At 38.2% G+C, this 144179-nt stretch overlaps 2 protein-coding genes across 5 annotated transcripts; one reads left to right on the top strand and one right to left on the bottom strand.

Moving 5' to 3' along the window:
• Window positions 1-49441: 49441 nt before the first annotated feature.
• Window positions 49442-70931, bottom strand: CEP44 (centrosomal protein 44). 4 transcript variants are annotated; one of them, XM_057547756.1, is made up of 12 exons: window positions 70524-70931; window positions 69213-69315; window positions 68257-68304; window positions 61017-61164; window positions 59680-59826; window positions 59177-59299; window positions 57032-57193; window positions 55846-56052; window positions 55283-55358; window positions 52737-52861; window positions 52445-52482; window positions 49442-51665 (listed from the first exon to the last, which is right to left on the bottom strand). In XM_057547756.1, exons 2-12 carry the CDS (start codon window positions 69257-69259, stop codon window positions 51623-51625), a joined length of 1164 nt encoding a protein of 387 aa, XP_057403739.1. In that variant the 5' UTR covers window positions 69260-69315; window positions 70524-70931; the 3' UTR covers window positions 49442-51622. The 4 variants fall into 4 exon arrangements, with proteins under 4 accessions (XP_057403739.1, XP_057403740.1, XP_007192737.1 ...); XM_057547757.1 differs by having other exon boundaries at window positions 57032-57190; XM_007192675.3 differs by lacking the exon at window positions 70524-70931 and adding an exon at window positions 63751-63889 and having other exon boundaries at window positions 69213-69300.
• An 89-nt stretch (window positions 70932-71020) lies between these two features.
• On the top strand, window positions 71021-110475 carry FBXO8 (F-box protein 8). The gene is made up of 6 exons (XM_007192674.2): window positions 71021-71265; window positions 83411-83747; window positions 86064-86190; window positions 103009-103127; window positions 103776-103972; window positions 105284-110475. The coding sequence occupies exons 2-6, from the start codon at window positions 83419-83421 to the stop codon at window positions 105469-105471; spliced, it is 960 nt and encodes a 319-aa protein (XP_007192736.1). The 5' UTR covers window positions 71021-71265; window positions 83411-83418; the 3' UTR covers window positions 105472-110475.
• Window positions 110476-144179: the final 33704 nt, after the last annotated feature.

Raw genomic sequence — 144179 nt, 5'->3', positions numbered from 1 at the left:
TCATAGAGCAAATCCAAAATTGCAGACTTTCAAATTTGGTGGCTCAAACATACAAATCTTCTCCCTTTTGCACGGAGCTGACCTCCCTGTGCTATGCAGCTGCTTCCCACTAGCTATCTATTTTACATTCGGTAGTGTATATATGTCCATGCCACTCTCTCACTTTGTCCCAGCTTCCCCTTCCCCCTCCCCGTGTCCTCAAGTCCATTCTCTACGTCTGAGTCTTTATTCCTGTCCTGACCCTAGGTTCATTAGAACCATTTTTTTTTTAGATTCCTTATATATGTGTTAGCATACGGTATTTGTTTTTCTCTTTCTGACTTACTTTCATCTAATATTCTCTACCATGTGAAGCCATTTGTGGTGGAGGTGGGATAAGGGGTTGACATAAAGCTCATCTCGAAATATGAAAATTTCTTGTTTGTTAGGAAATTATCCACTTTTACCTGATTGTCATATTCATGGTGTTAAACTTAATTTAAAAGTAAATCTTCTAATTTATTTGTAAAAAATTTAAAAAAAGAAAAGAAAACCCCCCCAAAAACAAATATACAAATCTTGATTAATATATAAATCTTGATAAGAAAAAGACAAGTTTGGGGATCTTCTTTAGCTATAGTACTCAAGAGACACATAGAATTAGACATCTGGTTCTGACACAGATATCCCTAATCTTTAGTCCTATAGGAATATATTAAAAATTGTGGAGAAGTAATAATGACATTAAATGCCCTCTATTTCCCATATTAATAATTGCCCTGGGGGTTTTCTGAAATGGTAAATACACTTGCCACAATGAAGAGAGCAGACAACATGCAAGTGTCACAGAATGCCATAAGAGAAAGCTCTATTTAACAGTTAAAAATAAATTAGTTCCAACTGGTTTAGCTTGAATAAAACTATTGAAAAAAATACTTTACAACATCAGTGGGATACTTGCAGGTATTAGATCTTCACTGGCTGCTTTGATTTTAGTTAGGACCATAGATGGTAAGTAGCATGGAAAGCTGGTGGGGACTCTAAAATGCACTGTTTGTAACAATGAAAACTGGACCAATTATATCCCCAATTCTTGAGTGTTATGGTGGCTACAATCTCAGAACATCAAGGCAGAGAGAGAGGGTGACTTGTTCTGGGCAATATGGAGGTAAGGCCAGCTTCTTCCGTTTATACCGTGTCTTCAGGCAATTACTTTCTTGAAAGATAATTTTAGTAGGTCTGATTATTGTCAAAAACCCGTTTTCAAGAGATTAAATTTTGTATGATCATAAGTTGAATATTCAAATGGGATGAGCCTAATTGATTTTAGGGTACCTTGTCTTTTTGAGATAATATGACAGCTGCCAGTATTGGCTCTGCTACTTAAAATGTATGATTAACAGAAGCATTCAAATGTTTAAACATTTAAGCAACAAATGTTTAAACATTGGAGTTGGAAGTTAAAAATGTATTTAAATTAAGCATAGACAATATGTTGGGTAGTCCTGAGTGTCCCGTAAGTGAAAAGTCATCAGTTAGCAGCATGAAATTCTAAGTGGTGACTTTTTCCTCTTAAGATAAGACAGTCCCTTTGATCTGTCATCTGATATGCCAGCTAGAAAGATGGGTTGGTCCCCTCCTCTTTCCTAGCTGTAAAGATGATCCCAAACTGAGAGCCCCTGACTGTCAGAATACACCTTCTCCATCTTTCTCACACCGGGAAGATAAAATTGCTGATAACCGAAAAATGAAAGTGTGTTGCGATGTATCTTGTGCAGATCTTTGTATTAGTTGAGAGAGAGGCCGTTATGCTAAGGTAACAAATATTACACATCATTTCCACCCACAGCTATTGGCCACAACTAGTCACAAAGTCCTGCGTAATCGCAAAGAGGCTGACAAATGTTAGCACTCTTTCTCCAGTACAACTCTTAACACACTCTTAAAGAAGGATGCCAGCAATAGTGTGTGTGTGTGTGTGTGTGTGTGTGTGTATGCTCACTTGCCCCTCTTGAATCACTCTCTTGTTGTGCCACAGAAACCAGGAACAAGGTTTAATAAAAGAAGACTAGTGCCTCAGTGGTACTGCTAAAAGATAAACTGAGACATATTAACATTGCTAAGAGTTTATTTGAGCAAACATCAGTGTGAATGGGGCAGTGCCAACGCAGAAGTGGTTAGGAGTACTCCACAGAGAGGAGCTGGGGCAAGGGTTTTGTGGAGAAAATGCAGAAGTGAAGTAAGTAACTCATCTGACCTGCTACAGCTTCGCGCTTGCATTATTTGGGAAAGCGGAGCTGGCGGGTTGCGATTGGTAGTCCTTCCCCTGCAGGCATTCACAGGAATTGCTGGTGGCTTAGGTCTCGGTGGCTTACAGAGGCTGCTAAGGCATTAGGCCCCCTCTTTCTAATGGTTTCCTTGTTTAATTAATTTAACAGTACGATTGGAAGGAATCTTAAAATGTCTGGACAAATACTTTTTAAAACATTCTTTTTTTAAAAATTGAAGTATAGTTGATTTACAATGCTGTGTTAGGTTCAGGTGTACAGCAAAATGATTCAGTTATATATATATTCAGTTATGTATACATATACATAACTGAATATATATATATATATTCTTTTTCAGATTCTTTTCCCTTATAGGTTACTACAAAATACAGAGTATAGTTCCCTGAAAAAAAATTCTTAAGTTTTGAAATAAAAAAAGAAAACTAGAATGTGCTCAAAATAAATAATCACACTTTACCTTATCTTCCCTTTTATAAATACACATATTTTATATGTTTATAAAAATTAGATTCAAAGTTCTCTATACCACACAAGCGCATGTGTGTAATATTGAGAATTCCTACTTGGATAATGGAAATCCTTTCCCAATAAGAATCACAATAAATGAGAATTCTGACATCAGCTTTGGTGGGTGGGGAAAGCAGGTTGCATATTTTCTCCACAGTATTTAAACAATGAATTAGAGCTTCTAGATACTCCAAAATCCCCAATAAAATTCTTTTTGCGATTCTCTTCTTGTTTTTGCTTTAATTAACCCTATGGCTTTTCCTGAATCATCCTCTTTTAGTCAGACTCACACTGCTGATTCCCTGCATGTACTAGGAGTTCAGAGTTAAAAATAAGATACTCTTGGGCTTCCCTGGTGGCGCAGTGGTTGAGAGTCTGCCTGCTAATGCAGGGGACATGGGTTCGAGCCCTGGTCTGGGAGGATCCCACATGCTGCGGAGCAACTGGGCCCATGAGCCACAATTGCTGAGCCTGCGCGTGTGGAGCCTGTGCTCCGCAACAAGAGAGGCCGCGACAGTGAGAGGCCCGCGCACCGCAATGAAGAGTGGCGCCCACTTGCCACAACTAGAGAAAGCCCTCGCAGAGGAACAAAGACCCAACAAAGCCAAAAATAAATAAATAAATAAATTTATTAAAAAAAAAAAATGGGTTGAAAATCTCAATAGAAAGTTAAAAAAAAAAAAGATACTCTTCATTTTCAAGTATAAACCAATACCTTAAAATTTCTCAGGGGAGTTAATGAAAATTCCATGAGCATTGATAGCCCCTAAGACTTTCCCACAGCAGAGAGAGAGAGAGAGAGTGTGTGTATATACATGCATAGGGCGGGGAGGATGTGATACATGAACAGTAAATTTGGTAAATGTTTTCACAGGGTTTGTAAATTTATTCCAGAGACAAAACAGAAACAGAATGACCTCTCCCCAGCCCCCTTGCTCCTCATTGACTGAGTGATATAGAAAAGGTCTGGACAAGTTCTCTGTCACTAGACCCCATGTCCAGAGATTGAAGACAAGCAGCCATCATGAAGAGCTTCCTTTAACGAACAGACGAAGGGGTGAAGATGTGCTTGGAGAGAATTCATTCCAGTTAGTGTAGAAACAGTCTGTTAAAAACAGACCGCTAGGATTCTTTTGGGTAACTCGGCCTGACTTCAAAAGAGAAGGGCCTGAATATGTATATGTATATGTATATGTATTATATATACATAACTGAATCACTTTGCTATATACCTGAAACTAACACAACACTGTAAATCAACTATATTTCAATAAAAATAAATTAAAAAATAAATAAATAAAAATAAAATAAAAGAAAGAAAGAGAAGGGCTCTGTGATTGCGGAGAGGCTAGTTGGATCCCAGTGCTCAGCTGCACCCGTCCTCCCCCACCTCCAGGTTACCCCAGTGCCCCACGCTCACCCCATATAGGTAGGTTTCTCCATGTGAGACACACATGAAAGTTTCTATTTGAGTAGCATGGAAATTGTACTTTGTTAATTAAAGGTCTTTAAGTTCATGGATTTTGTTCATTAAGAAAAAGCCTATCCAAGAAGGAACACCCAATCAAAGTGATAGTTTTCCAATAACAGTAAATTATGTGAAATTTCCCCAAACTGGCACTGTTATGGATTGAATTATGCACCACCCCCCAAATTCATATGATGGAGTCATTGCTCCCAATCCCTCAGAATGTGACCTATTTGAAAACAGAGCAGTTGCGAGTGTAATTAGTCAAAAATGAGGTCATACTGGAGAGGGGTGAGCACCATCCAATGTGCCTGGTGTCCTCACAAAAGGGGGAAATTTGAACACAGACACACACAGGGAGAACAGCACGCAAAGATAAAGGCAAAGATTGTGGTGAAGCGTCTGCAAGCCAAGGAACACCAATGATGGCCAGCAAACCAGCAGAAGCTAGAAAGATTCTTCCTCTCAGTTCTCAGAAAGAACCAACTCTGCTGACACCTTGATCTCAGACTTCCAGCCTCCAGAACTGTGAGACAGTAAATCTTGGTTATTTACGGCACCCTGTCTATCGTATTTTGTTGTGGCAGCCCTAGCAGACTAGTGCAGGCCCTGAGAACAAGCATGCTGTGTGTCTGCTTTAATCCTGTGTTTTCCACAAAACAACCTACACCGCAGAGGGTAGCCGCAGACACTAACAGCTGGCCGGAAACACAAACCACTGGGATTCCTCAGTCTTGGAAGACATCTCACTTAAGTATGTCTACCGCCAACAGCGTCGCATCCTAGAGCCATAAAAAGGATGTCGTGAAGAAACATGGATTTCTAGAATCCTGGCAGGTTAAAACAAGGTCATTTTCTGAGATGATATTATCACAAAGAAAATCGTTAAGGAAAGAAGATGTGGAAGAGTCTTGGGAGAAAAGAGTCTTGTCTCCATGGTTACTTCACTACGTACTGTCTCTATTGCACACGTTTTTCTCCATCACTGACCCCGCAGTCCAGACAAATCCCTTCCCCTACCAGCTCATCCATCCACTCTGGCTCTGCAGTCATTCATACTTTCACCAGCTTTCATACACTTCTTTCTTCTTGTAATCCCTTTGTCTTCCCCCACTACTCTCTTACACAGCTTTTAAGCAAACGCTTTTCCAAGGCTGCAGAAATAGCTGCTATTAACTTCGGAGGAGGTCAAGTGTATGCAGAAGTGGCTGTAGGGTCAGTTTTGCGGCTCCCATTTAGCTACTGGATTTCTAGCAGGTCAAGGAAACAATGAAGGAGATTTGGGGCTTGGTTTCTGGCAGCAAACTCCACAACCATAACTCTTGCTGGATTTAGTGGAGCAGAGCAGCATGAATTCGTAAGTCAGGCTGGGATCAAGTCTGAGGAAGATTAGATTAGACCAAGAAGGAAGTGGATGGTGGTGGGAATTGGGAGGAGGGGGTGAGGAATGAAGGGTATTAAAGATGTTAAATTCAACAATAATGACAATGATAACTAAAACTGATCACTCTCATGCTTAGTGCATTGTCTCCATAAGAACCTAGGACGTCAATAAGTATGTAAAAAACAATGGTAATATTTAAATGCATTTCTGCAACCTCTAGAAAATGGTTTAAGTATGGACAAGGGATTATTTTATTTTCCTGATTGTTCAATAAACATTTTGCTAAACAATTTTTTTAAGGTATTGAATTTCCTTAAAGTTGATCTCTTCTAAAAACTATTCTACTCATCAGACAAAATGGTTTAAGATTTCAGGCATTATCAAAAATCTTTTTCTTTTTCTTTTTTTTTGCATGAGATACTTTGATTACACGCTTCCCCACATTGATGCAAACAGAAGGACACCAAAGCCATGGCCTTATTTTCAAAATTTATTTTGGAACTATTTAACGGGAGGACGATGAACTTGACAGTAAGGTTTTTATAAGCTATCAACCTCTGCTTCTGTGCTGTCAACCTCTAGCTCTTCCAGGCACTCCTGGTTAGGTCAGAATTCTCCCATCACAGCACCTTTGTGGTCGCTGTGCCGTAGTCATAGGGACCTGAACTAACCAGGGATGTCTGGAAGAGGGGGCGTCTGACCAAGCTGGAAATTCCAGGAAAATTACCTAAAAAGAACACATTAAATGCTTGTTAATTCAACCAATATTTCATGGACACCAGCATTCTGGAAGATTCTTTGTTGTGCTTGAGGGTAAAAATGAGTAAGATACCCCTCCAGCCCTTGAAGAGCTGATACTCTCTCTGGTTACAGCCCAGAGAGGATGAGTTGCAATCCTTAGAGCACACTCTAAATCAACACCTGAAAATAATTCTGAGAAAGAAAATGCTGATTTTTCTACTCAGGCATCACTCTTTTACATTTTTATTTCTCCTAATTGAAGAATGTTCATTAGAAATTATCTGGGGAAAAAAATAGGCTTATTTCTCTGGACATGTTATCCCTCTTTAATTTTTACTTAGCAAACCCATAGCTCTTACTAGGTTCCAAGCCTTACTATAGTCACTTTTTGAAAATTAACCCATTACTTACGATAACAATCCTGGGAAGTATTTATTATTATTTTCTCCTATTTTATAGATGAGGAAACTGAAGCCCAGAGCTAGTAAGTAGCGTGCTCAGGTTTACATAGCTAGCAAGTAGGTTACCTTTAAGTAAGATAATCAAAGATAAAATTTTTTAAAAACTATCAAAATAAAAAGGAAAATATCATATTCTATATTCAGGATTTAAAGTAAATCAGAACAAGTTTCTCTAACATTTTTCAGTGCCATACTAATTAGGACAAAATGTTCTGCCCTTGATATCTAAAGATGTGTATGAGAGAATAAAATGTGGAAAAATAAAATATCCTCCCCCCAAAATCAGGTTATCTTATTGTCCTTTTCAGACTAGGTAAAGAGCAATTAATTAATCTATGTGAATCTTTCTCGGATCTATTAAAATGTTTGGCCTATGCACCCTCTATTGGGGAAAATATTTAATCACAAGCTCTCGTGATAAATACCATTAGGTATGGTTTACTCATCTGAAAAGTGTAGATAATACCTCTGATGAGTACCTGCATCAGAGGATTATGAAAGGATTTCTCCTTTTGTGATGTGAGCGTATGATATCCAGGTAGGACACCTGGATACTGGAAAGGAACACTTCTCAGCACGGCCCTTATGCTTTGCTATGAACAAAGTATAGCTATAAAGAAAAAGGAAACCTTAACATCCACACAATCAAAAGTAAATGCCAACATGTAAATCAGCCAGTAAACCAATGTAGGCTCAAAGACAGCTTCCCACACTTCGTCAGCCCAGCAAAAAAGGTTACTTTTCTCAGGTTAGCAAATTGGCTTCCAGATCACTCTGATCTTAAAGGTTTAAAAAAACAACAACAACAAAACTTTTTGCTTCAAAGTAATATGAGACAAAGTCCTACTTATTTTGGAAGACCTTACAGAACTCGTTATGTACTTCTGACTTCTTGGTAAAATGATTAAATCAGTACTTCTGGGATAAGAGACTGGGCTGTCAGATAGCAGAACAATCAACCCAACAATCTCATCTATGAAGGAAGCTCAAGTTTTTAGCTTTATTACATCTTGGAATGGGAAAGTCATCCACAAGTCTGTCTGATTATGATGTCCTGATAAATAAGCTTTGATTAACAAGCTTCACTTTAAGAGTTCTTAATTCCAGTATCTTAGCGTGGATTAGGAAAGCAGGATATAAACTGAACCCTCTATTGAAAAACTGATGAGTCCCTTGAGCTCATTATCAAAGCAAACTTAACCTAGACCAAGATGCTTTAAGAACTGAGTCAAACGATTCCATTGATAATCATCAGATTCACAGGATTCCCCAAACTCACGGAAATATATTTTTAGTTTTCATTTTATAAGACTGCTCATCAGACCTTAACACTGACTAAACTGGACGATCTCTTTGTGTTGAGCTCCCTACGTACTTGGCTTTCCAGTCCACAGTTCCCCTTTTTGGAAACCCAGACTAGTCTGCAGTCCTGTTTCCGGGGGGCCTGCTGGCTCGGCCCTTTCCCCTGTCCCAAGCTCCTGCCGGTGGTGCCCACAGGGCCTTCTCTTGGATACTCTGCAGTAACATTTCTTGGTCACTGCTGGTGTGCTAAGGTGCATACATTTGTTTGTTTTGTTTTGTGTAGATCCTCAAATCCTAAAAAGTTAAGCATATCACCTTCTGACACACCTACATATTTTATGTCTAAGAACTATGGTCCCAGAAACGGTAGATATCTACAAAAATGACAAAAATCTTACTAAAAACAACCTAGAATTACAAGGCTGTTATGGGAAACATTCCAATTAGACAAGATCCTTTACTTAAGAAGTGCACTCAAAAGCAAGGACTCCAAAATCAAGCAAACAGAATGGAATGCCTGTTTTAATTGGCATACAGAAGCCTCCAGAAAGGCTTCAAAATTCCAAAATAGCTTCATTAAAAATTTTGTTGCGGGGACTTGCCTGGTGGTCCAGTGGTTAAGACTCTGTGCTTCCATTGCAGGGGGTGCGGGTTCAATGTCTGGTCGGGGAACTAAGATCCCACATATCTCGCGGTGTGGCCCAAAACATGAATAAATAAAATAAAATAAAGTAAAATAAAATAAAATAAAAATTTTGTTGCTAAAGGCTAATGAAAAATTAAAGACACAAGAGGTACCTAAAATGAAAGGTTAAAGACTGACATAACTCCTACTGCCCGCCTCTATCCTCCCGTGTTTAAGTACTCATTCTAGCAATTCTCTGTCTGAATTGTCTTTCCACTCTGAAGAGACTACGTGACAATAAACAGAAGTCCGTCAAGTTAGTGGTCTTACAGTTGCCCCTAGATATACCCTTGAAGGAGGGCACTCATATGAGTCTCTCCCAGGGTTGATGGGACTTTGAGGAATTTTCTGGTAAGCTGTTACATTATTCCCTTAAATAGCCAAAGAAACTAAAATTAATGAAAAATCTTGCATATCCTTGGAAAGCTGGCAGAAGCCAGGTAAGGTTAAAATTCTTGCCAAAGTCAGCTCTCTCAGATGTCTGTCTCAGTGCCCAGTCTAGAGAGAAAAATAAAAATTTCCATTGTCCCCTCCTTTCCAAGTCCAGATCCATTCTGCAACTGAGTCCCCCTAAAACCGAGCTCCTCTGCCGAGTGTATGAATAACATCTCCATCCGTTATTCCCTTTCTTGTCCAACACTTGCTCTCCTCATGATTGATGAGTATCAAAGAAAAGGGGGGATTGAAACTAGATAAGACCCCATGGGTCCCTCCCAGATACAAATCCTTTCCTTCTCCCCCATTTCTTCTTTGGTCTGTTTTCCTGTCTCTGGCTAACACCCCAAACTTGGTGAACATTGCCTCTAGGCTCTATAAAAAGAAAAGGACCAAAAGACAAGGGTAACTAGAACAAAACTGCCTCTGTGGTCTACAGACCCTAAAATTTTGACTGGCATCCATGGCTGTCACTTTTTCAGTCCTGATTCAAACAGGAATTACCAGGAGGCATTTGTGATTCAGGACTCCCTTCCTCTGGCTGGGCCCTACTTCCCTGACCAACACCACCTGCTGCTCCTGGATTAATATTTCTGGGGAAGTTGAAACTTCCTTCAGAAGGGTAAGTCCTTCTTGGACTTACTTGATTTAGATTAGTTTGGGTCTTGGAGCCTATGCCTCTGACATGCACTCCAGACATTGGGAATTGTCCTACCTATAATAGTCCTAGTAGTCTCCCTGGCAGGCTAAATGCCACTAACCACCAAGTGAGTGATCTCCCTAAGACTGGAACATCAAAAAAGGAATGAAGAGAAAGACCAACTTAAAAATTGTGAACCTGGGGACTTCCCTGATGGTCCAATGATTAAGACTCCATGCTTCCAACGCAGGGGGCGTGGGTTCAATCTCTGGTTAGGGAACAGCCCACTGCAGGGAGAAAAAAAAATAAAAAAGGGAACCTGAAGTCATGGCCTGTGAATATCACAGAGATTAAGCACAAAAACATCATGAACTATGACTGTCACACAAGGATCAATAAAAACTGCAAGAACTTCAGAACGGTAGCTGGAAATGGCCCTAATGCCATCTCTCAGTGAAGCTGAGAGTCTGATCAAAAGGGGGGAATTGCTAAAAAAAAAAAAAAAAAAAAAAAGAGAAGCCCAGAATGAGGTCACTTACCCCACGACAGCAAACCAAGATTTAATATCCAACCTAATTACAGTTTCAGCCGCTCCCAGAAATGTGACCTTTAACCAGTCAATCTGGAATTACCTGACCAGTACTGGTGAGGTCACCAGCAGGATAGAACCCTGCCTGTCTCCCAAAGGAAGGTGACCTTGCCTGAGACAATCCACTCGTTGTGAGAAACTTCCTCTTTCTATCCCCTTCTGCCTATAAAAGGCTTCCATTTTGTACAGCTCCTCAGAACTCCCTTTTGCTTGTTAGATGGGATGCTCCCTGATTCATAAATCGTTGGATAAAGCTAATTAGATCTTCAAATTTACACAGTTGGGTTTCGTTTTTTAACACAACAAATACCTCAAAACCAGTGCACTACAGAAAAGGCAGTAATTTACTTCCTGAGGAATACTATACTAAGTACTTCAGATACGTTTTCTTATACCACACTATCTTTATTCATTCATTTGTCAGTACACACAGAAGTTGTTTTCATACACTGGCTATTGTGAATACTGCTGCAATGAACTTGGGAGTGCAGATATCTCTTTCAGATACTGATTTAATTTCCTTTGGGTATGTACCCCAAAGACGGATGGCTGGATCACATGTTAGTTCTATTTTTAGCTTTCTGAAGTATTTGCACACTGTTTCCCATGGTGGTTGTACCAGTTTACATTCCCACCAACAGTGCACAAGGGTTCCAAAAAGGGCTAGGTCTTGAGGCAGACAAATCAGGGTTTAAAACCATGTTCTACCTGCTCCAAGCTATGTGAACTTAAGTCATATCACCTTTCTGAATTCCCGCTTCCTTGTGTGTAAAAAGAAATTTACACCGTAGGGTTGTAAAGATTTGATGATAAAAAAGGGTTTTATAGTGCCTAGCACAGCGCCAATCATGTACTAGGTATTGAAACAATTTTAGATCTTTCTTTCTTTCTTCCTTTTTTCTCCTACCTTCCCTGATTTCCACCCAGTTGTGAATTTGGTAGCACAGATTAATCGTCTACTCACAGAAGTAAATAGCACTTTGGTATGTATAGCCAAATGCTTCTCAAGGGTTTAGGAACCATCGACCCCAGCACCTTCTAACTCTCTGGTTTAATGTTGGCATTCATAAAAATGGAGTATCTACCTCTTGCTACCCTGCTGAGGAGGCAGAGATGAGGTTGAGTGTAACGCTGCTCAAAACCCGATCTGAGCAAGTAAAGATAGTTTCCACGTAAACCACAAGTGGTGGCAGTCAGGGCACTCTGTGGGCATGCTTGGAGGAGAACACTGTGACTTATCTCTTACTATTTTAAAGCATAAAGTATTGAAATTTGCAGTGAGATTTGTTCCAGAAAACCTCTTCTTTACGATGCAGTGGACAATTTCTTTCCTACAAATATTCAGGCAATTTCTCCGGACTGTGCTGCTTTGGGTATCAATGCTGAGCACATGAACCAAATTCACTCCTATAATAAAACATTAATCTATCCCCCTGGTGCTTTTCCTAAAAGTATTAAAAAACAAGTCACTTAAGAGCTGTTGCTAGGAGGTTCTAGAGACCCACTTCAAGAAACAAAGTTCAGGGGCTTCCCTGGTGGCGCAGTGGTTAAGAATCCGCCTGCCAATGCAGGAGACACGGGTTTGAGCCCTGGTCTGGGAAGATCCCACGTGCCGTGGAGCAACTGAGCCCGTGCACCACAACTGCTCAGCCTGCACTCTAGAGCCCGCAAGCCACAACTACTGAGCCCACGTGCCACGGCTGCTGAAGCCCGTGTGCCTAGAGCCCGTGCTCTACACGCAACAAGAGAAGCCACTGCAATGTGAAGCCCACGCGCCGCAACTAGAGGAAGCCCGCTCACAGCAACGAAGACCCAATGCAGCCAAAAATAAATAAATTTAAAAAAAAGATTTAAGGAGAAACAAGATATTTGCATGATGGCCCAAGTTTCTCTCCCAAGATCTCTACTAAATACCAAAAAAAAAAAAAAAAAAAGAAACAAAGTTCAACTTCCAACCAACTGGGTAAGGTCCAAGTTTTATCTGAATGTGATGATATTTAACCCTGACAAGTTTGATATATATTTGTCTTCATAAAATACAACACCGAGATTCTGAGCTCCAGGGCCAAATTCTCTGAATGCCTGTCTGTCGCTATCTCTATTACATATATCCTCCAAGAGATTCACTCGGATCAAGGATAGATTTTTCAAGTGGAAACATCATCAGCAAAGAAGAAACAGAAAAATTCAGGGATTGAAAGGATTGGAGACAGTAGAGTGAAGAGAATTGAAAAATACATTTTGTGCAAGATTATCAAGTGCCTTAGACTGTGTCACGTTTTTGAGAAAAATAAAACTGAAGGGAGACATGATAAAAAGTATACAGCCCAGTGGATTTGTAAGAATCACTATTAATTATTGATCTCTATGCATTAGCCTCAGTAGCCCCAGAGAATTTTCTGCAGGAAACATTCTAATTTCAAAATCCAAGATCCTGTTTGTTATCAAAGCTAAAGAAAAAGTAGAAAACTGATAAACGTTGAAGGGGTGATGACATTTTAAATGCTTCATTCATCACATTATCAAACAGTTGTAGCAAACTTACTCATATTATTCAAGAATTAACTATTTTATTATTGACTTACAGAACTAAAGAGAAAATAAACAATCTTATTCTTCTACAGAAATATAGAACTTACAGGCACCCACATTCCTTGGAAAGCTTGTTTTGCTATTTATATCAAAGGTGGGTATACAGAAGTACTACTATGTCATGAAAATCGGAATTCTTAAGGTTTGCTGATGTGGGTAAAGTAAATGAGAGAATGTTAGGTATTTCTCTCTACTAAGACATTAAGAATACTTCTTTATTTTTAAACAATCTACTGTGTTGAGAATCTACCTTGAATTAGCATCATCTGATCTCGCCCAGGTTCACAGCCAATAGTATTTACTGATCACCTGCTCTGGGGTGGGAACGCCAGCCCTTTCCTTCCTGGCGCTTTCACACTCCAACCCCACGATGGCGCTGTCCTGTGTTACCATCCCAGTCTCACTGTGGATGTCTCCTTATAGAAATTTCACTCCATCATCTAGCATCCATAAGGTTTAGGTGACATTGTAGCAGGCAGACTAAAAGTTGCACCACTTGTTTGTAAAAATTGTTCTGATGCCTGACTCATGTGGGAATTTGCTTTGACACTTCCGTGAATATTCCACCAAGATTTTGAATGTGTCTCTCCTACACAGAGAGCCCCAGACATAATACACATTGTTTCATTTCATCTGACATTAAGGTGACACAGAAGAATAGTAACATATGCTAATAAATACCTCAGAAATATCCTTTAAAAAAAATTTACTTATTTATTTTGGCTGTACCGGGTCTTAGTTGCGGCACGAGAGATCTTTGTTGCGGCATGCATGTGGGATCTGGTTCCCCGACCAGGGATTGAACCTGGACCCCCTGAACTAGGAGCACAGAGTCTTACCCACTGGACCACCAGGGATGTCCCCATAGAAATATTCTTGATGACAATATATAGTTAGAATGAGAGGCATGAATGGGTTAACCCCATCAATTAACCTCTAGGAAGAAAAGCATAAGATCTCTCTCTTTTTTTTTAACCTAGAAAGCCTTTAATTAAAGACCAGGATGGACAGCTCAGGGGTCCCCTCTGCCCCCTCCTCCCCACGGCACTCCCCCATGTCTTGAAACTTGATATTAAGTCAATGTTTCAATTTGTCTCTAGCAAGTAAATTTCACAGAAAATCCAGCAAATGATATATTCTCTCAGCTTTATCAAGATGAAAAGATACTGAGTATTTTGAAATGTTATAACACAAAAACAGCACAGAATTTTGTTCTTCTGCCTCATATGGCTTTAATCTGTAATCTAAAAAAGGAAGACTTTCCCAGTTTAGAAATGACGGGGGCGGTGGGGGGGGGGGGATAAATTAGGATTTTAGGATTAACATACACGCACTGCTATATATAAAATAGATAATCAACAAGGACCTACTGCAGAGCACAGGGAACTCTACTCAGTGTTCTGTAATAACCTAAATGGGAAAAGAATCTGAAAAAGAAGAAATGTATATATATGTACAACTGAATCACTTTGCTGTACACCTGAAATTAACACAACATTGTAAATCCACTATACTCTAATATAAAATAAAAATTTTAATAAATTAAATTAAAAAGAAATGAGCAGCTGAATTTTGTGTAGTTATTAGTAGGAAGAGGCAGAAATAAAAGAGTTGCTTAAAATTTCTGAAAGCCATTAAGATTTTGAACCAGGAAATCCCAATTGCCACTACAGAGCTCAATGCCAAACTTTTTTTTCTCTAAAATTGTTCATTTTCATCCAGACTGTTAGCCCAAGATTTATTTTACAAAGTGTACTCTGCCCATCGTCTTTCACAGTGTGTGTTATTTATTGCAGGTTTTATTTATCTTACACCAACATTGATTTTTTTTTAATGATTGTATTTGCAGCTTAAACCTTGCTAATCACCAGTAATGTCTCTCATTACAGATATTTTTTTAATTTGGTTCTGAGAGCAGAACCAAATTTGTCCCTTATTTTCTCAGCCTCCCCCCATCCACCTCCCCCCCCCAAAAAAAACAAACACCAAGTGAACAAAAATACGAACCTTTACTGCCATCCAGTGGTGGCTCTGAATTTTTTCAAATAAAACATCTCTGGTGCAGCAAGCCATGACTAGCAGTTTAAAAAGATTCTTACCCTTAAATTGTTAGAATGTTTTAGATATTTTAATCTGAAACAACTAGAGATAAAAACTTTAAAAAGCAAACTCTGTATGTCTATTATATGTACATTATTATCAACAATATCATGTTTACCACTGCAACAAGATAATGAATGCAGTGATGGCCCATTCCCACCTTACTATGTTGAACGTGTGGCTTCTTTAACATTTTGTCATGGAATAGAGATTCACGTGATGTTGCAATAATAGCATATAGATTCCCATGGAAAAACTGCCAAACTCTTTTCGGAGTGGTTGTACCATTTTAGATCCCTACCATCAGTGTGTGAGAAATTCAGGTTCTCGGCATTCTGGCCAGCATTTGGTCTTAGTACTGTGTTTTATTTTACATACTGATAGGTGTATAGTGATGTCTCGTTGTGGCTTTAAGGTGCATTTCCCTAGTAGCTAACGATGCCAAATTTCTTTTCGTGTGCTTACATGCTATCTACATCTTCTCTCTGTGAAATATCTGTTTATATCTTTTGCCCATTTTCTAACTTTTTTTTTTTTTGCTGCTGACTTTTGAAAGTTCTTTGTATATTCTAGATGTAATTCCTTTGTCAGATATGCAGTTTGAAAATATTACCTACCAGTGTGTAGCTTGTCTTTTCATTCTATTAACAGGGTCTTTCACGGAGCAAAAGATTTTTATTTTGATGAAGTCCAATTTCGCAAGTAGTTTTTATGTATCATGCTTTTGATGTCATGTCCAAGGGCCCTGCCCAGCCCTGTGTCCTGAAGATATTCCCCCTTGCTTTTGTTTCTAAATGTTTTATATTCTTACATTTTATATTTAAATCTCTGATCCATTTTGAGTTCATTTTTGAATAAGGCGTGAGGTTTAGGTTGAGCTTCACTTTTTAGGATGTTCGATTGCTCCAGCACCATTTGCTGAAAAGAATATCCTTCCTCCATGGAATTATTTCTGCACCTTTGTCAAAAGTCAGTCAGAGTGTTTGTGTATAACATAGGACTTTTATTGTGCTTTATAGTTAAATATATTACATGAGGACTCCCAAGCGCAATCTTTTGGTGAAACTAATATGAAAAAAATGAAAAGAGACAATTTGATAAAAATGAAAAGGGAAGCTCAATAACATTAAATGACCTTGGCTAGGAACACACAGAAAATTATTCAAGATGAGGAATGGAATCTTATATAATCTTAACCTCACCAGCTGAATTAAAACCTAATTTTCAATGAAAAGCTGTATAACAAAACAGCAGAGAGCAGGGCTTTGCAATGGCTTCCATAGTTTAAATCCTGGAGAGGCCCTTTATCAGCAACAGGACCCTGAGGCCCCAGCAACTAAACCTTTCAATTTCTGCATTTTTCATCTTTGAAATATAAGTAATAATCCACGTCTCTCCTTGTGCTGCTGTGAGGCTGAATTAATACATGTGAAACACTTAGAACAGCATTTGACATATGAGGAATGCAATCAATGTCAGCTATCATTAATCAGATCTGACATAAAAAGTGATTATTCCAGTGACGGCATGAGTCAAGTCTATCTTTCAGGATGAGCTGTATTAATCTTGAACCTAAAGCAGTTTCCCTACTCCAAGTTCATTTCTTCCTCGTAAAATGGGATGGTTGCAAGGAACAAATGAGCTAAAGTAGCAGGAGATTGTATTACCATGGTCAGTTACTGCTTTAGTAAAGACTACTCCTAAGATTTAAAATACTGGTTATCACAATGAGGTATCACCTCACACCAGTCAGAATGGCCATCAGCAAAAAATCTGCAAACGATAAATGCTGGAAAGGGTGTGGAGAAAAGGGAACCCTCTTGCACTGTTGGTGGGAATGTAAATGGATACAGCCACTATGGAAAACAGTATGGAGGTTCCTTAAAAAACTAAAAATAGAACTACCATACGACCCAGCAATCCCACTACTGGGCATATACCCTGAGAAAACCATAATTCAAAAAGAGTCACGTACCACAGTGTTCATTGCAGCTCTATTTACAATAGCCAGGACATGGAAGCAACCTAAGTGTCCATCGACATATGAATGGATAAAGAAGATGTGGCACATGTATACAATGGAATATTACTCCGTCATAAAAAGAAACAAAATTGAGTTATTTGTAGTGAGGCAGACGGACCTAGAGTCTGTCATACAGAGTGAAGTAAGTCAGAAAGAGAAAAACAAATACCATATGCTAACGCATATATATGGAATTAAAAAAAAAAAAGGTTCTGAAGAACCTGGGGGCAGGGCAGGAATAAAGATGCAGATGTAGAGAATGGACTTGAGGACACGGGGAGGGGGAAGGGTAAGCTGGGACGAAATGAGAGAGTAGCATGGACATATATACACTACCAAATGTAAAATAGATAGCTAGTGGGAAGCAGCCGCATAGCACAGGGAGTTCAGCTTGGTGCCTTGTGAGCACCTAGAGGGGTGGGATAGGGAGGGTGGGAGGGAGACGCAAGAGGGAGGGGATATGGGGATATATGTATACGTATAGTTGATTCACTTTGTTATACAGCAGAAACTAACACACCATTGTAAAGCAATTCTACTCCAATAAAGGTGTTAAAAAATAAAATAATAAAATAAAATAAAATACTGGTTATCATCATTTACTGTTATCAATAATATCAAGTGTTTCTGGAGCCCTGATGTGTATAGAAAGTACTGTGGTGGCTACTAGGGTTAAAAAGCAATAAAAGCAGTCATTATGCTAGATTGCATCTTACAGTTCACAAGCAAAAGTAGGCCATTCAAAATAGAAAAGGGAGGGAAGCTACAGCTCCCAGAGGCTTATGAGACTGACCAGGTTCAGTATCCATCAAGTCCACATGTGGCTGGAGGGCTGGGGAATTTCAACTCCAGCAACTCTATTGACCTAGTTTTTAAAGACAGGGCCAACTTTGTGCAAACTCATGCAAATGAAGTTTCTCTGCTCTCCTAAGAGAGAGAAACACAGATTAAGGAAATCTCCAGCTACAGAAGCACAGCAGAGTTTGATCAACTTAATTAGCATACATGAGAATTAATCATCGACAAAGAAAACTCTGTATGGTGCATTCAAGCACCGCGGATAGTTATTTCTCATGAAGATAATGACCTAATACATAATATTATTTTTTAAATATATCATTATTTTGAAAGAAAGGTAGCACAGGCTGCTTGTCTGCAAGTTCCTGGAACGTCTGGTAACATCCAGGGCGAGCCAAATCACTGTTTCCACCACCGCTGCCTCCTGACAATGCACCAATTTTCAGCAGATAGAGAGTGACATCTTGTTGATTCAGCCCACCTCACTGATGGCAAATACCTCCCTGATGGCAAATACCTCCCTTGTCCAGAGAAGCAAGAGGACTCAGAGAAGCCAACTGAACTCATTGTAAGCAAAGCCATAGCCCGCTCAGGGGAGCAGTCGCTGCAACAAAAGCATAAGTGGCTTAGCAAGTTTAGATTGAAAAGAAAAAGCTGTTCGTATTCTTGCAGTAAGTAAGTAGATTCAACTTGGAAATCAACGTCTCCTCTTGACCTTATAACATCACTCTCTCCATCCTAGTCTATTAACTTCTTTTGAAAAATCATAATAACACTGTACTTTTTCCTATGGATTAATTTGTTGTGTATTTAGTATTTTGAAGACAAGAAGTTTTAGCATTGTTATTTATTTATTTATTTTCAGGATCATGTCCATGTCTTTTCAAAAGAAAGTCCCAGTAACATAGCCAAGACCGGAATGGCTCCCTGAAGCTGAACCATTTTCAGCATGGGAGCAGGAAAGAGAATTCACTCAGTGGTGCAGTGCAAACCCTGAACTGTCCTGAAACACTTTGGGAGTGACCTGAAATGCCCGTGCATCTGTTTCCTTTGATCAGTGACTGCCTGTCTCTCTTTTTCCTTTCCACCTAAATATAGTTTATGGACCTGAGGAAGCGTGATCATGACCAATTCGGAGGGAGAAGGGATGTAGGAATTGGATCCAAGATTGCTGTTACCCTGTGGGATGAAGGGGTATTGTTTGTTTTTGGCACTTTGAAAGTAGCTCGTAAAGCCAGAGAAGGGACCAGCTTCAACCAAGGGCGTGTGGGCGTTTTACTGCAATATCATCACAGGACTGTCCACGGGTAAAGGTTGCTCACGACAGTAAGACTTACACTCTTGCAGCTGGCTCAGTCTGGAATTGCTCTGAATGTGAGCTTCTCCCACACCTCCAATTCTAATTACAAAGACTGTCAGAGAAGGAATCAGGAGCCTGGAGCAAAATTCAGCAGGGAGATCTCAGAGAAGAAGGGAGGAAAGCAGTTCTGTCTAAATAAAAGACAGAACATCGCTGCATGCAGGAAGAAAAGTTTTCCCTGAATAAAATTTTTTAAAACGACAACACTTGACTTTATAGTTGAAGTGGCAAAGAACAGACCGGTGAATTATAACTCTAAAAATACCTGTGTGAGAATGCTGCAAAAATAGTTTTATAAGGCATCTCCATTTAAAGAATATTATATCATCGTGATCCCTGGTAGAGCAATTTTACTTTTCTGTTCTGAAGACCATGTAGGCGAGAATCATAGATCCACAGGGATGTATTTGATTTAGGAATGGTCAAGCTGAGGTAGTGTAGGTGAACAAAGAAGATCTGGAATACGATTGGTTTAGGTGGAAGGTTTTAAATTAGATGTTAAAAATAACTGCCCGGTAATGGAGCCAACTTCGAACCAATGTGAACTCCTTCCTGGTGTCTTTATAAATTGGTGTAAGTCATGTGCCATATGGGAGTTCATCTGACCTTGGTGAGCTGGGTAAACCTGGACTTGAACCCTACATTTCCACTTGTTGCAGAAGTCCAAAGTCATCCTATGACCGTTGGCGAATGTCTGGACATTTGCTCTCTCATGGCTTCCTCTGCTTCCTGGGCTCTTATTGACCTGGATATCAAACGGCTCCTGTATTGTCTGCCTCAAAATTTGAACCAAAGCATTTGTAAACGTGTGATTTTACTGATGATCGGAAAGGTTGGGGGACAAAAACACATCACTTATTATATTGCCTTGTTCTCCGGGTCCATTTTTACCGCTCAGCACCAGAAGTTTCTCTCCTGGCTTTTTCTCTGCAGCACCTGCTCCTCTGTTTTGCTGGCTTGTCTCTCCTCTTCTGCCCACCTCTTTACTCCCTCTCCCCCCCGACCCTGTCCTTCTCGGTAGGAAACAGCACATTCTTCCCTTACCTCATGCACAGCAACCTCCCTGGCCTCTGAAGTCACCAGTTGGAGCACTCCGAGCATTTATGAACTTGTTTTCTGAGCAGAAAGGGCTCATAGAGAAGAATTCTGGACCAAATGTTAGGATAATATTCTCTAACTGTATCATGTTATGTCTGTATTTGAATGAAAGACGTTTGGTGTGGTGATGTTGAAAATCATTAGAATGGAATACATGACTTCTCGACAGTTTATCCCATTTAATCCTTAGCAAGTGTAGGGAAGGAAAAACTTTTCCTCTACCTTCCTGGGCTCAGTAACTGAGAACCTGTAGCGCACTTACTGGTTTAGATATATTCCACTACTAGACTGTAATCTTCTCGCACAATTGTTCTTTCAAAAAATAGTTCTGGAATAATGAAGTAAGTAGCAATCTTATTTTAGTGAAATTACTAAAGAAAGTTCCTCAGTTTTCCTCAATAGGCTTAATATCCAACCAAAGTCGTTGGTTGAATGAATCAGAATGAGTTGACCGTGAGTCCAAATGGGGTAGGATGTCTATCTCACAGTCTTACATTCATGTTTCATTAAGTGTTATCAACTTACCCCAAGGAATGTGAACCCTCATTATTTAGTAATGATTTTTCCCTAAATTCTGTCATATGCTCCCATAGCCACAAAACCTGTCTGCGTTGGTTGGGTTAGACTAACTTGTTTTCACAATAATTTCCTTGATTGATGTGTAGCTCAGAGAAGTACAGTGAGCTTCCTAGTTCATCACTATGATTATCAAAATAATGTTCAGCTTTTCTAGAAAGAGCATCCCTGGTACCAGCCGGGGTACCTGGGACATAGCTGATGATTACTTAAAATGCGTTGAATGAATAAATGAACAAATTAAAGCACAAGGGGTTTAACTCCTAAAAATACAAACACTTTTTCATTCATTTAAGCCAATCTGGCCTCATTCTCCCTGAAACAGTGACAAGAATTAGTCAATCAGCATCAACTCCAAATCTCCAGCTATGCAGGAGAGGAATGGGCAGTTCTCCGAGTAACTTTTTTCTAAAACAAAGGCCAAAACAGACCGATTATCTACCTGGGTCTTTTTTTTTTGTTTTTTTGGCTGCACCTCACAGCATGTAGGATCTTAGTTCCCTGACCAGGGATGGAGCTTTCAGCCCCTGCAGTGGAAGCCCGGAGTCTTAACCACTGGCCCGCCAGGGAAGTCCCTAGCTTATCATTTTTAACTGTGGCCAGTTTCCTTAATTGTGACTCCAGACATCTCATCAGTGAACACTTGCCACTAGGTCTCCCTCGTGGGGAGGTTGTCCATCAGCGGAGGACGTGTACTTTCTCCGTCATGCTGCAGGGCACCGAACAACACCCGGGCCACCCCGATGCTTACAAAAAGATCACAAGGAGCTCTCTTATCCTCACCTGACTTTCTGAGCTAAACTGCAAGGGTTGCAGAGCAAGTGATGAAAACGGAGAAAGGCTGTTGATGAGAAACATTCAGCCCCACCTCACACACAGGAGGCAGAGCTCAGCCTGCTGCCAGCGCCACTGCCTTTTCCCCAGGGTGTGCGCTTTGTCTGGGGAGCGCGCCCCTCTCAGAGCACCACTGGGAGGAAACGAGTCAGAGCAGGATTCTGGGCTGACGTTCATCGCTGACTTTCATGACCTCTTTCCAAGGCTGGAAAAGACAGCCATGAACAAGGCTTCTCTGGGAAAAGAGAAGTTGCCGCCTTCTGTGCTTCCCATGCAGACCATCTTGGCCTAATTCCTACCTCTGTTTTTTAAGGTTAGGAATGAGGCTGATTCTTCTCCTGCATCAGAATAATCATAACAGATACACCAGGAACTTCCCTGGTGGCACAGTGGTTAAGAATCCGCCTGCTAATGCAGGGGACACAGGTTCGAGCCCTGGTCCAGGAAGATCCCACATGCCGCGGAGCAACTAAGTCCATGCACCACAACTACTGAAGCCCGCGCACCTAGAGCCCATGAGCCACAACTACTGAGCCCGCATGCCACAACTACTGAAGCCCGCGCACCTAGAGCCCGTGCTCCACAACGAGAAGCCACCGCAATGAGAAGCCCGCGCACTGCAACGAAGACCCAATACAGCCAAAAATAAATAAATAAGTAAATAAATTTTAAAAATTAAAAAAAAAATAGATACACCTACAGAATAGGCAAAATTTGGGGCAAACATTTGGATCTGCTGAGAGAAGTCACATTTCTGATAACTGGTTAACAACTATTGGCCAGTGGGGGAGGTAAGGGACTCAAGTGAAGAGCCCTTGTGGGATGAGGTACTGTCTGCCTTTGACAGACGGAAGAGGACGCTTCAGAGTCTGCCGGGAAAGAAGTACTGTGCTATCCGGCCTCGGGGGCCACCCTGGCAGGTCCAGACACATGAGCAGCTGACATTTTGCTGTGGAGATCAGTACTGATCTTGATCAGTGCCTCCAGCTGTCTCCAAACGCGTCCTCTTCCCAGGTGCTGCAGCTCCAATAGCTTCGGTTTTATGTATTTCTTTATGAACAGATCCCCTGTTATTATCTTGAAACGGAACATCAGAAACACATCAGTTTTATGTCTCTCACTCATCTGGAGTTCAAAGTATTGCAACAGTTCTGTTTCTTTTCTGTAAGAAATCACGGCAGGTGACCCTGAGGTTTCCCAACTTGAAGTAAGTGCATTGAACAGTCAGGGGTTTCGAAGATTTAGCTCATGAATGAAAAGTCCACACTAACCATGTATCGGGTCGGAATGACTTGCTGTTGGAAAATAAACTGCTATAATAGCTCAGAGCGAACACTGAGTTTTGTCAAAAATCTGTCACTTTCAAGGACAGTGAAGATTGCATTTAAGGAGTCACTCTGCTTCTGCCTTTGCAGATGTGGTTTCCTACATATCCTATAAAATGAATCTGTGGAAGTAATCAAGGAATATCCACGACCCAATGATGAAATAAAAAGATCACTCAAGAATTATTAGCTTATTTTTTTGTTAGACATTAATCAAAAAATTCCAACCTGCTTTATTGATAATTGATATCATCTATTTTGACTTAATTCTTTAATTTCATTTCTTGGAAACAAGGTACATGATTTTCTCTATAAAAGTTCAATTACCAGTTGAAACTGCATTAAGTTTTTAAGCTACTGAATTAAATTAGGTGCTTTGATACAGTTATTGACTGAACAGTTTAACATCAAGCTATAAGAACACGGAGACATTTACAATGAATCAATAGTATTGGCAAAGCCACCTGCCAGCTGACCTGCAAATAGCAAATCTCAGCTCCCATTTTGTGAAAACTGATGTATTTTCACACCTAAAGTTGCCTCTTTTTTTTTTCTTTTTTCCCCAAATGTTCATCTTAAGGAATTAAATCTGAGAAAGGGGGGAGGGTTGTGTTTTAAGGAAAGAGGTCACCAAACAGACTCCAAACCCTGAGGTGAGGCAGTAAGGCCTCCTTTGCTCAATTCCTTCTCTTCACCCACAGTGTCCCCTCACCTGAGAACAGAAATCAGATTTAAAACAAGACAAAACACACAAACAAACAAAAAAACCAGGAGAGGGAATTAAAATAGCTGCAGCTAAAGCAATGGATTTTTGAACAGTAGAGAGAAATCACTGGGAAATATTATTATCCTTGTTGTCAGAAACTTGGGGTCACATAGGAAGTTGTATCAAGGGGCCTCTGGGATCCAGGGATAAAGCAGGACTAGAAAAAAACATTTGGCAAGAATGTGGGAGGAATCAGGCTGCCACTCAAAAAATTACTGTCCTTTTATTACTCAAGTGGCCCAAATAGGAAATGGATTCCTCTGATATGTGATAAAGACCTTTATAAGGTTGTAATAGTGGCCAGGTTTCTTGGTTACCATTACCATACCGAGTAGAAATATTTCATTTCAAAGATATTTTTCCGACTGTCTTAAATCCTGTGTGTAAAGAGGAAGCAAAAAAAGAAGAGAAAAACAGAAAACGGTAAGCTAGGCCACAAGGGTAAAAAAGACAAAAAAAAATGGTCTGTGTACGTACAGAACACATAGTCTTTGGAGGAAAATATTATAAAAATAAATTAAAATGTAACATGGTAAATGCTATTACAGAGACGCCGATAAAACGCGGATGGAGGACAGGGCAAGGTCGGAATCCTTACGGCATTTGAGATGGGAATTGAAGAAATAACAGCAGTTTGCCAAGAAGCAAGAAAAATGCAAGTGTGGTACCCCAGTCAGGAAGAACAGTGCTGGAGCCTGGCATTTACAGGATGAGACGGTCAATGAGAGAAGAGTATACAGTGCATGGAAGATACAAACGCAAGAGAGGCTGCAAAGTCTGCGAGGAGCCAGAACAAAAGGCCCTTCTCCCAACCTGCCCAGGCAGTGCTTCTCCAGCTTTCACTTGAACCTGAATCACCTAGAGGAGGGCTTGATCCATCACAGGGCAGGGGAACTAAGAGTTTTGCTTTCAGTAGGTCGGTGGGAGAGGGGGGGTTAGATGGGGCGTTTGGATTGGAGGTGAGGATGGGGGTGAGGCAAGACTTTGCTAATTCTGCAGAGCCAGGGACCACCCTGCCAGGTAACACTGAGATAAGGTGCTCTGATTTCATCCTGAGGGCGATGGAGTGACCACAACGACAGACCACAGAGCACTATGAATGGAGAGACATGCGTATCATTGGCTTTGGTTTACAGAGGGGCGTATTACCCAAGTATGAAAGTCTGGTAATGGGAATATCAATATGGGATTACTAAATATTCTAATTGAGAGATAAACAAAAATCTCAGTTCCCTGACCAGGGATTGAACCTGGTCATGGCAGCGATTGTGCCGAATCCTAACCACTAGATCACCAGGGAACTCCCGAGAGCTTCCTATCCTGGTAGAAACTGAAATAAAGAGGAATGGCAAAGAAATATGTCTTAGGTAGAAGCAATAGGATTGGGCATCCTCTTGGATTTGAGAGTCGCCATGAAGAAAGAAATAAGGAAGGACAAAGTAAGTCTTAGCCCAGGAGAACAGGCGCATAATAGAGGCATTAACGGAAGCATAGAATATAAAACACTGGAGCAGGTCTCAAGAAGGTGGGGTACTGTGACTTCTATTTCCAGCAATATTGCTTTTTTTTAAAAGATATTTTTTGATGTGGACCATTTTTCAAGTCTTTATTGAATTTGTTACAATATTGCTTCTGTTTTGCGTTTTGTTTTTTTGGCTGTGAGGCATGTGGGATCTTAGCTGCCCAACCAGGGTTCAAACCCACACCCCCTGCATGGGAAGGCGAAGTCCCAACCACTGGACCACCACGGAAGTCCCCCAGCAATATTGCTTTATAGATAATTTAAAAAACACCCTGTACAATGCTGGATTAAAAAACAAATCCTTTTTAGGGCAGTGAAAATACCCTATATGATACTATAATGATGGATACGTTTCACTAGACATTTGTGCAACCCATAGAATGTACAACCCACAGAGTGGATCCTAAGGTCAACTACGGACTTTGGGTGATTATGACATGTCTATGCACGGTCATCCTTGGTAAAATGTACCATATGGTGAAGGATGTTGATAACAGGGGAGACCGTGCATGTGTGGGGCAGGGGGTACGTGGGAATCTCTGTACTTCCCTCTCAATTTTGCTGTAAGCCTTAAGCTGCTCTAAAAATATATATAAAGTCTTTTGAAAAAACCAAATCTTTTTGACATTTAGGAAGGCACACAGTGTCTGATGCTGCTCAAAGATTAAATAGGACAAAAAAAAAAAAGATTAAATGGAATACAGAACAAATCTTTTCAGATTTGGCAGCCGGAGATCATTCATTATCTTCCTAGTGAAAGTAGTTTCCCTCAACAGGGAGAGAATAAGCCCAAGTGTAATCAGTTGAGGGGTGCGCGGAAGTTCAGAACGTGGGCACACCAAGTGTGACTGCGCTCCTAAGAAACGTGATAGTGAAGAGAAGGGAGGTTACACGAACTTGGTGGAATGTTTGGATCGAGAGAAATTGGTGGTGGTTGTTTAAGGATAAGAGGAATTTTTAGCCTGTTTGGAGGCAGTTGCCAATGGAAAGGAAAGATCCAAAATTCTTGAGATTGGCTCTAACTGGTCAAGCAAGGCCCACAAGTAGGCAGGAAGTATTAAGAGATGTCAGCCAGAGGATGTTCCGTTTTCCTCTTTCTTCCATATCAGTAAGAGCTAAATAATTGTCACTGATGACACTTTGTGAGTAAGTATCGGATGTGAATCTCATGTTACCAGCTGAGTTGCACCTGCTCTATTTATTTTCATTATTTTTTTTTTTATAAATCAACTTAATTTCAGTTTCCAAGCCCCACTGGGCTACTGTGAAACTTACCAGCCCTTCTGAGAGTCTTTCCCTGCCCCACCCAGAGTATTGCTCTGGTTCTGGGGTCACGTGAAATGATATTACAGGCTCTGGCCATCTGCGACCATCCTCCCAATGACAAGAGGGATCCCCTGAGCCTGTCGGTGTGACTCCTTCAGCTTTGGCCGAGCTTTACTATTCTTCCTTATCCTTAGGAGCCCACTGTGATCCTGTCCAGGCCCCCCTGCCCGAGGCTCTGTGATGGCCCTCCTCTTGGGGGTCTTCCCAGCTTTTCAGGCTCTGCCCCAAAGCACGCAGACCCCTCTGCTCTCAGGATTCCCAGCCCCCTCCTCCTCTCCCTCTGCTTGGGGACCTTCTGTGTCCTCTGGAGGAGCATGTGTTCCTTTATGTTTTTTCAAGGCACTCTATCTCTGTCTTCAAATTACAACCTCCCCCCCAAACCCCCCACCCCCGACCTCACTTCCTGCTTCCTTCAAAACCTAAATTCTCGGAAGGTTTGAGCCTTTGAAGAAATAAAAGAATGATTTTCAAGCCAGTTGCACTTTTCTGTCCTGCTCTAAATTGCTTGAAATGTTGGTGTGGTGGGCGGAGGACAGAAAGAAAGTAGAAGATACGGAGGGGAGATAGTCAAACACACGCAAGCACACACGCACATCATGTGCCAAACATTTACATGTTTGCCAAACACATATGCCAAACATTTTACATGTACTGGCGCATTTAAACCTCATACAACCACACGAGAGAGTATTATCTCCATTTTACAAGTGAGAAAACTGAGCCTTTGGGAGATTAAGTTATTTGTCCAGGTTTTAAAAACTAGTACATAATAAAAGTAAGAATTCAACTAAAAAACCTCAGCCCCAAATCCACCCAATTAATCGCTTTACTAACCTCTGCCTAATGATAAGTTTTCTAAAGATAAAATAATATGGACCTTTACATAGATCTACTGAAACAGCAAGAGGCTTCAGAAAGGTCTGCCTTTTATTTATAGTTATGTAGAGTTTAAAGACATGATTAGCCCCATTTCCCAGAGAAATATATGAAAATGAACTTTAACATGGGTATAATAACACCAAATATTTATTTAAGACTTAGCCTTGACTTTAGACTTTTTAAGGACAGGGTAAACACTTCTATCTCCCCTCAAAATGCCTAACACATTCCCTATAAAGAGTAAATAATAAATAGTAATCTATATTCCCACCTATAAATAGATCTGGCAGTTGCTCAGTGAGGCTCATACAGGGCTCAGGGCAGAATAACTGTCCTGGGAAAGCAGATCTTTAGATACTAGATACTTACTGCCAGGAAACCTCGTGTTCATCTTGAGACCCGAGTGCTTTTTTATTTTAGGGGCCCTCTCAATTGTGTTATTGATTCATAGTATCGTAGGGTAGGCAGTCTGGTACCTACCCCAAGAAAATGCAGGGATAGAGTGGCAAGGTATAGAAAATTGTGACCACCCTTTAGAAAAGGGATTTAAATATATGTATCAGATTAAAAAAAAAAAAATTCCATTCCCTTTGACTCAGTCATTCTACTTCTGAAAATTTAACCCTGATCGTCTTTGGATGGGTCAACTTCGCTAAGCTACAGTCCCAGTTATTCATGAGCACGTATCTGCCATGAAGGTATTTTTTTTAGATGTGATTAAAGTAAAAACTCAATCGACTGTGAGTCAGAGATTATCCTAGATATCCTGAGTAGGCCTTATTCAATCAGCTAAAAGGCCTGAAATGCGGCTGAGGCTTCTCAGAAGAAGCCATTCTGCTTGTGGACGGACGGCAGTTTCAGGCCAGCCCAGCGGGCACCAGCCCGCTCTTCCTAACGTCCTGCCCTGAGATTCCATGCTTGCCTCGCAGGCCTCCACGAGGAGAGCCAGCTCCTTGAACTCTATCTCTTAGCATGCATCTCCTACCGCTTCTGCTTCTCTGGGGGAGCCCTGACTGATTGATACTCGAAAAAGAAATAATCTGAAATTTGTGAAAGGTTCATATAATGAGGTGACCACAAGAGCATTTTTAAAATAGCAAACTTAAACGTGCACTATTGTGAGTTCAACTAATGTAATTATGGCACTGTCACTGGTTAGATGTCTACACATGAAATTTTGGTAATAGTATAAGAAAAGCTTATGTTTAAGTTTAAAATGTAGGATAGATTACTCAGCCATAAAAAGAAACGAAATTGAGTTATTTGTGGTGAGGTGGATGGACCTAGAGTCTGGCATACAGAGTGAAGTACGTCAGAAAGAGAAAAACAAATACCATATGCTAACGCATATATACGGAATCTAAAAAAAAAAAAAAGAAATGGTCATGAAGAACCTAGGGGCAAGATGGGAATAAAGACACAGACCTGCTAGAGAATGGACTTGAGGACACGGGGAGGGGGAAGGGGAAGCTGGGACGAAGTGAGAGAGTGGCATGGACATATATACACTACCAAACGTAAAATAGTTAGCTAGTGGGAAGCAGCTGCATAGCACAGGGAGATCAGCTCGGTGCTTTGTGACCACCTAGAGGGGTGGGGTAGGGAGGGTGGGAGGGAGGCAGACGCAAGAGGGAAGAGATATGGGGACATATGTATATGTATACATATACATATGATTCACTTTGTTATAAAGCAGAAACTAACACACCATTGTAAAGCAATTATATTCCAATAAAGATGTTAAAAAAAAAAAAGGAAGGATAGAAACTATAGAGAGTATGGTCCCAATTATGTAAAAGCGTATCCAAAAAAAAGCTTAGAAGGGAACTTGTATTAAAAGACATTGTCTTTGGGAGGTAGAACTATTTATTATATTTTAAACTGAGAAAAAGCAAAGTAAATTTTAATACTTAAAAAAAAATCTAGCAGTTTATGTGGTACATTCTTTCAGAATTAAGGATATTTCCAAATATACATAATTTTAAAACTACTGCTTTTAAATTCATGGGCATTTTTCCAAGAAATCTGGTGCTTTAAGATTTTATGCAATGATAATATATTCTTACATAATACCTACACTTGAATAACTTTATTGCAAATCTGGTGAGCTGCTTGATTCTAGGTCCAATGGCATAAATAAGATGAAGCCAGGAATCATTGCGAAGGAAGGAATGAGCACTCTGAAGTTTCAAATACTTTGAATAACAGAGCAAAGCAAGTTTGAATAACTTGTTCTTATTCAAGTCACAAGTTGTGCTACATTCTGTACCGCGCTAGTAAAGGCTTACTATACCTAGCACAACCTGTCAGAAACTATGCACATAAAAAGTACAGATAAGATAGTTATTGTGATCCTGCTTGCTGAATAGTTGCCTGAAATTAGATTTTGAGCTGGACGTCTTTCTATCAAAACGAACTATAATTTTAGCAGTAGTTATAATAGGCATATATTTTAACACATATATCTGCTTCTATGCAAAAAAGAAAAATATGACGGATGCTTCTCACAAGCCCACGCTTCCTTCACCACCACCGCCCCCCCTTACCCCACCATCTGCGTGTGCACACATGTCTGAACACATCTTTCCTGTCCTAAGGCACCTTTGAAAATCAACGGTTTTTGTCAGAAAAGGAGGCAGACAAAAGAGATAGATGGAATCAGGGCTATAGACCCATGAGATATTTTACGTAATTAAATCTGATGTGTGCGCAGAAATGAGGTATAAAGTGAATTTTCTGTCTTCTAGGATTTGTCCAATGAGGATAAAAACTCGGTAATATTCCTTAGTCCTAGCTGCCACATTCAGTAATTGACCGCCTAATCTATTATCACTTCTTTTTTTTTTTTAGCATCTTTATTGGAGTAAAATTCCTTTACAATGGTGTGCTAGCTTCTGCTTTATAACAAAGTGAATCAGCTATAAATATACATATATCCCCATATCCTCTCCCTCTTGCGTCTCCCTCCCACCCTCCCTATCCCACCCCTCTAGGTGGACACAAAGCACCGAGCTGATCTCCCTGTGCTATGCAGCTGCTTCCCACTAGCTATCTATTTTACATTTGGTAGTATATATAAGTCCATGCCACTCTCTCACTTCGTCCTATTATCACTTCTTAAACATATTTTGTACACACATTTAAACAGACTTTAAGTCTAAAGCAAATACCTCTAGAGCAGCAACTATTTTTTTACGTTATTTTGTATTTTATGGTGTGTAAGAACCCATCGTTTCTTATACAGGAGGACTATTGATATTTCAGTAGGTTACATTTGAAAATATATACTTTAAAGGCACAAGAATGTGGATACTAAATAGAGGGTCAGGGGGTTTCCTTTTCTGCTTGCCTTGTGTCTCTAGTTCTGGCGTGACTCCAGATTCTCAGATTTGAAAGAAGTCAAACTTTGGAGATTCTGAGATCATAAAGCAGGCTATAGGTTACGGACATCCTCCAATACCTGTGTGTGCTTCCCTCCCCCAGCATTCCTGGGGGTACCAACTTCTTTGAAAAAAACATCCTGGGGAGGCATGCTCTTTAGCCCAAAGTCCTGAACGCTATGAGATCATAATCATAATTTCATACAGAAATTTTGGAAGATGTCAATAAAGTTTGGCAATGTGCTGTGGGCATATGTGCTTGTTAGAGAAAACATGTAGTGACTGTGAAGAGTTGATGACAATTCTGGATCCTTTTCTTTGAAGCATCTGTTTTCATTTACATTCAGTTGTTCATCTGCTATTCATTCAGGAAGGATTTTTAGTAGCTTAGACATAAATAAGCAGTTGAATAGTTGAATCTATATGGAAAGCTAATAATACAGTCAATGATGAGAAAAGGTTAACGCAGAGTTTATTATATGTGTGTGTGTGTGTATACAAATATATATATTTGGCAATTTCTCCTTTTACTTGTAGCCTAATTGCTTTTATTTGTACTAGAACTTATTATGAATGATAATGTTGTTAGTTGCTGAGGCAAGTGGCCATTCAGATCTCTGATTCTCAACCTAGAGTTCTTATGTTCTGAAGATGTGCAATTCTGTGCCATGGAATAAACGTGGGTTTCTATCCTGGAGCATTAGATAAGCCCTCTCTTATGTAAGGCATTATTTTTATGTGAAGGCAAGTAAGATTATTAAGTAGAATGCAAAATCCATTTATTTATTTATGGCTGCGTTGGGTCTTTGTTACTGCGTGCGGGCTTTTCTCTAGTTGCGGCGAGCAGGGGCTACTCTTCATTGTGGTGCGTGGGCTTCTCGTTGTGGTGGCTTCTCTTGTTGCGGAGCACAGGCTCTAGGCGCGCAGGCTTCAGTAGTTGTGGCGCATGGGCTTAGTCGCTCCACGGCATGTGGGATCTTCCCGGACCAGGGCTCGAACCCGTGTCTCCTGCATTGGCAGGTGCATTCTTAACCACTGTGCCACCAGGGAAGTCCCCAAAATTCGTTTTTAAATAAAACACTTGGACCACCTCAAGCTATACCCTTAGACTTCTAGGGCTACACTTCTCATTCACACATTTTTAAACAGAACACCAAAGGCGCAAGACATGAAAAAAAAAAATTAGACTTTATTAAAATGAAAAACGTTTGCTCTTTAAAAAAAAAAAACAAAACGCCATTAAGAAAATAAAGGAAAGCCAAAAACTGGGAGAAAATATACATGACACATATGTCAGACGAAAAACTTGTATCCAGAATATAGAAAGAACTCTTATAATTTAATAACAAGAAGACAAACGACTCAAAAAATGCCAAACTGTTTCCCAAGGTGGCGTACAATGCTCCCCTGCAGTGTATGAAAGTCAAGTTACTTACTAACTTGTGTGATCTTTGGCAAGTCACGACACCTCTCTCAGACTCAGAAACAGCAGTAGAATGCAAAAATAGTCACAGTGAAGCTCCTTACAAGACGTGGAGTCTTGTCCCCCAAACTTTGAAACCTGGCAGGCCTTGTGACCTGCGCTGACCAACAGAATGCCCTAGAAATGAGGCTGAGCTAGTTCCAAGCCTGGGCCCCAGGAGGTCTTGGAATTTCCACTCTGCAGCTTTTGGAATGTGGAGGGCATCCCATGAACAAGCCTGGGTTTCTAGGCTAGAGAAGAGCCCTGTTGTCTCAGCTAAGGCCCTTCTAGACTAGGAAGCCTCAAAGTGACTTGAGATCTCAAGTTCACAGCTCTGCCAGATCACCTAGACCAGGTCAAGACCAAGAATCAGCCAGCGAAGCCCTGCCTAAATCACTATCCACAGAATCACATTCAGGGTTGATAGTGTCAGCCGATAATTTTGGAGGGAGTTTGTTAATCACAACAGATAATTGATAGAGATAGCTCACCAGTGAAATGGGATAACACAAGTTATCTACCTAATAGGACTATTGGGAGATTTATTTATTTTTATTAATGAATTTTTTTATTGGAGTTTAGTTGATTTACAATGTTGTGTTAGTTTCTGCTGTACAGCAAAGTGTGTCAGTTATACATACACATCTATCCACTTTTTTAGATTCTATTCCCATACAGGTCATTACAGAGTAGTGAGTAGAGTTCCCCGTGCTATACAGTAAGTCCTTGTTAGTTATCTATTCTTGGGAGATTTAATGAGATAATATATAGAATCCACTCTGGCCGGTCAGAGTGAGTACTCAGATAGGTTAGCCATGATTAGTTACTCTTATTATCATAATCTTTAGCTTGTGGGAGAGGGGACTTTTGAAAAAGTCTGACACTTCATGTGGCTAATATGTTATTTCATAGCCTATGAAACTTCCCACTTTGAAAAAATATTTACATCATGAGCTACAGTGTAGCCCTCCTACTACACTGGCTGAAAATTACCCTTCCTGACAAGAAAGGTGGATGCGCTTGTCTAGACCATGGCTGTTAATGCAAATACGTTGCTGGTTCAGAGAGGAAGAAACTTGATGGTTCTTCTCCCTACTAATCTATCAGCTCCTGTTCTTCTATCAAATGACGTGAGCTTTTTGTCTTGTGTGGCATCACGCTGGACCGATTAGGTGTAAGGGAGGGAGAGAGGAGAGCGTCCAAATACTATCAAAGAGACAGAGGTTCCAAGAGGACCACACAGAGCCACTTGAGTACAATAATCTCATCGACTGTTGCTTTGACATTAGCTGGGACGCTGAGCTCCATTCCATGAATATTACCACAAATGATGATGCTTGTCTGAATATAAGATTTAGGATTTTGTTCCAACGTGTGTTGTCTTCATGTTCCCAAGCCCCCAAGTATAAAAGATGTAAATATTTCTAAAAAACATATTCTAAAAAATATTCCTAAACCTACAGAGGCTGATCAAACACTAATCCTTTTTAATCTTCCCTTTAATTTTTTGGCATAGTTTTCAAAATTTTTACAAAATCTTTCTCAGAAGTATATTAACTGTTACGCTAACAAGTGTTAATGTAGTTCCTGTCTTTCCCCGAAAGGACTATAAAACCGCACGGCTTTTAGGATTTAAGGCACGGATAGAAATACTCAATCCAGGTGTTTCTAAATCACCTTCCACAATCTCAAACGATGCTGTACTTGAATAACTCTGGCAAAATGTCTTAGGGCGTCGTCTGTGTTACGTAACATCAAGTTATGCCACATCCAGAATAAATGCATAAAATAAAGCAAAGCCTGCTGACATATTTATTTTCAGGACACCCTGTCATATGAATTTTATAATCATATTTGGAAAGCCAGCTGTAAAGGTATGTGTACTAGATAAATGGCTATTGGGCATTTGACAGACCACAAGATTGAACTGTACATAGTAAAGAAAAATTCTAAACCAATGTTGGAGCAATTCATCCGTTCAAGTTAAAATCTTCAATTAATCACCTAATTTCTGTCAGTAGCAATATAACAATTCTTTTTATGCCTATTAATAATAAAAAAAGATTACAACATTTTTCTGAAATCTCCCTAAAAGTGATTTCTGGCTTTTAAAAGTCTTGTCTTATCTAAAGTGTTTCTATAAATATAAATGTCCTCTGTGCCCAGTGTAATCAATTTTCCACTTTCAGTAAATTCCAGAGAACTCTGCCCTCTGCAGGAAGTGTTGGCTCGACATCCTGGTGGACTGCTTGTTTCTATTAGCGACCGTGTTCTTTAGAGAGGAATGTCTCCATGTGTGCTAGACTTCAGTTCCAGGAAGGCAACAGGTTCAAGCCTAAGCATTATTTCTCTCCAATTAGGAACAAACTTGTGTTTATTACCCCCAAAATACCTTGCTTGAGCCGGAATTTATGGATCTGCCTAACTGGAAGAATTTTTTTTTTAGGCCGAGGCACTCTCTGATGGTAGCTCTATGCTTTGAGCAAACATCTGAACACGAACTCCAAGTGGTCGTGATTAACGCATACGTCGCGGGAGATCCTTGGCAGTTCAAATGTGAAGCACGTAAAATCTCTGCCACTTTGAAACCCAAGACTGCTTGGGGAGATATTTGCTGTTTTAAAAATGGTCATAAAAATGAAAGTGAATTCTATTTGATGAAAATGATGTGAAAAAAAAATTATATGTTAGCTATTTGAGGAGTCAACAAAGGGGCTGAATGGAACCAAGGCCTATTACATGTGGTCTCTGGAAATGTGTTTACAAGATGCGGTTGATGCAATTAATAGAATGAATCGAGTGTTGCCAACGCTGCAGGCTCACACAACAAGCACATGCTACCCCCATTATTTTCCCTTCTTTCCTTTGCCACTGCTTTCTCCTGCTCCACTGAAACCAGGGACATGGTGCAGCTTAGAACATATAATCAACCCAGGAGTAGGGATCTTAGATACAGGAACCCAACTGTCTTCTCCTTGTTGCCCCAGCTTATGTGAACACTGTGCGCTTAGGCTACCAACCCTACAGAAAACTGTCCTATTTCCCCTGCCCAGCTCTTTCCCTAGTTTTCACTGTTGAGCTACGTCTTAATTCCTACCTCCTCAGCCCATGTTTGTCCCTTTCACTATTCTGGGTACGTAACACTTTACCTCTTTGTGGACTTCATGAGTGATGGGAGGAAAGTAGGGATGGGCTACTTTGGTACTTGGCAACATCTGAATATTTCTCTAGTGATCTTGCACTAATTTTGTATTTTTTTTTTCTAAAGTCAAGGAAAATATTTAAGTGAATGAAGCAGGTCTTCTATTTTCAGAAAGCACGTATTTTTCCACCCTCTATAGCCCCCATTTACCATGACAAAGGGATGTGAACGTTATAAACCCACATGAAGGGTATGGGCGAGGGGCTGTCAGCAGAGGCTTTTACAAACTGCTGGGAAATGGAAATCAGATGGACAAGTGCGATGCAGCAGGAAGGAAAAGCTGTGGATGGAGATCCACCCAGTGAGGGAGCTGCAGCTGGAGAGGAACTCTGGGTTTAGTGGAGGAGCTCCACTAAAACATCCGCGTGCAGCAAGGAAAGGGGGACAAGGGATCCCAGAAATGAAGACGGAACCCAGGAGAGGGGCCCAGGAGAGTTCAAGGCGAATGGGATGGAGCGGCCTAGAGTGCAGCTGGCCCGGGTGGGAACAAGAGGATGGGACACTCCACGTGGGAAGGTTCTAGAAAGAAAACACAACATGATAGAGTACAATAGTATATAAGCAGATTAGTAGGATGGGTACATAGGAGTTAGCGTGCTAGTTCTTCCTCTTTCATGACAGGTGGTCCAGAGATAATGCCTAAAATGGACCAAATAAAAAAAACTAACCATATTATTTAGAAATACACAGACACCGTAGAAACAGTTAAAATGGTCAAGATTTTGTCCTCTGGGGAGTGGGACTCAGGTGAAGAGCGGTGGGGATAAGAAACCTCAGCAATTGTCTTAATCTAACAACAAAAAATTAGTAATAAATACAATGATGAAATAATGTAGGTACAAATTAGTAGAGATTTACAAAGTGACTATATTCAATTGTGGCAAGTGTATACTTAAAGACTCCTGTAGAAGATATAACTTTTGTGGACATAAAGTCAGAAATAGATACCAATTACCTTAATCACTGCATACTTGAAAAACATATCCTAAGGAAATAATACATATCATCAAAGATTTACATGTAGGAATGTTTATCATTGCGCTTTTTATATTTAGGAACTTTATAAACCAGTAAAATGCACAATAGAGAAATTATTTAAAAGATTATGGTGTTATGCCTGGCACATTGAAGAAGGTCAAATGATTATTAAACTTCTAGGAGAGAATAGTGTGTAGCTATTAAAATCCAGATTTTGCACTCGGAAACGTATATAATGATATGGAAAATGCTCGTGAGTTCCATGAAAAAATTAAAATTATGTCTAAAATATAATCTCCATTTTTTAATAACCCACACAACCCACTTAAATGTGCACGTAGATTGAAAAATAAAAAAGATAACACCAAAATATTAACAAAGTTTATTTCTGGGTGCAATGTGCTCTTTGTACTTTTAAAAAATTTCAAAATGAAACTAAAATGGGCTTCCCTGGTGGCGCAGTGGTTGAGAGTCTGCCTGCTAATGCAGGGGACACGGGTTCGAGCCCTGGTCTGGGAAGATCCCACATGCCACGGAGCAACTGGGCCCGTGCACCACAGCTGCTGGGCCTGCGCGTCTGGAGCCTGTGCTCCGCAACAAGAGAGGCCGCGATAGTGAGAGGCCCGCGCACCGCGATGAAGAGTGGCCCCCGCTCGCGGCAACTAGAGAAAGCCCTCGCACAGAAACGAAGACCCAACACAGCCAAAAATAAATAAATAAATAAATTAAAAAAACAAACAAAAAACCCCACCAGCTTAAAAATAATGATAATAATAAAATAAATAAATTAAAAAAAGAAACTAAAATGAACATGTGTTACTTTGAATATGTTAAAAAGGGAGAGTGGTATGTATTCAGAATAAAACCATAAAAGATTGTATATTCTTACACAGTCATTTTAATAGGAAGTATGAAAGTTGAAACTATAATAAGTATTCTTATCTAAAAAATTTGAGTTTACATATTCTTTTTGACCTCAGGGTAAAGGATTTTATTTGTAACTCCTCCAAACTCATCTTTTAAAATTTAACAAGACAGTTCAGTAGTCTATTTTTACCATAAATCTCTCTGGAGCAAGAATGCGGATAACCTGAAGGTTAACATATATTCATTAGCATTTTTTTTACTAAATCAGAGAACAACATAATCCAAACAGTCTTATCTTTTTTCAGAACCTAAAAAAAAAAAGTCATGAAAAAAAAAAAAAAAAAGTCATGGACTACCTTTTGAACTTTTTCCCTTCAGTTTCTCATAACAGCCTTCGTTCCCATGAGTAAAGTACATTCTTAAAGCTATAAAGTGTGAGAACATTATCCTGGAAGCAAAATGTTATTGTTAAACTAACAAATATATTTTAACGCTGACTACTTTATAACTTTTATAGCTTTGAAGATACACCAAAAACAATTTAAAAACACATGTCTCCTTTAACTTTAGCTTTTACAACTTAAAAATCAACTAAAACTGTACTAAGAGGGGAAGAGGTAGCGACTTTTCTGAAAATTCTTATGACCAGCTCTTGTTAAAATGTAATTTTTTTGTGTTTGAGCAAAGTGATTTCCTGTGTATTTTCCTACTCATCCTGATTCACTTTCCTAATAAAACGGGAAAGTATAGTTGCCATTACTCTTTACATCCTAACCATTGGTGAGAATTGGTGGCACAGTGGTTAAGAATCTGCCTGCCAGTGCAGGGGACATGGGTTCAAGCCCTAGTCCGGGAAGATCCCACACGCTGCAGAGCAACTAAGCCCGTGTGCCACAAGTACTGAGCCTGCACTCTAGAGCCTGCGTGCCACAACTACTGAGCCCGCATGCCACAACTACTGAAGCCCACACGCCCAGAGCCTGTGCTTCTCAACAAGAGAAGCCACCGCAATGAGAAGCCCATGCACCGCAACCAAGATTAGCCCCCGCTCGCCACAACTAGAGAAAGCCCACATGCAGCAACGAAGACCCAATGCAGCCAAAAACAAATAAATAATAAATAAATTTATTTTTTAAAAAAAGAAATGTTTGATTTTTCCTGAGAATTACACACAATTTTCTGGGTACATCATTATACCCATAAAGTCTCTAATAATAATAGCAGTATACTGGGTCATGGAAATGAACAGTCCTCACGGGGACCTGGCTTTGGAAGAAGCTCCCACCAGATCCTAAACGCTGTCTTACCACGTACCTTCCTCCGTGGGTTCCACGAGGCAGCTTTCCACTTAGGCACAAACAAGTGTATCAACTCCAGAGCCACACCTTCACACGGCACTGGAAAGAGTAAGAGTCATTTCTGGTAGCTACAGTGGAAAGGGAAAGAAGCTTGTATTCCCCAGAAGCTTGTCTGCTCATCTGTCAATCAGTGTCTGGGAATCAGTAGAATGAGTTATGAGTGGGCTCATACCTGAAGTCACTTCACTTGAAGCTACATGGCTCAGAGAGGGAAGGTATTGTTAACCACTAGAAATTTGGGTAAATTCCCCAAAGGGAGTGAAGTGTGAGAGCAGACAGCAAACATGTCTACTATCCCCATCATGATTAAGTAGATTATTCCACATCAATAATTGTTATTGTTCCTCACTTTTCAGAGAAAACAAACCAAACCAAAAAAAAAACAAAACAAAAACAAACAAAAACCAATTCTGTGATCTTTGATTCCAAAACCAAAATGAACAGTGTAATATGTTTTTGACTTGAAGATAGGCCCCAGTTGATGAATCCACACACAAAGGCTGCTTTTTGATATCATTGGGAGAACAGAGAAAACAGGGATGATCCCAGGACATATCAGAGATCATCGTAGGTAGTACATATTAAGGAAAAGGGCTGTAATTGAGTCTTTTAGAACTTCATAAAACTACTGCCAGAAAATTGATTGCTACTACGAAGCAACTAAACCATTGTTTGAGGTCGACGTTATACTAAATTCATATCAACCACATATAAACAAGTCCATCCAACAAGTCAATGTATTTATTTATCTGAAATTCTAGGTTGGAGGTTATTAATCCTGTTGGAACCATTTGAAGATAGGGCTCTTTAAAGTGACTCCACGGGACTACTGTCAACGTCCTCTGGTGACTATCATCCATCCGAGACAGAAACATCCCTTCTTTCTCCTTTTCTGTCCCCCCTTCGTCTCCAATGCTCTTTCTTTACCTTGAGCCTCGTTTCTCTCCTGGACCCTATGAGGTTCCCTAACCAGTCCCCCTCCCTCCAGCTTTGTCCTCTTCTACTTCCCCCTCTAAAACACCACCAGGGTAATCTTCATAAAATGGAATTCTGGTCCCCATGGCTTCCCAGTGTTTCACAAGGTAAAGCTCCTTAGGATGATATACAAGATTCTACCTCTTCAGCCTCAATTCTCACCAATGGTTACTGACAATTTTTGTTGGCAATTTCATGCAATGCTACTATAAACACTATGAATATTCTTGGGTTTTTTTTAAGATTTTTTTTGATGTGGATCATTTTTAAAGTCTTTATTGAATTTGTTACAATATTGCTTCTATTCTATGTTTTGGCTTTTTATTGGCTCCGAGGCACGTGGGATCTTAGCTCCGCGACCAGGGATTGAACCCACACCCTTTGCATCGGAAGGCGAAGTCTTAACCACTGGACCGTCGGGGAAGTCCCTATCAATACTTGTGAGGGAATATATCTAAATGTGGCGTTACTACTTCTTAGGATATGCACATCTTATCAGATTTTTGCCAAACTATTTGCAAAGTCGTTGTACCGACTGCACTCCAGTCAGAAGTATTTAAGACTTCCTGTTGACTACAACCTTAACAAAACTTAATATTGACTTTTAAAAGTTTGCACGTCTAGTGGGTATCTCAACTGTATATTTTCATTGTATATTGCTTACTCAGGATGCCTTTTCTCAGTAACTCATTATCTTTTGTTTTCTTTCTATTGGATTATTTATTTATAGATGCTCTTTTTATATTCTGAATACTAACTTGTTGGTTATTCCTATTGAAAAAAAATTCTGCTTTGTCTTCTCACATTTTCTTTTGATGGACTGAAATATTTTTTAAGGGATTCTCAAATTTTTATTTCAGAGATGAAATCACATGGGAATAAATCATATAAAAATAAAATTTACAAATGGAGAGTGAGGTATCAGCTGGGAGTCATGGGGGATGAATGCTCAGAGCCCCTAGGGTTCCTCTTAGAACTTCCATGCTTCCTACCGAAGCCCTCCAGTAAGTTCTGGAACCTCCAAAAGTTCCATGGTGCCAAGTTAGAGGACCAGCGCCCTGGGCCAAACTTCCCTGCACAGGGGAAGAAACCAAGCTTAGAGGTTGAGCTACTTGTCCCCAAGAACCCTGGTGGTGGCCCCCTCCACCACTGCTATCAGGAAGGAAAGGATGGGGAAGTATTCTGGAGTGGCAGGGTGCTTGGATGGTGTCCTCGGTCTCAGAGGACTTGCTCTCCTTCTCCAGCACGGCCACTCCAGTTGTTTGGCTCCCAGATGTGCAAATTGAGGGTTTCAGCCAGTGCTACCCCAGAGCTGACCTTGTACCCTTGGCATCCAGGTGGCCAGCTCACCTTTGCAATCTCATTGGCTCCACTGTGGACATTTTAAGTGACATCAAAGAAGAAATATGAGCACTGGAACCATTTACTTCACGTGCTGTGTTGGGGACGATCAGGGCTCACAGAGTGGGCGGTGTGGATAAGGACAAAGTAGACAATATAGATGTGAAATGGCCATTCTCCATGACTGGCAGTTTGATCTCTCACCGGTTGAGGTGGAAGAGGCTTTCCAGGTTGCAGGTGCATCTCCAGTTGGTATAAAGCAGCTGAACAGCTCCCTGGGGATGGAGGTCTGGCTTGACAGTCAAGGAACCACCAGCACTAACTCATGCCTCTTTGAACTCATCCTGTGTTTTGTCCACATGAACATCGAAATCATCTTCTGAGACACACAAAGGGTGTTCGCTTTGGAGCTGTTAAACCCCTCTAATATTGACAACATTTCCTCAGACAGGTCTAGACAGTTGTTCCTCAGCATACATACCTGGGCTTTGTGGGCAGATGTCCTGTGGGATGGTGGGGGGTGGAGGGGAGGCAGTGAGGCAGTCACGAGCCCCAGCTGCATCTCCTTCACACACACCATGGCTGCCCACGCTGGCCTGAGCCCCAGTGTCCGATTCTCATCCCCTTCTGGACTGGAATGGCTGCACGGCCACCGCTGTTTCCTCCTCCTTCTTGGTGAGATTTCTGGGCTCTGCCATGTCTATGGTTCCCTTTGCCCATCACACCGATGGGCCAGTAAATGTCTTCCTGCTTAAGCCGGTTTAAGTTAAGCCATCTGTGCAGGCAATGCAGGATGCTGGGGCTGCTCTCCAAGCACCTTCCAGCGGACGTATTCGCAGGGAGGGCTACCTTCTGCGTGAAAAGCCAACCCTTCAGGAAGCCACCATCTTTCTAGCCAGTGATCCAAGTACGGTATGCCAAATTTATGTTTTCTTTCATGGCTTGTGCATTTTGAGTTGACAACTATTTCCCCAAAGATCATCTCCTTTACCAGTGTTCCCCCAGTGTTCGTATGCGTATTTTTTAATGCAGATTTAGCTCGTGGGTGATGCCGGTGCTGCGGCTCACAGACCTCACTTCCATTTCTATTTCCATATTTATGTCTTTAACCTACCTGTAAATGATTTAGTGGTGTAAAATAAGGCTCTAAGTTAATCCACCGCACACCCCCCCCCCGCCCCGTTGACAGCCAGGTATTCCTAGAACTATTTACTGACTAATCCATCCTTTTCCCACTAGTCAGCAATGCAGTATTTGTCATACTCCTTACTCTATGTAGAGTCCGGTAGGAGGCTCTCTACTCTGCTCCAACAGCCTATGTGTCTGCCCTGCACTATTGCAACTGCTTGACAATTGTAATTACTGTTATATTACTACAGTTTTATAATAATTTCAAATATCTTATAGGAAACCTCTTTAAAAAATAAAGGAATGTTTAAAGCAAAAATAATGACAATGTTTTGTGGAGCTATAACATATGTAGAAGTAAAATGCTTAACAAAAAAGTCTTGAGGGGAAATGGAAATATAATGTTATAATGCTCATATACTATACTTGAAGCGATATAATATTACTTGAAGGTAGCCCATGGTAAGTTAAAGATGTATACTGCAAACCTGTAGCAACCACCCGCGTTATAAATATAAGATATATTGTACTTAATAAGCCAAGAAAAGAGATAAAATAGAAATACAAAAAATACTCAACTAATGCAAAATAATGCTTAAAAAGAGGTTAAAAAAAGAATTAAGGCCAAACAGGAAAAAGGAAAACAAATAAGATGGTAGATTTAAACCCAACCACGTCCATAATCAAATTAAATGTAAATGATCTAAACACTCCAGAGATTTTCAGATCAGATGAAAGAGCAAGGCTGAAGTATATATTATCTTCAGGAAACCCACTTCAAATACAGACACAGATATATTAAAAGTAAAAAGATCGGGAGTAATACCATAATAATACTTCCTGAAAGAAAGCTGGAGTGGCTATATTAACGTCAGACAAAGTAGATTTCAGAAGAGAGAAATTATTTGAGATAAAGAGGGCCATTTCATAATGCTAAAGGAGTCAATTTATCATGAGGAAATAATAGTCCAAAATGTTTATGCATCTAATAACAGATTCAAAATACATGACAGAACTCAAAAAAAAAATCAGAATTTTTTGTGGCCTCCAGCTACAATCATAGTTGGAAATTTCAACACCCCTCTTTCAACAACTAATAAGTTGATCAACTGGATGTTATTAAAATTTAAAACTTCTGCTCTTTAAAAGTACACAGTGAGGGAAATGAATGGGAAGTCAGAGAGTGGGAGAAAATCTTTGCAAAACATGTATTCAACAAGGGACTCTTTCAACTCAATAGGAAGACAAACAACCCAGATCACAAAATAGGGAAGAGCACTGAACAAGCCTTCACCAAAGCAGATATACAGATACCAAATAAGGACACGATGCTCAACATCCTAGAGAAATGTAAACTTACACCACCATGAGATACCATTACACACTGTCACCTCCGATTCACTAGTCACTGGTGAGGGGCAGAGTCCCACCGTAGGGTGATGGGGATGGCTGAACACAGGACAGGTGAGATCCTTGAACAGTTTATAAGTTACGTGTACTCACCACCTGTGGGAGGACAGTGCTGCAGGCCAAGCAGGGCCATGTGGGAGTTGCACTTGGGCACAGTGGCCAGCTGGGGGCTGTAAGAAGCATGCTTTGTAGCATTATGAGGGTGAGGTGACCCCTAGTTGCTGCAGGAAGATGTGATTGGTTTCTTTGAGTAACTCTGTGGCTGGCATGGAACTAAAAGCAGCCACTCAAGGACAAGCAGGAACTGTGCCTGCCCCCCTGATAAGGAGGCTCGTTTGGCTAGAGAACCTTTTCCGCGGTAGCAGAATGGGGAGGGGAACTTGTGGTGAGGCCGCGTGAGACCCTCCCAATCTTACCAGGTGTCAAGGGAGCACATAATGTTAAGCCTTAACTTTCTGTCTTTCACCACATACACCCACTCAAAGACTGCCAAAACCAAGTGTGGGTGAGCGTGCACCGCAAGTGGACCTCTCAGATGACTGGTGGGGAAAGTAACAGGGCACAGGCGCTTTGGAAGACAGTGTAGCAGCAGCTCCTTGTAGAGTTAAACACAACCTATCACATGACCCAGCCATTCCATTGCTAGGTATTTAATATTCACCCAAGAGAAGCAAAAGCGTCTGTTCAGATAGACTTGCATCCTAATGTCCACGGCAGCTTTCTTCATAACATTCCCAAACCAGAAATAACCCAATGTCCATCAACTGATGAGTCATAAAGAAATTGTGGTATTTCCACATAATGAAATATGGCTCAGCAATATAAAGGGATGAACTAATACAACGTGGGTGAATCTCAAAAGGAAGACACGGTAGAGATTACATTTACATGAAAGTTTAGAAATGGCAACCTTAAAATGACAGCATGTAAATCAGTGGTTGTTAAGGGGCCAGGGGTGGAGGGGGAGGACGGCTGCAGAGGGGCACGCTCTGGATCTTGATTAAGGAGGTCGTTCACATGAACGTATGTATTTGTAAAAACTCACTGAATTATGCACGTAAACTGGCGAATTTATTGTATGTAAATTATTCCACAATAAGGCTGAGGGGAAAACATGAGGAAAAAGCCCTCAAGGCCTTAGGTTCCTACTGTCAGCAAACTACCTCAGGGCAGCTGCAAGCTTAATACTTGGAATTCTGCCTCCTCTTCTTTTGGTCCTTAGGAATTTCTTTTAATTTCTTATGATAAGTATTTAGTGTATTTCCTCCAGAATATTTGATGATTTGTTGCAGGAGTTCTTAAAATTTTTTAATAGCCTGTCTGCCGTATTGCTGCAAGCAAAAAATCTCATTTTCTGTAAAAATTCACTGGCTTTTAGTGCTTTAAATGAGACCTAGGTAGTTTTGTGCAAACTTTTAAAAACATGGTAGTTCCTAAAAATTGCTCACCTTTTTTATTGGGAGAAACTCACTGTATTAAGGCTCAAAAATATTATTGCTTAAAGTATGGGAAATTATGTTAAAAGTTACCAACTTAGAAATTAATGCTACATATTTTTTTCCACATTTAAATATATTACCAGATAGAGCAATGTGATATAACATCTAAATAAAGTTGATATTAATGAAATTAATTTAGGATGTCGGATTTAGAAATCAGTAAAAGTTGCCTCCAATTTCGAATTATATAAATATGGGGGGGAGCGGTTAGAGGGAGTCTTAAAGTGTTCATCTATCAAACCACAAAATGAATTGAGAATGTCCTATGTAGCAGGTTTTGTGCTGGGGATGGAGGACACATCAGTAAACAAAACTCACATCCCTTCTCACGTGAAACATAGCACGGAGGAGAGACCCCATGCAGTAACTGCAAATAAGGGCTTTAATAATGTACAAATTGAAATGCAGGGAAATTACAGGGTGCTTTAACAGTATGTCATAGGGAGTCTAAAATATGCTAGGGAATTAGGGGATGTGACTGGAAGGAAGTTGTGTTTGATCTGAAAGCCGTGGGATGAGGAGAAGTAAGCTAGACCTGGTGCAGAGGGCAGGAAACAAAGAGGGGGGTAAGGAGCATTTCAGGTGGACACAACAGAATGGATAAGGTCGTGGAAAGCCCAGCACAGTATGTGAAGAGGGAAAGTAGAAGAGAACACAGTGATTCAAGAAAGTTGCAAATTTGAGAAAAGAATAATGGAATACTGAGAAGCTTTCAAATTTTAAACACTCATTAAAGTCTTCAGCTGTGGTGTTCAGTTTTCTAGTTTGAACATCAACAGACTACCACTTAACAGAATTTGAAAACACAAATGAGATCCTAGACTAGTAAGAGGACACGGTAAAGTTGATGAACTCCTAGTGGCTTGCACCTTCCTTTCCTCTCCTCTCCTCAGACCCGATCCATCTACTGACACTGCTTCCTAAATATGTTTCTTAAATCTAAGTCTGCATCTTGTTCCTCTCTCATTTTAACACTTCTCAAATTGGGCTGTACTTAATGAATTTTTTCTTTTCTTAAGCATTCATAAGGGAATTCCCTGGCGTTCCAGTGGTTAGGACTCGGCACTCTCACTGCCAGGGGCCCAGGTTCGATCCCTGGTTGGGGAACTAAGATCCAGCAAGCCACGTGGCACGGCCGGAAAAAAAAAAAAATTCGTAAGACCATATATCACTGAATATAAATTTACGTGTAAAATACAGATCGCTAATAATCACTTTGCATGATTTCAAAAAGGTGACTCTGTGACATAATACTGAAAAGTTTCTACGTGTGCAGAAGAAGATGGCCCATTACACTTTGGGCAACATAATTAAGGTAAAAAACTAGGAATTTCTCAGCATACATGCAGATATTTCAGACAGAAGATACTGGTATGTCCCACACATGCTTAGTGAGGGACCACTGCTGATGAGACACCAAACATTAATTTGTACAAAGTTTACACCTAATTTTAGAGAAAGGATGTTTTAACTCATAGGTATATGTAATTCAGCTGACTTTAAAAAAATCATTTCAATGAATGCATTCAAAAGCCTAAAGCCATCCATTCAAACGGGAAAATGTCCAAGATATTGAACACAGTCTATAAAAAGTTGTGTTTAGATGAAAGCAACCCAAAAGAATCTGAATTTAAGGCTCAGACCAAATGTTGATTATGATAACGAAGCAAGAGCTTTGTAAATGTAAATTAGTGTTCCTCAAATTAAAGGTCGCTACAAATTACTTTGGGTTCTCTGTGCAATGCAGAATTTGACTCAGTAGGTCAGGAGAGAGGCTGAAGATTTTGTATTTCTAATAAGATTGTAGATCCAGGACTAATTAGGCAAAGTATTAAACTAAACATTAGCGTGGTATCATCCCCCACCCCCCAATGCAGATACCAAATCGGATAGTCCTTAAATTGGACTTATTGAGCTTCTTATTTAAGACAGCCATCAAGGGAAAAAATACATTCTCTCAAACCCCATTATGTCCCTCCATCTCTTCTGCCATCATAAGTTGAGTCACGCTTACCATCTTTCTTAGATTACTGCAATAGTCTCCTAAATGGTTCCTCTCCCTCTAGCCCTGCCACCTCTCATTCATTCTCCATACCAAAGCGCTAAATCAAATCCTTCAAAAACCCAACTCTGGTTGGTATTCTTCTGGGGCCTGGATAAACTGATCTTCAGCCGCTGTACCGCCACCCCCCACACCTACGTACGCTCCGCATGTCAGCCCTAGTGAACTTCTTCCCAGTGGCCTTCCTCTCCAGCCTTTGAGTTTTTTCATGCTCGTCTTGCTGCTTACCCCTTCTTCCCTGGCTACCCGCCCCATCACTCATCCTTCAGGACTCAGGTTAACGCCACTTCCTCCACCCCAGATTCCTCAGATGCATGCCAGTTCCCTTTTAGAACTTACTAGACACTGTTATTGCTTATCTGTCTCCCCTGCTCAGCTGTTAGTTCAGGAGAACAGGAATCACGCTTATACCTGTGCTCTGCTTATGGCCAGTGTCTGGAACCCTAACTGGAACCTAGTAAACACTTGAAGCGTCATTCTAAATGTATTCATCAGTGTACATATAAGGTATGATAACCCTTGTCTAGAACGTGTACTGATTGTATCTCTCCTCTGTCAATACATTCCTTCCATAGAAAGGATGTAGCAGGACTGACCAGACCACAGCTTCAACCTGATAAAATCTTACTTATCAGGAAACCTTGATTATAATTTATAATTTCATTATAATTTGATATTAATTTGGCCACCAGATAAATATTAACTACCACTTTGAACAAATGCTAGGCACTAAGGGAAATAAACATTGGGAGGAAGATTGAAAACCAAAACCCTCAAAAACAGAAGTAATGGATATTAACTTCATATAAACAAGTAAGAGCTATGAAATTGGTGTAAAAATAAGAAATATAAACAAGGTACTATAAAGCAGCGAAGAGAGAGACTATAATCTGGCTTCTGTAATTGTGAGAAGTCTTTCCAAGGAAGGTACAGTGTCTTAGAGGATAAGCAGAAATTTCCCAGATGGAAGGGGAAGTCACTCTCAGCAAAAGAAAGTGTGCAAAAGCACGATTTAAGAGAGGTCAGGGCTTCCCTGGTGGCGCAGTGGTTGAGAATCTGCCTGCCAATGCAGGGGACACGGGTTCGAGCCCTGGTCCAGGAAGATCCCACATGCCCCGGAGCAACTAGGCCCGTGAGCCACAATTGCTGAGCCTGTGCGTCTGGAGCCTATGCTCCGCAACAAGAGAGGCCGCGATAGTGAGAGGCCCGCGCACCGCGATGAAGAGTGGCCCTCACTTGCCACAACTAGAGAAAGCCCTCGCACAGAAACGAAGACCCAACACAGCAAAAATAAATAAATTAATTAATTAATTAAAAAAAAGAGAGGCCAATCCACAGAGACAATCAAGACACATGTCTTTCAGGATTTCAACACCAAACGAATTGAAGAGCTCTGCCCCATGATTTAATAAGTTGGTTACACTCCAAGTACATAGCAATTTAAGTGAACTGAAGGATTATATCTACAAATTAGGACTTACTAGGTGCCAGTCAGTGTTCCAAAATATTCAGCCTCCCTATCACTTTAATCCCCACCTTTCAACCTTCCTGGGTAACTAAAATTATGATTCTCTCCTTTTTCTTAACACCCATCTATAATGTATAATTCAAATAACTTACACATTCGGGATACTTATTGAATAAGTGCTCCGGTTCTTAATTTTAAAATGCTGAGTTCAATACTTTGCATTAAAAAATTTTTTAATCGAATAATTTCTATTAGTGATTTAGTGGACTTCAGAGAAAAATAAGACATACATACTATACAGTACCCATTCCTACATGTATTAGAAATAAATAAAAACCACGACAAAATGAGTATGGATTTTAAAAAATCCCCTCCCACCCTAATACATCTGCACATTCTCAGTGTCGCGACTGCTTTCTTCACTCTTTGAGTGAGTAGTATAAACAACCTGACATTTTCACTAGGTGAACCTTGGGATTATTAAAAAGTAAAAATTAAATATATAATGTTATTGGAGCTCAAAATGTGTTGTAGCTTGTAAAATTGACAGGGTTCTTTTGCTCTTTAACGCTTCCCCAAGTGCCTGTCAATGATGTAAAGCTATGAGGAATGAGTAGCGTGAAACGCAGCTCCAAAGGCTTGAAGTTTTATTTTTTAGGGAATGTATTACATGTTAAAACATTACATTACAAAGCGTTAAAGTAAAACAAACAAACAAATATAGAACTACTTTTTCCAACTTAATAGTCCTTGGCTTTGCCTAGAATTTTCATACAGTTGACTTTACTTCTTCTTACTTCACCTTACGCATTCTTAGTGTTTCTATTTGACCTCTGTGCAGTTGTATTCACAGCGCACAGTACAAGTAGGGCCGCACCAGCTGCTGACGCCTTTGTGGGCAGTATAACACATTACCTTTCATCCCACTTATGGGAGAATTAAGGGGATGGAGTTAGTGAAAATTCCAGTTAACTACGGGTTTAATTATGTAGCTCCAGATCTCTCCAGGAGCCCCCTCCCTTACTTTCTCAAGACCTTCAAGTTAATCAAAAGGGGCTGGTCTGTGGTTACCAACTACTAATTACCTAAGAGGGAAAATTTTTTCTACTATTTCTAAGAGAGTTAGAATAATAAATAATTGCTCTCTCTTCAATAACTTCAGTGAAGTCAAATTTGCTTTCTTTTTCCCCAAAGATTACGTTGTCAAAGTAGTACAGTGAGATTCTTTGTAAGTATAAATGTCTGGTGGTGTTAAGTGTTGATGTCATTAGTTCCTGTTTAAGTTGTTAGATAAAAGTATGAAAAAAATTTGGATTCCAAATTTCCACTAGATAATATAAGACATCTTTTACTGTATTTTCAATAGAAACTTATACTTGGCACACTTAATGTATATCAGGAAATTTAAAATGTTTAAAATCATCTAATTGGTATATATGTACACTAACATAAAGGAAAAAGGAGAGGGAGGGGAAAAAGAGACCGTGAGAAAAGAAGATGATTTTTTCTTCTCTCTTGCACAAAAAAGAAAATTTCAAAAACACTTCTTTTTAAAATTGGAATTGAGTTTTTCAAAAGGGAAAATATGATCCTATGTTTTACGGGAAATCACAAATCTTAATAAAAGGTAAAATACTGGCATGTACACCACAAGGTGGTGCTACAACTCCATGCTGATGCTGAATTTTTAGAAGTTTAATTGACAGAGTAGTTTCTTTTGTAATCTCTTGATTTATAATTTCTTACAATTGGAAAAATAAAGCTAATTGGATTCATTAATTCTAGAAATGTTTACTGAAACTACTAAATTCAAAGCTGTATGCTAACTTCAAAAGTTCATAATTTTAAAGTATGACGACTACACATGTGCCTGTAGTAGAATATTAAAAATGCCTTCTTAAAAGTTATCTCTACTTAGAATTTTAACTTACTATTAATGTTTCATAGGTGACAAATATCAAGTTACATTTATATAAACATAGGAATAAATAAAAGAATTTATCTAGTATTTTAAAATGAATTTCATTTTTCTCTTAATGTAACTTCCTCTAAGACTTCTTTCTCTCTCTAGAAAGACATATAACTTCCCATCATTTAAAAAAACAAGAAACAAAAAAACCCTCACTGTGTATCTTGTAACACAGGAATGGCCACCATCTGGGTCTGAGCTGCTGCTCTTCAAATGTGTTACGCAGTAGAGCACTAAAATACTCGGCCCATTTTCACCACTGTCCAGCCTGCTTTCAAATACAAAAGGAGAACCATGCCCTAACTTCCTCAACGTTAACTGCAAACGTGTTGCTGCCTTTTGACTGAGCGTGAAATAGCTGTATTTTCGCTGTATTTCAGTCTCAATGAGCATATTTAACTTTTCACTGCAAGATATTCGTCAGTACAGATGGCAAGATGGTATGTACGAGAGCCTCCTGGGGACAATATGCAAGTCCCAGGTGGAGTGTTTCCAACTGGATGTAAACCACGGTCCTCAAGCCTGTACTTTAAAAAACTACTTAGTACGCTGCCAACAAATGTCAACACAAAAATACAGTGCTGGAATGACTTCACGCTGCAAAAGAAATGTACTGGCACCTAAGTTTTCCTAAGAATAGTAAAACAGTAAAGCAGTATAATCACAGCACAAAAATATTTACGTATTTATTCAACATTGAATGAAAAAGCTAATATACCAAATGGAATTCAAATTCTAATAAAAATATTACAGTATACTAAAATTGCAGAGAGAACTCTTTAAAATATACAACATGTACAGGAGCCAAAGTCCTAGAGAAGTTCATGCAGAAAATTCTATAATTAGTGATTTGGACATTTCAGTAACTCTGCAGTTTCTTCAAACCTGGAATATAATACGTAAATAATATATTAAGTAAATAACAAATTCATAGTGACGCATAGGAATTAGGTTGCTGCAGTTATGCTTTTGAGCCTTAAATAAATTTCACTGCTTATTTATAGGTAGTTACTGTTAATAAGTATACTATGGCCAGAAGGGGAGGAAAAACAACTAGTCAATTATGCGTCTTTAATTCTTGAAGCATAAGTTATTTCAGCACATCTCAAATTTCCAAAAAAAAAAAAATTATAGTCTTTTAAAGTAGCAGGCTGCATGATAATCTTACACAATTTCATTTCATATTTTCTTTCAACTGTTCTTTAAAAAAATCATGTAATTTCATACTTGTACTAGATAAAAGTATCATATTTAGTACTACCATACCAACAATTTTCTGAAAAGGACTAGCAATACTTTCACAATACTTAAAATGTCTCCAAACCATCCATCTACATATGCAATTTAATATTTTGATAAAGTAGTTATCAAAAATAGATAACTTCTTGATTAACTATCAACCAAAAATATCACTGCACTCTTTAATCTGCAATTAATTCCATTAACAATGTTTTACATCACTTGCTGGAAACAAAAACAGTGACTCGTCTCACAAACACATAACTAGAGGTGGATTTATTATCCACTGGAGTCCTGAAGGAAATTCCACACCTGATTGAGAGACCTTCAAGGTTTGAAACACACATGCACATTCTTTATATATTGTAATCCAACACAATTCCCTATAGAGAAATGAATTTCTGTTGCCCCTTTCTGTTACTTACATTTTTTTCATCCTTTCCATTTTCTGGATTATTGTTTCCTTTAATTTAAAAAGCAACAAATTTAGGCCATTTCTCAAAGTAAACCATAATCAAAGAAGGACCGTGAACATATAAAACACAGTCTAGAACATTGCATTAAGTACCGTTTATTTATCACAAAGAATTTTTATGAGATTAAGATTTACAGTTTCACTATTTTTCTTGCCCGTGGCTTCTACAACTAAATCTAATGCTTGCTCGTTCTCCTGACCTTACAAAGGAAATCACCTAAGTAGTTGTCAGTTCTTCTTACCTCCGAAATCTCTCTCAAACCACAGTAATTAACAGTTGAGGCTCTGGGAGTTGAATCGGATGATACCATACTATAACCAGAGGACAAAGGAATATTTGCTTGCCTTTCCTCTTTGCTTTTTCTATCTGTGGAGAAATTAATTTTTAGGTTACCGTTTCCTTTCACAGTAGAGTCAAATGTCTAAAATTGTATGTATAGAGGGAAGAAATGTAAACATCTCAATATAAAATGCCTATGGTCTAGATGAGTTTTTAATATTCTTTTAGGATAATGACCTGCATATGGAGATCTGGATGTTAAAAACTGGTCAATAAAAATCACAAAAAGTAATATTATCTTTATCATGATAGCAATCAATTGAATATGCAGGTTAATGTATTTTTACATAAGCTCCTGATCCGTGTATATTCTTTTCTTAAAATGGTGGCAACTATTAGTAAAACTGACTATATGTACTTCCTAAAAATCAGGAAACATTCTACCCTGAGTTGCTATGTATGGAAAAAAATTGCTTAAAATTCAGGTTCACAGATTTATTACTCTAAAGAACTGGACAACTTTCCATTTCCAGTATCCTGATATTATTCAACAAAATGATGGCAAGCCTTTCCTACCATCAAATTGAATACAGAACATCACAGAGAAGACAAGTTCCTGTCCAAACAATCCCATAAGCCCTATGTTTTTAGTCCACGGTACATTTGGCTGCAAAAACAAGGCCAAAAAAAAAAAAAAAAAAATCAGGTACCCATTTAAACTGGTTTACGTAGGTTAACTGTAAGCCTACACGGACAACCTCAGTCAGGGAACAAGGTGTCAGCACACGAGGACTCTGGTCTCTTGCGGAACCCCAGTCTCTCCTGTCTCCTCCTCTTGCCTGTTTGCTCCATTCCTCTACTTACTAATGGGCATGAACTTCACCAAAAGCATTCCCAACTTAACATGATCCTCAGACCAGACTGGTGAACTGTCGCTCTCAACATCAAAAGGAATTCAAACCCTCTGCTTCCAGGTAGCATGGAGAGGTAAGGTGTAATGTATGTCAGGCTTTATAAATTTGACTCAATTGATCCGGGTCAGATTATACACTTTTTGAGACTAGGTATTCAACTCATTCATAATCTATAATCCATTTCAGATAGTGGTCTATCTGCTCATCACTCTTAAGTCCTAGCATAGGACCAATGTGTTAAAAGTATGTTCTGTAACCTGTTATTTAAAAAGTACTAAGCCCAAACAGGTGAAATCGAACTTGGAAAAGGCAGTGTTTTGCAAATAGCAGGCTTCGGTATTCTTTCAATGCATAAAAACTTGATTTCTACCATATACAGATAGATACTGGTGACAGAAGCACAGACGTTATGTTAGACAGACCATAAGATAAAGTTCTTGCTCTCAAGGATCTTAGAGTTGAGCTTTGAAATTTGTTGAGTAATGAATGAAGGATAAATGGAAAAAAGTCAACTTTTACCAAATCTGATTTGTAGTCTATAATAAATCTACTGCCAGAAGCAGCATCTCAAATAATTATATTTAATAACCTAATTATTGAACTTGTTTTCTGTGCAATGAAACTGGCACGTGCACTGAATATGTAGTGTTGAAGAGAAAACGTCAAAGCTAATTTGCCTCTTTTCAAACATGTCCCATCGTTCAACAGCTGTGTGGTCTTTGGCAGTTATTTAATCTCTCTTCCTCATCTGTAAAATATGGATAATAATAGCACTTATCTTGCTTTGAGAAGTAAATGTTTTACTATCGCAGTTGGAACAGTGCAGGCCCGTAGTTACCACTACAATGTGTTGTTGTTAAATTGTTATACACATAGTAGCTGAAAGATTTAATGAGGTTAAACACCCACAGATTTTAAAATTTAGCTTCATTATGAATTCTCAACTGGACAAAATATCTCTTCTGCAAATATGATTTAATTACAAACACGACAAAATTTAGACCTTTGCCTTTTCAAAAAGTATAAGAATCAAAAAAATTAAAGCTTTAACTGAAAAGCAGCTCAGAAATCTTATCCCTGCTGCTCCGTCACAATGAAAATGTCAGTAGCCTAGTGAGGTTAAGTGACACACAGAAGATTTGTCCTAATTTTAGGTCCTTCTCATTTTATTACCATCAGTGAACTGTTGAAATGCAAGAGGTTTGTAACACTTTACAGGTTACTGACAAATGTGTTTTTTTTCTTACATATATTATTTACATATGCAAAAGTTACTACTTAAGTCTAAATTAGAAACTTTGGAGGTCCATTTATTATTCTAAAGCACTTTGCAATTAAAAGAGTAAAACATCTCTAAAAGTTTGCAATTTTGTACACTGGAATTTATTCAACTACTACATGTAAGACATGTAAGTTGGCTTTTCTAGCAATCCTTGACTTATAGTCTGTAAGTTTGATATTTTCTTTGTTTTTAGGAGCTTTGCAATTTCTAAAAAAATAAGGTTTGAGGATAATTAAAATGACCAAATACTATAAAAACGTTTTTGTGAAAACTCCTTACCGTATCACCAATTCCAGTACGCCAGGAACTTACCCGGATTGAGACTGTCCATGTCGCTACTAGAAGCACAGTCTTCACTCATCTCATTAAACTCTATATAGTCATCATTCTGGAATGATACAGTTTAGTATTTAGAATAAAATAAAAAGATATGTTCTCATTTTATGCTCTTACTGCTAAGCATAAAATATATAGATGACATAATAAATACTTACTTTTGATTATTTTATTTACAAGCAAAACATAAATATCCCTACATATAAAAAATGATCTTTTGAATGTGGAAGGAGAGAGAAAACTTGAATCTACTAACTTTCTAGGAAGGAGAGACAGACTAGGACCAGAAATGACATAACTGTCTCTAAAAGCTCAGCTTACAAGTCTGTCAGACTATCTTATTTGATGAAGAGAAAAGCAATAGTCACAACAACCATCACCAAACAGGGTGTTCCTAAACAGGACTTCATCCCAACTGAACACTTCCCATTACCTAAGTATTCTCTTATTTAACATTCCAAATAAGAGAATAATAATGAACAAAGGAATTACTTTATTGTATCTTGAGATAGTCTATAAATGTAAAGGAAAGAAAATACCTTTTTAGATAAAAGCATTTCTGTTTCAAGAAGAGTGACACGACTTAGAAGATCAGCCCAGGTTTTTTCATTCACCATCACTTTCCCTTTCATTTTTTCTTCCAAAGATTCTAATCTACTTTCTATGCAAGTCAGTTTCTTCAGCTTTTCTTGGCATTCAGCAAGCATAGTCTGTAGTGCAATAATCTCAGGATTGACTTCTGTATCCTAAAATGATTAGAAAGATTAAAAATATTACGCAGATTAAAATTCCCGTAATTCAGTGTATTCCCATTTCCACGTGTTGTTTCAATAGTTACAACAGGCAGGACAGCGTGAGAGTTAAGAGTGCTACTTCTGGAGCAGGCACCTTGGACACTTAAACTGGCTCCTGCAAGATGCCCGATGCCTCAATTTCCTTAAATAAAAAAAAAAAAGATGACAAGAGTGCCAACTTCATTTGGGTCTTGTAAGATTAAATGGATTAATTTGCATAAAGCTCTTAGAACAGTATCAGTTTGTACAATAAAACTGTAAGTAACTAGCTTCTTATAACTAGATCTAGCAGAAAGCTAAGAGGAAATGACTGAGAAATGAGATTGTTCCGTGTGCTATAAACAGGAAGTAAGCCTAATGGTCATCTGGTGGTTTTTAAATGCCAACTGAATACCAACATGTATAGAAGTCACAAGACATAGAAGACGGACAGAAAAAGAAGTTTTAACAGAAGCAGTAGAGACGAGACACTATAATGGGGTCTGTGGCAACAAAGTAATAGCAATGATATTCCGAGAGAGAGAGCGAGCAAAGGACAACAAGGGTCCCAAAAGGAAAATGAAAAGGTGGTAATGCACCATTTTTTTCCATTCATCAATATGGTGAAGAGGTGATAAAGAACCTTCACTAAACAAAATAGTATATCTCTATCTCTCACCAGACTGTCAATTCCTTGAAGTCAAGTCCTATGTCTTATTCATCTTTGCATTACCCATGACATCTCTCCTAGTACCCTAAACATAAGCAGCAAATAATATCTTTTGAATTATATTCAGTAAGACTTATTGATTCTTAAGTAATGGTAACAAAGGTAACATGTCATGATCAATAATTTAAAAGGCTAGAAATGTTCCAAAGATTAGATCTGAAATAATCATGTATATCAAAGCAAGAAATATTGGCATCTGTTAACGAAGTCCCAGATTCTTACTTGCTGCTCACACTTAATTTCAGGAACCTGTAATTCAGGAATCCTGATTTCAGCAGCCTTTAAGTCACAAATATCAAATGCTTCATTAACATCTGTTACTGTATCTTCAGGAATGTTAGCACCATCTTCATTGTACAGATGCCGGATCACCACAGCTTTCTTCTGCACAGAGAAAAACATGTCAGAGATGCTTCCGTGTTCTCCACCATTATTTTAAACATACACGTAGTAATTTTTCAAAAGAAACATCCTATCTCCCATTTAAGATTTACAGAAGTTTAAATTACCACATATGCATATACCAAATATTACAAACTTATTATTTTAGGTGTGATGATACAATTGTGGTCATGATTTTTAAAAAGCATTCTTATATTTTACAAAAATACTGAAATATTTATTCAGTGATGTCTGGGACTTGTTTCAAATGGTTTCAGGTTTGGGAGAAAAGATGTTGGGAAAAGTGGTTGCAATTAAGATGAAACAAGATTAGCAAAGAGTTGACAAATTGCTGAATCACAGAATGGATACTTTTGTACAGGTTTGAAATGTTCCATAAGAAGAAGTTATTTTTAAAAGGTTAACACACTATTCACAGGTAGATAATCAAGAACTGGCTTTATGAGTAGGACTCATTACAATTTTTTTTTTCTATTAAACAATCCACAAAACATAAGACTGTCAATAACAATTCAAACTAAGGTAAAGTCCTGAGAGTAAAGGCACCAGGTCAAACCGCATTTACGTAGGACTCTTCTGCCTACTTCCTTTTCTATGGGCAATCTGCGTATGAACATGAACTCAGCACATGTGACAAAGAAGTCACAACTACCACCCCAGAGAAGGCACTGGGGAGGAGACAACTTGTTTCAGTATTGACTCAGTTTTTCATGTAAACAAAGGAATGCACTTACTACTCCATCTTTTCTAAACTGGAATACTTTTAATAACTATTCAGATTTCTGAGAATTAAGAATTTTTTGCAATTTACAGAATTTTGATGGATAACAAAGGAAACATTATTTTACGAAAATTAAAAAGTCTAATGTCTTCAAATTTTGTATCTTCCTTTGTTAGGACAATTTAGATCACCCCTCAGCCCCCATACTGAAATAGAAGATTGAAAAATGCACTCAGTTCTATCAACTCATACTTAGTAAGTCCTTACAATGGACCTAATCCTGTGCTAAGCACAAGGAATATAAAAAAAATCAGTATAAGAAAATCCCTGTTTAGATCAATTCTAGTTGGGAAAGGATACAAGACACTTACATTCCTTTTCATATTGCCCTCATCACCTGGAGCAAAACCGGCATATTTTTTTTTTTAAAGTTACTGACATAAGAGCCTTTTTCTTACAGTTAAATGTCACTACTTTTTATAATGGCATAACGTATAAATATCTTCACAGATTCTGTTTATATAACTCATATTTTGAATTGGGGAAAAATAATTCCCTAGATTTTACTTCAGCCAAAAAATACTCACATTCCTTTATCTAATGACACATCGGTTATTCATCTGGTAGTCTATCCTTCAATCTCAAAGGGCTTGCCCAAGGTGGAAGACAGCTGAAAGTATATTTACCATTATAAAATAATATTTTGGCTTCATTTTCCCTTGGAGATGGAAAAACTATCCCTAAAGGCATTGGACTCATTCAGCCACAGGTGCTTGAAGCAGACAAGGGCAGGGAAGATATCTACCAACAAAGAGAAAATATTCAAAACACTACCCCAAAACCAGATTATAGATTTAAGGAACTATCACTCATTGGATAATTCACAGTCCTGGTATAGAAATATGAATGTATGTAAATCATGACCTATCACTGTAAGTAAAGGGAGGGTCTTTAGGAAGACTAGATACGTAATTCAGTGCAAACGTTCATGATCGCAAGAGGCAGAATTAAAGATTAGAAATATAAAGAGAAAGCCTGTTCAGTTGTACGTTTCTACCCTCTTCTTATAACTTTAGGGATGTTCCCAGATAATATATGATATGCACTGTTAAAAATCCTTACACTCTAATGTCTAAGCAGAATGTTTTACCAGATGCTAGTCAGAAAAGTGAACCTTGTACGTTGGATTGACTAGATAGGTAACTCTTAACACTACACGACACATTCTCTTTGTATTTTCCCACCTTTCCTGAAGTCATAAACCTGCCAGTGACGTCAATGCCCACAGGTTCAGCTGATGTCTTCTCAGCGCTTGAACAAGGTTCTGACTTAGCAGAAATAATTTTTTTTCTTCGTTGTGATGGAGTCTAAAAAATAGGTATTAAGATGTCATAAATTGTGTGGGAAAGCATGATGTATATATTAAATTCCTCTATCACTTAAATTTTCATATGAAATGTGACTGCCAAATAATGCTGAGTCTAATGAGACTACACGTCTTTTGAAAATTACAAAGTGATGAAAATGTATTATGTTTGAACTCTTAGTTTAGGACTAGTAGCTCCAAGTCACAAGTGTGCAAATACAAGTCACTAGTATTTAAAGCAAACATCAGGCATTGTAAGGTTACCCAGACCTGTGAATAGCGCGGTAATTGCACTATGCATTCATTTGCTGACTAGGGTATTGACTTTATACATCAAAATATAGCAGCTTAGCCTAAGTTAAAATCTATTAATAAAATTACCTTCTCAAGACCACTCAACTCCTTGTGCTTTTTCATCACACAATTCAAAATATCACATATAATTTGGATTTTCCATTCTGCAAATCCACATTGGAGAAACTGCTTTTTCGTCAAGATTGGTTTATAATTAAATTGATCACGAAGAAGCTGTAAAGAGGAAACAGATCAATGTAATAATTGGGAGCAATTTCTTTCAAAAATCCAAAATTATAAATGACCACCTGGTCAGGGATGTACTGCCATTTTTTGAGAGGAGAGAGGAGAGGATTAAGCCATTATATATCGGGCGCTAAAGAAACCTGTAGGGGTGCTGTGAGTCCTGACCAGGTAGGAGACCAGGTGGGAAACAGTTAGCTAGGGATGCACCAGAGTATAGATAGCTGTCCAGAGAGACGGAAAAAGATATAAAAAGTTCAAATATCCTCACAGGTACTAAAAAAAAAAAAAACAACTCCTTAGCTCGCTGAACAAGATTACTATAGCAGGTATCAGAAAACCACAGTTCTATTTGTTTATAGAAATCATGACTTGATTTTTAGACAAGTCGGTAGGCTACTGAGTTTCGATTTCTCATGTATAAAATGAGAGATACAGATTAAACCAGTAATTTTCAAAACCTACTCTGTGGACCCTGGGCTTTCCTAGAAGTGCCTCTCAGGCTTCCATGGAAGCTTTCTGGGGTGAGAGACAAAGAAAGGGAAGATTAAACAGAGACTATATTTAAAGGCTACCATTTCATCAAACTCTACCTAAAAAAGAAAAAAAACAAGATTTGATTTGATAAATGGGCTTTACTATTTTTTTAAAAAGGTTAAGAAAACCACAGTACATGAGCAAAAATTAATGATACAAAGTAGGGTTCTGAAAAATCAAACATGAGATTAAGTTCAGGATACATATAGTACAAGTGCAGGTACTAGAGTAGTTAATAAGACATGGTTTCAGACCTCAAGGAACACAAGTTGTTCCAACATAAGTTGTAGTTCCTTCTTATAAACAATTAACTCACAATTTTCTGAACAACAAACTTTACTCACTAAAACCACATTTCTCTCTAACTTCTGCCAGTATACCAAATTTTACTAAAGTTTGATATAAAAAAGGCAAATGATAACCAATGACAATTACCAGTCCTCATATTTATTAGAGTATGAAACATACAGCAAACTTGAATTGCATCTTGATTATAACAGGGGCTGCATTTACATGAGATAAGTGCATCTGAAAATACTCCGTCAACTATGTATGCGGCATATATTTGAGTTACAATAACATTAATCTTAAGAAAACCATTCAGTGACTTCTAAAAGCATTATTGTTTCATAAATTCAAAATACCTTGTAGACGGTATCTATGAAGCGTAAGTCATTCTTTGCTATGAGCTCTACATTGGAGTCCACCAGAAGTTCTGCTACATAAGGTGAATATGAGGTAAGGGAATAGCTGATGATGGGCAGAGAGGCTGCTGTGTCGCCCTTTACCAAACTGTCAGGAAAAACAGAAAAAGATTTTCAATAAGCTTAATTCCACAAAGCTGGATAATCAGGGAAATAAAAGAAATGCTGTCAAAAACTCATAATTTAACACAATAGCCATAATAATTAGGTGATGCACAAGACCCTTTAGATTCCATCCCCTACTCTAAACCAGTGTAGGCAAATTAACTATGAAACAAAAACTCTTTAGTACCAACAGTCTATTTACCACAGTATTTATTGATTTTCCAAAGCTTAGCCTTACTCGATCTTGTCCATTTTCTCCTACTAATAAAGCAAATGTACAGCCTTACAGTACACAAGTAGGCTTTATGGTTTTGCAAACACTTCTCACATTACCTCACTTGCTCTTTATCACAAAGGCAAAGGGAAAATATTAGGAATTCTAAGTTACAGATGAGGAAAATAGGGCTGGAAAAGGTATCAACTATGACTAAGCTGACCAGTTTACTATCTTCCCCTGACATCAGGCCCATTTGGAATCTACCTTATTAGCTTACGCTAATTCCTCCAGCCTAGAAAGGTATCCTACTCTTCTGTTATCTGTCATTCATTCTTTATGAATCATCAGTCAAATCTCAAGCCTTCCATGAAGCCATCTTTCTGATCCACAAGGATCTCTCTCAGAACGACTCCCCAGGTGTTCAGTATCTGACACCTGATGCTCTGCCTTGTACTGTTGTCTAATTGTCTCCACACACAGATCTTGTTTCTCAAGGAGAAGTGCCTTCACTGATTCTCTCACAACAAGGCACAGAGAGTATCTGTTCAACTGATGCGATAATGTACTTACTTAAAACATTTGTTTTCCACAAAATTCAAACATATACATAAATCTCCCCATCCCTGCCCAATTTTTTTCAATACGATAAGAACAAATACGATAAGATTATATTTTGTTTTTTGCAGGACAGACATAAATTGTTTCTCTTTTATGTTTATGGGTAAAATTATAATTTACCCAATGAGAAAACTGCTCTAGCAACCTTGCCTCTCTGTAAGACAGTTCAAAACAGGAAATGAAAAAGTACTTTTTTAGAGCAAAACGTATCCATTTTATCCACATTATGAATAGAAAACAGCCAGGTCTGCATTTAATACCTCTTATGTTAAACAATCTCAAAAATCTTGGTTACCTAGTTTCTAAGGACTTAGACCAGAAACAGTAAGAGAAACAGATATTATAAATTGACAGGCCAACACGAAAAACAGCAGATGTCAGGAAAAAATTTTTAAATGGCAAAAAGTATAAAGAATCAAAATACGCGGAGGGTGTATTTGTATGTGTATGTGTGCGTGTCGGATCGGGGAGAGCAATCTGAAGCAGCAGCAAGTAGCACTGCCGGTCTCAATAAACCCTGCAGACATTACTATCTTATAAGATAATCTAAACTTGTTCTTAACGATACTCTTGGGTCAATAAGAAAATCAAATGTTTGAATGCTGTATTCAGAAGACAGGAGAATCATCAGTATATTTTAGAATTATTCCTATGCAAAATGTCTTTTAAAATGTTAATACTTAAAGTGGGAAGAAGAAAACTTGGCTACTCAAACTGATTCAGCCGCTGCCAGTCTGGAGAGTAGAGATTTCCCTGTTTTGAGGAACCAATACATGACTGGTACACACTGTGGGAGCAGACTAGGGAATGCCTTCTGCTTCTCACATATGATGCTCGTAAGAACAGTCATCAGAGCTAAACTCTCCCTAGTCTCCTCACTATCCATTCACTCGCAGCCTTCTCTTGGTTAGCTTTCCCTAGTTGACAAGACTATCTAGGATTCTACTGGGTTAAACCAACCCAGTTTCACTCACTACTTGAACACATGCCTAATCTGGACCTGTCCCTCGACACAGGCATTGAATAAACGTCTAATTAGCTTCTAAGACGCGCCGGGCAGTTCTAGACGCGGGGGGGCCGCAGTGAACTAAACAACAGCCCCAGACGGCAGGCTGCACTCTAGTGGGGGGAACATTTAACCAGTCAGCCATCCCAGGGAGGAAGAAAAAGAGGTACTAAACGACAAGAGGATGATGGGAGTACCGTATTAGGTTGGCAGAATTAGAGAAGAAATGTACCTTGCGACATTCTACCAAGGCGAGTAAGTCACATTTGGAAAGCGGAAACTAAAGCAAAAGGTTTATGTGAGATAGCTTAATGACAATCTTCAAGCACGGTATAAACTGTCATAAGAAATCTATTACCTAGAATCTTACAAATCAAAAAGGAATACCACCCAACTAAATGTGCGAGGGTGGTAAATTACAGAACTAATGAAATCCATTACACTTCCATGAGATTAAACGTTGTACAGAGGCCACACCTGATTCTAACAATATTGTGCTTCTACTTCTAAAAGTTGTTTTAAATCTCTTGAGTTGGAATTTTTCATTAATTCCTACTTAGAAACAAACTCCTTCCTAACTGCTTTCTAAAATACCTTAGTCATTTCAAGGAAAAAATTTAAAGGACCCAGATAAAATCTGGATTTTTATTTAGATACTCCCCTCATGTCAAGCATTACCTCACATCATTACTGAAAATAATACAAAGAAGTTTGATATTGTAGCTCACCCTATACAATCCACCTCTCTAGGATAATTTAGCGAGCGAAGCACTTGTTCTAGGTTCCGTAAGCTTCTTTTTAAGTCACCTGTTGCCATTATTTAACATTCGATTCAGCTCCAGATTTGGAAATTATCTAATTTTTCACCTAAAAAAAAAAAAATCCATGAAACACTGTTCAACTCTTTGTATTTTTGAAGCTTCTCTAATCTCTTTTGTTCAATCTCATACACACTTACCATATTTATCTTAGTTATTTCTCCCCTAATTTATCTTCCCTACTGGTCTAGTACTGTCTTGTATCGTCCATATATTCCTGAATGTCAGGTGCACTTTTCCCCTCAATATTTTTTCATTAAAAAAATAAGTTTGCATTATGTTCATCTTCTAACAATGTGTCTGATATTATATGACACTCTCCCAAACACTTAATGGTACAACAAAGTACAATTCGGGAAGACATATCACCCTAAAATAATCTCCATCAATGGCTATTTTGGATGCTTATAAAGGGTACGTAATAAAAATCAGTAAGAAATGGAGACAAAGAAATTTAGCACAGATTTGGTCAGTATTCCCAGGGTTCCGAACTTACACAGTTGTATATCAGATCGTTCGCTTAAAAAATAAAAATAGATACGTTAAAAAAAATTCAGAATTCAGCTGGTTAAATATGGCAGCTGGTTAAATGCATGTTACCTTCATTCCCTTTTCTAAACACCACTAAAATGAAAGTAAATGATTAGAAACCATATATACTCATCAGGGTCAAGAAAACTAGAGGGGATTCCACATGACAAAGGATGTGTCAACAAAATTTTGGAAGATGGAAAACAGATGGATGAGTGATAACCAACCTAGCAGAGCAAAGGTAGGTCCATCCCATCCTCCTATTTAGGAGGAAGCCAACAACAGCAACAGCTTCAGAAATGAGGGGAGCTGATACTTCTGAAGGGCTGAAGGGTAAGGCCAGGGCCTTGGAAGAAGAATGATTATTTGAAAGTCCGTATAAGAAGCTGCTGAACCCTGGATTTTCACTTTCCCTCTGCTTCCCCTCCCACCCCCCACCCCCAGACACATATAACTTGCTCAGCTAGGCAACTACCTCTGATTCCCCAGGTTTAGCAATGAGTTTTTAGAAAATGTCACCACAACCCACAAAAAAACTGAGTTGGAATTCATTAAGATTAAACTTCTGTTCTACAAAATACACTGCTAAGAAAATGAAAAGACAGGCTGCAGACAGTATATTTATAAAACACATACTGGATAAAAGACTTGTTTCCAAAGTATACAAAGAATTCTTAAATGTTAAGAGTAAGAAAACAAACAACTCAATTTAAAAATGGGCAAAATATCTGAAAATCTCATTAAAGAAGACACACAGATGGCAAATAAGCATATAAGATGTTCAACATCAAATGTCTTTAAGTAATTACAAATTTAAAAAATGATACCACTGCATATCTATTACAATGGTTAGAATCCAAAAAACTGACAGTACCAAATGCTTATGAGCATACGGAGCAACAGGAACTCTCATTTTTGGTGGGTGGGAACGCGAATCGCATAGCCATTTTGGAAGACAGTTTGGCAGACTCTTACAAAGCTAAACACCATACAATCAGCAATCGTGCTTATAGCTATTTACCCAAGTGATCTGAAAATTTAGTGTACATACAAGATACTGCACGCAAATGTTTACAGCAGCTCTGTTCCTAATCACCCAAAACTGCCAGCAATCAGGATGTCCTTCAATAGCCAAATGAATTTAAAAAATGAACACATCCACACAACACAACATTATTCAGCAATAAAGAAAGAGCTATAAAGCCACAAAAAGACATGAATGAACCTTAATGCATATTGCTAAGCAAAAGGAACCAGTCTGAAAAGGGTACATATTGTTTGGTTTCCATTTTACGATATTCTGGAAAAGGCAAAACTGTAGAGACAATAAAAACTATAGAGATCACGGCTGCAAGGATTCAGAGGTAAGAGGGAGGGTCACATACAGTTAATGTGCAAAGCTACCTCACAGAGGGGGTGGATGGAAAAGCTGCTAAGTAACTTTGGGAATGAGTGGAGCCTGTGAGACTAAAGGCAAAATGAGCTGCACAGAAACACCGTACTCTGGTGTATAAAGTTGTTTTCCATGTACGTATGGGTTAATTCTACATATATGCTGGAATTGAACAATTAAGTAAATGGATGGCTAAATAGTAGAAGCCAGGATTCTCACTGCTGGAGTGGGAATTTACAGATAAGCAAGGGGACGAGGTTGGAATGAGCCATGCCTCATGGTTTAGAGGTAGACACGCAAGTATGAACTCATGTTTAGCTTAAGATAGATGCAGAATATGTGTAATGCTGGCTCCCTGGAGAAATGGCCAATTCTAGGACTGGGGCAGGAAATATACGAGATGAGCCTGAGGCATTATATAATTCTAGAATGTAAGAAATTACACACAAAACAAACAAACCAATCCCACACGTATGTCATAGGGACACAGGAACCAAATGAAACAGCTTCCAGCGGTCAAAGCTGAAACAATCTGAACAGCAAAAACAACAAAATCAGGCATTTGATAAAATTCAACATTTAGGATATAATTCTTAGGCCATTAGGAATAGAAGAGAACTGCCTGCAGTCATCTACAGGATATCTACAAAAAATTTACTGCAAACATCATATGTAAAGGTGAAGTATTGAAAGCTTTCTTCCTGAGACTGGGAAAAGGCAAGCTTATCCACTCTCACCATTTCTATGCAATACTGTACTAGAGGTCTTAGACAGTACAAAAATACAAGAAAAAGAAATAAAAGGAATAAAGACTAAAAAGGAAGAAATAAAAATGTCATTAGTCACAGACAACATAGTTGTATTTGAAAAAATCCAAAAGAAATCAAATGAATTTAGCACGGTTGCTGGACAGCAGGCCAATATACAAGTATCAATTGTATTTCTCTGTATTACCCAAATAATTTCTAAATTATGTTTAAATATGTTAAAAAAATATGTGTAAATAATTCACTAGCCTCCAATATCATAAACATGTGAATAAATCTAAAACGGATCTGTAAGACCTCAAAACAAAAAAAACAGAAAACTTCATTGAGATAAATTAAAGAAGCCCTAAATAAGAGGTCTACATCCTGAGCAAGGATTTAAAGACTCAATAAGTCGATCCATAATTCAATGTATTCCCTCCATGCCATGCCTCCCCAAAACTCCCTGCAGTTTTTTAAAGGTGGAAATTGACAAGCTGATTCCAAAATTTGCATAGATATGCAAAAGATAAACAATAAATAACACAATGCTGAAGAAGACCAAAATTGGAAAATTCAACCACTGGATAATGAGACTCATTATAAAGTTAAATTTAGAATTATTGAAAATATCTACAAACAGAACAATGGAATGGAATAACGTACAGAAATAGACCGTGCATACATTGACACTAGACTTATGACAAAGTTGATGCACAGTAGTCCTGGAAAATGGATGGTCTTTTTCAATAAATGGTACTGTGTCGACTGAATATCCAAATGGGATAAATAAATCTTGACCCCTTGATGTAAAGGGTACCTCACATCCTTCACAATTAATTCCAGGTTTGTTGTTGAAGATCTACATGTAAAATGTAAGACAAATAGGCTTTCTGGAGATCACAGAGTAGAATATCTTTATGATCTTCAGGTAGAAAAAGATTTCTTGTCTTATAACTGATAAAATGAACCACATTAAACTTACTAACTTCTGTTCATCAAAAGATACCCTTAAGAGAGTGGAAAGAAAAGCCACCGAGTGGAAGTTGATACTGTCAATATACGTAACCAACAAAAAGATTCATAGCTAAAAGAAAACCCTATAAAGTAATAAGAAAAAGAAAGACAACTCAATAGAAAAATGGTAAAGAGATCTGAACAGGAACTTTACAAAAGAGTAAATGTGAAAAGATACGCAACCTCATTAATCATTAGGAAATCACAAAGTAAATCCAAAATGTGAGGTTGCAGAGCATTTGAAACAAACCACAATGCTGTGAAAGGGTAAATTAGTACAATTACTTTGGGAAACTTATTAGTGATATCTACTCATATACTCAGGGCCCATGAAACAGCAATATGATGCCAATGAATACGAATAACAGAATACGTGTGTACGTTTATGTGCACCAAAAGACATGAACAATATTTGGGATTTTAAATTAAATGGTTCATTTTTTTAAATCTCGAAGAAAATGATACCATGGAATTATATTTTTAAATGACTCATTTTATTGCATTGGGTAGGGCTTTCACTAGATTCTCAAAGGAGGTTATTCCCAAGGGAGCTTCCTAAACTAAACAGGTAAATAAATGGTTAAGAACTTTTGCTAGAAAGAGACAAAGGGCGTCTAAACTGTAAGTCAATCAGCCAGTGAGGCAAAGCTCAATAACACACTTAAAAATAGCTAGTATTTGTAACTGTCCACGGACACTTCATAGAAGGAGAATAATACATAACAATACCTTGAGTACTGAATCCTCTGGGAATGAAGCTCCTCTAAAATGAAGTCACTGACATTAAAAACAAAACAGAACAACCCATAAATCAGGTGAAGTAGAGTTAGTACGGTCATTTCTCCCTAGTCAACACCCCAGCAGTTGCCTAGGATACAAATCACCTTCTTACACACCTTCCCTATATCTATATATAACCAGAGGTGGGCTAGCAATTTGCAAAATCCTAAATTCAGTAAGCTTTCTATTTTAAGCCACTGGCCACCCAGCTCTGTACCCTTTCCTCCTCTTAAAGAACATAGAATCTTCCTGTTCCAAGCTTCCTCTCCTTTATCAACACGGTAAAGAACACGTTATTGAATATACTTTTAAATGCTCACGTGTGGGTTTTAGTCAATATTTTTCAGCCAATCAATTACTTCAACTAAACACATTTTTAGGCAGAGGGAATTTCAAGTAGTGTCAAATGGGAGGGAACTAGAAAAAAGAGGAAGTGATCCTAAAAATCACATTCTACAATATACTGGCCAAGAAGGGTAAACCTTCTTTAACATCTTTTAGGATGACTGGGGGATTTATGTGCATATGGAAGCAGTTAAAGATGACTTCCCAAGACCAGCCTTTATTTTCTTGGGAAAGACAAAGTGGGAACTAATCTGGCTGTTGAATGCAAAAAATATATATTCTTGGGTGTTGCCCACGGCCAATATAGTAGGTGTTAGCTTCTTTTAAGTTCCAGACCCACGTATCGTAACAATTCTTCTAAGGGGACCTTTTCTCCTAAGACATTCTATAACTTTAATATAAATTTTATCTCTTCCCACAGACTTCCTTTAATCCTTTCAGATATATGTTTCATCTTTGTGGTACATGGAATTTTTGTTTTATTTAACACTTTACGGTATCTTTCCATCCTTCCTTTCTCTGAAGTCCTGTAACATATACCAATGTCTCATTATTTCTACCTTTGGTAATGGAATTTCTGACAACAAAGTATGTCCCTGGAACACATCCTCTTCAGTACCAGCAGAATAAATATTCTGAAGAAGAAGAAGGTACAGCTGGGATCTGTAGGTGAAGGAGATAAGTGATAAACAGGATAGAAAAAATAAAGGGGTTAAAAATTTTTTGAGTATTATAGAAAAAAATTACACCTACTGCTCTACATTTTTATAAAAGGCTTTACTGTTCTATTATAAAACTGAAAAAAACACTAGAAATTAAGACATTAAAAAAAAACCAATTTAGGACTTGTGCACATTTTAACATAGTAGTTTCAGACATGAAAAGTAACTTTTTAAGAAATCGCTTAACATTTCCGCTTTATAACCCTTATAAAAAGAAATTAAAAGACAAAAGCATATATCACTCAGCTTGTAGCACAGATTCAACCATTAAGATGGTCTCGGTATTGCTTCCTAGCTTCCTCCAGAGAGTTCTCTGCTACTAGTTAGGTCTGCCCCACTGAATTTATTACAGGAGACATCGTGGAAATGGTATAAAATAGCATTTTTAAGATTTTTAATCTAGTTGAATCTCACTGCTGTTAGAGGTCATTAAATGATGCCTCCCAATGGAATACCATTGAACTCAATGATTTTTGTTCAGAATGAAGCAACTACACCGACTGGTGTAATGATGACGGTCGATGGCTGAGAGTTTGTGACAGCTCATAACGCTAAATATTATCTATCAAAAATAGAGGAGAAAACTGGGGAAAACGGGGAGTAAGGGTCAAGTATATAACTCTGTAGGATTGCTGTGTTTACATATAAAACCGTTAAAAGGTTTGTGGATAATTTTAGAAAAATAGTCTACTACAGCCCTAATTCCGGAATCCAAATTTCAAGATTGATTTTTGTTTACAGTAAGGGAAAAATCTATAGTCCTGTAGGAAAGTGGAGAAACACGGAAACACTAGGGAAATGTAAAGCAAGGGAAACATCAACTATTCTCAGCTCCTCCTTCTCATCAGCCGGATTGCTCCTCAGCTCAGAGGCTCCAACAGCAGGAATCGGTCCGTCTAGGACTTCCCCACCCTAAGTCACAACCTCATCTGAGAAGATGAGCTCTTCCCACTTCGTCGTTATCAAAAGGATATGCCAGTCGGGTTCATGGGCAAGGCACGTCTAGCGCTCTCCTCCCCTGCACTTGATTTAAAAGGATGAAAAGGCGGCCCTGGTCACTCGCCCCAGCCGGGGCCTCGGTTAGGGCAGCGGAGAGAGGCGACCCCGACCCATCCCGGGGCGCAGCCCCGCCTGCTCCCTCGCGCTCACCTAGCAGCGGCCGAGCAAAGAACGGGCTCCAAAGGCCTCCGGCCGCGCACAACGGGCAGAGGAGGCGGTAGCATGTGCAATCCGAGAGCCCCGGGAGCCTAGCCTCCAGCAACGACTCCCTGCGGCCCGACGCCGATGCCGGGGCGCGCTTCTCCCGCCGACCGTTTGTATTCGGAGCAGCGGGTGGAAGCCCGCCACGCACCGCGGCAGGACCTTCCAAGCTGCCGGCTCCCCTGCGCTCCTGGATTCCCCGCTGCAGATTCCACAGCACGTTCGTACACAGCCCTGGGAAGACTGACCCTGCCGAGAGTCTTTTCTACGTCCAGTCCGATTCCAAGGTGCAGATTCGAAGTCTGCCCGGTTCTGAGGCTCAGAGGGGCTCGGACTGCGAAGTGAGAGACCGGGACTCTGTGGCGAATCGTAGATCAAGGGGATAAAAATACTTCTTCTTGAAGCACCCCGAATCCGGACGTCACTTCCGGCAACAATAGGAAACGTCAAAACTCGGAGAGTCGGCCGCTCAGGCTGCTGCAGCCTGACGCACGCTGAGTTCGGAGGGATCAGGTGCTGTTTCTGGGATTCTCCCCGATCTCACCTCCACCGGCGTGAACAAATAAAGTTTGAACCGGCTTCTCCATGGCCTGGGCACCCCTTCCCGGCTGAGCCATTTTCTTTTTGGCTGAAAGCCCCCGCCCAGAGGCCGATTCGTCGCGGCGGCGGTGGGGAATCGCAGGTCGCTCAGGTAAGGGTGTCACCCTAGATATTTCAGAGTTCTTGCCTCTCTTCCCTGTACACCCCTACTTTTCTTCTCGGAAATGATGACCACCGGTGCTCCAGTTGGCAGAAACTTGCCAACCAGCGAGACTTTGGGGCCAATGACTGTGCGAAGCACCTTGAGTGACAGCGGTACTGGCTAATTAAAATGAGGAATCCGTGTCAGGAGGCGGGAGTAGGTGTGCTTCTTGTGTTCCTGGGTCACTGGGGACCCCTAGGTCAGCTTGGGACCCCAAGTAGGACCCGGCTTCACTCTGAAATTTATGTTCCCCATTTCTTTATTTTTTTCTCGTGGTTTTGTTTTTCTGACATTTATTGACATAGAGTCTCCAGTGAAACTTGAATGAGTTTATATTCTGTTTAGGGCAAGTGCTTTTGTGATGTAGATAGAGATGAGATAAGATATTTGCTTTCAAGTTTAGGCTGTTTGGGAGTTTAGCTCTGTGATCAGCAGTTTGTGTATTCTGCAAGAACAGATTGCAGGGGATTTCATAAGCTATTTGAAAGAAGGAACAAGATTTTAGCAAGTGAGCCTGCTTGGAGAGCCCCTATCTGCTCATCCTGAGCAGTGATTTGTAGAAGTCATGGGCATGAGGGGAAAGAGATGGAAAGGACAGATGCTAAATACACATACACAGGCACACACACGTCCATCTCCATCACCTCTTCCTTTTATTTTAATTTTTTAGGATTTTCTCATTTTTATAGGATCATAGAATTTTATAGCAAAAAGAGAACTTGGGGGTCATCAAGTTCAAAACCCGCTTTTTACCAGTGAGGAACGTGAGGCTTTGAGTATTGTGCCCTCTACTCACAACTAGTTGAAGGAGCCTGAATCAAGCGCATGTTTTGTGTCAGTCTGTTTTCATTGTTAGATGTTTTCTCATCTCACTTCTGACTTTCCTATTGGCTGCTATCAATATTTATTTTATGTTAACACTTTGTCTTATTTGTGTAAAAGCAATTCAGTGAGAATTACAGTTTTTGTTTTGGGTTTTTTTCCCCATTTTTTTTATTATGGTGAAATATGCATAACATAAAATTTACCATCTTAGCCATTTTTAAGTGTACAGTTCAGTGGCATTAATAAACACATCGTTTTGTTTTTTAATTCCACAACTCTCATGGGAACAGCCTTGCAGTCAGTGGACATGGAGTGTGGTGTGCCCTGAGGAGGTGGGTTGGGATGTGCTGCCATGACCACTGCTGATTGCAGTTGGGTTGAGTAAAGAGTGCAGTTAAAGGATCAGTGTAATTAAAAATAATGCCAGTGAGAAATTTAATAAATTTATTTTATTTGAAAGTTAAAACAGACAGTGGAACATCCCTTGCAAAAGAAGCTGAAGAAATAAGTGAAATGAAATAAGCCCTCAATTCTCTGCTTTTTGGTTACATTTTAAATGACATCTTAGTGTTTACATTTGTTTAGATGCCATTTGGTAACACTCATTACAGAATCAAATTAAAGAACAGGAAAAAACCTTCAGAAAACAAAGTACTATTGTAAATCTTTTTTGAATTAAAAAAAACCCCTACAAATGGTATGCTTTTTAGTAGCAAAAACCGCTCTTGCAGGACCAGATCTTTAAATTTAATGACTGGTTTTTTTGTTTGTTTGTTTGTTTTGTTTTTTTATGTGTTTAATGTACCTCTTAGTACTTAGCTATTTCCCTTTTCTCCTGAAAAGACCTCCTTGTGGACTTACCCTTCCTTCATTTCTCTAAAGTTGTTGCCTTTCAGTGTTAGAAGTGTGATTGGTTATCAGGTTTTTTTCTTTTCTTTTTTTCCTCTCTACTCAGTCTGTTCTAAACTACTTTGGTGGTCTGCTCTTTTGGAAGTAGAGAAGTAAATGTTGGGCTGCCAATTTGCTTATAAGTGTATAAAATATTTTCTCACAGAATCTCCCATGTTCTTATGCCTTTGAGTAATATCACATGATAACACTTAAAAAGATTTTTAAAACCTAAAGTAACCAAAAATCTAGTTGTTACTTTCTCATTGGAAAAAAATTGAAAATCTCCAAGAAGATATAAATGAGTGAATTTCCTCATCTTTAAGGCAATAGAATTTGCATGTTAGAGATAACTCTTTTGGTACACAGTTTAGATCTTTATCTGAGATAGGAAATTTCTTATTTGTCAACCCCACTATTTAGACACTTAAGAAATATTGAAGAAAACTAACCATTTATACTGAGTATTTAAAGTAGCTCATTCATGCCACTCATCACAAACCCGCGATTTAACAGTGCTTGCTCAGGAAGAGACTTCATGGAATCTCGTTTGCTTCAAACAAAAGTGTCTAAAGCAGAATGCTTTCCTGAGACCTCCAGGCTGCTTTGTGTTCTTCCCATCTTCCACTGCGTGTCATCCGTCCATCTAAACGGTGCATAATCCATTCTTTATTACATATATTTGTTTCCACAGCGTGTGCTATTTGAATGCTTAGTGCCATAAAATTGCTAAAAGCAGTGGTACAGTGTGTTCTTTTAGAATAGTACTTTATTTGATGTTTAACTTGTTACATAGGGATGTTTTGATTAAAGCTGCTTAATATATTTTAAAGATAATTTTATATTAGATATACCAACACGTATTAGTAAAGTAATCTCTATCATTCTTTTGTGGAAATACTCTACTCTTGAAAAGAGAACAAGACATTACAGTAACAGAAAAGTATTGTTCTCATAAACGTTAATAATTAACTTGATAGAGTTCTTGGTAGTTAATCTAATCTATGCTGCGTCCTAAGTGGAAGTGCCTTTGTGCTATGTTACAACAGATTTGTTTAGACTACCACTGTATTTCTTTTTTAAAAAATGAGAAAAGTACATCCAAAATATGTCAGAAAAATATAGCTGTTTCTCAGATTTTTGCATTAGAAAAAAGGAAATGAGTCAGGGCGTGCATACTGCTTTGCCAATTAAAAGATGCTTTGATATATGTTATCTCAGTTAAGGCTCATAGCAATCCTGTAAAATAGATAGGAGTGATTTCCCCTATTTTGTAGGTAACCGAAGATCAGAAACCTCGTTTGAAATATCTAAGGTCATACAGCATATGGCATAACTGGAACTCCAACTTTAAATTCAGTCTCCAAAGTAGCAGTGTCAAGAAAACCTACACATTTCTCTCAAGCACACATCAGAGAGCCCACATTCTCTAGTCTCAGCATAATAAAGCTAGATATTAATTTTAAAAACCAAAAGGCCTAAATACTTAGATTAAAAAAAACAGACTTCTAAATTATCCAGTCAATGTATAAAAAAAGTACTATTATTATTGTCACTGTTATTTTCATAGAAACAAGGATATCTATGTAGTAAGGAGATTAAACAACTTACTGATTTTTAAAATATTTTTACCAAATTAGATCATTATTCCCACAAATCAGAAATATTATAAAATTTGAATTGAAGCAATCCAAATTAAATCACATTAGTTTATGTACTTTGATTTTTAATAAGTAGTTAAACCAATTTTGTTTAATGTATTTTGCATTTATGCTGGGTTTTGTTTTATTAGACCAAGTAACAGGCACACATCAGTCCTTTTGCATTTAAACCGTTACTCAATTATTGATACTTCCTAGGTAAAGAGTCAGAACATTATTATAGATCTGTATCCTTAAGGATTCGTATTCCTTGATTCTGTGTTCTTTTAATCTATACAGTACATTCCACGAAGTCAGAGATGATTCATAGGTCATAGATTTTTAATAATTAGTTGGATATCCTTAAATCTAAAATAGTTAACTATTTGTCATAGACACTAGACTTGCTGTGTCCTTGGTCACCCTCTTTAGAGTGTTTATTAGAGTCTCTAGTTCTTTGAAGAACTATATCGTGGTATCATTTACATACCGTAAAATTCACCCATTTTAAGTGTACAATACTCTGTCCTTTTTTTTTTCCAGTTAATTGTAGATACACATGCAGTTGCAAGAAATATACCAAGAGATCTCTTGTACACTTTGCCTAGTTTCCCTAGGCAGTGACATATTGCATAACCATTATATACTAGCACAACCAGGATATTGACATTAATACATTGCACCTATCTTATTCAGAATTCCCCAGTTTATTTTTGCTCAAACGTGTATCTGTGTGTATGAGATTCTGTGCAGATTCACATATCCAGCACCACAGTCAAGACACTGAACCGTTCAAACATCACCGGGATCCCTGGTGCTGCCCTTTTATAACTACACCCACCTCCCTCCTGGGTAATGATGCTGAACGTCTATCGTGATTGTGTACCATTTGTATGTCCTCTTTGGCGAAATATCTGTTCATGTCTTATGTTCATTTTTTCTTTTTTAACATCTTTATTGGAGTATAATTTTTTTACAATGGTGTGTTAGTTTCTGCTTTATAACAAAGTGAATCAGCTATACGTATACATATATCCGCATATCTCCTCCCTCTTGCATCTCCCTCCCACCCTCCCTATCCCACCCCTCTAGGTGGACACAAAGCACAGAGCTCATCTCCCTGTGCTATGCGGGTGCTTCCCACTATCTATTTTACATTTGGTAGTGTATATAAGTCCATCCACTCTCTTACTTCGTCCCAGCTTACCCTCCCCCCCCAACCCGTGTCCTCAAGTCCATTCTCTGTGTCTTCATCTTTATTCCTGTCCTGCCCCTAGGTTCTTCAGAACCATTTTTTTTTTTAGATTCCATATATATGTGTTAGCATATGGTATTTGTTTTTCTCTTTCTGACTTACTTTACTCTGTATGACAGACTCTAGGTCCATCCACCTCACTACAAATAACTCAATTTTGTTTCTTTTTATGGCTGAGTAATATTCCATTGTATATATGTGCCACATCGTCTTTATCCCTTCATCTGTCAAAGGACACTTAGGTTGCTTCCATGTCCTGGCTATTATAAATATTATATTCATTTTTTAATTGAATTGTTTGATTTTTTTGCTGTTGAGTTCGAAAATTGTTTATATATTCTCGATACTAGTCCTTTGTCAGATATGTGGTTTGGAAATATTTTCTCTCAGTCTGTAGCTTGTGTTTTTGTCTTCTTCACATGGGCTTTCAAAGAGCAAAAGTTTTAATATTGATGAGGTCGACTTTATCAACTTTTACTTTTATGGATCGTACTTTTGATGAACTCTCTTTGCCTAGACATAGATCCCTAAGATTTCCTTCTCTGTATTTTTCTAAAAGTTTTATTCTTTTATGCTTTACATTTAAGTCTATGATCCATTCTGATGATTTTTTGAAAGATGTGAAATTTAGGTCGAGGTTCATCTAATTCAGTTTTTCTTATTGTTTACCATTCATCCATTCTTGCAGTCAACAAATATTTACTGAGTGCTTTGTAGGTCTGAGGCACTGTGTTTGGCATTGGATTTTTCCATGTAGCCTATTGTGTTGAATCAGTCCCCCATCTCAGTACTTACAGGCAGTGCTTACTCTGCACAGTTCCATGTAAACTGAAATGCATGAGTGTTAGGACTGTGGCCTTGCTGTGCACAGTCCCATGGAACTGTCATCCAGTAGTTAGCCTGGTACTGTACAAGGCAAGGACTACCTGTATATATTTGTAAATTTTTATTGCTTTTAATAAACAATAATAAAGCACAGTATGATAGGTGAGTTCCAAAATTATTGTCATCTTAAGGAACATATGTTTGAGTAATTCGTATTTTATTTTATTTTTTTAAATTAATTTATTTATTTATTATTTATCTTTGGCTGCATTGGGTCTTTGTTGCTGTGCGTGGGCTTTCTCTAGTTGCGGCGAGTGGGGACTACTCTTTGTTGTGGTGCGCGGGGCTTCTCATTGTGGTGGCTTCTCTTGTTGCGGAGCGCAGGCTCTAGGCGCGCGGGCTTCAGTAGTTGTGGCACGCAGGCTCAGTAGTTGCGGCTCGTGGGCTCTGGAGCGCAGTCTCAGTAGTTGTGACACACAGGCTTAGTTGCTCTGCGGCATGTGGGATCTTCCCAGACCAGGGCTGGAACCCATGTCCCCTGCATTGGCAGGCAGATTCTTAACCACTGCGCCACCAGGGAAGCCCCTAATTCGTATTTTATAATCAAGAAATATGCTTTAAAAATATAGATCTCAACAGTTGTAACATTGATTTCAAAGATCCAAGGAATTGACACTCTATCCATAAAGCTCTTTATAATTCAAGTTCCTGGGGATGTGAAGATGTCATAAAGATCTAGAGTAGAACTTTCTTATTAATCGATTTATTTTGTGATACCGCCATAAGGGCTCTTGATATGTTGAATCTTCCCATGAAGTCTTAACGTTTTCATTTCTAGAAACATGTCTATAGTGATTAAAGGTGATGGTAGTACTTACCTGCCAAAAAGGTATCTCTGTTATCACTGACTGATAACTAAATACTTGACCTTATTTGCCAAGCTAAGAGTGTCAGTCTAAGCAAAGTTAGTTTCTTCTAACTTTATATATTTACTAGTTGTTATTTTTTTCTCCTAGCAAAGGTAAATGGCATCTCCGAATTCACAGATCCTCAATTAATGGAATTTGGAACCACGATTATAACTACTTAGATCATTAGGTCCAGAATAATCAGGTGCCCTCTGAAGTGGGAGAACCAAAATAAATAAGAGTTATCATTTAAAGGGGACTGAGTGGTGACTACAAAACCACCTGTTATGATAAATTCCCTATGGCTTAGGTTCTCTTAACCCCTCTAAGTTCCATGGGATAAGACTTATTCACTGTTTATCTGGTGAGGAAAATGAGTACCACAGACTATAAGCTAAACAGATTCTGTGTGGGAGTTTGAACTTTTTTCACATCAGAGTGTATGTGCTTTCCACAAGAACAGTAGCCTAAAGAGAGGCTGCAGCTGGGAGCAGCCTGGAGGTAATAAGCAGTGACAGAGGGAGAAGAGATGAGAGCTAGTGATGAAGAAGCAGGTGGTGGATCGTCTTTGCCAGTTCTGGGCATAAGGTTTGGTGGTTAAGACTAACCTTTGGACTCAGAAACACCTGAGATGGAATCCTAAGTTTTCCATTTGCCAGCTCTGAGATCTTGAGCAAAGTTGCTTAATCTCTCTGAGTCACTATTTCTTCAGCTATAAAATTAGAATACTATCTACCTATGAAGGTTGTTTTGAGGACAAAAATGAGATAATGTATTAAAACTTCCACAGTGCTTAGCATAGAGTAAGTACTAAATAAATTGTGGTTTAGAGTACAAAAACAATATTATGGTTTAATATTTATATTATTAAATATTATGTTAAAAATACTGTGCACATAATATTATGTATGAAAGGAGGGAACACAGCCAGGAATTCCAAGCCTTAAATCTGCACACGCAAAGTTAAAGGGGTATTTTTTTTCCCCTACTTTCTTTAAAAATACTTCTTCAGCCTTTAAAAGAAAATTTTATATCACAACTGGCAAGAATAATTCTTAGTATTTTGATGTTTGCCTTGACAGGGGTCTCCTACTACTCTTAAACTGTGATGCTGAGCATTTATCTCCTTAGTGATGGTTTTCAGTCTGTAAGACGCTAAGCTCGTAGGGCAGTAATTCTTATACTTCGTGCACATCAAACTCAGTTATTTTCAAATTTCACATGCTTTGATTCCTCAATCAGGAGGTTTCTGTTTACAGAAAGGTTGTACAATTAATAAAAACAACTGGTGTGTACCTTTTACCCAGATTCACCAATTTTAAACATTTTGCAACATTGTGTTAACATTCTCTCTGTATAGAGACAGATGTTTCTGTTTTTCTGAACCATTTGAGACTAAGTTGTATACATTATGCCTTAATAATTCAGTGTTTTTCCTAAAGAACAAGAATATACTCTGACAAAACCGCTGTACAGTTATCAAATTCAGAAAAGTTGACATTCATATAAGTATTTTTATCCAATCTACAGCCCGTATGTCTAGTTTTTCAATTATCCCAATAATGTCCTTTCTAGCACTTTCTTTTCACTGTAAGATCCAGTCCACACACTGCATTTAGATGTCATGCTTTTCAGTCTCCTTTAATCTGGAATGATTCCTTTCTTTATCTTCACAGCATTGAAAATTTTGAAGGAAAAAAAAAGATTATTTGTAGACTCTTGGGTTTCTCTGATATTCCTCATGATTAGATAAATGTTATACATTTTTGGCCGGAGTACTGTATAATTGTTATATCCTTCTCAGGGTGTCATGTCCAGAGAGGCATATATGTCCATTTGTCTCTTATTGGTAAATGTTAAGTTTGAACACTTGGTTAAATATTGTCTGATTTCTTAATTTCTTTTTGTAATTAATGAGTAATATATGTGGGGAGGTACTTTGAGACTCTGTAAATCTTCCATTCTTTATCAAACTCCAGATTCAGCACCCACTGATAATTCTTGCCTTAAGAATTAGTTTTTCTACGATGGTAGTTAAATGATGATTTTTCTAACTCATTATTCAGAATTTTACTATAAGAAAGAGCTTTCCTTTCTTTATGTAATATTTAGTGATCATCAGTGTAGACTCACTCATGGATTTGTTTTTTTATGTGATAATTGAAGAATCATTCAATAAGTTTTACTGAAATGCTCATCATTTTCACTCTATGAAAATATGGTTTTGTCAAAACAAGTGAGCTAACATTTTATTATTAGCTGTGAAGTGCACTTTATATGTAATATTTAATACAACAGCCCTCTGAGCTATGTGTATTACCACTATATTATGTGCAAATTATCACCTTAAATATGAGGAAAGCAAAGCTTAGACTAGTCAAGTAAATTCCCTCATCAGTGAAGTCAGGACTTGAACTCAAGTCTGTTCAACTTCAGAGTCCCCCGCACTATGCTCCCTCCGTGACTCGCTTCACAACTTCTGTAGTGGATCTCATGTCTTTTTGAGAGTTTTATCACTTTTCTGACAGTTCTACCCACATTCCACACCACTGTTACCCTAAGGAAGACTGGGAGTGGGGTAGAATACTGTAGACATGCTTTCCTTTCTCCAAAGGATAAATATATGATAGCAATCCTTCTCAAGTGATTTATCATACTGTGTTCTTGCTCCGTATCAAGAACTGCTTTAAAGGGAAAAAGACATCCCACAAGGGTAATTTGCAGTATTATTTAGCAGTAGAAGAATAGAGAATGCAGTTTTCTTTGTCTGAATCACGTGTAGATGAGCCTCAAACCTCCACCCTCCCCATCAACTTTTTTTAATCCTAAGAACCAGCTGTTGGCTTAACCTCTTTTCTACCTGCTGGATGCTTTCCAAATCACTTTATCCAGTGCTCTATTTAAGTGATCCCCATTAAAGTCCAGAGCCTGGGGAAATCACCCTGGTTCTGTGTTCCCTAGCAACATCCCTGAGAGTAATAACAGCTGCCTAACCATATGCCACTAGAAAGATGTTGTAGGGAAAGTACATACAAAATTGATGTTAAATGCCCTAAATCTTGAGGCTTCAGACATCACAGTCACCATGTTTGATTATTTACCTTTAGTGCTGCAAATGCAAAAGAGAAGAATAAATATAATTATCTAAAATGACAACAGATATACTGGATGAGCTTAGCAATCAGTTCAATTTCTAGATATTTTCTTGCTAAGATAAACAGAGAAATGGCTATGATAAAAATTTTAAAATGTTTATGAGTCTTTTGTGTCAAAATTAAGTTGTACTTATGTTGTAACATGACATAGCATATTTAAACATTAAGGAAACTTATAGCTCCTTACAAATTTTTGTTGATATTCTGTATTTTTTTCTGTGTTAATTTACTGTCTGTAGTTTTGCCTTTTCTAGAATGTCTTATAATTGGAATCACATATTACATAGCATTTTCAGATCAGCTGCTTTCACTTAGTAATATGCACTTAAGTTTCTTCCATATCTTTTCATGGCTTGATAGCCCATTTCTTTCTAGCACTAAACATTCCATTGTCTGGATGTACCACAGTAAATTATCCATTCACCTGCTGAAGGACAGCTTGATTGCTTATAAGTTTTGGTAATTATGACTAAAGCTGCAGGTTTGTGTGCAGGTTTTTGTGTGGACATGAGTTCCCAACTTATTTGGGTAGATACCAAGGAGCATAAATGCTGGACCATATGGTAAAAGTATGTTTATTTTTGTAAGAAACTGTCAAACTGTCTTCCAAAGTGACTGTACCATTTTGAATTCACACATCCTTGCCAGCATTTGGTGTTGTCAGTTTGGGATTTCAATCATTCTAATAGAAAATAAGAATTTAATTATTAATAGCTTAACCACTACTTCAGGAACTGCTACCATTATGGTAGTATGTGTCGTAGGGAGGAAAAGTTACTACCTTTTGTGGTTTCTTTGCAAAAACAAATTTCCCCACATTTAAAATTATTAATATGTTCCTTCTCTCTGTATCCTCCCTCTCACATCTCTTTATAGCTTAAGCTTTTGGATTTCCAAGCAGTTCACAGTAAGGACAAAGAGTGAAAAATTAATCCTGGACTGTTTTTTCTGTTTTAATCAACAAGTAGCCTGTTACAGTGGCCATTATCCAACTAATAGACAATAATTCAATAAATATACATGCCTTTTTAAATACTGAAAAAATAATCTGTGACACTCTTTGAAATTCTACTCAATTTTCAAATTATTCCTAATAATTTTCAGAATTTCTGGTCACCAGTGGGCTTGGGGAGGGGTTGCTTTTTAATTTTTTGATTATTACTCCTTATTGTAAGCAGCCAATTAAAACAATACCGTATTTTAAGGTTAGGTCATGCTATGAAATTTATTTTAATGATTTTGAACAAAAATCCATTTCTTCCCCCAAATTTTTAAAACACGCATGTCCCGGTAGTCAACTTGGGCTTTTAAAACAAGAATATTTTGTTTGTAAAAGAGATCATGAAAATAATTATTTGTGTTAGTTAAAAGCTCTTCCTGATTTCATTTTTCTCAGTGAATTTATTTGCCCAGGAAAAGTTACTTATTTGCAAAACCAAGTGACATAGAAAGTCTAGGCCAGTAGTCTTCTAAATATTTGTATATGAGGAAGTCTGATACTGTAAGAGATAAATGTAGAGCTACCTTGGTTGGAGGTCAAGTGGAGAGAGAAGAGACTAGAGCACTCGCATCCCTTCTCCTGCCTTCTCCCAGGTACCTCTGAGGAGTCCATAGGGCTCCTGGAGAAGAACTGGAAAATTAGTCTAAATTATGATTTGTATTTAAATTTTTTTATTTTATTATTTATTTATTTTTGGCTGTGTTGGGTCTTCGTTTCTGTGCGAGGGCTTTGTCTAGTTGTGGCAAGTGGGGGCCACTCTTCATCGCGGTGCGCGTGCCTCTCACTATCGCGGCCTCTCCTGTTGCGGAGCACAGGCTCCAGACGCGCAGGCTCAGTAATTGTGGCTCACGGGCCCAGTTGCTCCGCGTCATGTGGGATCTTCCCAGACCAGGGCTCGAACCCGTGTCCCCTGCATTGGCAGGCAGATTCTCAACCACTGCGCCACCAGGGAAGCCCTATGATTTGTATTTAAAGCAGCAACAGAACCAAATAGTCACTACTGAGCTCTTTATCATAGAGTCCTACGTGTCTAATTTATAAGGTTTCTGAATTAGACTTCAGGGCCTATGTTACATTTTATTACAGCCTACAACTTAAGAGCAGACTGGCAAGAATTCAACGAAAAGCCTGTTTCACAGCTGTTATGCATCTGGGAATTTGGTTAAAAGGGCCTAGCTTAGCTTAGCCTGGGTTGTGATAAAAAGCAGGGTGTACAGGTCTTTTAAGTGAAGTCCTGTGCTCTGATCAGAGTTGTATTTAATACTGGCCCATAAGTCCACATAATTATAATTTGTAAGAGTCTTTAAGACGTCAGTAACTTTTAAATCTTACCTTGTGAAAAATGATTATGTCACCTGTGGACTTTAAAAGTGGTTAGCAAACTGAGATAAAGGTGATAATCAAACTAAATAGTTCTCCATCCAAGTTTCATACTTACTGTGTTCCAACTATTTGTAATTTCCTACTCCATTTAATATGCTTTAATGAGCAGTGTTAATTCTGATAAATGAATGCTTCATGTAGACTTGTTGTACCACAGGGAAAGGTGGATTACTTTTCTAATGTCTCCTTCTTACTCCATTCTGGCTTTCTCCCAGGCTCGCAGATGGGTCAGGGGCTGTGGAGAGTGGCCAGAAACCAGCAGCTACAGCAGCAAGGCTACAGTGAGCAAGGCTACCTCAGCAGAGAGCAGGGCAGGAGGATGGCTGCCAGCAGCATTGCCAACACCAGTCATCGCAAACAAGTCCAAGGGGGCATTGATATATATCATCTTTTGAAGACAAGGAAATCGAAAGAACAGGAAGGGTTCATTAATTTGGAAATGCTGCCTCCCGAGCTAAGCCTTACCATCTTGTCCTACCTGAATGCAACTGATCTCTGCTTAGCTTCCTGTGTTTGGCAGGACCTGGCCAATGACGAGCTTCTCTGGCAAGGGTAAGTTCAGCCCACCGTGTTTGATCCAGATAGCTCTAAGTAGAATCTTGCCTACAGGTTGTGGGTTTTTTGCTTTTTGTGTTTGTTTGTCTGTTTGTTTTTTTTTGGGGGGGGGGGGGTTGGTGCTGCTTGTTAGCATAAACTTTAACTGGTGAATATTTCATCTACTTTTTATATTTTCTAACCACTATTTGTTCAATGAATTAGGCAAATATTAGAAAGCAAAGAGATACTCTGCTTGCTGAAGTGAAAGTAGACTGTAGAAATTTCAGCAGCTCTTTTACCAGTTTAAATTTAAGCTATAAATCTAAGAACTTTTGGTGCAATAGAATCTATGGAACCTAAGTTACTCCTTAATAGATAGTATACATGAGTCATGAAAATGAAAGAATCATTGAATCTTGGGTTTTCTAGCATTCTTTACCAAAGTTTATTTAAGTCTCATTATTTTAAAATGAAACTTCTGAACAGAGTAAAACATGTCTAAAAACAAGTTTTCTGAGACTTTAAAACCATTTTTTTCAATGAAAATCTATGGAGAGAATCAATTATCTAAATAGCCAAACGTTAGTAAAAATGTATTACCAACAACGACATTTTTAACTCAGGCTTCCCGATGCTACAGAATGATAGTATTAATTACGTAGTTCATTTCTCAACCTTCAAATAACTAAAAATCATCAATATCATCTTGTTATTCTTCCCTTGTCTTGTCATAATGAAGTTACTGTGGAAGTGAGAGGAAATTCTATTAGTAATGTTTAAAGTGTAGTTATTAATTTTTAATTGTTCAGTGTAAGAGGAAAGAAAAGTACTTTAAAACTGGCTCACTTTTATTTATAACCTCTTTTCTACACTTCAGTATTCCCATCAAACTTAATTTATGATCCTATATTTGAACTTTGTAGAAGCGTTTATTTCTATGCTTATATGAACTCACTCAGAATGTAGTTTTCATTTGGGATTTAAATTTGGATTGTTCATTTTTAAAAGAAATGCTTCCTTTAGTGTTTACCACATAATTATGCCTATATATCTGACGCTTGGATTTTTTTTTTTCTTAGTGATAAATTAAAGGCTAGCTTAGTTTTTTGTTTTTTTAATTTGGATGTTGAGAGGTTCTGTTGCTTTCATGTAGCTTAGTAATAAAATCAAAAGCTATGGGACTAGATTAAAGAGACTGCTAAAATAGTGATAATTTTCTAAACAAGTTACTGAACTCATTGTTACGAAATCAGTGATTTCATTTGGATGGTAAAAATAATGCAAGGATATAAATTAACTATTAAGAAGATATTCCCATATAAAATTAGATATTTTACCCACTATCCTCAGAAATTTTGATGTTACAGGCTGAGACGGTAACTTTCTGGTTTTCTTGTAAGCTGTGTGTGTGAGAAAAGAAGGAAGTTTGAGCCAGAAATCAATGATGAATATCAGAAAGTGAAAATATGGTGTACATCCAGAATTTCCAGGCATTGTAATAAGATGAAACGTTAGCTTTCAAATAACAACCAGGAGCTAATGCCTCAAACAGAGTTGGAAACAGGTATACCAATGTGTAGAAACAGTGTGTTTTGAGGTATGAACCATTAGCATTTTAAGTGTTACAGATTTTGTAAACAATCATATATAGCTGTGATAGTAAACAACCAGCGTTTTGAAGCAGTATCTTAAAAACTGCTAAGCTTAATGTTGCAACTTTTCATTTAAGTATTGAAGTTATAGCATTACAATTTCTCCCTCTGCCCAGCAACCTTCCTCCTTCCACCAATTCAGTTATATTTCGCAATAGAGCACATAGTTGCTTAATTCTGTTTAAACTCTTGGTTAAGATTGCAAACTCAGGAGTAAGCTCCTTGGATTCAGATCAAGCTGTGTTTCCCTGGGCAGCTTTTTTATGGTGTCTGTTTCTTTATCTGTAGCACCAAATCATGGGATTGTTGTAAAGACTGAGCAAGTTAATACTATTAAAATTCTTTAAATAGTGCCTGGCATCTAGTAAGCACTTGGTAAATGTTGGCTATCATCATCATCATCATTATTTATGTTTAACTTCAGTAGGACTCACGAATATTACTAATCTTTGTAACTCACATTTATTAAGTGCTGTCAAAATTGCTAAATTGAAGGCATTTGTCTATCTTACTCTGGTAAACAAATAAAACAAGTATAAAAGTAAACATTTTATACTTTAGAGCTGTAAAATCCAATTTTATGTTATTTCATATCACTATTTTATCATATATATACATGTTTAACTTAGAAGAATTCAATATGGTCATGTTTTCTCATCCGATTTTATCTTACTTACAGGTTGTGTAAATCCACTTGGGGTCACTGTTCCATATACAATAAGAACCCACCTCTAGGATTTTCTTTTAGAAAATTGTACATGCAGCTGGATGAAGGCAGCCTCACCTTTAATGCCAACCCAGATGAGGTAAGTGAAGAATTTGAATATTTGTAACAGTTGAACTTTATTGTTATCTTGCTGCAGCTTTCCAACATAATAAACTTGCAAGTAAATTACAAGTCACTGAACATGACTTTTCAATCACTGCAAAGCCCGGTATTTGAAGTTATTGCTGTGTGACTTAGTCATTTCTTTTTACCTTACCATGTCATGTTCTAACCTTGCTACCGGCTCACTTTGTATGGCAGCTTCCATGACATATATGCAACCCTCCACTGGACTTGGTTGAGATACTACTAATTATAAGTCGAGAGCACAAAATATGTTCATCAAACTTTATCTGCAGCATTTACTTTGTTTCATCATGTCCATTTAGTAACAATGCTATTTTTATCAGAGATAATCACGAAGGACCTTTTTGTAGTTTGTGACACATCAAAATGTCTTTAAATAATGCCTTTAGCAATCTAATACATGATGGCATAGAAACAACTTATAGATTCTGTTATAAAACTGAATAATTTTGCATTAATTCTTTAATTCTTTTTTTCTTAAGACAATAAGCAAACACAAATAGAGAGCAGAGAGAGTGGGAGAAGCAAAAAGAACTGTTTGAAATTAACTAATTATTTAATTATTTCTTAACATAATATATGAGTGATCAAAATGTGAAGACAGTTCTTTCTCTGATTCCCCCTCACCCCTGTTCTTATTTTAATATATTCTGGAAAGGTTCAGAGTTTCAGAAATGTTTAAGTATCTACTAGACTTATTCTTAGAAATCTAATAGAAATTATGTAACACTCAGAACTAATACTTATCGGTTGATCATTTTCTATGGAAAAACTTATCTGGCAGTTATTTTAATTTAATTTTCAAAAACCAACTTTCTTCATTTGTTGTAGAGGTATTAAGGACTCCCTAGTTACCTTAATATTAATATTCTTTTATTAATATTAATTAATATTAAAGAGCTACTGATCTTATAAATATGTACATAATAATACAAATGACATTTTGAAATTAAATTTACTTTTGCTTATTATATATGATTTCTCTGTTAAATTTTTCTTGTACATGAATAAAAATATAACACTGCTACAAAGGTTTACTAATACATATACATCATCAGTTAAGTCTTAGCCCAAATACAGCAAAGTATATATTTTATAAAGCAAATATGTTATAAGCAACAAATATGTTATATTTGTTCTCTTTCACCAGTTTTTACTTTCAGTGAATAGAAGACTGATACTTTTAATGAAAGTAGAATGATTTATAAGAAGTTAAAGTTCAAATTACAGATTTGAAACCAATATAATATGGATGTTGCTAATTAAAACAGTTCATATGACTAGCAGTATAATAAGAAATATTTTGCATCAGTATCTTGAGTTAATTGAATGGTGATTACTGGAGAAGAACTGGGGCAGAGTAATACAGTGTTTTACTCCAGATACGCAGGAATCAGGAAAGGCAGCTATTACATGCCCTGTCTTATGCCCAGTTTATCAAGGCATACTGGCTCCAGTCATGAATTAACACCAGTGTTGAGTAAAACTGTCATCTTCAATTCATATCACTTGCAAATGTTACATTCTAAGGAAAGTGTAACTTGGTAAGTACTGAGTTATAGATTTTCAAAGTCAGACAAGTTGGATGTGATTGCTCATATTGATTATGGTAAGTAGTCATTCCTCACTAAAAGAGTACCAATTATTAAACAAGTTATAAAACATCCTTATTATGCAAAGATGAAACTGTAGATAGGCCCTTCTATACTAGAATATGATATGGGTAGTTTTAAATATCTAAATTGGAAAAGCTAGATGTCAAAATATGTTTCCATCTTTGCAGCTACATATATCAGACTATAGAGTTCTTGTTACACCTCCTCTAGAGTGTTTGGGCAGGGGGCCAGAGAAAAGAGGCAAAATTAAAGTCCTCTTTTTATCTGACAAAAAAATATTTAAAAATTTAAGTCAAATATTTACTTAAAGAGGGGATTCAATTTACTAATTAAAATAAGATTTTTAGATCTTCAGATTTTTACTTATCCATCCTACCTACCATTGTTATTGAGAGTTGGCTGTATTTTTTTCTTTACTCCCTGGCCTGATTCAGGGATATCCTGGAGCATTCCAGAAGTATTGAATTTACTGTTCTGAAAGGGGCACATACTTCTGCCAGGCGGCATGGAACTGAACCATTCAAAGTGACTTTTGGTTCCAGAATTCTGCTTCTATGCTTTTATGGACATAAGTAACTCAGCAAGCAGCTGTCGCCTAATAACAAAATAGAATTCTCTCTTTACCAGAATATACTTAGGACATAAATAAGCATGGAAGGACATTGAAGTACACTTGTAGGTGCAGGGAAATGAGGAGAAGTATTTTGATAACTATTCCACACTTGCTCTCATTGACTAATAAATAATCAGTATCAATTTGGTTGTTTATCCAACCAAAATATAATTGAAAGATTATCCTAATAGGTGTTTTTATATAGAACTTACCTACAATGAGTCATACTTTAGCCAGGTCTTAGAATGACTCTTGCCATGATTTTTTAGTGCCAGCAATCAGGAAGTACTTTATGGAGGTTGATTTTTTTTTTTCCCCCTTCACTGGAGCACTGTCATCAGATGTGTTATTTGGGTTCATTTAAGCCTGAGAAGTAAATTATTTTTGATGAGATGTTTAAATGTAAGTGGTGTTTATTGTAAGTACCTGAGATTAAGATGTATATAATTGTTCAGCATTGTAACAAGTCTACTTTTCCATAATTTCTATTTCTGTACTTAACATTTTGATAGCAAGCATCATTAAAATATTATAAAAATAAGAATACTTACAGCCACAGGGAACGAGATTCTCCAAAGGACATCGTTCATGTCACGGATATGGGTAACCAAACTCCACAGCAGCTGCTGGCAGTGGCTTATGGGGTGGGGGAGAACTTCCGCACAGTTTGTGGTACGATTGTCTAGCACGCTGCTGTTATATGCATGACATTGTGATCTCAGCTGTATGTAAAGTCTTGATCTTATGCATGAGCTTGTGTACTTGTGGCAGGTGACCACATTCTAGTAAAGGAATGTGCTAAAAACCATCTGTTTACATTAGGCTGTATTTCCCCTGCATGTACAAGTTACGTGTGTGATTTTATTCCACAGCAGTATTATAATAAAGTAATTTTACTTATCAACCAGTAAGCTATTTTCCCTGTGCTCCATTTAGTATTAAACTTTTTCTTGACATAGTTATTTTTAAAACTAGAGTTTCTGAAATTGGTAGTGAATGTGGTTTAACTTTATTTTATAGGTTTATTTTTATTCATATTTCTATAAATATGTTTATAAATTTTAAAAATTATATCCTCATTGGGATCAGGTAAAAGAAGTCTTTTTTAAAACTATGTAAGCACATTTTTCCTGTGTTCATATAGAAAAACCCACATGCATACAATCGTATGCATTCTAGTAGATTGATCTGGAATAGAATCTATTAGAAGAAACATTTTAAATTTGACCTAAACATATGTTTTAGATGGAAATGTATGCACAAACTATTTTTGAGATATCATCTTCTTTTTGTTGTTGGACCAGCTAAAATATAAACAGGAAATTTGGAGGAGTTCTCCATTATAGAAAAGAACTCAGGTGTTTATACTCAGATTTTACAATATCTCGTATATTAAATCTTACTTTTTGCTCCCGTATACAGCAGCAAAATGTTCATTGCCATTACTTCATAGCATAGAAACAATGATGAAAAATAACTTTCGTTCCTGGAGATACAAAACCCTGATATCAGAATTTACACATTTCCCAAATGTATTCTTTGTAATAATTATTCCACAGGACAATGGACCTAGTCAAAGGATTTCCCAAGTCTAATAAATTTGACCATGATAGGTTGTGATTAGTTGGCTTATTTACAGAATAACTTGTCAAAGCCTGTAATATACTGATGCACATTGTGAATATCTAAGAGGAGGGTATTGTATGCAGTATTATGCAGGTTTATTTGACATAGTGTCTTTTTGGCAGGTGTGCGGGGTGGGGGGAGTATAAAGTAACATTCCAGGGAACACATTCTGAGATACACTAGTGTAGATTATCTGCAGTCTTTCTATGTGTAAATGAATATGTGTTCTTAAATGAATAGACACCTGGCTTGAATGATTGAAATATCCTGTTGTTCACTGACAGCTATCTGATGTTTATTTTACCTGTAATCTTCTTTTTATTGAAAGTCTATGGATCTATAATTATTTGTTCTCTTTCCTTTGGTCTGAGAGTATCAATTACAAAAAAATAAAATAAAACAGAGTTGAGTCTTGACAACCAAGACTCTTCTGTCTGTATTCTGTCTGTTCTGTATTTTGATTGTAGTCTAACATGTTAAGGAAAACGTTAGTTTGGAAAGTAAGAGTAGGATGACAAACCTGATAACAATATTGTATTCAAGTAACTACATGTAGACATTGATTAAGTATCTGTGTCAAATAACTTGGAACAGATCATTCATCATTATATCCTTGGTATCTCGTTCTCTACACTAACTCTATTAAGTCTCCTGCAACACAGGAGTATTCCCAGGGAAGGTTGACAGGCCACTAGATGCTTTTTAGTTCGGCAAACGTACTGCCTTTTGAGGTTTTATCCTTAGTTCTACAGGTCTAGAAATTTGACTTTATCTTTCCACTGAAATTAGATCAGTCTCTCAGGAATAAACTTAAGTTGTAGATAGTAGAACCTGAGCCAGGTTGACAATAAAATGGGTATACTTTGAACAGTGCCTCATAGCATGAAGAAAGAGAGAATGCCTAAGTTCTTAGCTAATATTATAAACTAAAATATATCTAGGACCTAAATGTAAGGCCAGACATTATAAAACTCCTGGAGGAAAACATAGGCAGAACACTCTATGACATAAATCACAGCAAGATCCTTTTTGACTCACCTCCTAGAGAAGTGGAAATAAAAACAAAAATAAACAAATGGGACCTAATCAAACTTAAAAGCTTTTACACAGCAAAGGAAACCATAAACAAGATGAAAAGACAACACGCACAATGGGAGAAAATATTTGCAAATGAAGCAACTGACAAAGGATTAATCTCCAAAATATACAAGCAGCTCATGCAGCTCAATATCAAAAAAACAAACAACCCAATCCAAAAATGAGTAGAAGACCTAAATAGACATTTCTCCAAAGAAGATAAACAGATTGCCAACAAACACTGAAAGGATGCTCAACATCACTAATCATTAGAGAAATGCAAATCAAAACTACAATGAGGTATCACCTCACACCGGTCAGAATGGCCATCATCAAAAAATCTACAAACGATAAATGCTGGAAAGGGTGTGGAGAAAAGGGAACCCTCTTGGCACTGTTGGTGGGAATGTAAATTGATACAGCCACTATGGAGAACAGTATGGAGGTTCCTTAAAAAACTAAAAATAGAACTACCTTACGACCCAGCAATCCCACTACTGGGCATATACCCTGAGAAAACCATAATTCAAAAAGAGTCATGTACCACAATGTTCATTGCAGCTCTATTTACAACAGCCAGGACATAGAAGCAACCTAAGTGTCCATCGACAGATGAATGGATAAAGAAGAGGTGGCACATATATACAATGGAATATTACTCAGCCATAAAAGAAAACGAAATTGAGTTATTTGTAGCAAGGTGGATGGACCTAGAGACTGTCATACAGAGTGAAGTAAGTCAGAAAGAGAAAAACAAATACCATATGCTAACACATATATATGGAATCTAAAAAAAAAAAAAAAGGTTCTGAAGAACTTAGGGACAGGACAAGAATAAAGACACAGACATAGAGAATGGACTTGAGGACACGGGGAGGGGGAAGGGTAAGCTAGAACGAAGTGAGAGAGTAGCAAGGACTTATTATATACACTACCAAATGTAAAATAGCTAGCTAGTGGGAAGCAGCCGCATAGCACAGGGAGATCAGCTCGGTGCTTTGTATCCACCTAGAGGGGTGGGAGGGAGATGCAAGAAGGAGATATGGGGATGTATGTATATGTATAACTGATTCACTTCGTTATACAGCAGAAACTAACACACCATTGTAAAGCAATTATACTCCAATAAAGATGTTTAAAAAATAAAAATAAAATAAAATATATATAGGAATAATTGGGTCCTCAGTGCCCTGCACTAGGCTGCTCCTTTCAGTATGATCTGCTACTTACAGTACCCACCTTCCCTGTATGTTTCATCTAGGGTGTTTTTGGCTTGAAAGAACAATGAACCTAATAATGGCTTAAACCATATAAATTTATTTACTTCAGAAGACACCCAGAATGGGTATCCCAGAGTTATTTCAGTGATACAGTGATCTCATCATGGGACCTCAGTGTGTTGACTTTTGCCCTCTCTTGATAACAAAGTAGCTGCCACTACTCAGGATATCACATTCTCATATGAAAGTACCCTCAGCACAAAGAAAGGGGGCACACTCCCTCCTCAAATTCCTTATGCTTATTAGAGAGAAAAAATTCTTTTCGGGAGCCTTCAGTTCACGAGAACTGAATCACATGAACACCCGTAGACCAGTAGAGAACAGAATAGAAAGGGTTATGTGATTGGCTTAGACTTAACATGATTTAGCAACCGTGGCTGAGATGCTAGAAGCAGTGAAGGAGCGAGACGGCCTTTGGGAAGGCATCCAAGCATCTGCACCACTATTTTCACTAGTGAGCCACTTGAAAAATTTGTGATTTTGCTTCGCTTATTTCTGGGGCTCTGCTGGTTTAGAGACCTTAATACTCAAGGCAGGAATACTGACACCAGAGTCACAACAATTCAAACTGCTTGCGGAGGCTACCTTCTTGCCATTTTAGTCCTCCTGCCACTGAGCAAACAGACCAAAAGGAAAAAATTAAAAAGGTATGAGGGTAGATAATTATGTCGTGGTTGAAGTGACTGAGCCTGATTACCAGAAGGAAATAGTTACTGCTACCCAGTGTGGAAAAACAAAAGGATATAAGTGGAACTCAGGAGATGTCTAGAGTTCTTCTAATTCCATTATATTCAATTGTGAAAGTTATTTTTGAAAAATCCCAGTAGTCCTGTAGGGGCAGGGTTTAAATCCCATCACTTAACACTCCTCACTAGATAAAGAACCTCGACCAGCTGAGGGGCTGGCTTCATTCCTCAGGAGCTAAATATAGATTATCCCAAGCTAATCATGTCACTTCCATTCCCCTTGGCTTCCATGACATCCATGTAATCCAGTTCTGACCTATGACGCAGACCCTGTGACAAAAGAGTACTGTATATGCACACACACAGTTCTGGACATCGGTATATAAGGATGCGGTGACAGGAACACCTGCGGCCACCTTGAAGCCATGCAGGTTGTTAACAACACACCAAGAATAGCACATTGGAAGGAAAGAATTGGGTCCCCTGATGCCATGTGTGAACCTAAAAACCTGGAGCTTTAGTAGTTTGGGATTCCTTATACAAGGTAACAAATCCCTGTACTTTTTGTGAATCGAGGTTCCTATGTTTGTAATCAAGACATCCTAACGCTGCATCATCATATCATATCATCATCACTGCTGTTACCCAAACTCATAGGAGTTTGATGTGAAATCCTGAACAAAAATTTGTTCATAAAAATGAGCATTGCTAATTCTCATTAGCAAGATAATTTTATCTCCAGTTTGCTGATGAGAGTTTAGAGTAAAAAGAGCTAGTTGACAATGAGAGGAGTCCCTCACCAAATATAGCTTCTCCTCTATAAAGATGATTTACCCCGAAGACCTAAAATACTCACGTTCATTGGCAAAGTCCCTTTACCTTGATCATCCTTAGCGTCAAAGGGCAAAATTATGCCTCTTAGACACTGAATATTGTCCTCTCAATAAGTTAATAACCTTCAGCCAGGTACAGCTGGTCAAGTCATACTAAGCTCGAGGCCATTAACTCTCTTCAGGGCAACATGATGTATGTGTGGGTGTATATGGATGTATGTTTCTGTCTGTTTCAATCTGATCTGTCATGTGTTGGTTTTATGATTAAGAAGAAAACTTTCTCCTGTGTCTATGGGGTCAACTTTATTTTACACTCTGCCCTGACCATACTATATCTGTGGTCACCCTCCCTTACCCTTCCTTGTCTGCAAGAGGCATTCCAGCATGTGGTTTAGAATCAGTCCATAGAAAGACATTAGTAGACTCAGTATAAACCTTTCAGAAGCTTCAAAGAGAATCAGTTTCCCAGACTGCTTGCTAGTCAGTATCGAATTGAAAAAGATTCAGGCCTGGAGTATTCCATAGTTTATTCATCACTCAAACCACCTGATGGGTTTTGGTTTTGTTTTCCTAAGTATGTTATAGGAAATACGAATCTGCTACCTCATTTAAGTGTAAATTGTCTGGGGTAAAAGCATACTGAAATTAGTGCACAATGTACTGATCTAGGACTTTGGACTAGAGGAAAGAATAAAATTAGAATATTTTAATTGTAATATCTTAGCACCACAACACTCATACTACAAATTTAAAAATGTGAAATGCTAAAATGAGCAAGATTTTTTCTTTGTATGAATTTTGTTACAAATTTAGATAAGTGTACCTAGAGACTTTGCAGTATTGTATTAATATTTTAAGTACATTTCAAAGAAAAATCTGTTTGCCTTTTGTTTCCTTACTTTACCCTCTCTGACCACCTTGACACCTCTACCATGTTCTTCTTTATCTGATGTGACCACATTTTCAGTGAAACTTGACATCACTTTCTAGATTTAAGTTCTCAGCTTTAATGTCCAAGGTAGTTGTCTCTCCTACATCTCTTTCCTGAATTTGAAATTGCTGCTACCAGTGTCACAATGAGTGCTTTTTCAGTAATTGAAAAGAAAATTAATTTCCTCAATTATTGGATGTCATCACTTGTACAGCATCCTTCAATTTAATTACAGCTTTGAAATATGGAAGTTAGAAGGAAACGCTACATTAAATGCAACTTTTTGACCAACTAATTGTAGTGTACATTTATCCATAAGATTATGTAACCTTTTTTTCTTTCATATCAAAGTTTTTAGAGATGCCTTCTTTATAATCAAAGTCTTAACATCTTTCTGAATCACTTATTAGCAGTTAAATATATCATTAGAATGACATGTTGCTTTTTATTTTTGGAATGGTTACTTCGACCTTTGGGGGTTTATAATTTGAGGCATTTACAGTGTACTGGTCCAACTCATAGGTTTTTATGTTATTTTTTTCTTATGTTATTATTTTCTTTTTTTTCCCCTATTTGAATTATATAACCCTTACAAATTTACAGCTTCTCTTGAAAGTCATCTGGAAGCTTTATACAGAGAGATTCAAATATTCAGTCAACAAATACTTATTAAGTATCTCTCCACTTGCTAGTTATATGACTTTGACCTTGGGCAAATTATTTACACTCTCCGTGCTTCAGTTTCCCCATCTCTAAAATGGGGACAATAGGGGAATTCCCCGGCAGTCCAGTGGTTAGGACTCTGAGCTCTCACTGCCAAGAGCCCAGGTTCAATCCCTGGTCGGGAACTAAGATCCCACAAGCTGCACGGCGTGACCAAAAAAAAAAAAAATGGGGACAATAATAGTACCTATATCATGGTAGTGTTGTGAAAATTTAATGAAATTATATGTGTTAAATGCTTAGTGCTTCTAAGTGCTCACTAAAATGTAGTCTTATATTTATACTAGAAGTAGAGCTACACACACCACACACAGGAGAAGGCACTGCTCTAGGCTTGGAGGTTCTTCCTCTCCTGGAACTTTTGGATTGTAGTAAATAAATATTTGACACCTGAGTAATGGTCCTTCATGAAGTATGTATCAGTCACACCAACATCTTCTAGCTTTAGATGGTGATACACTTTGCCTTTAATTTCATCTTTTGACATCTGATGAGCAATCTTTGCATATACAATAACTTTTTGGTTCAGTGGTACTGCTTGGTTTAATTTTTTTGAAGACATTTTAAGCAATAAATCGAGGTCCAAAATTATGTTCAAGTTAAAATGTGTCTTGGCTGAAATGGTGGTAGAATGAACAGATACTTTAATTACATGAAGAAGTATGCACATGTGTTGGCAGTGAAACTACCATTTAAATCCCAACTTCTCTGCTTGTCTACTCTTAAGATTTGGGCTTTTAAAAAATTTTTAAATTTTAACCTCCTTTTGAAAGTATATGTTATCAGGAGAACATTTAAAAAGTATTTTGTTTATTTAAAAATTGATTCAGAGCTGTTAAAACATACTTATAAATGTACATTCTAGAATTTAGGTAATATGATAAAATTGTAATTTTTATTTATTTATCAAAGTAGAGTCAGTCATTTAAATAGCCATATATGTATGTATGTACGTGTATATCTATAAATGCACATATTGCAAATGCAATATTTGTGTGTGATTTTTATAAAGTGGGAATTCTAAGCTAACATTAGTGCTCAAATGTGTCACTTTATCATTAGTTTGAAGTGTTATTTATCATACCTTAACCTAATAGAGTTTCATCTCCATATTTTGATTAGGATGCTGTGTTTTTCTAATTTACAGACAGATTAGAGATGGGGCTTTTTCTGGAAGCTTACATCACCTACCAGCAATTGTCAATACTAGTTGCAGTAATGACTGCTATATTTAATTATTAGTAGTAATTTGTCACAAGTAACATCATCTTCATGCAGTGATCTAGCCCAGTTATGGGTGTGACTTCTTGGAGACTGTGAGAACTCACAGGCATGGCTCGTTTTCTGTTTGAGGCTATTAGAACCAATTAATAGGGACTTTTTATTGTTATTTGAAACCTTAGATTATGAAGTTCATGTTATTTTGTCTGATGTCGTTGCTTTTTCTCCTATGAAAAAGAAGCAGAAAGATCTGTCCCACGCCTCTCCTCCATTTTTCCTGGACTCCATTAGAGATGATTTTCCATTTTTCTTTTGATTTTTTATTTTTGAACTATCCCTCCTTTTTGTGAGTTTCCTGTTGACATCTTCTAGCTACAAATAATTTGGGGCGTATGTGTGACTGTTCTCAGCAATTCCTCAGCATTGTGCACTTTCACGTACGGACAGCCTTCCATAAATTGTTCTTGGAAGCTGAAAGCCTTGCCAATTCAAACAGGTCCATGAATAAGCTGACTTCAGTCCATACTCATGACTTTTCATTATCCTCCAGATAGAATGTGGTGTTCTGACCAATTTCAGTAACTGAATCAGAGGGAACTGGCCACATGGGCCCTCTCTCTTCTCTCCACAACTGTCACTTCTCCATGTAAGTGTGGACAGCGTGTGTGCGCTCTGTTCTTCCCAGGGAACTGACAAGACTGAAATCTGCAGCTCAGATTTGAAGCTGACATCAACATTATCTTTACGTATCTTTCCCAACGTTTATTACCCCCCTTTTCCTCTTAGTTATAAGTCACATAGAACCTTCCAGTGAATAGCCTAGTTGTGGGTACCTCAGTCAGAGGAAAGCATTACTTACTACTCTTATAAAATAATCTTTCTGTGTAGACAACTTAAAAAACTTGGGCATAGTTTTTGCTTTAGTTTTTTCAATCTAGTGACTAGATTAGGAATAATTAGAGTAAATTACCATGAATAAAATTACCACGAATAAAAGTATTGTGTGACATTTCTGAAGTTGTGTGCTGAAGGTCAGTGTTATATACATAGGAGAGTTGCATGGTAAAACTTAGTGGGCAGAATGAAATGAAATGACAGCGTAAAAACATAGATACCTAGTCTTAAACTTTCTCATTAAGTAATCTTCTGCATTTATTTCACTTCAGCGAAAAAGCAAGGTGTTGATTTTTTTTTTAATTTGCAGAATACGTATCCCTAGAAGAATTTCATCTATTCAAGGTCTATGTGTTTTTTCCTTTAACTGTAGAGCACATGTTCTCTAATTACATAGGAAGAGTGAGAACTGCTGGACTGGATAAAAATGAATAGATTTTACATTTTCATTAGCAATTCTGCTAGCGCTATAAAAAGGAGAAATAGTATCGGAGATGTCATCTTAACCACTGCTGCTGCTGTTTTCAGACAAGACAATGGGAATACTCTGACCTGTAGAGGCTGCACCCTGATGTGCTGACTTTTTAGAAATAATGAAGATTTTAAAGTAAAAGCTTTCACAATATATATTGTATCTTATTTTTACAGTGTTTTTAGTGCAAACATGTTACATTTCAATTGTTCCTTTCACTGTGGTTAAAATGTATACTTGAATATTAATAGATTAGAAATCTAGATTGAAGTATTTTGTTTTATAAATATTTATTGTTAAAATTTAAGGATAGTTATTCTAAAAGTTTTCAAATGTCCTTTTAAAAAGAAAATTAAGTGCAGTGTCCAGTTCGCTTTCTATTGTATAATGTTCAAAGGACAGATTTATTACCTGAACAGCAGTAGCCATGGTACTTGATTTTTACATTTTATACAACTGCAAATTTGAACAAAACTAGCTAAAGAAGAATTTTTTTTTTAACTAAATTTCTTTCCTAAGTTGTTCTTTAGGGAAACAAATTAAGGGTACTCCCTAGCATGTCAGTTTTGTTTTATTAGTGATTTCTTTTATTGATACCAACTGTTACACAGTGTGTCTGCCAAGTGTCTGGGCCAGTTGCCAGTACTTTCAGTACTAGTAGTCAGCACTTTAAAAAAAAAAAATTAAGACTTTTTTATTAAGAGCAGTTTTAGCTTCACAGCAGAAGTCAGTACTTTGCATGCCTAGTTTACTAGAATTCACTTTGTCCCCAGATACATATTTTTTGGTTCTGAACATATATATGGTAGATTTTACTTTTGAAGCACACTGTGGATAATAATGATTTGATTCCAAAAAATAGCCTTTATTAAAAGATGAGAGAAAAACATGGGTATTTATATAATAAAAGAAAAGAAAGTAGATATATCTTAAAACCGGAATTGCTGTGTGAAAGGAGCCATTCTTACCGTAGTAAGCAAATGGAGAGATACATTAGGTAGGGGGCTAAGCTCCAACACATCCTTTTCTTCACTCTGAATTCCTTCTTAATATTGGCTTTAGCTATCTGCATATGTTTTCTTGAATTATTTGTGTTTGCCACCTAAATAAACATTGTGTCTAAACAGTTTACCACTCTAATTGGAGCGTTTAAGTCGTGGTGCTGTCATTTGCATAACAAATTTTAGTGACATAATCCATGGAGAATGCTTTACAGAATTTCTTGATTTTTTTTTGTCTTTGAATCACTGACAGCATGTGTTCTATTAAAGAAAACCTTAGCATGAGATGAGATGAATTCACCTTAACTTCTCCTGGGTTTTCATTGCTGCTTGGCCCTCCTTTTCTTTATTCCTAGTCGATTCCCTGTTGTACCCTGCACCACTGTTGGTAGAAATCTTTACCATTTTGCCCAAGGAGCCAAGTCAGCTCTCTTTTTCAACTCTCTCCAGATGGCTCGTCCTCCCTAAAAAGAAAACCAACATGCACTCTGTTTTTGTCTTTTAACATTTTCTTCATGCACCTGTCTCCAAACCGGTACCGCTATCCTGTGTTCCAGGCTGAGAAAGCATGTTAGACCCCACCTGTGTTTTCATTCCTTTCTCCTGCTCTCCTCTTCTCTACTTGCAGCTCCAATTATCTTCTCTTTCTTATCTTTTTGCCCTTTAATTTTGCCATTTTTTTCCTCCTATATACTAATACATTTTTCAAGTGAGTAGGCTGTACTCAGTTTCCTTACCTTGCTCATCCCCTAGCTTTCTACTTGGACTTGAGTTCCCATAACGCTGTGGAAAGGGACCTCTTGAAAGACACTATTTTAAAATTTTCTTAAAGCAAAACTCTTATACTTGTGTCTATCACTGTAAACCTGGCAGTGTGCATTATTTGGGGAAGAAGTTCTATAGCTTTCATCAGCTTAAGGTCTTCACTCAAACCACACACAGTGTTTATTCCTTTTTCCTTGTGACACAGTTGTCATAAGTCTTCATCTTTTCAGATGTCTTAATGCCTTAATCTTTTCTTCTTTTCTAAATAGCTTCATCTTTGGACCTAATATCCCTGTATCCCTCAACTCTTCCTTACATAACATGAAGTCTAGACCCTCCAATAATCCAGTCAGGCCCTGGTTTCCTTTATTCAGATAATTCTAATTTGTCAATATGCCCCACAAAATGTGACATCCAGAATTGGGCACTTTTTAGTGAATCATGTAGTTGATAATGAGCTACAACCTTCTGTTTTCTGGAAACTGTTAATATAGGCTAATATTAATTTTCATGATTTCCTCTCTGCCTGTGAGACACACGCGCGTGCACACACGTACACACACATATACTGCTGAGAGTTCCAGTCCTGATTAATAACTATAATTAATGCTATATGATCTAGGGATTCCTCTGTACCATTCTTGTAAAACATTATTAAAAATCAAAAATACTCATACACGTATTAAACAAATATGTAGTTATTCAACAGATCCCATGCTATGGTTTCTTTCATACTTTATTGCTTACAAAACAAGATAGGAATTCAGATGGTTGCCAGCTTGCTTATTGAAGACAATTATAATCTGGTCCCATGTCCTTTTCTGTTTTGTCATCCCTTACTCTTCACTCTGAAAGCCCTGCTAAAGTAATCTTCCTTTCCAAAGGAATCCCGGGCTTGAAACTGGTGCTGTCTTTCCTCAAAACCAGCAATGTTGGCTGATTTCAAGCCTGAGTAGCCGGTTTTCAGGACTGGGTTGAAAACCATCTGCTTACTCCTCTGCATCTGATTGATTTTGGAGAACTCAAGTGAGGTTACATATTAAATTCTCAAACATGTATTCCATAAAAAAGGAAATGACCAACAATTGTATGATGCTTGCATAAGGCAAATGCCAGTGTTAATTTACAACTAAGGAGCATCAAACAACATTAACAATGGCATATATCATATAATTAGAGAATTACATGCTATTTAACAGATCACATTAGTGTTTTTTACATTTTGTAAATTCTTAAAAAGTAAATTAGAATTCGTTTTGTGTCTCTTAAATACTGATTTACAAGTAAGCATGAACAAAGAACCTATTAATTACTACTTAATTGACATTCCTTTGTCTTTGAATCACTTGGATTAAAATTAAGCACTGGAAATACTTCTAATATGTTGTTATGCTTTTTAAATGGAGGAGTTTTAGAAAAAAAAATCAAAACCTGGCTTAATTTTGCAGAGTAGATCAATTAAATATACAGTCAACTCTCGATTGTTCAAACGAATGGAGGAAAGGATGGAACAAGCATTCCTGTTTCTCTCGTTCCTGCCCCCTCAGACAGTTGCTGAGAGCCTCATTCCAAACAAGTTCTTTGGCTTTCCATCTTGATCATGTTATGTGCTCTAGCCTTGTGTCCAGGGTGCAGTCTGAAATATGGCTTACCACTGAGTTGGCAAAGTTTCACGTTCTCACATTCTGCTCTTTATATGCTTTTTAAAATCAGTGCTTTAGGATTGTTTTTATCCTTTTCAAATTCTTATGAAAATTTGATAACATTGCTAATAATTGCCTGTTATCCTCATAAAATTAGTTTTATATAAAAATCTTATCTTTGAATTACATTTTATAGATAATTATAACCTTTCAAAAGCATAACCTCATGGTACCAAATTGCTTAAAAAATGTAATATAAAAATTTTATGAGAGTTTTTCTCCTGAGAGTTTTTATAAAAATTCTTCCAATTTTTTGAATTCCTAATGTGTGCAATATTTCTGATCACTATGTAAGTGTTTGTAAAGGGAAGAAATGCGGAAGGAATTTACGTGTGAAAACAGTATGTTGTGTGTATATGTCATTTTCTCTACCAATTAACTGCACACATTGTGCTATTATCCAGACATGAGCATTCATGGGAATGCGTGTATCTGGATAACTGTGAGTTGAAATAAACACACCTGCTTTTATTTCAATAACTGCACATTCAAATCCACAGAAGGCATTTATTTGAATGTGACCTTCATATACATGAGAGAACATTGGTTTCAGTGTTTGATATTTTTGTTGCTATTTTGTTGTTGGTGGTTTAAATCTAAAGTAGGGTACAACCTTACAGGTAAATGCTTCTCTGGAAAACTTTGCATGCAGAGAAAAGGAAATTCAAAGGTAAACCCTATGAAAAACACTGAAATTGTTTTGTCTTATTATGTTTAACCTCAGTGTGTATTGGAGCTAAATTCTTACGGAATGTATCAATAGCAGTGCTTGAAGCCAAACTGTATACAACCCATAAACCAGTCTGGAACTCTGCTCCTTTTACTTTAAGTAAATTTAATGATTATTCTTTCCAGAAAAAACCTGTTAGTCTTTGATTTGGAGAATCCTTTTTTCTCAAGAAGCTATTTCCTTGAAAAGTGTGTTAGAATATGTGTCTGAGCTTTAGGAAATCATGTTTTCCATTAGGCAATTGAAGTGTTTGTTGTAAGGCTTATTCTTAAAGTCTGTGTAATTGTTCTTCCCCACGCCCCCTACCCCCAATTTAGGTCATATTTCTGGATAGTTAGTTTTAACTGACCTGAGCCAGAAAATTGAATTAGGATGTCTTTAGAAGCCTTAACTTTGAATTTCCTACTTTTCATTGCATGTAAACTATCAACCACAAATAACAGTTTCAGTTCAAGTTCTAGCTTGTATTTTGCATGTTAAAGCTATAAACAGTCTATTAATGCTGGAAAGAATCTATAGCTATTGTTCTGCTATTGCCTAATTGTTAAATTTATGAAGGAAGACTGATTTTATTTATGTAGACTTGTCTTTCTGTCTTAGGGAGTGAACTACTTTATGTCCAAGGGCATCCTAGATGATTCACCAAAGGAAATAGCAAAGTTTATCTTCTGTACAAGAACACTAAATTGGAAAAAACTCAGAATATATCTTGATGAAAGGTAAAAAAAAAATTAATTTTTCATCAGACATGAGTTAAATAATGCTTTTAATGAGTTAAGTTTTACCTAAAAAACTGTATATCCATTAAGATACGCTACTGTGGAGCCATTTAAATGAACGAGTTAGATCTTTGTGTAAAGACACAGAAAGCTGCTCACAATATACTATATGAAACAAGCAAAAGCAAATTCTAGAACAATATAGGGTATATGTAGACACTTAAAAAAAGTCTACATAAACAATTGTTACCTCTGGTGATGTGGATTGGTATGGAAGGTGAAGATTCTCCTTATTTTCATGATTAAAAAAATAAAGAATTCTGTTTTTCATTTGTTTTTAGAAGATACTTGAAAAAAGTTGCCATTTTTAATACTGAAAAATTCATTTTTCCTTCATTTTATAGTTAGAATTTCTAGTTTCACCTTGTTTTGTTATTCTATTCATGAAAGATTTTTAAACTGCTTAATTTTATAAATAATCATACTTTGATGTTTTAAAATTTTAAGACATATACTTTATAGGATTGCTGATGTGGTAATCAACAATAAAGTATTTTCATCCAAAAAATGAATAATCTGTGATTTTTCCCATCATTTTTTTAATAGAGAAAAGTTAACTAAAGCTGTACCTTTTTCTTTTTCTACTAGGAGAGATGTCTTGGATGACCTTGTAACACTGCATAATTTTAGAAATCAGTTCTTGCCCAATGCACTGAGAGAATTTTTTCGTCACATCCATGCCCCTGAAGAGCGCGGAGAGTATCTTGAAACACTTATAACAAAGTTCTCACATAGATTCTGTGCTTGTAACCCTGATTTAATGAGAGAACTTGGCCTTAGTCCTGGTAAGACTGTATATAGTGAATTCCTTCCTTCTCCCATTCCCATCTCTAGGTAAAAATAGTAGTAGATGAGACATTTTTCTCACTATGGGGGAAAATGCTTCCTGTAATTACAAATACTTGTCTTTTTGCTTCTAGCAATAACTAGTTTGTCATAGCTATTATTTACATATAGTAAATATACTGTTTTAGGAGGAAAGTTAGACTTAGGTATATAAATTCTTTAAAATTCTTGTTTAAGCATTGGATATTTTTACTAGTCTAATCAAAAACTTGAGAAATTATTTTTAAAGCTTTTAATAATACACATATTACATAGGTAACACCTAGAATTTTTCTACTAAAATTTGTTTTTAATACAACTAGTTTTTACTGTTTGTGTGTATGTATATATGGGCATGGTATAGCCTGAGTCACCTATGTATTTTTTTCATGTGATATAGATTTATTTCTCTCTTCATATCAAAAAATCTTGTTGTGCTTATCTTACTACAGAGATTACAAAGCCTTTTCCTATCATATGAAATTTGTTGAGCATGCTTGTGCAAGACAATCTTTATTAAGATTAAGACTGCAATATTCTGAAAAACAAACACCATAGTAGTAGCAAGTAGTAGTAGCAAGTATCATGAGGTTTGTTACTGTTTTAACAGTAAACATCAACTACTGCCCTGAACAATATAAAGAAGAAAATTTTTTGTTGCGTGGGCTCAAGTTTAGCAATTTTTTCCCTAAAGATTTACTTTTGAGATTAATATGTAAATTCCATAGACCTTTTAAATACATATCTTAAATGACAAGGGTAATTTAATAATCTTGTGAGATGTTTACGTTTTATTTTCTAGTACCAAGTTAATACATTTTCTTGTCATTAAAAATGCTTTCTAATTAAATTAGGTTTTTGTAAAAGCATTTGAAAATAAATATCCGACTTTGTTTTTAATGGGAAGATATACTGACAGTACAAATGTATTTAATGGGGAGTTGAATGGGAATATCACATTTGAAAGCAAGAGGCAAATAAAGCCAATTCTGAAATTTTTAAATTTAGAATGACTTTTCACTATAAACTCCTAAACTATTTTAAGAAAATACTCACTGAATTGGTGTTCATTTAGGATGATCGACATCCCTGTTTGCCCAGGAGAGGAGTTTCCTAGGACACAGGACTTTCATCACCAAACTGGGGAAGGCCCAGGCGATTATGTTTAATTATAATCTAATCTTGAGCTTTAGAAATTGTGAACAGTTTTGCCTTTGAGACCACAGTTTAAAAACCAGCCAGTAATTCAAGGTGTTTCTTTTTCCTTCCAGATGCTGTCTATGTACTGTGCTACTCTTTGATTCTACTTTCCATTGACCTCACTAGCCCTCATGTGAAGAATAAAATGTCAAAAAGAGAATTTATTCGAAATACCCGCCGTGCTGCTCAGAACATTAGTGAAGATTTTGTGGGGCACCTTTATGACAACATCTACCTTATTGGCCATGTGGCTGCGTAAGAGCACAGTTGCTAGGACTTCCACTTTTAACTTCAAACTAAAACTACCCAAGGACTTATTTAGCAGATATGGGGGTTACATTAGTGCTGGTCGTTCTAGCCTCTGTATACAATCAAGCTTGAGTGTACGACCTTTTTTTCTTTTACTCTTTTCTTTTTTAGTAATTTCCTTGGGGAACTAAAGAATTTTGCAGAATTTTTCTTAATTTTGCTTATCATGTTTTGCACAAAGCAGAGCCATTGTCTGACACAGCTGTTTAAGAATGTTAAACTGACATTATACTCTAAAAAAGATGGTATATTTGTGCATTAGATTTGCCTGAAAAAACTTTATTCATTTCCATTCTTTTTTAAAATACCATGTAATGTGTACATATTTAACTAAAAAGATTTATAATCATAATTATTTTATTGTAAAGATTTTAACTAAAGCCTTTCCTTTTTCTCTCAAACTGAGTTCTGAAATTTATTTGATTCTGATATGAAATTATTACTGTCTTCATAAAAGTTGGATCTGACTTCAATAGAAACCAATACCAGCTTCTCTTTCCTTTGAACTTTGAAAAGAGGATTGATTTGTTACTATGCAAAACAGGCACTTATTTTTATAACAGAAATTAATCACTTGACTTCATTTTTTAAATTTCTGCATTAGTTAAGTATCAAGTCCTTCAAACCATAGCAAAACACGTTAAAATCTGTTTCCACACATAAGAACAAATTGGCATTAGAACTTATATCTGAAGTAGTCAAACCTTACTATTCTCCTAATCTTTTTTCTTTTTTTTATAAATTTATTTTATTTATTTATTTTTGGCTGTGTTGGGTCTTTGTTGCTGTGCACAGGCTTTCTCCAGTTGCGGCGAGCGGGGGCTATTCTTCCTTGTGGTGCGCGGGCTTCTCACTGTGGTGGCCTCTTTTGTTGCAGAGCATGGGCTCTAGGCACACGGGCTTCAGTAGTTGCAGCACGCGGTCTCAGTAGTTGTGGCTCGTGGCCTCTAGAGCACAGGCTCAGTAGTTGTGGCACATGGGCTTAGTCGCTCCGCGGCATGTGGGATCTTCCCGGACCAGGGCTCGAACCCACGTCCCCTGCATTGGCAGGCGGATTCTCAACCACTGTGCCACCAGGGAAGCCCTCTCCTAATCTTGATGATTTCTGTTCAGAATCAGTTGGGAAAGGAATATTGTGAATGATAGTAAACAGTCTTTATTCATTCATTCAGTTTATATTTATCAAGGGCCTTCCATGTGCTAAGCATTGTGCCAGGTACTAGTGATACCTGGACATGGGCCCTGCCTTCACAGAAGTTACATGATTGGGTAATGAGAGGAAAACTACTGCTTAATGGAGAGCAAATGTATGATGTATATCTTAACAGTTATTTAATCATTAAAACACTTAACATTGGAACGATAAAGAACAGTGTATTTATATGGTAAGTCACAAGTTCCTGGAAATGCCTCTAAGTGAAAAGCATCAGCTTTGGAATGATACACTAAGTGATGAGTGGAGCTGCTAGTTTAGGGGAAGGGAACTGGGGGAGGGGGAAGTCCTTGCTAGAGGTGTAGAATCCTGACTTCCAGATCTGGCCCTAATATTACAACTGAACGATGTACTACAGAATTTTCAAACACAAGACATAAGATAACCAAAACAACTTTTGAAAGTCAAAGGGACTTTCAGACTGGTAGTAAACAATTTCTAAGATTCTGAAGCAGATATCTAAATATATTTCACATGTGCATAATTTTGAATTCTATGACAAAATAATTCTAATAAGTGTACTAATCATTGTCTTCATAAATGCACACACCTGTGTAAACCAAACCCATATCAAGATATGCAACCTTACACAATGTATATGCAGTTAACACTGTACCCCTTAATATAAAATATAAACTTTGTAACCATAGAGGTGTATTTACCCTGTTGGTTATCTTACAGTTGTCATCTGTCTTATATATAGCCTGTGTTATAAACTCCACAATATAATGGTACAATTTGCTTTGGACAGTCATATATATTTTAAATAAATTAAGAAAAAATGCTCTTTTGCATTTACCCACATTATCATTATATCTTAGATGATCAGTAGGGAGAGTTTAGAGAAAGTCAATGTCTCATTTCTCACTACAAAATTAAGTGTAGCCTCCCTAGTGTGGCATGTAAGACCCTTCACGAACTGGCCTCTGCTTACCTTTAAAGCCTCATCTCCAGCAACATTCCTCAAATGTGGTCTGGTCTGTCTTTGCCTTTTACACGCTGTTCTTTCTGTAGCATCCTCCTCTCCCTCCTGTATCTAACGTCCCCCTGGGACTTCTCTGGTGGCGCAGTGGTTAAGACTCGCACTCCAGGAGGCTTAGGAGGCAGGGGGCCCCCCCAGGCAGGGGGCCCAGGTTCGATCCCTGGCCAGGGAACTAGATCCCACATGCATGCCACAACTAAGGAGCCAGTGAACTGCAACTAAGGAGCCCACCTGCCTCAACTAAGACCTGGTGGAACCAAATAAATATTTAAAGTCCCCCTACTAATCACCTAAGATCCACCTCAAATATAATTTCTTGGTCAAAGCTCTCAAAGACTGTCTCTATCATACATACCATTGGTGTTAATTAATTTTCTACATGTCCAACTTCTTTATCAAAATGTGATCTTTTTAAGGTCAAGGATTGCTCCCAGCCTGTCAGATTCTATTGTAAGGCCTGAACTAGGCAAGTGGCAGAGGATTTACAGAGGAGGAATGAATTTTTAAAAACAACTGAAAATTGATAGGATTTAGTGATTTGGGAGAAGGGTTTCTAATATGAGGATCTGGTTGTCCTATCATCAAAGGTAGCTACTAGGAGAAGCAACCAATGGGATGAAATAGAAAAGATGATGTTTCCAATTTTTGGATGTTTTGAATTAGAATCAACAGAACATTGCAGCTACAGAATAAGACTAGATATGTAAGTTTGGGGGTCATTAGAATTGGAGTACATTATACAAGGTAAAGCATGGGAAAAGACACCTCCTCTAGGGAATATGTTGAGTAAAAAGAAATACTTGGGAAACACAGCATTTCAGGTTTGGTAGAGAAAAAGAAGAAAGAAAATGAGGGTTCGTTAAAACTGTAGAAGGACCAGAGAAGAATGGCATCCCGAGAGCCAGGGAAGGGGAGTTTCAAGAAGGATGCTGAGCTTTGCATGTGCCGCAGCCCAAGTAGATTGTTCCTTTCCTGTCTACACTCAGGCCTTTTCGAGTCTACCTTTTCCACCTGGGGCTGAGTTCTTTGAGGCTAGAAAATCATAGTAGCGCTAATGGCTTTTATATCGTCTCTGCCCAAATACCTCCTTATTCAATGTGTAATCTGAGCTCTGCGGAAACCCACAAGAGTACTTATGGTCCACTGCAACCCAGACCTGTCTACACCTTCCTTCCCGGTAAGGGCCGTGTTGTTTCAAGCCCAGAACACACCATACCAACTGCATGCTGCTAGTGCATCCTTTCTATACACCATCATTACTTATGTTTTTAAAATACAGTACAGATTATATTTTTTTAAGAAAAGGAAAAGAGAAAATGCTCGAAAACTTTGAGTCCTCCAAATTGATCGTCAACAGGATTTTTTCTAAGCGCACTCTGTTCAAACTAACACTCTTTAATCTCATCTGTGGTGCTTTCTCTCTGGAAAGCTTGTAACCCCTCCCCCTCTTTACCTGTTGAAATGTTATTTGTCCTTCAAAGTCCCCTCAGACTCTTTCCCCTCCAGGGCAACTTTCTCAATTCTTGCAGGTGGAAATTTTATTCTTCTTATGTCTCCCTCAGTACCTAACACAGACCTTGGCCCAAAGCAGTTTCTCAGTAAACCTAACTGAATTATTTTAGCCCTGGTTTAGTTTCTAATATATAAGTATATAGAAAGATGACTTTACTATTTGCATTTCAAAAAAATATAACCAGACTTTTCAAGTGTACACAATTTACAAATCATAATGTTTAGAGTTAACTCTTAAAAAAACGAATACAGATTCAACCTATGTATTATTCTAGATGTAAATTCATTTCTCTGGGTCTTCTAATTTCAAATATTTGCATAAATTACTGCTACTTTGATTGTCTTTTTTTAATTTTGAGAGTTTAAGCCATTGATCTTGTTACGTCTCTAAACTGATCTTTTACATGATTGGCAATATTATTAATATGGTGCTCAATGAGAGCTTGTTCAGAAGTCTATATATTTAAAATAATAACCCATTTATTCTAATTGGAGTCTGTTTTACTGTGTTTAAAGTGAACTTTTTCTTAATTTATCACTATTAATAGCTGAACTGCCTACAGCTGTTTACAAGCATTTGTAAGTGAATTATGTCCACTTTGGGAAGCCATCCTAAGGAAACAATCCAAAATAGAGGAAAGGCAGTACGTACACTCTTAGTCACGTCATTGTTTTTAATTTCAAAAAAAGAAAAAGATAGAAACAACCAGAATGCCCCAAACCTGGGGCTGTTCTAAAAAATAACCAATATTTGAGTACACACGGGGTACCAGACAGCACGCTGAGCACTGGTCAAGTAGACCAGAACCCATCCTCATGACCTGTTATTATGATGCCATGATGTTTATGAATAATGTGAGTTAACAGTTATAAATAATGAAAAATATTAAAAAGAAGATTAAATTGCATATATGCACACATTACGGTTACTATGTAAAACAAAGCAAAAACCTATGAATGGAAAGAACAGACTGGGATACAATATACCAAGATATTATGGATAATGGATTTTTTTTCTTATTTCTTCTTTCAAATGTTATTAAGGATGATGTATTTTAGATAGAATAAAATAAATTCATTGAAGTACTCAGAAAATAAAGATAAATAGTGTTCCTAATTTAACTAGTATTGCTTCCCCTCAGAATGTTTCCAGGTATTTTTATTCAAAATTTGTTTCATTTTTAAAAGACACTTGGCTGATCTGTTAAATCATATCTGGACAAATGTTTTGTTTTCAGGCTTAGAGAAGTGGATTGTTTTATTTTATTTTTGTCTAATCAAATTAAAGACCAACAAGAGAAAGATACCAAATCTTTACAGAGGAAATTTTCATTTGTTTACAAAAAAAAAACATTGGCTTTCTTCTCGGCCTGGTTGTACAGGAGGGTTGGATTTAATTTAAAATGATTAATGAGATTTTGTCAGGCCCCTTGACTTTACTCCACTGCAGTTTGTCAATGCAACAACCTGGGAAGCCAGGACGCCACTCTGTCGCCCAAAAGTACTCTCTGGGGAAAAAATTTACTGGCAGAACTAGTGCCAGGTACACGTCAATGGCATTGTCTCTCGGGTATCGACAGTTTAAAAGTCTCAATCGGAAAATGTATGTTTTGGGAACGCACATACCTAGGATGTTTTCAGTCTCTTGCAAGTGGTTAATCACTTTTAAAATATTTAAGTTGTTGATGTTTTCCAAAAGAAACTATTTCAAGACAAAATCTTTACCAGTATGTCCCTTCTCCCTAAATTATTTTAAAAATTAAACAAGAAAGGAATTCTAAGATCTCCGCTCACTTGCTGTTTTTCTTTTTCTTTTTTCACTTAAAGAATTAAGGTGGAGCTTTTTTAAAAAAATAAAATTATTTTTCACTTTCGAAAATACTTTTTTTAAACCATTAGCATGACCTAATTTTGTCATCAAGTTTTTAAAATAAGCTATAAATTTGTGATCTGACATAATACACTCTTTCGTACTTATGTACTTATATTTTAAAATGTTCAATGATATGATTAGCTAAAACAAAATTACTGAATGTAGCCAGTTATCAGGTGTAAATGCAATATGTATTTTTGCTTTGTTGCTTAACCACATAAGGAAGCAATACTAACGTAAGACTATCTTTGTAGAAATTTAACATAATGTATATTTGCCAATTTTTTTTTATCAAAGCAAAAAATTAGCAAAGAGTGCTTTCCTGTTAAACAATATCAGGATGGTGGGCTCTTCTGAGCTGTGTGCATGTACACAACCTGAAGAGAAAGACCCTCAGCCAGAGACTGTCGGCTTCGTTCCCATGGTAGGAAATCTGAGAAAAGCACAGAAAAGTGGAGAGGCCTAGAACAGTTGATTGAGGTTGCTGCTCTTACCGAGAGGACAACACAAGAAACAAAATAAGTCCCTGTGTGTATATACCAGCACCACTGTCACCGATCACATTGCCCTGCAGTGAGTTTCTTCCAGAGTATTTGCAATCTTGATCAGGCCATCAAATAGTTTATTGCATTTCTAAAATTCTCAGAAACTATAGACACTATTTTCAAGGTGTGTGAATTTTCGTGTTATTGCAGTTTGGGTGCTGCATTGCACATTTTTTCCCTAATGTAGACAATTGTGTTTATGAAGGAATTCACAGTTATTTATTTTAGTTAACTTTGGAGATTTTTGTTCTTACTTCATAAATCAAAAAAATATATATTTCTCTCCCTCCCTCAATTAATCTCCTTCCTTTTTTTTTGGAACCAAGAAAATAATACATCCAAAAAAGATTATGGCCATTGTCAATAATGAACCAGAGAAATGAGAAACTCTTGCATGAGGCCCAGTTCCTGCTGCGTTAGGTGAAGCCCATGCAAACAGCTCTTGCAGGTGACGTTTATTACCAGGTTGACTTTGTATGTGTTCTTGGTCTGGTTACCCCCTCAGAAATCTGGTTTTATCGACTCACCTCAAGCAAATATATTTTTCATGGCATTGATTTTTTGTTTGTGTGATTTATTTTTTTCTCTCTCTCTTTTTCTTTTAATTTGGTTATTTGTGGCTTTGATTTTTAAATCCAGAACTAAAGGGAACGTTACTGTGCTGACTTACCGAATGCGATCAGTACATTCTCTTTACCAGCCTACAGAAAGCTGATTGATGATCATGGAATCAGAGCAAGGAAAGTCACCAGAATCAAATGCTTTGTGTTTTGCAACAGACCAAAATAACCAATAGCATCTCTCTCTCTCAACAGAGATGATTTTTGCACAGTTGAAAGTTGAAAAAATAATTAAATTAAAATTAAAAAATGTAAAATTGAAAAAAATTGGAGGAAAGGTATAAAGGACATGACACAATAAACACCCTGTCACCCCCATCCCCTCCCACTTCCGGGCCCCCATCATTAGCTGTTTGGAGCTAGTGGCCCTGCCTTTTTCAATGTGTGTGTGTGTATAAATGCATGTATTTGTTCAAAGACTGGGACGCGGATATCATGGAGATGGCATGCCAGGTAAACAGCAGCAGTTTCCTCCGCTTTATACAAATGCACTAATAAAATAATACACACGCGTTATAATACCCCCAAAAGAAGTACCTCTCAGGCAGCTGGCAACCTGAGACGGGTACCATTGAAACTGAAGCACAACTCCAACCCGTATCAGAATTGCATTTTGAATACCGTGGGTTTTGGGATAAGAATGGGATGGAGGGGGCCACAGGTGTTTTGGGAAGGGCAGCGAAGAACAGGCTACACTAGTTCAGGTCAAACTTCCTTGGCTAGTGCTATAGACGGAGTGTGTCCCCCCCAAATTCACATGTTGAAACCTAATCCCCAGTGGGATGGTATTCAGAGGTAAGGTCTCTGGCAGGTGATTAGGTCTGACGGTGGAGCCCTCCAGAATGGGATTACTGCCATAAATAAATAAATACACATAAATACATAAATGCATAAATAAATTTTGATAACTGAAGTCACTGGCCACCAGATATTGTCAATATTTGCTGCTGTGTGTCTCTTTATTTTATGCTGTTAAGTGGAACAGTGTTTTGACCTTCTCAGCAATTTCCCTTGTCATCGACTCAGAATGTCTCTAATACTTTTGTTATTATTACATCAACTTATTTAAAACCTTACTACAGCCAATCACATTTCGGGCATGGCCTGCTCTCCTAAAGTTATTCTGATGCATTCTGTGCTTTTCTATTTCAGAGAAATCTCATTTCTCACATATTCAAGATCACTATAGCCGCCAAGTACCTATAATATGACATAAATTTAGGGCATTACATTTTACATGACAGTGAAGTTTTAACATAAATATCTAAGTAAGCGTTCAAAGATGGCTCACTTTGTGCAAGGAAGGAGTTAACCAGGTGTGGTGAAAGAGAACAAAAATGAAAAAAACTGTGCCCTGTCATCCAAGACTTCAGTGGGAGGAAGGCAACCGTAATCACATACAGTTCTATGATACTTTATATCTACCACGGCAACTTTGCGGAGGTCTGGAGATGCTATGTGAGCTTTAGAGGTTCACATGGCCATTTATAGGGATGAGGGGAGGCAGACCCCCAAGTACATTCGGTGTATTACTAACCGTAATGTACAGCAGAAGAAGTGTGTTCAAAGAGCTTAAAACAAAACCAAACCTAGTATTTTAGGAAGAGAAGAGTGAGCAATTAGTACCAACCAGCTGAGTATAAAGGGAGGAATGTGATTTCAGTAGGTGTCCTCCCAGGTAGGGCAATAGCATAATCAAAAGCCTGGAGACATACAAGTGTCTGAGGTCATGGAAGTGAATAATCTGCTGGAATTGGAGGGTAAGGTCTGAGCAATGATATAGTGGAAGAAAGGGCTGGAAAATATAGATTGGACAAAGAAGATGCTAAAATGGAGAATTGGGACTTTTTATTTTTGTAGGCAATTGGAAATGTTCATGAACAAAGATGTCATTTCTGATCTGTGGTTTGGGAAGAACTTTCTAAAGCCAATCTAAAATGTCAAACAGAAATGCAACAGATTGTAGGATAAGGAAACCAGTGAAGAGGCTACTGGAATTATGCAAGTGAAATAAGGTGGAAATCTGAATTTTAGTATTGCTATTGGAGTGGAAACGATAGAGGAAAGATTTGAGAGGCATTTTGGAAGTAAACCCTCTTGGGGGAAGACTGAATGTTGGCCATAAAGACGGAGTTAAGTGTGATAAATTGGGAGATTGGGATTGGCATATATACACTAATATGTATAAAATGGATAACTAATAAGAACCTGCTGTATAAAAAAATAGATAAAATAAAATTAAAAAAACAAATGACTCCAAATGGTCTGAAGAAGGCGTTGCTGTTATAAACAGAGAGAACACAAGTGCAGGACAAGTTGACTTGGGTTGGAGGTAAGGTGGTGATGAGAGGGAGAGGCTGAATCCCCTTTAGGTCAGTAGATTTAAAGTGCAGACAGGACAGTTATGAGAAGGAATTCAGCAGGTAGTTTGAAATGTAATCTAGTGCAGAGATTGGAGATAAATGCTAAGTTTACATTTCGGGAGAGTCCTCTGCATACACATGACAGAAGAAACCACAGGAATAGATACCTATACCGAGGTTGTCATGATCACTTTGCACAGTGCATGGAAAATAGTATGGTCTAAATAACTATTTGTTGAATGAGCAAGTTGATATTGATAAGTGTTCTCAAATATCCAAAAATCTCAAAGTACTTTAATAACAAGCCTTGGATAGAGAAAGATAGCATCCTGTTGCAATGGAAAGAACCTTTCACTAAATCACCAAGGTCCTATCTATTCAGAAAAGTTTTCTCTTGCCAATCCATGTCCCTGCCAGGATATGAAGGGCTCTATTTATCAAATAGCCTTTTTTTTTTTTTAATGGATAGACTGCAATTGGCCTTATAAATGGAGGACTCAAAACTAAAATGATACTAAACCAAGTTAAATCTTGCACTGATGATTAAGACCCACGCAAATCCATTACCCCACTCCCAACCTGAATATTTCTCAGAATCCTTAGAAACTCAGGTTGAGTTGCTTTCACAGCTCTCTGAGGTTCAGCGTTGCAAAGTGCCTTCGGGTGATGTCTCATTGCCCTCACTTTCTTTGCCAGGGTGCTGTTCCTGATACAAGTGTAACTAAGCTCTAAAACAGCCAAAATGGGGACTTCCCTGGAGGTCCAGTGGTTAAGCCTACGCCTTCCAATGCAGGGGGTGCAGGTTTGATCCCCGGTCGGGAAGCTGAGATCCCACATGCCTCGAGGCCAAAAAACCAAAACATAAAACAAAAGCAATATTGTAACAAATTCAATAAAGACTTTAAAAAATGGTCCTCTTTAAAAATAAATAAATAAATAGCCAAAATGGTGCTCTTCCCTGCAGTTTCCTTGTCTTAGATTATGACGTGTTCTTAGCAGAAATGGGAAGGGAAACTCTCTCCTCACAGGCTTAGACATAATCTCTGAGGCCCTCCTGACTCTCCTCCACTGATTCTGCCTTCAGCCTCCAGCGTGTCAGTTTCCCCTCAAAGCCCTTCTCTGCATGCAAATCGGCCAGACATCCCTGGGTCACTAGCCTCACCAATTTCTCCAACAGACCCACACTCGGCTTAGGACCACCCAGCACTGCTCAGCTTCTCCAGCCAGGCACCTGCCTCATAACCTGGGGAACTAGAGTTTATTGTCTACACCAGGACACTTCTGAGAGTGCTAAAATGCTAAACCAGATGGTACTCAAGACAACAGGTGTAAACTAGGAATTGTGGTCGCCCTACCCGTGACTATAATACAATGTGATAAATGCAAAAATAAAAGTTTAAACACTTTGCAGGGGAAACATTTTAAATGTAATGCACCAATGGGTCCAAATTTGTTTCCAATCAAAAACACCTCTAAATTATTTTCCGGTCAGCATCCATGATAAAAACCATATCGTTAAGCCGGGGGTATTTGCACCAGGCTGCAGAGCAGACCTCTGGCTCTGGAGGGAAATAATCTTTCAGCTTGTTGGAAATGCATTTTGTAACTTAGAATCCCTGTAGAGGAGCGCATTTTGTAGTTTGGTCAAAACCCTAAGGAACTGAGTCTCAGAAATCTCTGGAAAGATTATGGAGATATTTATTTGGCAATGATCTTAATAAAATCAAAATTACAGATAACGTTTCTCTGACTCCTTTAATCTTCACAAGTGCATGCTGAGAACATAAACGTGACTTTACTTAGAGGTCACAGGCTAGTGAGTTCTGGATATAGTGGCTATAGTGACATATTTGCATATCTGTATCTATCCAAATATATCCATCCATCGCTGAGCAGGTCTGGAAAAGGGTATGCCAAAGCAGAGGGCGCAGCAAATGCAAAGGCTGTGAGGCAAAAACAAGGTTGGTCCCTGTACCGTAACATGGAAGCTTCAGGAAGGAAGATGACGTTTTATTCACTTTTCTATTCCAAGCACCTAAAAATGTCACTGAAGCATAAGAAAAAGTCGGTAAATATTTAAGGAATGTATGAATGAATGAATGAATGAATAGGAGACCCCTTGAAGGGAAATGGTCTTAGGGATGAAGGCAGAGGTCATAGCTTGTGGATCTTGGTAGGCGGTAGTAAGACAATGGGGTTCTGTTCAAGTGCAGCGGGATGTTACAGCAGGATTTAGAAAGAGGAGTGATGTGATGTGATTTATGTTTTTAAAACAATCATTCTGACTGTTGTGTGAAGAATGGACAATAGGGTGGCAGAAGAACAAAAGTAAGGAGGCCAGTTATCAGGCTTTTGAGGTTGTTCAGATGGAAAGTCACAGAGGCTTGGAAAAGGGCAGTGGCCGCAGAGATACAAAAAGTTGAATGCTCTGAGATTTTTGGCTTTAAAAACTGGGTAGATGATGGTACCATTTAGTATGATGAAGAATATGTTTAGGAAAGAAATTCAAGGGTGTTTAGCTACTAACCTAGAAAAATATAAAAACTAGTTAAGAATAGAGGGGGCTGTTTATAATAAAATATTAAGTAAAAAAAAAAAAACCTAGTCGGAATGTATACAATAATCACAATTATGAAGAGGATATATTTGTATATTGAAAAAGATAAGTTTAAAATATGGTTACATAAAGACGTTGATATGTTGAGAATTTTGTGTTTTAAACATTTTCATTTGAAGTTTTACTCTTCGTGTTATAATGTTGTTGGTGAAATATAAAAAGCAAAATTCTAGTAAAAGGCCGTAAGTCTATGAGAAAAGTCTAAAATGATTGCAATGCAGAATAAAATTTCATTCTAATAAATTCATTAAAGAATGTTGTAATGAAATTATTATGAAACCATTAAAAGCTGTATTCCCAGGTCTTGAGATCCAAAGCAGAATTAATGTGGACAGTTGGGAAGAGTGAGAAACAAAAACAAAACAAAACAAAAAAGTCAAACCCAGATTATTGACATAAAATTTTACTGATAAAGTCCGCAAGAGAAGGAGAGTCTGTGAGCTCCCATTATAATCCATTCCATGACTTATAACCTTAATTTCTTTCTTTTTTAAAAAAAATTTATTTTATTGAAGTATAGTTGATTTACAATGTTGCATTAATTTCTGCCATACAGTAAAGTGATTCAGTTATACATATATATATATATAATAACCTTAATTTCTTTAGAATTTTTCCACCTTTTTCTAACATAAGGGCCCCAATCTCCCTATGTTTCACTTCGAGGCCTTTTCTTGTTTTGCGGTCAGTGGGAATGGATTACAGCTCACTGTCAGCTTCAGTGAGGAGCACTTCCTATACTTGAACACCTTTTAATTATTCCTTCTTTTGTTCAGACAGGTAAATCCTGTTACCATGCTAAGGCACATTAAGAATAGATTGTTCAGTAGTAATACCACACCACATCCTTGGCTTGGCTATATTGAGAGCTACAAATGGATTTTATACAAATGATTTCTGCATGAAATTATCATGATCAATAATGAAGTTGTTTGGGCTTCCCCGGTGGCGCAGTGGTTGAGAATCTGCCTGCCAATGCAGGGGACACGGGTTCGAGCCCTGGTCTGGGAAGATCCCACATGCCGCGGAGCAACTAGGCCCGTGAGCCACAATTACTGAGCCTGCGCGTCTGGAGCCCGTGCTCCGCAACAAGAGAGGCCGCGGTAGTGAGAGGCCCGCGCACCGCGATGAAGAGTGGCCCCCGCTTGCCGCAACTAGAGAAAGCCCTGGCACAGAAACGAAGACCCAACACAGCCAAAATAAATTAATTAATTAAGTAAGTAATTAAAAAGATAATAATAATAATGAAGTTGTTACAGTTCAACTTTCTGTGGGACCCCCAGGGAAGCAGAGCAGGTATAAATCGGTGACTGGTGCGTATTGAAAGCCCTGAGCTTCACATACATGTTTTCACTTCCCTTTAAACAGCAGCTACCCTAGAACTCCACGAACTCAAAAACAACCACATCTGCCAGAAAACTTACCCACACTTCCAATTTCTGTATAAAATAAGATTTCCTTCTTATTCACAGCTGTTATCCAACCCGATGACCAAACTGATAAATTCTGCTGTGATCCATGCATTTCAAATGCATGAAGAGCTCCCAAGGCCAGAGTGAAAATGCAAGGAGAAAATTTTCCGCAACACTTATTAAAATGTGAATGTTTTACTAATTCTGTCCTTAGGAAAAGAACACACAGACTTGTTGGAGAGAGCATTTTTCCACATAGACATGTTTATCTCTAACATTTCATTTTTAGATTGAAAGAACATTCATCTGGAAACAAAGATCCTGACTTCACCTAAGTACAAAAGCAGAGAAAAATCTCAAATTCTTCATTTAAACCCCTCTGCAAGTGTTTCTACATCCTGTATAAACCATTTTTTTTAAGAACGGAAGATTCTTTAAACATGTCTTTGGAAGATCTAAAAATGAATGTAGATCTGATTTTAATTGGAACTAATACCTTCATTCTATCCCAAAGAAGAGATCTGATTAAATGAAGTAATTGTATTTCTTTAACGGAAGTGTGAGGTCTTACTTAAGGGGTCTCTGAATACAAAATCTATGCATGATTGCATGCGTATATGTATTAGCAAATGTGTTTGGTACTTGCCAGCATGAATGTTACGCTAAGATGTTAGTGTTTTCGACAGTAACTCCCCAAGTTAGCAAACTGAAGTCTAATGCCTGAATTTATCTATGTAAATTTGAATGAACTTGACCCAAGCCTTCGTGGGGCCCTAGGCAAAGCCAGATGTTCATATCCTTAGGCACATTTCCATACCCCACACACCTGAAGGCACAGAGAAATATGGGAAGGAAAAGAGTAAAATTTCTTAAGACAAACTTCGGGATCTTGCAGACGGGAGTCTGGGGAAAGCAGCTGGCAATGCTTTGTAAACTGAACACAAGATGTATTCTGACCATTAGCCGTTAACCGTGGTGCTCAAAACGAGACATTTTAAACAAAATATGAGTGAGATTTTCAGAGAAATACTCTCTTCTTTGCACCAAATTTTGCTGCACGTTGCGGTCAGTTTTTCACATTTTGCCACCTAGTGGACAACCTGAAAACTACAAGAGTCCCCTCCCCCCACCCAATGATTAATTTCCATACTCTCCAGGAAGAATTGCCCTGAGTCAACCTAGGGCAAGGATTTTGTTTTGTGCATTGGTGCTCCTGGAACAGTGCCTGGCACTTAGTAAGCCATCAGTAGATAGCTGTTTAATAAAGGATCAGTTACCACTGGAGGTACACTCCATTTAAGGATTATTAGTGTGGAGAATGTCATCGAAAATATAGCTACAGTATGGTGTTGGTGAAATATATTTCCTAACTGAAATGAAAGTTCCAAATTATTTCAAAAGTAAAGGGTGGTCTGTAGTCTCAGGTTAGAGAAATATCTACATAGCTCAGTAGGAACAGGAGATGTCTTCATTGCTCTGTGTAGACAGATCATCCAGATGTTTCAATTTGATATGAGCACCTACCTCTCCTTCACCCCAACTGCTCCAAATAAAACTAAATTTACCCTGGAAAATGCCCTTTCTCCTTTGACTAAAAACCATGACTGGCTTTCTTCTTGCTTTAGGCTGTGATACTTCTCATTCCCTTTTTCTGTTACCAAAAATTATTAAATCCATTTAGCCCGCTTTTTATAAAAAGAATACATATGCATATGTATAAATATATGTTTTTCTTTTTCAAAATAACATTCCATGCTTCTACTTCAATGAGCCTAAAGTGTTAATGATTCTTAAACATATTTCCCCTGGCATAAAGACTGGTAATTTTAAAAAGCAGAATAATGATCATAACTTTTAAATTCAGTATTCCTCTAATGTCTTTTTGGTTTTTCAGACTGTCTTTTGAAAATATTTTAAAAAGCAAAACATATGACTATGTTTTAGTACCTTAACATTTAGGCTAAAAAAATTCATAGGTAATCCACCTCAAATTTCTTTCTCAGGAGAATTAATTTCCATTCTGAAATCAGCAAAATAAGTATACATATAACATATGCTAGTAGTTCATTAAAAGAACTTATTCTTTTTGTTTTCAAATCAGACTGATCTTAGGTTGACAATATCCTAACATGTTTTCATAATATATTGTTGAGATACAAAGCTTGTTTTCTTTTTTAACTGAAAGCATGTATATTCATTATATAAAACTCATTTATGTTACATACTTTAAAAGTGGAAGTTGCAATGCAACTGCTTTCTAAGGTGATTTTTGCCCCTCTGAAAACAAAAGGTTTAAGTAGTATTTTTATAAGTAAAATCATTTCTTACATATTTGGGTGACTGAGTATAACATTCAGATGTACATACAAAATAACATATGCAAGAAAAACAAAGTTTAGAATACCATTTTAATTATTTTTTAGTGTATGTGAAATAATTTGTTTTTCTCTACTCTGTCCCAGGGTCAAGGTCTATAGCATTTATTGGAACCAGCTATTTCTCTCATTTTCATAAGGTCCCAGGAGGCAATAGTCATACATTGTTACTTCAGCCTTCAAAGAGGCAAAGCAGTACAGAGCCCTGTACTGTAATAGACAACACAAAACAGTCCCAATTTCAGTTCCTGTTATACTGACAAGTCTCCTTCAGGTAAGAGATGGAAACATTCTTTTATCATTATAAGGTTAGTGACAATTTTAATGGAATAAAAAGATTATTCTTACTGCATCGGGGATAGAAGTTCGGGGTGTGGGTATGGGGGGGAAGATGTCTTTTCCCTTTTATGTTTGTGTTGTTCAGAAGTTCTCTTTAATTGGTTTAAAGCTAGCTCATAATCTCAACATTAATACTGACAATGAAAGCTATTGAGGACACATTATTTATAGAGCCTGACCAAAGAATTCAATGTACATATTTTTTTTAATTAAAAGAAGATAAGTAGTTGATTTTCTACCTGAGAGGTTTTGTCTCTTAACATCAATAATATAGTATTCCTTGCATTTGCTCCATCATTGTGACTAGAAATATTCTAAATTTAGTTTATTCGCCTCAAACACACAATGTGTAACATTTGTAAAACAAATAAGAGTTTCAAAATTAACTTTTCCTGACTGATATGCATGACTTATGTGGGAAAAGATAGTGAAGATCACACAAACACATATTCACATACAGAAGTTATGGAAATTAGAGAGAAAGAGGGAAAAAACACCCAACAAATACCTCTAAAGTTGTTGAAAGACTTTCAAATAGACAATTCCTTCAGCTTTTATATTTTGATATAATTTGCTGTTTAAACAAAAAGACCTCTCATTTGGGAGAGGGTTTTTTTAAAGATAAAAATAAATCAAGGAAAGTAATAATACAACATGTGCTTAAACTAAACGGCTTCTGTTTTGTTGTAAAATACATTAACATAAGTGAATTATGTTTCATAAAAGTGTAAAATTTATAAATGACAGTTTCATATGGGCAGAGATGAAATGTATGTAAATTATGTTTTAATATGTTAATGTTTTATAATCTAGGAAGATTATACACCATTTTAATCTTGCTTTTTAATGATTTCTTACAAATATTCATTTATTACTTTTCAATCCACACCTAGGAATTAAAAAGAAAAACCTGTTGAAAGCAAAGAGTTAGTTGTTGTTTCTTGGTTTAAATGGGGCAAATTCTGATTTCATAGAGGAGAACTTATTATGACAATTTCTAAAACACAGTGACCGTGTTTTTACTGTTTCGTGTACGTGCCAGATAGTTAAAAAACATTTTGTTTCAAAATAACTGTGTATGTTTAAAAAGCCAAAGGTACTATGTTTTTTGCAAAGTCAAGTTTTATAATCGAACAGCATCAGCTTAGAATGACTGTGGAAACACTAAAAGAACTACATTTTACTAAATCAGAGATGTATTTTCTTCATTGTAACTGTTCTCATAAGAATTATGTGAGCATTTTGTATGTGGTTATCTTAAAATGTTACGTGCATCTTTTTAAACACTCTTTTAGTTCCCTTTCTCCTTTCACTTTAACTGTGTTCAGGCGCTTGACGAGCATAAACCGTACCAGATCCCTTTCAGCGGAGACTCCGAACAGAATAAAAACCATTTAGGGCCTTTAATACATTTAGAGTAATATTTATGAATGAAGGAGGGTTGTCTCTTTCTGAGCTTTGTCGCGTCGGACCATTCCCGAATCTTCTTATTAACAACTTCTGTGACCTCCACCAGAACTGGGCAAATCCTGTGGCCTTAGGAGAGTCTGATCGCCTGGGGGTGGCGGCGGTGGGGTGTGGGTGGGGATGGGGGAGGGAGTGTCTGTCCAGCCCCCTCTCCATCCACTTCTAGGTGTGTGTGTCGTGTGTGTGTGTGTGTGTGTGTGTGTGCGTGTGCTATAAACAAGAGGCACAGCAGGGAAGCAGGGCGCAACTCCTCCAAGATTCCAAACCTGATCCCGGAAGAGCCTTAAGGCCTGACTGTCGCATCCTGGTCTCTCCGTCTTCCCACCGGTGCCCGGAGATGCGCGCTTCTCCCGCATCCCTGCATCCGGGGCGGGGTTGGGGGGGGATGGGGGTGGGTTCGAGATTCCACACCTGACCGAGGGACAGGAGCCGCACTTTCCGCCCTGTCTGGTTCCGGACCGTGTCCACGTCCCTCTCTGGAACCAAGTGGACCACAGAGCTGGAAGAAATAGGGCGACTCGTAAAGGGGGACGGCCCCTTGCCCCAGTCTCAAGGGAAAATCTCCCCGAAACATGGGTGCCTGACTTCAGTTGAACTCTTGGCAACCTTAGTCGCGCGCTTTTGTCCGGAGATGGTTATAAAATGAATTTTCGAACCCCTGGGTTGGTAAAGGAACCGGGAAGGGTCAGGCCAGCATCCAAAGAACTCATCAGGTGTCCCGCGGCCCCGCCGGAGGCCTGCCCGGCAGAGGCGTTCGCTTCGTGGTCCCGGGAGGCCGCCGCCAGCCTCGGCGCTGCAGCTGCTGTGGACGGTGGACCGCGAGGGAAGCGCCGCCGTGTCCGGTGGCTGTAAAAAAAAGAAAAAAACAAAAACAGTATATTTGCAGCCGGATGGAACAGTCTCGCTGCTTCCCAGAGAGCGAGGTTTGGCCGCCTGCCTGGCGCTGGGGCTAAGGCCACAGCTGCTGTTGGGTTCCGCAGGAGTTCACATCTTAAAATGAATGATCAGGGATAGTTCTTCCCCTAGGCAAACGCTCCCCACTCGCCCTCCATCATCAAGGCAATTGGCGTTGAACTCTAGGGCGACTGGTTCCCACCATCGGCGCGGGACCTGCATCCCGAGCTGGGTCCAGAGCCACGGGGCCCGCGGGCGACACGTCCAGAAGTGGAAATGCCTTCAGTTGACCGAGGGCTTTGACACTGAATCGAACGGAGCAGGAAGCGCTGCCGTCTCCGCGCCCTGGAGCTGTGAGCACGGGCGGGAAAGCCTGGGAGAGGCGTGCGGGTTGCAGGATCTCCGTCCGCGCTGCGCTGCGCGGTCCTGCCTTAACTCCGCGCAACCCCCAAGTACCGTCCAACCATCCAGGTTCACGGCCAGCTTGTGTCACCGGCGCATATATCACTGTCAGCCCAGACAGATCGGGCAGAGCGATCTCACTCGTCCTGGCCACGCCGGCTCTAGGCTGGTTCACTGCCCGGGCTCAGTGCGAAATGCCCCGACCCGCGGTATTTGCCCCCAGACTTCTCATCCGAGTCTCCTGGGCTCCAAATACGCGCATGCACTTTATCAGACACGCAAAGGGCGCGGGGGAGATGGTTCTAGCAACCGACCGCCTCAGCACACCAGGGCCTGACTGCTGTCCAGCAGTCAGAGAGTGCGAAAGCGCATCATCAGATATCGTTGTGTGCACGGGGAAGCCTGAGCCCATCAAGGTTAAAGTGACATTCTCAAGGTCACATAAAGCCCTAGGAAAACTGCTGCTTGATCCTAAGTCCCTTGATTCCCGCTATCACTGCCTGGTCCCTCCACCGTCCAGCCTCTCAAGTTCATGGTTTCAGAGATAGCAGGATGTAAGGATGCTTGTAAGAGGGGAATCACTATTTGCTGTCATTGCAATGGATCAGTATAATTTTCAGTGTGACATTTCCAGTTACCGTCCCAGGAATGTACTTCAGATGTTTCCTCATTCTACTTCACAAATTCAGATACGAGGAATCTCCGGCGATCTTAGATATCAGGGTGCTAGACACCCAATTCACCTCCGCACCGCTTTGGCCCCCGGGCAGTGGGTTCCGGGCGCCCATCCAGGTCACGAAGAGGAATTCCGAGCAGAGCCAGAGGACTGGGGAGGTGGGCGACCTGGGGTGGGCGCGGGCGCAGAGAAATGCCGAGCGAGGCGAGTGGTCAGGCAGTCAGCTTTCACCTTCCCACAAGCTATTAGGGAAGGGACTGGTTTTCGTCCAGCAAACTCTGCCCTTAGGCGTTCTGGGCTTGACGCTCTCGTGACTATTTCTCCCTATTCGCATTAATTGTTTTAGCAAAGTACACATACACCCCTCCACACTTTGAGAAAGGCGAGCCATTTCAGATTCTTTGTCCCTGTGGTTTTATTTATTTATTCACCCATCCATTCATTCATTCATTTAAATCTGGGTTGAAAAGTTGGTAGTCCCCCAAAGCATTTATTTCTGAAGAGGCCACAGTGATGATCTCTTCCCTTTTATTCTCATTCAAATGACTCTCTCTCTCTCTCTCTCTCTGTTTTAGTCCAACAGTAGAAGAGAGAGAACCCCCAACCTTCAACTGTCAACTGTTTTCCAAACACGAGATTAATGTTCCCCAGGACTCAGTGGTAACGTGACCTTTCTGTTTTCAGATGTGTTTTTCAACATGTAATCGTTTGTTTGTTATGTCTCCCGGTGTGGACTCAGGAAAGCTGGGGGAAGGGCTGTGGCTCGCCAGGGGGGAAAATGGATTTGGAGCCTGTTTTTGTTCCCTCCTCAACACAGGAAAGTGCAGAGCATTTTATTTTTATTTTCCAGAAGATAATCCCCTAGAAAAAAAGAATCCACAATACTGGTACTGAAAAGAAATCTGAGCACGTGATGAGCAACTATTTAAAAATAGCATATCTCCAAACAAAAAGCTAAAATATTTTTCTTTTAAGTGAGGGAGACTTCTGGGATTTCCAGTAATCCTTTTCTTGATCTAGGTAGTTACATGAGGTGTATTGTTTTTAATAATTTATCAAGCTTTTTGCATATGACTCATGGCCCTTTTTGGATAGTTATACTTCAATTAAGTTTTAAACATCTAAGAAGTAGGAAACCTCTGGTATATGTGTATGTCACTAGACCTTCTAAAACTTATTTCTAATAAATTTCCAAACCAATATATTTGTTAAACTGTATTAAGAAATTTACCAGTGACTTGATTTCTAAGTAACAGGTTCTAAATCAGATTGAGAACAATGTACTTGAATTAGTTATTGGAAAACCAGCATAAAAATTGGATGACTTTCTAATATAGTAAAATATCAAATAAGCAATGAGAGTTTAAAGCTTGTCTTAAGAAAATTCCTAAAGAAACAATATAGCTATTTGGTTAAAAAAAACGACCACAACCACCAGACTTCATACTTTAAAACGGTATTTAATTGTTTGAGACCAACTCTTATTAGAAAATGCTTTATCCCAAAGGAGAATTTTGAGAAGCATCTCAGCTATACTCAAAAGTGAACTTCTGTCACTAGAAAGATGCCAGTTTGAAATGTATTTTCCCTCCATAAAATATTATTAGGCTGCTTTCATGGTGGGTGACTATTTCACCGAGAACCAAAGACTAAATTGCTCTCCCCACTTAATCAATAGCTGTTACTGCTGGCATCAACCCCACTTATGACCCAATGTTGCCCTCCACGCCTTATTTCTTCCTTACTCTCATCATTCCTTTCCTACTCACCCTAAACTTTCTGCTACCCCGTTCAGTCAAAGAAAAAATCGTGATTCCCAATCTAGGAAGTGATTTTCCGACAAATGGCTTTGTTGCTGACTCCACGCCCCCCAAACCCCTTCTCTCTCTCTCTGTCTCTCTTTCTCTCTCTCTCTCTAATCGACCCTTCGTTTCCAGGAACGATGGCTGAGCCCGCCCTGCCCACACCGAGGCTTGCTGCTGCCTTACTTTACAGGCCCTTCCGCAGTTTTATGATTGGTTGCTGTGGTTAGAATGTTTATAGATAATAAGCAACGAATCCGTTTCTTGCCTAATGAATTGCCCCAACAGCGCACCAGCTGATCGCCCGTAACTAGCTCCAGGACCGAAACTACCCAACTTCGCCGCCGCTCAAAATCAGAGCCGAGTACCCCAAGGTCCGCAGAGGCGTGGTTCCCATTTCCCAGGTCCCCTGCCCCGCAGCCCCCCCTCCACGAGGGCTCTGCGCCACCCTCTCGTCTCCCCACCGGTGGAAGCGATGAATTCCAACGAACGGAGGCTTTCTTGGCGTCTGAAAAGCTGGCCGCAGATCCAGGGCCTGGGCGCACGCACTCCGGGGACAGTGGCGCTGGGTCCGCAGCAGCTCTAACGTGGCCGCACCGGCCCCTCTGTCTTCGGGCGGCGCACGACCCACGGGCACTTTGAATCGTCCTGGTTCTGAAGGAGGTTGTGCCCGTGGGAGATGCAAAAGGCTGGCGTCGGCCGGGGCGCGCGCCCCCGCGCCCCCGCGCGACCGCGGCTGGAAGGAGGAGAGGGAGGGAGTAGGAAGGGCGCAAGCTAGTTAACACTTTGCGATCTAGTCTGAAATCAAGAAAATGTCTGTTCAGACTCCCAAGAGACGCGGAAACCGTGGAGGATCTGCCAAAAGCATCACAAGAACAGAGGAAACCAACCTCTGGGGTGAGATTCTTGTATACACATGATGGCAGCTGCACGCGGCCTCGGTCAGCAGCTGGGGGCAGGGGCTGTGACGATGGCGACGGGGGGCCGGGAACCGAATCTGGCATCTCCGTTGGCCTTGCGTCGAGGGAGTAGACTGTCTAGTTTGGTCTCTGAGCGGCCGAGAGGACACTGGTGTTGGCCACGGAGGATCCCCTTTCCGTAAGGACCCACGGGAGGGAAGCCGAGAAAGAGTCTAAACCGGAAGGTCCAAGATCAACAATTCTCTTACCAGAGCCGTTTCCAAAAGGCGGTTACCAGTGAGCTGTATTTTGAATGAATACACTTCCTTTACGTAGTAGTCTGAAAGGTCTGCAGTTTTGCGTTTATACATTTGATGTTTATGCTGCCTTCCATCTGGGCCCCCCGGTTCCCGGGATCGCTTTTCTCCAAGCATCCCCGGAAGGGTCGTTAGGAGCGCTCACTTCCCTCCCCACGCCACAGCCCCCAACCCACGTGTGATTCCGCTTCCCTTTATTGTAAAGAGTAGGCGAAGGTGTTGTTGAGTCGGGACCGTATCTTCCTGCGTGGCCGCCGCTTCCCCACACTGTGGGTAGAGGGCACTTGAGTCCCAGCGTCTTCCTTCTTTCACTGGTTGTGGTTTGTAAATCCCATTGTTTCACGGCGGTGGGGAGGGAGGGACACTTCTGCTGTTCTACCACTCAGTGAACAAATATGTATTGGAGGCCTACTGGTCCAGGTGTTCCGGACGCAGCGATTGAAAAGCAAAACAACAACAACAACAAAACCCTTTTCTAGAGCTTCCACTCTAGCGGGGAGGATCAGGTTTACATTAGGACTCACTTTGGGTTGGACACGGAGAGGATGTGCTTTTGAATAGCAGCATAAGGTACAGTCCTAGCCATCTGGTTGGAACCTCTCTCCTTGTCACCTAAGAGCTTTCTTTATTGCGTGCAGTCCTATTACATAATAAATCAAGTCACACTGCCTTTCTTTCCCCAGCCTTCCCACAACGCGTACCTGCCGTGTTACAGAGCAGATAGCAACACCCTCTACCCTTTTCCCCTCGATAAGCCCACTTCCATCTGTGAGACAGTGGGAGAAGGGTGTTGCTTCTCAACTAGTGTTGGTCTTGACTCGAGCCACGGAGTCAACAGTTCAATATTTTTAGTGTCGTCTATGGAATCTTGGCCGCATAGACCTTCAGTGACGCCAGGCCAACTCCAAGACAAAAAGCAGGTCATGTCCCTCAGTGACAGAGGGGGTTTTCTCCCTCTACCTACCTGGGATCTCACTGCCTGTTCCTCTCTGGGGACAGAGGTGTTGCCTGGGGAAGACTTAGCATCTCCTCAAGGACAGCCAGGACTGACCAAGTTTCCAGGCAGTGTCTGATTTTGCTTGAAAGTCTTTCAATCCCTCTCTCTTTCTCCACTGAAAGCCTCCCCTGGGAAGTTGCCCATTTAGTACCAAGGCAAGGCAGCCTTCAGGGCCTGAGCGATTTTGCCTGAGCCTGGGGCTATGGCCTGCCCCCCTTCTGGGGGCAGGGATGCTGATTTAATTGCCCCTTGATGAAGAAGAGAGTTGAAAATGATCCACAAAGGAGAAGACTAAAAACAAAGGCAAAAAACCCTCCTCGAGCCCTGTGATTATTTTCTCTGTCTTTGCTGTTTGATTTGAACTTGCCTCATTAGAAATAAAAATAAATAAGAACACAAAACGTTGATTGGTTCTCCAGCACTGAATGTGTGTGTGCATGGTTGATACAGAGAGAAGAGAACATAAATCCTGGTTGCTTAATAAAAGGAAGAAGTAACTTATGTACATAGAGCTTTAGAAAAAGACACCCAGGACGTTCAGGAAGAGCCTGCTGGGAGCATCCTACCATCGGTCCCTTCACAGATGCCAGGGGACTGGGAGGCTTGGTGTGAATGACCGGCAGGGCTCCCGGGATGTAGCCGCACATCAAACAGCGGCGAGGAACAGGACTTGATTTTATCTGATCATCAAAGGACTGGGTAAATCAACAAGGCATCACTGTCTGCCTCGTAGGTAACGCTGAGAGCTTTAGAGGGGTGTTTGGACTTCGGTGTGGCTTCTGAATGTGATGGACAGTAGACTTTGCAGAAGAGAGGGCTCTTACCTGCAGGAAGGTACAGCTGTTCCTTGGATCTTGACCATGCTACCTGCCGTAGAGATGGTGTGCACGCCAACACACGCGCAGTCCTGGGCCCCGCGGACCTTGGGGCGCTCCGGGTGGGTGACCCTTCCCACAGGTGGTGCCTGAAGAAAGTTGAGGTCCGGAGGGCTCTTCTTTAGCCTCAAGTAGCATCCTGGATGACTCTTTGATGTCCAGGGCTTACAGCCTGCAGAAAAGGGAAAATGCATGTGAAAGCACTTCTTCAACTGTAAAGGATTAGGTGGCGATACTACTAGGTGTATCTGAAACTTTCATGTACAAATATGGGGACAATTGGTAAGAAAATTCTCGGTAGAGTTCTGGTTCCATTTCATTCAAGTTCTTTGCCACCTCTCCTTCACTTCCACTCTCATCTGAAGTTGACTTTTACTGAAACTTTACACAGTCTTTGCAAAATACAATCCTGTTACCTTCTTCTTCCATTGTACAGTTAAGCTGCCTGCAAACTCGGCATTAGAATTAACCACGGCTCACCCTCAATTCAGAAGCACAACATTACTGTGTGTACAGGGGTATGCTTCAGGGAAATGTCCTCCAGTGCAGGCCTGGAGATGTGGGATAGCAATTTGCAGGGAGTGAGTCATGGCTATAACTCAATTTTACTTATCACTTTAACGTAATGTAAAAACTAGACCCAGTAGGCTTTTCCTTCCTTCATTTTACAAATTGTGCAAGTTAAGTAAAAACTCTGCCCATACCTTGCTACAGGGAGAATGTAATTTAGGGAATTTATGGCATTACATCTTACCTTTGTACCCTAGATGAGCATTTATCAGTCTCTTCCTGTGCAAAAATAGGGAACACTAAACATCAGTGTGTATAACAAACCTTGCGTATAGATCTGAGAACTTTTCTTGCCTGAATTTGGAGAAGAATAGACAAGCTTTATGAAAGTAACAGAATTCAAGATGAATATGTGTTAGGCATTATTATTGGTATTGGTGACAACAGAAGCCTTTTAGAATAAAATTCAATTAAAACAAAAATTTTTATAGTTGACACGATCAGAAGAATAAAGTACTTTTATCAGAGAAGAAAGGCTCTATTGATTTGGAGACAGGAGCTCCGCTGACCAAGGCAGGGGTGGGGAGGTGGGGAAAGGAGGAGCAGGTGAAGACCACCCCCTTCCCTTACTAGCCATCAGCCTTCCTCTCTCCTTGGCTCACAGATGTCAACTTTCACAGCCTAGGTTTCCTATCATAGCCCTCTATTGCTCAGGGTTCCAATCCTTTCCTTCTTTTCACCTCCACCGAAACTTACCAGGTTTTCTCCAGACCCCATTAGGTCCCACGAATTAAGAAACAACCTTATACATATGAAAGTGCTAATGGATGACTTAATGTGTTCTCCTGGCCAATCTATTCTAGTTCCCCTAAAACTGATGTTTTCGATGCCTTAAAAAAAGGGTGGGCCTAGAAGTAGAGATTCTAGGCAGTTTTGCCACAAGGGGAGATGTTCTGGGAGAAGTTGCTAATAAAGACCCTTTCAACGACAATGATATCTTGTCCATCTGCGGGCTGAACTGGCCCAAGGACACCTGTGGTAGTGAGTAAATTCAGTTACCTTCTAATTTAGTAAGGAAACCCCTTCTCCAAATGGAATTTTACTTAGAAGCTCAATACATGAAATACATTCAAAAAGAACTGCCCTGGTTGACAGGGTGGTGCTGGACCCATAATCTGACAACTAGACTGGTAGCAGCCCATCACTCACAACTCTTGCACTTCTTCTCCCTGGGCTCTTGGGGAGTACAGTTTGAAAATGATTACTTTGCCTGAGGTGGATATGGAAGCTATAGACATAAGAAACAACTGGTTGGAAGGAGAGAGAAATCGTATAGTTAGAAGGATTATCAGCGACCATGAATGAGAACAATCCTATATGTTTACGTACTATGTATAGAATGAATATGTTCCATAGTCATAGAGTCATAAATATACTTATAAACAACGATTACCGGAAAGGGTTCCCCCTTTTTTTTTTTAATTTTATTTTTAACCTCTTTATTGGAGTATAATTGCTTTACAGTGGTGTGTTAGTTTCTGCTTTATAACAAAGTGAATCAGTTATGGATATACATATGTCCCCATATCCCCTCCCTCTTGCGTCTCCCTCCCACCCTCCCTATCCCACCCCGCTAGGTGGATACAAAGCACCGAGCTGATCTCCCTGTGCTATGCGGCTGCTTCCCACTAGCTATCTATTTTACATTTGGTAGTGTATATATGTCCATGCCACTCTCTCACTTCATCCCAGCTTACCCTTCCTCCTCCCCATGTCCTCAAGTCCATTCTCTAGTAGGTCTGTGTCTTTATTCCCATCTTGCCCCTAGGGTCTTCATGACCTTTTTTTTTTTTCTTTCTTAGATTCCATATATATGTGTTAGCAAACGGTATTTGTTTTTCTCTTTCTGACTTATTTCACTCTGTATGACAGACTCTAGGTCCATCCATCTCACTACAAATAACTCAATTTCGTTTCTTTTTATGGCTGAGTAATATTCCATTGTATATATGTGCCACATCTTCTTTATCCATTCATCTGTCGATGGACACTTAGGGTGCTTCCATGTCCTGGCTATTGTAAATAGAGCTGCAATGAACATTTTGGTACATGACTCTTTTTGAATTATGGTTTTCTCAGGGTATATGCCCAGTAGTGGGATTGCTGGGTCGTATGGTAGTTCTATTTTTAGTTTTTTAAGGAACCTCCATACTGTTCTCCATAGTGGCTGTATCCATTTACATTCCCACCAACAGTGCAAGAGGGTTCCCTTTTCTCCACACCCTCTCCAGCATTTATTGTTTGTAGAGTTTTTGATGATGGCCATTCTGACCGGTGTGAGATGATATCTCATTGTAGTTTTGATTTGCATTTCTCTAATGATTAATGATGTTGAGCATTCTTTCATGTGTTTGTTGGCAATCTGTATGTCTTCTTTGGAGAAATGTCTATTTAGGTCTTCTGCTCATTTTAGGGTTCAGTTTTATATTTTCCTGGAACCCAGGGTCTAGTATTGTCACCATCTGTGGTGAGGAATGAACATGAGAAAAGCACAACGCGCAGTCTGAGAAGAGAGCCACGGGAATGAAACGCTGTGAGAGTCACGGAGATGCTTTTCTCTGTTATCCCCATTCACAGCAGGTCAGACTGCACAGATGGCAGCTGCAGAAACAATTGGGGACCTTATTCATAAAATCAAAGGCATAATGCCGATGGCAAGCCACCAAAGGAAGGGAGGATGGAGAAGATTACAAAATGCTGGTGAAACAGGCAACGAGTCCTTTGAGAAATAAACATCCCTGTGTTTTCTGCTAAATGTAGAAATCAAATTTTTTGTGTGAGCAAAATCATGATAGAGTATCAAATAAAAACTGGAAGTGTTTGTTAATTACAAAGTTTATCTGGGGAGAAAAACAATTTTCTTAGTAGAAAGTTTGATGGGCTGTTTAGGGTCCTCTGTCGTTTTTCTTGTCTGTCTTCATAATCTCTATGTAATCCAGAAACAGCCAGTAAAAGAAGAGAATCTCTGCTCCTTTAATTACTTCCTGTAAATTTGACAACTACTACCTCAGTCTCATTGGCTATTTGACTTATAAATAGGCCACTCTTTCAAAGACAGCGTAATTATTTGGGGACACTCACTTCCCTAGCTATATATCATGCCTATCAAAGCTAAGTACTTCCAACCTACCTTCAGAGTGTCTTAACATCTCACTTGAGCATTATGTTCAATTGTTAAATGTTACTTCATTTCTTAGCTGGCAAAAGTCCTAAAATAAAACCCAAAACAAAATTTATCCAAGTTGAGGATAAAAAATAAACTCAATCTTTTTGAGGATGAATCAGAATTATTGAATCCCACTTAATCTCACTCACACCTGAGTATTTCATAACTTACTATGAATTTTATACTTAGGAGACTCTCCTAGGTAGAAGGTCCATAGGAATAAAAGCAAACTTATGAATATTTGTATGTATTTAGTTGGGAAGGACATATGCCATTAAGAAAAAAAACATGAACCAGAACTGTTACAATTAGGGTGATTTAATGTGATTTAATGAGTTACTAAAATTCTTAAGCCTGAGATGCTAGTGTTTTCCATAGAGTTCTGAGGAAAACAATTTCAAATTTTAAAAAGCATCAGTGCTAGTATAGATAAAAATTATTTAGATTAATTTTTTAAAACTAGACTTTTATTTATTGGTTCAAGACACTTTTTTTCTAAGAAAAATTAGGGCTTTATAATTAATACTTAAACCTTGGTTATTGATTTAAATACAAGATTAATCAGAAAGAAATATCGTAATTCAAGGGACATGCGTGGGGTATACATTAAGTTTCTGTTTGGTATGATGTGAACTAAAGTGAGTATCTGAAACTATCTATTCAGTTTGATCCATTAAAAGCAGCCAATTCCATAGTTAAAGACTCTTTACCTAATGGATTCTGAGGGATTCTGGCTTATCTGCTTTGTCTCTGTATTGACCAAACAAACCATTTGATTACAAACATGTACTTTCTTGTGTACTAGGTAATGCTTTAAATTAGTACTGCTAGGTACAATGTTTAGCTATGAATGAAACTTACTTTGATTCCAATGCTTGACTCCTAGGTATTATTTTATAACTGTATTTTAAAAATCTGGGGGCTTTATCATTTCACAGTTTGGTGTAAATGTTTAGCATAATTATAGGAAACTGTAGGGCACTTAGGAAGCAGTAACAAGGTGGGTGGGCTTTCATGTCATTTCTCATATGTGCAATGTGAAATGGAGATGGACGCAATTCTGAAACAAAAATGTCAATGCAAACATACCTTTGGTGAACTCGGAATGCTGCAGGAATGAAAGATTTCTAAAATGAAACAGAATCACCCATTGCAAATCAGTGATTTTGTTAATCTTTGTATCAGCAGATGTATCAGAACCAAAGGAAATATGATAATATGTGCTTGTATCTGGAATGCATTAAACTATCGCAGTAAAACAATGCACATCTGCATATGTGATTAGTCATGCTTTAATTTTCCTTTAATGGCGGCAGATGGGGAGGAAGTGTTTAAAAAAACCCTACTGCTTACATTTTTATCCCTAATTGAGGAGGAGGTGGTGGAGATTCAGTCTTACCATTGAATACTCTACCCCAAACTTGAAAGAAAGAATTGCACAATCAAGGAATATTTGTGTGACAGATTTTTTTGTATAAAGACGCCAAGACACACAGTCTCCATAAGCGGGAAGATAATACGTAAGTAAATAAAATGTTAAGTATCTATAAAAGGAGATAAGTAGATACATATTGTTTGGTACAAAATGCAAAATGTATTAAAAGGCAGTGAATTTTATTTGCTTCTAACAAAATATCTCGAGAAGGACACACAAGAAGCTGACAACACTGGTTACTTCCAGGAGGGAGCCTTGCTGGTTGAAGGTTGGGGATGAGAGAGAGAGGCATTTTTTTTTTTTTTTTTTTTTTTGGTATATGCTTTTGCACCTCTTGATTTTTGAACACCGAGAATGTATTACAAAAGTATTCCAAAACTAACAAAATAAAAGAAAATCAATATTTAAGTACATGGTTGGTTTCCAAAACAATGGTGCAAATGGACACCATTATACTTGAAATTTTTAAATTATGAACTCTTCTTAATGAAGAAATAGTAATCTGGACTGAATATTAAAAGATGGGTACTATTTGGATAGTCTGAAAGGAGGGGGAAGCATTCTGGATTCAACTGACATTAAGGGAAAGTCCTACAGAGGAAAATATAAGATATCTGTGGTCTTAGTAAGTAGACCCAGGTGACTATAAGTAATTTGGGTTGGAGAGATTAAGATACAGATTGTGAAGGGCCTTGAATGCCAGGATAAGGAATTTAGACTTAATAATGCAAGCAGAGAGAAGCTTTGAAAATTTTGAACAGGGGAAATGTCTCCTAATAATGTTCAGTGTGGATTGACACGAGAGAGATTGGGGTCTAAGGCAACATCCCAGGCAAGGAGGTTGTGGTGGAAACGGTGGGGTGAGTTTGTAAAGTTCACTTTTTGAATTTTTTTGGCTGCACCATGTGGCTTATGGGCTCTTAGGTCCCTGACCAGGGATTGAACCTGGACCCTCAGCAGTGAAAGCGTGGATTCCTAACCACTGGACCGCCAGGGAATTCCCAGGGTTTGTAAAGTTTAGATGAAGGAGACAGAGATGAAGTCCCAGCGATTGGAATGCAAGGAGAGCCAGTGCACTGGAGGGTCCCCAGAGAGAATGCTCATCAGCCTCTGATTCTTGAGGGTCATAAAGAATGAGGGCTGAGACAATGCTATTGTTTTTATTGATTTGTAAGTAACTGTTGAGAAAGTATAAACCATGTATTTTTTTTTTAAAACATGATTGCAACTTTTTTTTTTATTTTTTTAATTTTTGGCTGTGTTGGGTCTTCGTTTCTATGCCAGGGCTTTCTCTAATTGCGGCAAGAAGGGGCCACTCTTCATCGCGGTGCGCGGGCCTCTCACTATCGCGGCCTCTCTTGTTGCGGAGCACAGGCTCCAGACGCGCAGGCTCAGCATTTGTGGCTCACGGGCCCAGCTGCCCCGCGGCATGTGGGATCTTCCCAGACCAGGGCTCGAACCCGTGTCCCCTGCATTGGCAGGCAGATTCCCAACCACTGGGCCACCAGGGAAGCCCTAAACCATGTATTTTTGATGAGTGTACACTTTCATGTGAGTGGAGGGGTGGAAACCAGATTTTCAGAATTTACGGTGAAATTGGTAAGAGAAAAAAGAAGCACTTATTAAAATTAAATAATCCAAAATAATCAATGGTTTTTGAATGCTTACTATGTGCTAGAATCTGTATTAGGCATTGAGGGTATAGCCTGGAACAAGACAACTTAATCTCTGCCTTTACGGAGTTTCTAGATCTCTTGTGAAGATAGACAGGAAACCAGTCATTAATGACATATAGATTATGTACCATAGAAGAAGAATGAGTGCTTGGGAAGTTTATAGCAATGAAAAGGATAGAAATGGAAAAATTACTGGAGGAATGTGGTAGAAACACATGAAATAATTTTGTTTTTCCAGTTGGATCCATGTGTCTTGGAAGGCATGTTGGGAGGAGTCCGTGGGGAGGTCAAGGGCAGATAATTGATGGTGCAAAGTCCTCGGGGAGAAAAAAGAAGATGGAATTAAGCCCCGGTGGAGAGGTTTACTTGTGGAGAGGACGGACATCGATTTTTTGAGGCAAGGGGAAGAAAGCTATAGCATAGAGATAATGCTGTTCAGAGCTGGCAGGCCTCAAGACGGTGTGCCCCAGCCTTGGGGTAAAGTTGGGGCTTCGAGAATATGGGTTTGGAAAGCCCTTGGGGGAGCATGCTGGGACTAACTGGCCTTATTCTGATGCAAGGGTAAAGGCTGCACCGTCAAGCCCATGTCAGCTCGAGGTAGTGGGGAGGCGAATGGTTCACAGAGCCTGGGGTGTGAAACACTCTGACATCCACCAACACAAATCTCCCACAAAGCATGCCCTAAATGGAAACCGTTAAAATCCATAGAATGGAATCAAAGGCATTTTCTTTCTTTTTCATATTGTATGAAAATAGGATGCCTTATTTACTGGTGTATGCAGAGGTCTCACATAGTCAGCAGTCCTTGCGTAGGAACAAAAAGGTAATAATTTTAAAATGGATCGGTGAAATCAATAAAGAGATTTTCAGCTAGCTTAGGCATCTCCCTCCACGTGTGATACTAATATAATCCTCAGCTACCGGTGGCGTGACCCTCCTGATGAAAGGATATGATTAAGAGTGCATTCCGTGGCTTCTGTCTGAGGTGTTCTGGAAGGAAAAGAACACAGAAGATGGAGTAGTTTGGGGGCCTGAGTCCACAGGTCTCTATGCCCAACCCCAGGTTCAGATAAGAGCAACTGGAAAATGGGAAAAGTCTTTGTGACTGACGTTTCCCAGTGATGGACAAGGTGGAGGTGTCTGGAAGGGCCGTGCTCAGGAAGGAAAAGGGCAGAAAGCAGCCCGGTTACCCCGCTGTCTGCTGTTGGGGGCACCCCCTTCCTGAGCAGAGGAGCCCCCCTTCCTCTCCCCTGCAGCCAGAGAAGACAGCCCACCCCTCCACGGGCCTGGGAGGATGTAGCATACAATCCTCAAGCTGTGCAGCTGATAATCGGCATTTATACTAGTACACTGAACGCATTGAATAGTTCGGGGAGTGTAATCCAGATCTGAGTATCCAGCAAAAGGATAACTTCTGGCTGGAGACCGGACAGTATAAATCAAGCAGTTCACTGGAAATACAGTGTTGATAAGGTCGCGATAATTCATGAGTAGATACATTAATGAGAAAAAACTACACGTTATGTTGTCATAACACTCCCTGCAAGAAATCTCTCTTTGCCATTTAGTCGTGAATGCATTTCCATTTTACCAAAACGTGTTGCCTATCATTTTATATCATGTGATAAATTGCAGCTAAGTTTAAAGCGTTATTGCCATTTAAAAATAGATATAATTCCATTATTGCCACATTTTATAGGGCATCAGAAGTCAGTCTGCCCTTGTTTTTTTTTTTTTTTAATTAAATCTGTCTATCAGATAACCTAAGCCTTTAAAGCCATATATCCTCTTTTAATTAAAAAAATTCTGGTTGTGATCATTGCATAGAATTAAAATCCCATGTAAAATATGGGAAGAAGGGAGGTAAGGGGAGGTCATATAGTGTTACCTGATAAAAGGAGACAGTAATATTTAAAATGAGGTAAGTGTTGCACGGATTTATGATGTATTTTATCTTCAGGAGAAACCATAGTTTATCGTGCTGTCATTCAGCTTGAATCGTCAGCTGTATATCTTTGACTTTTTGAATGTAACTGTTGAAAGGAAAAGACTTTCAGCCATGTGAGCTATGAGACAGATCAAAAGCTTAAAGCAATTTTGCTTTGCTCGTTCAAATATATTTTTATTGAAACATATTTTGTTGTCATGCACGCATAAATATTCCATGGTACCAGTTAAAGAAGGTGAGTCCCAGAGTTTCTGGGTGTTGTTAACAGAAAGGAAAGTAAGAATTAAAATATCCTTCTAACTTCTATCATCTCAGACTCCTTGCTCTAGTTTTCTTTTTTTCTTAACATCTAATTTTTCAGTAGCCACACTTATCCACAGGGAATTCCTCCTGAAGAAAAGAGAAATAAATTCGTGACGTTAGATTCACAGACTCAATGTGACAGTAAATTTAAGGAACATAAATCCTTACGAAATAACAGTAAACGCTAATTAGAGTGTCTTAGGAAGTTGATTACAGTTCCACATTCTACATGAGACCATAAACAAACCTGTTAGTTGTTTTTTTTTAATTTATTTTTTCCATCATTATGTTTATATTTCTTTGCTGCTTTCAACTAGTAACACTGTAAATAGTCACGAAACAGTGAAAGCTTGTTAATAGTCAATACTTTGATAATAACTTGTTCACTGGAGTTAGGTCCAGTTTTTTAGCTTCAGATTTTCTTACAATATTAACAATGTCTTCCCTAGGTATTTTTAGAAACCAAGAAAAATATTTTTTTCTTCAATTAGTGGACTAGATTTTTATAATTTTTAACGTTTTCTTTTTTAGGAGTTGGTTTTAGTTTGGAAGTGAATGATAAGAAAAAGCTGTGAAAGAGTCATTAGGAATAAGGCTGAACTATTACTATAGTCTGAAGACAGGAAGGGGAATAAGTTCTTCAAACAGTCTTTGTGGAAATTAATCCCAAAGGATTTAAGTGATTTGATTCAGAAATATTCAGTAGAAAAGACAGGTGAGAACAAGAGGAGATAGTCTACTGTTTGTTCTGAGCTTTTAAAATCTAGTGTCTTTTCATTTTAGTTTTAGAAGACTACGGTTAATAAAGTAATCAGAGGTTAACTGGCTTTTCTGTGTCCCCTTAGGAACCTCTTTCTTAAGAATAAATGCCTAGAATGTGCTTGTGCCCATGCCATCTCCCTCAATAGAGCTTAAGACTTGAGGTTTTAGGAGGAAAAAAAAGAGAAAGAAATAGGGCTCATAAATTAAATGTACTGACCACCTTTCTCCAAAAAGCATCTTATAAAATGTAGATTCTTCACTGCTGTGTTCTCACCTCTCTATAAAGTGGAAGAATAACACAGGTTTCTTAAAAGGATTTTAAAAATGATAAAGCAGGCTAGTGTTTTGAGTTGGTGTAGCAATTTATACAAAGAACTTGGAGACTCTCGTATAATTCTTAGTATTATTTAAAGAACAGCAGCTTGAAGGGTTCTGATGCCTTGTATATCTTACCCAGAGTTTATTAGAATGTTTACAAAAGGACTCACTTCATAACTCACATCCTTTCTTAAAGCAGTAACTATAAAGCAGCAAACGTATGACAGATGTGTGTCTGTGTGTCTTTTCTGCCTTGTTCAGGCTTTATAGAAAGTTTCTTTTTTTTTTTAAAGAAAATCATTAGTGAAGGATCATTTCACATTAACATGCACTTTTTGTATTCTTTTTAAAATCTTGCTTAAAAACTGTATTTTCATTAGGTCCATCAGAGAATATATTGTATAAGTTTCTGTATTTAATTTAGGTCACTCTATGCTAAATTCACATTTACTACACTCTATGGTAATAAAATACCTTTCAACATTTTCACCATATTTTATACTTTGCTTGTTCAAAGACTTTTTTTTTCAAAGTTTCTTTCCTTTTTTGTTGGGGAGGGGTACGTGGGGATACTTCAACTAGATGAACATCTGATTGTATAGCTTTTTTAAAAATAAAAAAAATCTTATAAAAACTTTTGAACAGGAATTATCATAACTGATGCATATATCCAATATATATACTGAATGAAAACAATACATGAGGGAAGAGTAAGTGGCTCAACAAGTCCTGAATACTAGACTTTGTAAACAAACAAAAACCCATTTATTAAGAACAGATTTATTTATTTGTGATATTTTGTAAATAGTTGTTATGTGGCAGATGTTGCATTATGTATTTTAATTTTACAACCTAAACAACACTATCAAACTATTTTGATTTTTTGTTTTTCAGAAAGGAATTGAATATGCCACATATGATAAAATAGCACTAATTCATATTCTACTCATTTATCCAATGATTGGCAATTAGTTCGTTCCACTAATTAACACTATTAGTGAAATTAGTAACAATTCAGAGCAAAATAAGTTTATTAAAATGATTAAAATAGTAAGAAAAAAACCCTTTATTTTATGAAAATGTTTGGTTCCTAGTGCAAAGAAGGAAATAGAAATTTTTAAATGAGATGTTTCTACAGTGTGTTCTTGATGTTGGGCTATAGCACATATTCTTTCCCTGTAAAAGCTTTTCTGTTAGATTGGTTATGTGTTAAATTCTAATGGACTAAAATGTTTTATTATAGAATAATTATAGCATAGTTTCATTATATATTTCTAATTTTAATCTAATTAGATTTATTATATTTTGATATATCCTGTATTTTTGAATCATAAACAACCATTACTTAGAACATGGTATAATTTTGACTTAAGACATTTCAACTAGTGATTTTTGCTCTGCCTTTTTCTTCACCAACCCAATCATCTCCTTTTTATTTCTACATTCTCCATTTTCTATGAAATACAGTTTTCATCATCATGGTTTCATTTATGTCTTTTGCTTTTCAGATATATTTTAAAGTTTTCTTTCAGTAAATTCTTCCTGGATATAACAAGAAGAGTCAGTTCATATTTTTGGAGCTGCTTGATGGTTTAGGAGGGAGTTTTTCTAAATTTTTCCTAACAAGTTAATTAAGTACCTTCCAATTAACTGAGGCCTCCAGACTTTTGATAACCCTTTAGTAAAAGGGAATAGCATTTCCTGGATGAGCTCATTTAAAACAAACAAACAACACTTTAAATAGTGAACTTTGTTAATAAAAATAATAAGATGGTTACAATGATTGTAATGATCACAGTAATGTATTTCCTTGCTAATTTATAATTATTGCGTGAAGTATTTTTCTGAGAAATTTCCATTGCAGTTACTTGAGACATAACTTAGCTATAGCATATGCACGAATACTATAATTTGCTGAGGGTTTATGTGTAATTAAAGAAAAAAATTTCTATCAGCAAGTGATTTTTCATTTTCCCCGGGTGGATTATTTGTGAGTAATCAAAATTTTTAAAATCACAATAATATTATGAAACTGAAACAAAATGATGAATCTCCAAAGAATGTTTTTAAGCACATCTGATTTTGGAGAATATCCTCCAATACTTCTTTTGTTTAACAGTTTTAAAGTTTGTAGTCATTATATTCTAAAAATACAAAAAACAAACAAACAGACAAAAAAACCCAACACTCCCTTCTTTATCTATGGCTCTCACTTACTTATGTCTGTCTACTAATTCATCCATTCATCCATCTATCACCTGCCTTGCTATCTATCAAAATCAATCATTTGCTGATATGAAAAAACAATTCAAGTATTTCAAACGTTATGAAACCTGACTATTATTTGCATTTTACTTCAGTAGTGCTACATTGGAGAGAAATGTCACTAGGCCCTCATAATTCAAACACATTAAAAAAAGTAAAAATTCTTCTATTTTAAATCATGTTAAAAAGATTGTTTTAAAATAATCATTATAAAAATACTCCAATTAAATTATTATTAAATGTATAGTTAGTACCAGATGTCAAAGTAAAATTTCAAGTCTAGATGGCATAAAAAGAAAAGTTGCCTGAAGCTAACCAATTGATTATTATGGGACTTACTGTCTTTTCCTAGAAGCAGAAAGTCACCATGTTGACTGTATTATTTTCTTATTATGTATATTTTTCTAATCATTAAACATAGATGCTTTATAAGGAATGGCATTTTATGAATTGAAATAGGTCATTGGTAAAAGTGAAAGTTATCATCAACTGTCAGTCTATTTAATAGCTGAGAACAATCGTAAAAAATGTATTACAATTTTGAAGTTTGATCATGGGCCTTTTGATCGCTATGAAAAAACTAAGCCTTTCTGCCTGGTACACTGTTACAATTCTTCCGAAGGAAGACAGGGCTGTGAAAATCTGCAATAGCCTTCAATGTGACTTGATGAATAGCAAGAGAGCTTAGTGGAGATGCTGAACTCCTTCATGATTAAAAAGCAAACCTTTAATGTAGTTTTTGTTTACCATGTCATAAGTGCAGCGTTGGAAGTTACTGCCAAAGAGTCATTGGAACAGGCATCAGTGAGACAATGTCAGCCAGCCAATGCTTTGAAAATGATTCAGTTCCTCTACCCTTATGACTAAAATAATATCCAGTGGCTCCAGTCCCAAGCCTGGTTAATGCATCTGTCCAGAACACATAATTACGCGGTCATAACATTCCCCCGGCCACCAGCCAACAGACCAATCAGCATTTCTTCCTAACTTACCAGAATTTTTGCAGTGTCAAACTGTTTGATCTCTAGGTAGTAAAAATGCAAAAAAAATGGAAGGACACTGCACTGGAAGGTTTTAATTTAGAATAGTTTCTCATGGAAATGAAATTTGAAGAGAAACATGTTTTTGTTGTCATGACTGAAGTTGAGATTTTAATTTGGGGTCCCTTTGCATACTGCGCCATTTATTTTTTCATCAGAAGCTCACATTTTTAGTCCTTTTAGTGGGGAAATTTTCTAACAACACAAGAAGAGCAAATGTATCTCCAGTGACTATTAAATATGATTTTGTTTCCAAAACATTAACAAATACAGTGGCAACATTTTCTTTTTGGTTAACATTAATATTGTACGTGCCTATATTTATGTACATGTGCGTATACTGAATTCCTCATATCATCTTCAGAGAGAAATTATGAAAGTATATATATATTAATAGATGTGTGTGTGTGCATAGTCTAGGGGTTTTTTTGTTTTGTTTTGTTTTGTACAAACTCATTGCATTTGAATAAATGTTAATGGAATTGTTATAATTATTCTGGGGGGAGGGATAAATTGGGAGATTGGCATTGACATATACACACTACTATATATAAAATAGATAACTAATAAGAACCTGCTGTATAGCACAGGGAACTCTACTCAATACTCTGTAATGGCCTATATGGGAAAAGAATCTAAAAAAAAAAGAGTGGATCTTTGCATATGTATAACTGATTCACTTTGCTGTACAGCAGAAACTAACACAACATTGTAAATCAACTGTACCTCAATAAAAATTTTAAAAATAGATTAAATTAAATTAAAAAAAATTATTCTGGATTGAAAGACATTATTTCTCCCTGTTTTCCACAGCCCTGTTTTTTGTTTTTGTTTTTCTTTTTTTTTTTATAATCACTGGTTTGGGTAGACTCTTCCCTATCTGGTCAGATTTACTGAGAATATCAACATCTATTAGGGATCCTGGCAAGGGGGATTCTTTTTTTTTTTTTTTTTTAAATAGTAATCTTTTTATTTATTTATTTATTTATTTATTT

This window comes from Balaenoptera acutorostrata, chromosome 6, assembly GCF_949987535.1.
Source record: "Balaenoptera acutorostrata chromosome 6, mBalAcu1.1, whole genome shotgun sequence".
Taxonomy (NCBI): domain Eukaryota; kingdom Metazoa; phylum Chordata; class Mammalia; order Artiodactyla; family Balaenopteridae; genus Balaenoptera; species Balaenoptera acutorostrata.
The sequence above is the reverse complement of the archived record's forward strand: the minus strand, read 5'-3'. Positions and strand labels throughout refer to the sequence as shown.

What these genes read in the sequence shown, in the direction of transcription:
- CEP44 (XM_057547756.1), bottom strand. Translation starts at nt 69,259, where the DNA reads ATGTGTTCCAGGGACATACTTTGTTGTCAGAAATTCCATTACCAAAG. An exon ending in TCATAGATACCGTCTACAAG is followed by an intron (nt 59,827 to 61,016) that starts GTATTTTGAATT and finishes TCCTCTTTACAG; the next exon opens with CTTCTTCGTGATCAATTTAA. An exon ending in CATGGACAGTCTCAATCCGG is followed by an intron (nt 52,862 to 55,282) that starts GTAAGTTCCTGG and finishes ATTTCTCCACAG; the next exon opens with ATAGAAAAAGCAAAGAGGAA.
- FBXO8 (XM_007192674.2), top strand. Translation starts at nt 83,419, where the DNA reads ATGGGTCAGGGGCTGTGGAGAGTGGCCAGAAACCAGCAGCTACAGCAG. An exon ending in GACGAGCTTCTCTGGCAAGG is followed by an intron (nt 83,748 to 86,063) that starts GTAAGTTCAGCC and finishes TCTTACTTACAG; the next exon opens with GTTGTGTAAATCCACTTGGG. An exon ending in AGAATATATCTTGATGAAAG is followed by an intron (nt 103,128 to 103,775) that starts GTAAAAAAAAAA and finishes TTTTTCTACTAG; the next exon opens with GAGAGATGTCTTGGATGACC.